General features: G+C 43.0%; 1 protein-coding gene across 4 annotated transcripts; it reads left to right on the top strand.

The window, feature by feature from the left end:
• Positions 1-61,318: 61,318 nt before the first annotated feature.
• On the top strand, positions 61,319-137,659 carry thumpd2 (THUMP domain containing 2). Of its 4 annotated transcripts, XM_069887644.1 has the most exons (10): positions 61,319-61,511; positions 67,537-67,669; positions 85,794-86,203; positions 111,992-112,069; positions 116,606-116,658; positions 119,225-119,312; positions 129,856-129,927; positions 132,028-132,142; positions 132,905-133,025; positions 136,182-137,659. In XM_069887644.1, exons 1-10 carry the CDS (start codon positions 61,389-61,391, stop codon positions 136,492-136,494), a joined length of 1,506 nt encoding a protein of 501 aa, XP_069743745.1. In that variant the 5' UTR covers positions 61,319-61,388; the 3' UTR covers positions 136,495-137,659. The 4 variants fall into 4 exon arrangements, with proteins under 4 accessions (XP_069743745.1, XP_069743746.1, XP_069743747.1 ...); XM_069887645.1 differs by lacking the exon at positions 129,856-129,927; XM_069887646.1 differs by lacking the exon at positions 61,319-61,511 and having other exon boundaries at positions 67,591-67,676.
• Positions 137,660-144,179: the final 6,520 nt, after the last annotated feature.

Below are 144,179 nucleotides of genomic sequence, written 5' to 3'. Positions count from 1 at the left end.
TCCTTTTCTAGAATAGATTATCTTTTTTTTGTTTCAGCACATCTGCAAGGTAGAATATTACAGGTTGAGTATAAAAGTCAGGTTATATCGGATCATTCTATGTTATTTTTTTCCTGTGTAGGTTCAGAAGTAGTACAATCGTCTTATAGATGGAGGTTTAATACAATGCTATTGAAGAAACCGGAGTTTATTACTTTTGTTAAGGAGCAGATTTCTCTGTTTTTGACTGAGAATGTCAATTCAGTACGTAGTAATTTTGTATTGTGGGATGCTTTGAAAACATATTTATGAGGGCAATTTATTAGTTATACTGCGAAAGTTAAAAAGCAATATGTGGCGGAAAGCTTAATATTAGAGAAACAAATTGCTGAATTGGAAAAGGAATTTCAGAAAAATAGAAGACAAAAAAGCTGTTTTAATGAAGTTGAAATTACATTATAATACTTTACAAACTTATCAGTATGAGTGTCTACCTCATCGATTTAAGCAATGTTCTTACAAACTGGGTGAGCAAGCTCATAAGGTATTAGCATGACAATTAAAAGCAGAACAGACATCATGAACTATTAATGCTGTGTAAAAGAATTCAATAGTTATCTATAAACCTCAGGAAATTAATGGTCAGTTTTATTCATTTTATCAAAACTTATATACTTCTAAGGGAAAGCAGGACGCTGGTTCTATCAAATCCTATTTATCTAAATTAAACTTATCTGTTTTAGGGGAGGATGAAGTTAAAGAATTGAAAGTTCCATTTATGGATTTTGAGATTAAAGAGGCTATACAAGAGATGCCAAATCAAAAGTCACCAGGAGATAATGAATTTTCTGTTGAATTTTATAAAGTACTTTATGAAGATTTATCCTCTATATTTGGAGATGTGTTCCAGCAAGTAACAGAGGAGCAATTGTTACCGGAATCTTGTTCAAGTGCTATAATTACTGTGATTCTTAAGAAAGATAGGGATCCATTGAAAGTATCTTCGTATAGACCTATTTCTTTATTAAATGTAGATTATAAAATTATAGCAAAGGTATTAGCGAATAGACTTGCCAAATATTTACCTCAGTTGATACATAGAGATCAAACCAGTTTTATTAAAAATAGAAATACGTCTGATAATGTTCTTAGATTGATAACATTAGTCAATGCATTTAGGCAGCAATCCAACCATCCAATGGTCGTTGCGCTAGATGCAGAAAAAACCTTTGATTGGGTCGAGTGGAATTTTTTGCTTAAGGTATTAGAGAAGTTTAATTTTGGACCTTATTTTATAAGGATTAAGGCTGGATTAAGGCCTTATATACAACCCAACTGCTAGGGTGGTGTCAAATGGTCAAATTTCCTTATCATTTAATTTAACGCGTTCGACTCAAAAAGGTTGTCCATTGTCACCAGCCTTATTTGCATTGGCTATTGAACTGTTAGCTCAGACAATAAGACAGAATGATAAGATTAAAGGAATGAAAATTGTGGAGGATGAATATAAGATTAATTTATTTGCGGATGATGTACTGGTATATTTGACAGAACCGGAACAGTCTTTGAAATATTTACAAGATTGTTTGTTAAAATTTGGAGAGTTATCTGGATATAAAGTAAATTGGGATAAGAGTGAATAATTGCCAGTTGGGGATGGAGATTATTCAGAATATGAAAGTATTATAAAATTGAAGTGGTCAGATAGAATTAAATATTTGGGAGTGGTAGTAAATGCAGACTACCAGTCTTTATATAAATTGAATTATGTCCCTTTATTAAAAAGGATTAAAATGGATTTGATTAAATGGAAAGATTTACCGTTAACATTAATTGGTCGAGTCAATTGTGTTAAAATGAATATTTTTTTTTCAAATTCAATATTTGTTTCAGTCTATACCATGTTTACTTTCAAAGGGTTTTTCAGGACCTGAATAGGGCAGTGCGGGATCTTTTATGGAAAGGAAAATTAGCCCAAGGGGCTTTACATAAATTTACGTGTAAATATGCTTTAGGTGGACTGCAGTTACCTCACTTTCAAAATTATTATGATGCAGCTCAGTTGAAATTTGTTAGCAGATTGATGGATGTGGACCAACCTCTGAGTTGGGCAATGGTGGAAATGGCTTGTATATCTGAAGTTGAGATACATCAGTTTATATTTAAATGGAATGTGGATTTATTGCGGGAATGTAATATGCCGGTATAAAAACATTTGTTAAGGATATGGGTTAAAAGAAATAGGGTTTTAGGATCAAAGGGTAAATTACCAATTCAAACCCCATTATAACATAACAAGCTTATTCCTTTTTCAATATTTAATAATCATTTAAAGAGATGGAATTCTCAGGGCATAAAGATAATTCAGGACTGTTTTGAAGAAGGCCAGTTTCTTTCTTTTATTCAATTGAGGGAGAAATTTTATTTAACTGTAAATTCTCTGTTTGTGTATTATCAACTCAGAGCTTTGATAAAATATAATTTGACAAAATTTGAGTCTTTGATTTCTTCTGTGCCTAAGAAAGGTTATATTTCAGATATGTAACAATTGTTACAGGATGGTATGGATAAACAAGAATGGGAGAAATCTAGGCTTAAATGGGAAAATGATTTAACCTATATTTTTCTGGAAGATAATTGTGTTATGATAATGTAACTAAAGTGACAAATGTACATTATAGAATGGTTAATTATAATTTTTTACATTAGTTATATTTGACTCCAGAGAAATTGAAAAAAATATGGATTTAGTAATTTGAATTCTTGTTTTAGATGTGGACTATGTACTGGAACTTTTTTACATGCTGTTTGGTCTTGTTTTAAAGTACAACCATTTTGGAAAGGAATTAGATTGGTTTTGGAAAAATGATTTAAAATTAAATTACCATTAGACCCATCAATCTTTTTGTTGGGATATATGGTTTCTTTGAAAGGATTAAGTTTGGATAAATTTCAAATTGCATTTGTACATCTAGTGTTATCTGTAGCACAAAAATATGTAGCTAGTACTTGGAAGGATAGTGTGGAGATTAATATAACATGCTGGGATAATGAGTTGAGAAATTGTATTATTATGGAAAAAATTACATGTAATCTGTACAATAATTATTCTTTTTTTGTTAAAATGTGGTCTTCTTATTTCTCTCTTCTCTTTGGCTTGGCTTCGCGGACGAAGATTTATGGAGGGGGTAAAAAGTCCACGTCAGCTGCAGGCTCGTTTGTGGCTGACCAGTCCGATGCGGGACAGGCAGACACGATTGCAGCGGTTGCAAGGGAAAATTGGTTGGTTGGGGTTGGGTGTTGGGTTTTTCCTCCTTTGCCTTTTGTCAGTGAGGTGGGCTCTGCGGTATTTGGAATGTATGAATTTAGAAATACTTTGAAATATTCTTTATAATCACTGTATTATCTTTATATTTGGCTCCCCTTAAGGGGGCTGGCTGAATATATATATATATATAGATATATCTATATCTATATATCTCTATCTATATCTATATAGATATTGATAAAGATATATATATATCTATATATAAATATATAGATATATATATCTATATATAGATAGAGATATATAGATATATATATATATCTATATATATCTATATATATATATATATATATAGATATATATATCTATATCCCTGTGCCCGGACCGGGGCCGCCGCCTCCAACTCTCTGCCCGGAACGGGGCCTCCGCCTGCCTCACTCGACCGAGGCCGGGGCCGCCGCCTCCCCCTTGCTCCTGCCCGGATCGGGGCTGCCGCCGCCTACCCTCTGCCCGGACCGGGGTTGTCTAACTGCTCGCTGGCCTCCCCAACATGGTTATCCAACTGCACGAAAACCAACAAGGTCGGGTCAGATACAGCAATGAGCTCTCTGAACCCTTCTCCATTAACAATGGCGTGAAGCAAGGCTGTGTTCTCGCACCAACCCTCTTTTCAATCTTCTTCAGCATGATGCTGAACCAAGCCATGAAAGACCTCAACAATGAAGACGCTGTTTACATCCGGTACCGCACGGATGGCAGTCTCTTCAACCTGAGGCGCCTGCAAGCTCACACCAAGACACAAGAGAAACTTGTCCGTGAACTACTCTTTGCAGACGATGCCGCTTTAGTTGCCTATTCAGAGCCAGCTCTTCAGCGCTTGACGTCCTGTTTTGCGGAAACTGCCAAAATGTTTGGCCTGGAAGTCAGCCTGAAGAAAATGGAGGTCCTCCATCAGCCAGCTCCCCACCATGACTACCAGCCCCCCCACATCTCCATCGGGCACACAAAACTCAAAATCGTCAACCAGTTTACCTATCTCGGCTGCACCATTTCATCAGATGCAAGGATCGACAATGAGATAGACAACAGACTCGCCAAGGCAAATAGCGCCTTTGGAAGACTACACAAAAGAGTCTGGAAAAACAACCAACTGAAAAACCTCACAAAGATAAGCGTATACAGAGCCGTTGTCATACCCACACTCCTGTTCAGCTCCGAATCATGGGTCCTCTACCGGGATCACCTACGGCTCCTAGAACACTTCCACCAGCGTTGTCTCCGCTCCATCCTCAACATTCATTGGAGCGACTTCATCCCTAACATCGAAGTACTCGAGATGGCAGAGGCCGACAGCATCGAGTCCACGCTGCTGAAGATCCAGCTGCGCTGGGTGGGTCACGTCTCCAGAGTGGAGGACCATTGCCTTTCCAAGATCGTGTTATATGGCGAGCTCTCCACTGGCCACCGTGACAGTGGTGCACCAAAGAAGAGGTACAAGGACTGCCTAAAGAAATCTCTTGGTGCCTGCCCCATTGATCAGTGGGCTGATCTCGCCTCACAGTTCGGCAGGCAGCAACCTCCTTTGAAGAAGACCGCAGAGCCCACCTCACTGTCAAAAGACAAAGGAGGGAAAACCCAACACCCAACCCCAACCCACCAATTTTCCCCTGCAACCGCTGCAACCGTGTCTGCCTGTCCCGCATCGGACTTGTCAGCCACAATCGAGCCTGCAGCTGACGTGGACTTTTACCCCCTCCGTAAATCTTCGCCCGCGAAGCCAAGCCAAAAAAAAGAAAAAAAGAATATCTATATATATATAGATATATATATATATATATACAAAAAATTGTTTATTTTCTTGCTATGTTTGATTGCAAGTTCTCCAAATTCTTTTAAATGAAGTTTTCAAAAAAAACCCAATGGTCATGATCCAATGAAGCAATTCTCCAGATTCCTTTACTCAGATATGGGTCAATCAAAATGACAATTACAATGGTCATGGTGGTTCAATAATTTCCCCTAACAAGGAGAAATTAGCAGCATTTTCTATTTCACATAGTCATTCCACCTCTGTTTTCAGCAGGTGGCTGATCAAACTGAAACCTGTTTCTTTAAGTGTCCCAATCACATGACTCTCTCTCTCACCATCTGTTATTCCTGAATGAACAACCATTGTTCCCGGTTCTTCTTCCAGAGCATCACTTTGTTTATAGTCAATATTTAATGGTGCAACTCTATTTTGCCACAAGCTGTGAATGGTTGCATCTTGCACTAATCTTTAAAATGACAGTCAATTAAATGATATGTGAGCTTGTAGTTAGGGTTGTAGATTTAGGATGGACATGAGGAGGAACTGCTTTTCCCAGACTCTGTGAATCTGTGGACTTCGCTGCCCATTGAAGCAGTGGAGGCTATTTCAGCAAATATATTTAAAAAAAGATTGGATGGGAGTGAATTAAGGGATATGGGGAAAAGGCAGGTAGGTGGAGATGAGTGTATCCTCAGAGCAGCCATGATCTTGTTGAATGGTGGTGCAGACTCGACAGAATGGATGGCCTACACCTGCTCCTGGTTCTTATGTTCTTATGCAACATACAAAAGTACTAGAGAAACTCAGCAGGTCCCGCAGCATCGAGAGGCTTTTTGTTTATTCAGGTTCCTGCCTGCTTTTTTCTCACACCTTGGCGAAGGACTCAGTGTCTGAAATACCGGTTAAATATCTTTATCTCCTGTGAATGCTGCAGGGCCTGCTGGGTTTCCCCAGCATGTTTGTCTTTGAGCTGTTAATGCCTGGGTGAGCATTCCAGAAGATCCAGATCAAATGGCTGAGAGAAGGCTCTCATTAAAACAGTTAATGAGATTTTGAAAACCACTGAAACACACTACTCCCAAAATTGATAAATGCTGGATTATCAGCACTAATTGGTATCATTGTTGAGAATTCCCCGTTCAGTCCTTAAGCACAAGTTAATAAATTCTGAGGAATGCAAAGAAAAATACTAAATTAATAGCTATTTTTTGCAATTCCCTCCCAAGTTTGCAATGGTCTACGCTCATCACCATTAATAGTGGGTCGTAATTTCAGATTTATTTAAGTGTTTGAATTTAAATTTCTGAGATGTCAGATTAGGACTTGAACACATCTCTAGATCAATAGATCAGGATTCTGGATGCTGCTCAACAGCTGGCTACAGAACCTTTATTCCTCACCACTGTCTCATTTAGAATTAATAAAAAGAAGAGCTCAATGAAAATGAAAATAATATTTTTTCATGTCATTGGGACTTTTTCCCTTCTTCTCTGCACTGCACTGGAGAAAATTTTCTAAGGTAGTGGGAAGACCAGGAGAGCTAGCGAACAAAGTTTTTGGAGAATAACATAATGAAGATGGGGGGTGGAGAATGGGTGCACTGAGTCATGTGCCTCAGAAAACATAAGAAGAGACCATTTAGCCCAATGAGTCTGTGCCAGTTCTCAGAGCATTCCTATCAAGGAAAAGGAAAAAGGTACAAAGATCTGGAAGAAGGTACAGGAGCCTGAAAATGAGCACCCAGTGGCACAAGGACAGCTTCTTTCCCTCTGCCACCAGATTTCTGAAATAGACCATGAGCCACAGACACTATCCAATTTTCTTGCACTATTATTTATTTATTTTTGAAAGGTGATTCATAGCCCTGTGATTTAGAATCATAGAACACTACAGCATAGGAAACGGGCCATTCAGCCCTTCTAGTCTGTACCAGATCATCATATCACTAGTCCCACAGATCTGCTGTGGTGCACTGTCGGTCAGAAGCAAATACACAAAACCAAAAGACTGTACAACAGGCTTTATTCGGCGTAAACATCCACAGAGCCAGCTGTGAGGAGAGCTGCTGTAAACTCTGAGAGTGTTTTTGAAGGGCCGGCTCAGGCTTATATCCCAGAGGGTGATTGACAGCCAGCCAGGTGTTGTCTTGTCCCCATCCTCATCTGCAGGTACAGAGATTGCCCTCTGCAGTAGGCCAGTGGTGTACCACCACACCTGCACCCATTCCATAACCCTTCAGACTTCTCCCATCCATATATCTATCAAATATATCCTTAAAACTTAAAAGTAATCCCGCATTTACCACATCAGATGAGAGCTTATTCCACACTCCCACCATTTTCTGAGTGAAGAAGTTCCCCCTAATGTTCTCCCTAAATCTTTCCTCTTTCACCCCAAAGCCATATCCTTCTCGTATTTATCTCTCCTAATCTAAAGAGCCTTCTCGCATTTACTCTTTATATTTTACTCTCATAATTTTGTAAACCTCCATAAAATCTATGCTCCAAGGAATAAAGTCCTAACCTGTTAAATCTTTCCCTGTAACTCAACTTCTGAAGACCCAGCAACATCCTAGTAAATCTTTTCTTCACTCTTTCAATCTTACTGATATCCTTCCTGAACTGCACATAATATTCCAAATTTGGCCTCACCAATGTGTTATACAACCTCATCGTAACATCCCAAGTCCTGTGCTCAATACTTTGATTTATGAAGACCAAAATGCCAAAAGCTTTCTTCAAAACCCTGTCTACCTGTGACACCACTTTCAGGGAATTATATATCTCTATTCCCAGATCCCTTTGTACCATTCACTGTGTATGTCCTACCTTGATTTGCCCTTCCAAAATGCAACACCTCACACTTGTCTGCATTAAATTCCATCTGCCATTTTCTGTCCCATTTTTTCAGTTGGTCTAGATTCTTCTGCAAGCTTCCTCGCTGTCCACAACGCTCCCAATCTTAATGTCATCAGCAAACTTGCTGGTCCAATTTACTACATTATCATCCAGATCATTGATATGGACAACAAATAACAATGGTCCCAGCACTGTTCCCTGAGGCCTACCACTAATCACAGGCCTCCAGTCTGAGAAGCAATCATCCACAACTACTCTCTGTCTTCTCCCATTCAACCAATTTTGAATCCAGTTTACCACCTCTCCATGGATACCTAGTGTCCGAACCTTCTGAACTAGCCTCCAATGTGAGACCTTATCAAAGGCCTTACTAAGTCCAGGTAGACAACATCCATAGCCTTTTCCTTCATCTACTTTCTTGGTACCTCCTCAAAAAGATTTATAAGATTTGTTAAATACGACCTACCATGCTGACTATCCTTCATCAGCCTTGCCTGCCCAAATACCTATATATCTGATATCTCAAAACACCCTCCAATAAATTACCTACTATTGATGTCAGGCTCACCAGCCTGTAGTTTTCTGGTTTACTTTTAGAGTCTTTTTTAAACAATGGAACAACATGAGCTGTTCTCCAATCCTCCAGCACCTCACCTGTGGCTAAAGATGTTCTAAATATTTCTGCCAGGACCCCTGCAATTTCTACACTTGACTCCCTCAAGCTTTAAGGGAATGTCATGTCAGGCCTGGGGGATTATTTACCTTTATTCATTGTAAGGCAGTAAGCACCTCCTCCTCTTTAATCTCTCTATGTTCCATACCACTACTGCTTGTTTCCCTTCCTTCCTTATATGCAATGTCAGTTTCTTGAGTAAATACTGAGGCAAAAAACCTGTTTAAGATCTCCCCCAACTCGTGAAGTTTCACACATAGATGACCACTATCCTTTAACTCTTAACATACTTGTTGAAGCCCTCCGGGTTTATCTTCACATTATCTGCAAAAGCCACCTCATGTCTCCTTTTTCCCTCCCTGATTTTCTTCTTAAGTACTTTCTTACATTTTCCATATTCTTCTAGTGCCTCATTTGCTCCTTGTTGCCTATACTTGCTATACACCTCTCTCTTCTTCTTAACCAGATCTCCAATATATCATGAAAACCAAGGTTCCCTCTGCCTGTTAGCTTTGCCTTTAATCCTGACATGAACATGAAAACTCTGCGCTCTCAAAATTTCTCCTTTGAAGGCCTTCCACTTACCAAACACACCCATAACAGAAGACAACTTATCCCATTCCACTGTTCCTAGATCCACAAAATAGGTCTTTCTCCAATTTAGAATCTCAACTCAAGGAATCCTTATCCATAATTAACCTAAAACTAATGGCATTATGGTCACTGGACCCAAAATAATTACCTACACATACTTCTGTCACCTGACCTGTCTGGTTCACTAATAGGAGGTCATCCCTCATTGGTACCTCTATCTATTGATTGAGAAAACTTTCCTGAACACATTGGACAAACTCCCAGCCCTTTTACAGGATGGGAGTCCCAGTCGATATGTGGAACGTTGAAATCTCCCACTGTCACAACTTTCTGGTTCTTACCTCGGTCTGCTCTCTCTCGACAGATTGGCTCCTCCAATTCTCTCTCACTATTGGGTGGTCTATAATACAATCCTATCAGTGTGGTCACACCTTTCCCCCAACGTGATTTATAGCCCTGTCACGCTGACACAAAATGACAAATTTTGTGACATGTTTCATGTTTCTTAAATTCCGTACATTTTCTCTGCAATCTGTTCTCCCTCACTTGCCCAACAACACCCCCTCTCCAATTCTCCTGCCACCTATCAGCACCAAGGCTTTGGTGGGGTGGGGGGGAGGGGGTGGGGAACCAGAGCACCTAAAGGAAAATCCATGTGGTCACAGGGAGAATTCCACGCAGGAAACTCCTGAGGTCAGGATCAAAATTTGTTCACTGGAGCTGTAAGGCAACAGCACTGCCTGTGGCACCACGGAGTCATTTGGGGAATGTCCAAAGTTGGGGGGGGCGGGGGGTCACCATCACATCTTCAGATCGGTGGCTGGAAATTTAAAAATGATACTCTCCAAAAGCCTGTTGGAATTTGATATCTCATTGAAGGGATCATTCTTTTGGATTTACCAAACCATGTTAGAACTGTGAATCAATCCTGGAGTGGCATGAGCACCACTCTGCCTGGCTCTATGCAAATGGGAGGGAGCCAAATGGAAGATACAACAAGCACAGTAGGTCACACAGTTGGATAGAGAACTCAAAGTCCACAGAGCTGTTAAGAAACCAGATACTGTCATTCAAAGGCATCGCCACAACCAAACAGTGCAAATGAAGTCAACTCATTCCTTTTTCTGCAAAGCTGGCCTTTAGGGGTAACAGGTTTTGGCAGGTTTCTGGCAGGGAAAGGAACTTTTTAATGACCCATTCTGGGAATACTCTGCTATGTAGTGTTGATTTTCAGTCTGTTACAACAGTACAACATTTCTAAAAGATGTTAAAGCCATCTGCTGGCATTTAGTTTTTATTGAAATTATAACTTTATCCTCAGTATAAACAAGAGCCAAACATGGGTCCTTTAGACATTTTCCTAAACAGTACTATAAATCAGTTCAAATACAAAGAAAAAACACAAGAAAATTCAGAGGCTGGAATGTTGAGTAAACAAGGAGACTGAAGCAGGCAAGGCTACTGGCTACCATCATGTCAACCTTCTACTGGAGCTCGATCCAGATCGTCCTAGCTGGCTGCAGCAGAGTGTGGTGTAGTTACTGCAGAGAAATGGATTGGAGGTCAATTCACAGGACCATAAAAGTGGCAGAGAACATCACTGGAGTCTCCCTCCCCCATCCCCCAATCGTCATGATCTACCGGGATTATTGTCTGAAGAGGACATGCAAAATCAGTGGTGGTACACCACCGGCCTTCTGCAGGGGGCAACTTCTGTACCTGCAGGAGTGTAAGGGGACAGGACAACACCTGTGTCCATCAGAGGTAAAGATATATGACCAATGTTTCAGAACAAAAAGCAGACATGCATCTGATTAAAAAGGCTGGGGGAAGAGGGAAGAAAGGGCAGGGGGAGGAGCACAGCCCAACAGGCAAAAGGACTACCATTGGCTACGTATCTGTACTTCATATGGACACTGCAACACCTGCTGAGTTCCTTCAGCATTTTGGAGTTTTTACAGCAATCACAGCATCTACAGACTTCTGGGTTTCACTCCATTCGGTTGCTCCACAGTGAAATCTCTTTGTGGGATGCCTATGTGAAGAGTTTCTCCTCCTTTCTTTGAAGGGACTTCTGCGAGAGTGAGAGTCTCTCTCTCTCTCTCTCTGCTCGCCCTCTGGTCTCATGCTCTAGGCCTTTTGCTTAACTAACCTTTCCAATAGTTTCCCACCACAGGCCCATAATTTCCTAGATTATCCTTTTTTTCCCGATTTAAATTATATTGTTAGGCAGGATGATTGGCCTGAGTAATATTTCCCCTTGTGATTCAGATAAACCCATTAGTATTATGTAGCTATTGTCAAACTGTTGCTGGTCTCCTCGCGCTCTGAATTGCTAACCTGATGCGGGATACTTAATGGGCAACTAATGGTCAAATGATGGTGAGACCTCACTTGGAGTATTGTGAGCAGTTTGAGGCTCCTCATTTAAGAAAGTGTGTGCTGACATAAGAGAGGATTCAAAGGAGATTCACTAGAATGATTCCAGGACTGAAACCATTATCATACAAGGCATAGAAAAAGGAAAGGCTGTGAATGTTGTCTGCATCGATTTTAGTAAGGCCTTTGGCAAGGTCCCACATCGGATGTTAGTTCAGAAGGTTCAGACACTAGGTTGTCAACTGGATTCAAAATTGGCTGAATGGGAGAAGACAGAGAGTGGTAGTGGATGATTCCTTCTCAGACTGGAGGCCTGTGCCTCAGTCGTCGATGCTGGAACCATTGATATTTGATCTGGATGATAATGTAGTGAATTGGATCAGCAAGTTTGCTGATAACACTAAGATTGGAGGCGTTGCAGACAGCATGGAAGGCTTTCAAAGCTTGCAGAGGAATCTAGACCAACTGGAAAAATGGGACAGAAAATGGCAGATGGAATTTAATGCAGACAAGTGTGAGGTGTTGCATTTTGGAAGGGCAAACCAAGGTAGAACATACTCAGTAAATGATAGGACACTGTGGAGTGTGGAAGAACAAAAGGGATCTGGGAATAAAGATATATAATTCCCTGAGAGTGGTGGCACACGTAGACAGGGTTATGAAGAAAGCTTTTGTCATCTTGGCCTTCATAAATCAAGGTATTGAGCTCAGGAGTTAGGATGTTACGATAAGGTTGTATAACACATTGGTGAGGCCAAATAAGGAATATTATGTGCAGTTCTGGATGCCAAATTACAGGAAGGATAATAGTAAATTCAAAAGGATGCAGAAAAGATTTATTTGGATGTTACTAGGTCTTCAGGAGTTGAGTTACAGCGAAAGATTAAACAGGTTAGGACTTTATTCATTGGAGCGTAGAAGAATGATGGGAAGATTTGATAGAAAGTTACAAAATATGAGACAGATTAAATGCGAGTAGGCTCCTTCCATTTAAATAAGGAGTGATAAATACGAGCGGACAAGGCTTTAAGGTGAAATGAAAAAGGTTCAGGGGAGCATTAGGGGGAGCTTCTTCACTCAGAGAGTAGTGGGAGTGTGGAACGAGCTGCCATCTGATGTGGTAAATGCAGACTCACTTTAAGTTTTAAGAATAAATTGGATAGATACATGGGGGAGCAATCTGGAGGGTTAGGGTCTGGATGGCGGTCAATGGGACTAGCAGAATAATATTTCATCACAGACTAGGAGGATTGAATTGCCTGTTTTCTGTGCTATAGTGTTCTATGGTTCTATGGAGAATTTGACAGCTCTTGACCTATATTTGTTGGAATTTATGAGAATGGCAGGGGTGGGGAGGGGGGAGATCTCGCTGAAACATTTCAAATGTTGAAATGCATGGACAGAGTAGCAGAATAGATGTATAAAGGTTGTTTCCCATGGTGGGAGAGTCTAGGATAAGAGGGCACAAGTTCAGGATTAAAGGGTCTCCACTGAGAATACAGTTGAGGAGGAATTTCTGGTAAATCTGTGAAATTTGTTGCCATAGGTGGTTGTGAATCCCAGGTCATTGGGCATATTTAAGGCAGAGATTGGTAGGTTCTTGATTAGCCAGGGCATCAAAGGTTGAGCAGTGGGGTGGAGTAGGGAAATGGATCAGCTTACGATTAAATGGCAGGGCAGACGTGATGGGCTGAATAGCCTATTTCTGCTCCTATGTCTTATACAGCAAGATCTTTAATAAACAGGAAGCCAAACAGTGAGATGATATTGGTGCAAACCACATAAGTTAATTAGTAAATTTTGGAATAAAAACAGAAAATACTGAAAATTTTCAGATCATTCAGCATTGTGGAGTTAATTTTTAAGTTTGAAGTCCTTCCTGAACTTCAGATCAGGCAGCATTGTGGAGTTAATTTTTAAGTTTGAAGTCCTTTCTGAACTTGCCTGTTATGTGTTTTCAGCATTTTCTGTTTTTATTTCAGATCTCCCTTTATCAGAAGCTATTGTGTTTTACATTTACAAATTCTTAGAGATTTATTCTGTCATCTCTTAAACTTGTTGGCCAGCTTGCACATTAAAAGTGATATTTGTTGTTACCATGGGATTACCTTCCTGCAATATTTGGGCCATTGATAATTTCATTTTTAAATGAATATACGGTTGCACTGTGCCTGAAAAGATATGCTAAAGGATCATTTGTGCCAGGACAGTGAGCCCCTTCCCCCTCCCTCTACCAATTTCCCACCACAGGATATTTACAATTTAGGAGGAAGACATTCAGCCCATCAGGTCTGTCCTGGTCAAAAATTGCAAGCCATTCAAATCCCACCATCTAGCACTAAGCTTTAGGTCACACCTCTTCAAATGTATGTGCAAGTACTTTTAAAGATTATGAATTTCCACCCTCCACCTCCTGTTCCAGTGATGAATTTTCTGCCCCTCACCACCCTCAGAATAAAACAATCTCTCCTGTGTGGCCCAACATTTCTGAAGATTATTTGAAATACCTCTCTGTGTTTTATGTCTCCTCTGCCAAAGGAAATACTGTACGCTCTTCCTGTTCACACAATCTTGCATAGTTTCATGCAGCTGAAGTAAGTCTTCTCCCAGTCATTTTACTTCCAATGAATACAACCGCATAGCTACAAATCTTGAGGCTGAAACTTCTTCATAAATTTTCTCTGCACTCTCTCCAATTCTCCAATGAAATAATATCTTTCATATGTCAGATAATATAATCAACTAGATTGCACAAGGTACTCAAGCTGTTGCCTTTCTTGGGGACTCTATAGTTCCAGCAAAACTGGCCAGTTCTTATAATGCGTTCCCTTGCTCTGGCACCCAAATAATATTGCTGATAATAGGAGAATTGATGAAATTGTACATAGTGAGTACCCTCTAAGCAAATAGAGGGTTCTGCTAGAAAGATGGACAAACAGGTGGCAGTTGGAACTTAACCCAGACAAGCTTGAGATAATGAAGTTAGAGTGGTCTTATACCAGCAGAGTCAGAGGCTTTAGAAATGATGATGTACAAAGGGATCTCGGAGTTGTTAGGTCTGCTTTGTTCATGAATGAGTGAGACAAACACCAGACTGAGTCGAAATCAGGGTTCTTTGTTCTTTATTACCGGATTGTAACACTTGCGACTAACAATGTTAGTCGGAGAATGCATTCTGCCGTTATCAGCAAAATGGTGATTTTTTTATACCCTTGGATACATGCTTAGAACATCATCATATCATTACTTGTCCAATGACTAAAACTGTTGCTATCCTTTCCCTGCTAGCTTCCTGCCTCTCAATCCATCAATGTCTCTCTTATCTTGTAAGTACAAGGATGCATTCACATCTTGTTACAGCCCTGTACAGGGTAACTCCTTACACATTCCCATCTCATGATGTTTTACCTTACAGAGTGGAAGATGATAATAACTCTCTGAAAATAATGAAACAAAGAAATTGAGTTTTGAACAAGCTAGCTTGCTTGCCTTCATAGATCAGAGGTTCGAGTCTAAGTCCATTTGCAGCTGTACAAGATGTTGGTTAGGACACACTGAAACCATTGTTTGCTGATCTGATCACCACACCACAGAAAGGACACAGTAGCACCACAAAGAGTGCAGAAGAAATTCATTTTTATTTTATTTTTAATTAAATGATACAGTAGCAGGCCTTTCTGGCCCATTAAACATGTTCTGCCCAATTAAGCTACAACACCCCCGTACATTTTGGAGGGTGGGAGGAAACCAAAGTACCCAGAGAAAACCCACGCAGGTACAAACTCCTTAGAGGCAGTGCCAGATTTGAACCTGGTGCCATGGTAGTATTACATTAACCGCTATGATAACTGTGCCACCCAGAATTCACCAGGATACCACTAGGAGGAGCACAGAACAGAAACAGGCCCTTCAGCCCTTATAGGCTGTGCTGAACTATTTTTCTGCCTAGTTGCACAGATTGGCACCCAGTGCATACCCCTCCATACACTTCTAGAACCATAGAATCATAGAACACTACAGCACAGAAACAAGCCCCTTCGGCCCTTCTAGCCTGTGTTGAACCATTTTATTTCCCTTCTTCTACTGTTCTGCACCCAGTCCATACCCCTGCAATCCATGTACCTGTCCAAATTCTTCTTAATTAAAAATGAGCTAAACATTCACCATTTCAGCTGGCAGCTCATTCCACACTCCCACCACTTTTTGTGTGAAGAAGTTCCGTAACAGAATATTTAGAGATGGTTTGGGAGGAATTGTTAGTGCATGTTGCACACACACATTTTAAAACACAAGGACTTTTGCAAAATGCTTTTTGCAGGAGGCAACAAAGTATCGACGGCAGGTTTCCTGGGAGAGCATGTGATCTTTGCGGGCAGAAGAGAAGAGTTTTGCTCTCAGAGATGGAAGGTGTGAAACAGAGAGGAGAGAGACAGAAATTTGTTCCAGAGGATCAAAGCTGGCAAACTTTGGAAGGCTGCCTGGTCAAAGGAGAAGACTGGTGGTGTGAAAGGTGACCTGAAAGAAAGAGGATCATCTGGAGAACCCTGAAAGGGGCAAGTTTCATCAGCAAGATTGATTGAGAAGGAATCAGTTGCGGATGTCCTGGAAAAGGAATCTCTCTCTGAAAACCAGCAAGAACCCTCCTGAGTGGCAACCATTTGTCTGTTAAGCACCAAAGGCTGGTGAACTTTGTTAATGCTAACTTCTGTGCACAGTTCAAGAATTGCCTGCAACCAGTGAGATTGGACTGTGATCCGAAGAACTTTTCTAATCTTAAATATACATTACACACACCTGCACTTAGTATTAGAGGGGGGGGGGGGGGGATTAAGTAGTTAGGTAGGTTAAGTAATAAGTTAAAGTTCAATTCTGTTTTCTTGTTCTAATATAATTAAAAACTACTTTTGTTTAAATAACCCTGTGTTGTGGTGCATAACTATGGCTGCTGGTTTTTGGGGCCATCAGGACTCCATAACAGTTCTCTCTCATGTTCCCCCTAAACATTTCCATGTTCAATCCATGTCCTTTGGTTTGTATCTCACCTACCCTCAGTGGAAAAACTACCTAAATTTACTCTATCTCCCTCATAATTTTTTAATACTTCTATCAAATCTCCCCTCATCCTTCTACATTCCAAGGAATAAAGCCCTAACCTGTTTAATCCTTCCCTGTAACTCAACTCCTGAAGACCTGGCAACATCCTAGTGAATCTCTACTTTCTTTCTATCTTATTGATATCTTTCCTATAGTTAGATGACCAAAACTGCACACATGACTCCAAATTTGACTTCACCAATGTCTTTTACAACATTACCATAGCATCCCAGCACCTATACTCAATACTTTGATTTATGAAAGCCAATATGCCAAAAGCTCTCTTTACAACACTGTAATGCCACTTTCAGGGAACTATGTATCTGTATTCCCAGGTCCCTCTGTTCCACTGCACTCCTCAGTGCCCAACCATTTACCATTATGTCCTTTCTTGGTTTGTCTTCTAAATCACAACACCTCACACTTGCCGCATGAAATTCCATCTGCCATTTTACTGACTATTTTTCAAGCTGGTCCTCATCCCTCTGCAAGCTTTGAAAACCTTCGCTGTCCACAATGCCTCCAATCTGCAAAAGTGCTGATCCAATTTACCACATTTTCATCCAGATCATTGATATAGATGACAAACAACAATGGTCCTAGCACCAATCCCTGAGACACACCGCTCATCACAGTCCTTCAGTCTGAGAAGCAATCATCCACCACTACTCTCTGGCTTCTCCTGTCCAGCCAATGTCAAATCCATTTCATTACTTCACCATGAACACCCAGCATCTGGACCATCCTGCCTAACCTCCAATGTGGGACCTTGTCAAAGGCCGAACTAAAGTTCATGTAGACAACATTCATAGCCTTTCTTTCATCAACTTTCCTGGTAATCTCCTCGAAAAACTCTATCAGGTTAGTTAAACACAACATTCCATTCACAAAGCTATGCCGACTATCCCTAATTAAATCATGGCTATACAAATACTTGCACATCCAATCTCTTAGAACACTTTCCAATAATTTACCTACTACTGACATCAGGATCACTGGCCTATAATTTCCAGGGTTAGTTTTTGAGCTGTTTTTAAACAACAGAACAACATGAGTTACCCTCCAATCCTCCAACATCTCATCTGTGGCTAAGGACATTTTAAATATTTCTGCCAGAGCACCTGCAAAATCTACACGAGCCTCTCTCAAGGTCTGAGAGAATATCTTGTCAGGCGCTGGTGATTTATCCACCCTTTTTTGCTTTAAGGTAGCAAGCACCTCCTCCTCTTTAACCTGTATAGGTTCCATGACCTCACTGCTTGTTTTCCTAACTTCCCATACTCTGTACCAGTTTCCTGAATGAATACTGATACAAAATACCATCTATGATGTTCCCCATCTCTTTTGGCTCAATAGGTAGTTGACTATTTTGATCTTCAAGGGGACCAATTTTGTCCCTTACTATCCTTTAGCTTAAATATACCTATAGAAACCTTCCAGATTTTTCTTCACATCAGCTTCCAAAGCAACATCATCTTCCTTTAGCCTTCCTGATTTCTCCCCAATACCTCATTTGCTCCAAGTTGCCTTACCTGTTATATACCTCTCTTCTTCTGAACTATATCCCAAAATGTCCCTCAAAAACCAAGGTTCTCTATGCCTGTTAATCCTTTAATCAGGAACATACAGACTCTGTACTCTCAAAATTCCACCTTTAAAGGTCTTCCACTTACCTCACACATTCTCATCAGAAAACAACATCCCAACCCATGCATTCTACATCCTTTCTCATTTCCTCAAAATTGGCCTTTCTCAAATTGAGAACTTCAACCCAAGGATCAGACCTATCCTTCTCCATAATTAACTTGAAGCTAATGGCATAATGATCACTGGACCCAAATGTTCCCTGACACATACTTCATTACCTGTCCTGACTCATTCCCTAATAGGTGATGCAGTATTGCACTCTCTCTATTTAGTTCCTCTATATATTGATTTACAAAACTTTCCCTAACACATTTAACAAACTCTAAGCCATGCAGCCCTTTTAATATATAGGTGTCCCAGTCAATAAGTGGAAAGTTAAAATCTCCTACTATCACAACCTTATGTTCCCTGTAGCTGTCTACTATCTGTACAGAATTGTTCCTCCAATTCTCATTGCTTATTGGGAGGTCCATAATACACCACCATGAGTGTGATCATATCTTTTCCTATTCCTCAGCTCCACCCATGGAAGACTTTAGTTGCAAGGAGAGATCAGATAGGCTAGAATTGGACTCAGTGGAGCACAGGAGGCTAAGCAGTGACCTTATAAAGGTTTATAAAATTGGGAGGGGGATAGGTTGGGCAGATAGTCACAGTGTCTTTCCAAGGTCAGGGGAGTATAAATCTAGAGCATGTTGGTTTAAGGTGAGAGGGGAAATATTTTAAGGAGATTTGTGGGGGAAGATTTCACACAGGGTGGTGTGTGAATGGAACAAGCTACTACTAGGGGAGGTGGAGATGCTATGATAGAGATCATGGTTGCAAAGCAACAAGCAATGCCTTACCATTTGATTAGACTTGGCTGCCAGCAGGGGGCTGACAGAGAGCAACACACAGATCTGTAATAGAGACGCAGCCTCGTGGCATGCCTCATGGTGCTGTTTACATCAATGTTAAAGTAAAGACCTTTTCCTTCATCCATGTGTTATCTAAGAACTCACACAAATACAAGTTGAAACAGGAGAGGCAGCTATAATCACAGCTTTTAAAAAGCATTTGGATAGGTACATGAATAGGAATGGAGGGATATGAGCCAAATGCAGGAAAATAGGATAGGCATCTAAGTCATCATGAACAAGTCAGGCCAAAGGGCTGTTTCATTAATGAAAGACTTTATGACTTGTGAGGCCAAGAGCAGCATGCACAATAGAACAAACTCTGCAGAATGCACCAGAAACATTGCACTCTACAATAGAATTTTAGGCCAAAGTAGGGAACAATGAGATGTGGGAGAAACTCAGTGAGTTAAGAAGCACCAATAAAGGGTCAGCCAAGGTTTCGTGTTGGGACCATTTCATGAGAATAAAGTAAGAGGGGGTTATTTTGCAAACCTAATGACATGAACAATGATTTTCTTAATTGTAAGTAATTCCCACCTCTGTCTGATTCCACTGTTCCCATATCTTCTTTTCCTACTCATGTTTTTTTTCCAAACTGCTCCCTCCCCAGAGGGCTCCCCTCTCTCCCACATTCCGTCCAATACCCTCTCACTTCTTGGCATCTTCCCAGCTTCTTTCCCTCTTCCTATACTTAATATCACTCCTTCTTACATTAGTCTCGATAAAGGGTCCTGACTCAAAATGCTGCCTAGCTATTTGTCCCCACAGTTGCTGTCTGACCCGTTGGGTCGCTCCAGCAGCTCGTTGCTTGCTCAAGAATCCAGCGTTAACGGGGGTTTTTTTTTTGGTCCTTCCCTAGGTCGTTGGGAACAATGTGGTTCACTTCTTATTGAATTATTTTCAATATTCTGTGACTGCCAACCTCGTCAAGATATGCAAGGCCATGGATGCTCACCTTAAGTGAGCATATTATCTCTTTCCACATAAAAACAAATCCCATTCTACTTGAGCACAGTTCTCCCCTTAACAAACTGCAGCTTTTTCATTATTGTGTTCAGAAACCTGAATGCCTTGTCAGACGTAAAGGCGCATTTATTGAGGTTAGCCTGACTGCGTCCTCTACTTTACAAATATTGCATTCCTTGGTAATTGTATTTTCATGATATTGATTCCTCTAAGATAGGAATGTACACATTTTCCAGTGTGGACACATAGATAAATTTAATAAAAATATGTGTTAGCTGCATTATTACTTTGATTCAAGGTTCAAGATTCTTTTATTGCCATATAACAAAGTAGAAAATGTAATATTACATGAAATTTCCTTTAGACTACCGTAATGCAAACAAAGATTCGTCATCAGCAGATTTTGTCCTGCACCCCTTATAGTCAGAGAGAGAAAAGCAAAAGGGAGCCTCCCGGAGTCACTAAGTGTCCATGGATTCACCTTCAGTGCTTCCACAGCAGCCACACAGACTCCAGTTCATACCATTGGCAACCTGAGCTCCAGATTCAAATCTCTGACATTTCTTGCATCCTGGTTCCGATACCTGGTACCCCTTCAGCCAGTCTCCAGCAGTCCGTAGCCAGGTGCAATTCTTGACCACAGTATCCAGCAGCCCACAGCCTGTGTGGGTTCCATGCCTTGAGTCACCAACAGCCACCACTTGTGTGTTCTTCGGCCTCAGAATCCCTCGTTGGTCCGCCGCCTTGGCCACCAACCCATGAGTCATCTGCTCTACTCTTTCTCAAATGAGGGAACGGTATCTCTATTTTTCTGGAGTCGTGCACCAGTCTTCAGCTTCCCTGGAGTGTGCGAACCCTCGAGGCTGCTGCCTAATAGAGGCACTGGCATCTTGGACCCAGAACTCACGCTTTCAGTATTTTAAAATAACTCATCATCAGCTTCTTTAACAGGCTGTTTAAAGCCTGTACGGAGCCATCTGGGTGGATGGACCCCACGGAAGTGCCGTGTCTCCACCCCCTGCTCTCCCTGGGTCCACACCAGTGGACCCCTGCCATTGCAGCAGCTCCAGTAGCTGTGCCATTTTTTAATTTTTATTGAGTGGAATTGAAGACACTCTGAATTTATTAGTGCAATTTCAAAATGATTGACCCCTTTGACAGTGACTCCCCAGAAGAAACTTTTTAGTCCCCTGCTTGTCCTGTCAAACTGCCCTCTCAACCATTCAGCTCTGATATCCTTTCATACATCACACTGATCCATGAAACAACAGACACTGGGACCTGGAGCAAAAAGCAAACTGCTGGAGGATCTCAGAGGGGAGAACATTATCTAAGGGTGGAAATGAATTGTTGGTGTTTCTGGTTCTGAAACAGGTCTCAACCCTGAAATGTCAGCAGTTCTGTCCCCCCACAGATGCAGTTCAACCCAATAAGTTCGTACAGCAGTTTGATGCTTGCTTTAGGCATGTGGTGCTAATAGAGCAAAATAACTGTGAGGTTTCCAGGAGCTTCAGCATGCAGCAATCAGTCAAGTATGATGTGCAAGTCATCCTCTGCTTTTGTTGTTTGGCTGAGTGGCTTTAGAATCAAAATAGATATTTAGAAGTAGATTATTAATCTGCTGAAGATCCAGCTGCGCTGGGTGGGTCACGTCTCCAGAATGGAGGACCATCGCCTTCCCAAGATCGTGTTATATGGCGAGCTCTCCACTGGCCACCGTGACAGAGGTGCACCAAAGAAAAGGTACAAGGACTGCCTAAAGAAATCTCTTGGTGCCTGCCACATTGACCACCGCCAGTGGGCTGATAACGCCTCAAACCGTGCATCTTGGCGCCTCACAGTTTGGCGGGCAGCAGCCTCCTTTGAAGAAGACCGCAGAGCCCACCTCACTGACAAAAGGCAAAGGAGGAAAAACCCAACACCCAACCCCAACCAACCAATTTTTCCCTGCAGCCGCTGCAACCGTGTCTGCCTGTCCCGCATCGGACTTGTCAGCCACAAACGAGCCTGCAGCTGACGTGGACTTTTACCCCCTCCATAAATCTTCGTCCGCGAAGCCAAGCCAAAGAAAGAAAGAAAGATTAATCATATATGTAATAATATTTGCTAGAATAATTCAAACTGATCATACTTCCCAGCTCAAAATACAGCTTTGATTTTTCCTTTATTACAAATACTTAATACAATTATTTTCCCATCGGGAGAGAGATACAGGAGTATCAGAGCCAGCATCGCCAGGCTTTCCCACGGGCCGTGACAAAGCTGATCGACCAAGGGAACCATCTGAGACTCTCATATTCGTGAAAATATTTATTTATTTTCTATATGAATACTTGGCCTGCATGTGTATTGTTTGTCGGTATGTGTGTTATGTCTGGCTGTGTGTCTGTGTGTTTTACACTGAGGACCGGAGAACCCTGTTTTGTCGGGTTGTACTTGTGCAGTCGGATGACAATAAACTTAACTTAGCTATTCCTCCCTTAAAAGATACATTGATTTCCACATAGGTCTAAAGTTAAACTGTCCCGTTTTTATTCACATATGAATCCTTCATGTGACCAACGTAAAACAGGGGATGCCTCTTTAGTTCATATGTTCTGGGCTTGCCCTAGCTTAGAACAATTTTAGAAGGATATTTTTCAAACATTATAGGCAATTCTAAATTTAAAATTGGAACCTTGCTCCTTAATTAATCTTTTTGAAATATCTCAATAAGATGATGTATTACTAACTTCCATTCTAAGCCAAATTTTATCTTATACGTCACTGATAGCCAGATGTGCAAGTTTAATAAAATTGAAAGATAATACCCCACCTACACATGCACCGTGGATAAACAATATTACGTCTCGCTTAAATCTAAAAAAAAATTATATTTGCTATCAAAGATTCAAATATTAAATTCCAAAAGACATGGGGCTCAATTATGGATTTCTCTTAAGATTTAGTGTTGTTCAGGAATCTTGGCTCTGTGTGGTCCCTCTCCAAGAAGCTGTTAATTGATTCATATATTTCATTTTTCAACCTTGCTTAGAGGAAGGGGTTTTGAAATTTTTGAACTTTTTTTCTTTTGTGCTTTTTTTCATTGTTGTGCTTTATTTCATTATTAAGAATGTGCACTGGATTTCTTAATTTTGATCTCTTTGTAATCTTCTTTTTCTAATTTTCAAGCACATTATATAATTGTTCCATTCAATTGTTTATACTTTAAATACCAATCAAAATATTTTTAAAAGAAAACGTACATTGATTTCTACCTTCGCCGTTCTCAGTTTTCTATTGTTACGGAGTCCAGAGGACCCCAAAAACCAGCAGTAATAGATATGCACCACAACACAGGGTTACTTAAACAAAAGTAGTTTTTAAGTATATTTGAACAAGAAAACAGAATTGAACTTTAACTTATTACTTAACCTACCTAACTACTTAATCCCCCCTCTAATACTAAGTGCAGGTGTGTGTAATGTATATTTACGATTTGAAAAGTTCTTTGGACCACAATCCAATCTCACTGGTTGCAGGAAATTCTTGAACTGTGCACAGAAGTTAGCATTAACAAAGTTCACCAGTCTTTGGTGCTTAACAGACAAATGGTTGCCACTCAGGAGGGTTCTTGCTGGTTTTCAGAGAGAGATTCCTTTTCCAGGACATCCACAACTGATTCCTTCTCAATCAGTCTTGCTGATGAAACTTTCCCCCTTCAGGGTTCTCCAGATGATCCTCTTTCTTTCAGGTCACCTTTCACACCACCAGTCTTCTCCTTTGACCAGGCAGCCTTCCAAAGTTTGCCAGCTTTGATCCTCTGGAACAGATTTCTGTCTCTCTCCTCTCTGCTTCACACCTTCCATCTCTGAGAGCAAAACTCTTCTCTTCTGCCCGCAAAGATCACATGTTCTCCCAGGAAACCTGCTGTCAATACTTTGTTGCCTCCTGCAAAAAGCATTCTGCAAAAGTCCTTGTGTTTTAAAATGTGTGTGTGCAACCTGCTCTAACAATTCCTCCCAAACCACCTCTAAATACTCTGTCACACTATATTTTAACATCTCTGTCTCCATATGGATAGGAGTGGTCTGGAGGGTTATGGAGTGAGAATAGATCAGTAGAACTAGCTAGTTTTATTGGTTGGCCCAGACCGGAAGGGTCAAATGGCCTGTTTTATCTGTGCTGTAATGTTCTATGGTTGATGGTTTCTCATTTCTTCTCTATCTTTTGATGTCTTTGCAGGTCGAGCAACACTAAAAGTTATGGTCGGCATTTCCATTTGAGACTCTGCATCAAGACTGAGGGTGTAGAAGAAAGAACCAGTATATCAAAATGAGAGGGAGGGGTGGGAGAGAGGCTGGTAAGTGATAGGTGGAAAAAAGAGGGGGACTGGTTGGCAGGTAGAGCTAGGTAGGGGAAAAGGAGGAAGAAGGTAGAGAGAAAGGATGGTAGGTGATGGGTGGAACCAGAGGTGAGATGGACAGATGAAACTATCTGGGAAAGAGGGATAAGTCAAGGTGGGGAGGGGGGATGGGATAGATGGAAAAAGTGAAAAAAGTGGGAGAACCCCGAGGTGGATTGATGGGATGGGGAAAGGAATATTGAGGGGGGTGGTTACCATATTAGATAGATTAATGCTTATACCATTTGGCTGTAGGTTACCCCCATGAAATTTGAGGCATTGCTTTTCTAGTTTGGGTTTATAGCTTCAGTGTGGCAATGAAGAAGGCTGGGGACAGAGATTAAGTAAACTAATCTCTTCAGTATAGTTCAGTAACTATTCAATTAACTTCAAAAGAATGAGATGTGATTGAATAGAAATGTCCAAAATTCATTTGTGGCTTGATAGGTTACAGGCAGAGTTAATGCTTCTCCTGATTGAGTGTCAAGAACCAGAATTCATTTCAAAATAAAAAGTTGGCCATTCAGAATGAGGTCATGAGAAGGAAATTTTTCACCCAGAAATATACTCTAAGATGATTGTCGCTAAGTGTATCACCACTGGAAGTCAATAGATTTTTATATGATAGCCAGTGTTACGAGCCCAAAGGACCTCAAAACCCAGAAGCAATAGCTATTCACCATGACATATGGTTACTTAAGCAAAAGTTGCTTTTAATTATATTTAAACATGAAAACAGAATCAAACTTTAACTTATCACTATTAACTTAACTAACCTAACTTAACCCCCTTCTAATTCTAAGCTCACGTGTATGTAATGTGTGTGTAAATTTAAGAAAAGTTCTTTGGTTCACAGTTCAATCTCACTTCTCATTCTTTCAAGTTCACTGGTTGCAGGCAATCCTTATACTGTGCACAGAAATTAACATGCGTAAAGTTCACCAGGATTTGCTGCTCAGAAGGTAAATGGTTACCACTCAGGAAGGTTCTTGTAGGTTTGAAGGGAGAGATGTGTTGTTCCAGGATTTTCACAACTGAGGTACCACCATTAGTCACCTCAATGTCTTGCTGATTAAACTTGCCCCTTCAGGGTTCTCCAGATGATAACCTCTTTCCTTCAGGCTACCACAGAATTTCTTTCTGTTTCTTTTATTCCAAGAGAAACATCAGACAGACAGCACTTCCAAGCATCCATCACTCTGGAGCTTCTGTTTCAGTTCCAACAAGCTTTTCCTGGTTTGTTACATGTCCTTTTCTCTCTCTCACTTGCAAAAATCCCTGACCTTCTCCAGCAAACAATAGGAGTTTGTCTTTTGGTCAATCTGTTGTTTTAGGTAAACAATAACCTCTCAATGACCTTTCTGTGAAGAGGTATTAGGAAATGGTCTGTCTCTTGCTGTGGCTTTTAAAGACAGTAGTTCATTCATTCACTTCAATTAACAGCCATTTGTGAAATCTCCGTAGTTTCTGTAAAGTCACTGAATATGAATTCTTCAGTATTTCAATTAAGATCTGTTTTTATATATAACCTACTCTAATTTTACCAATTTATCTCCCAAAAGCCTCTCCTTAAGAAAGGACTTATGAGAGCTAGAAGTCTGTGCTAGGTAGCAGTAAGGAAAGTCCTAAGATGTTCTAGACATACGTGAAGAACTGAAGGATGACATGAGTGAAGGTAGGGCTGCTTAAGGATAAAGGAGGTAACATGAGCCTGGAGGCAGAGGAGGTTGGGAGAACCTAAATGAATATTTTGCTTCAGTATACACCAGAGAGGAACCTTGGTCAATGTGAGGTCAGGGTAGAGCAAGCGTATGTGCTGGAAAATGTTAAGAAAGAGGAAATGCTGGATCTTCTTAAAAATATTAGGATTGATAAGTCCCTACAGTAAGTGAGAGAAGAGATTGCAGGGGCATTGCCAATATCTTTCAAGTTCAAGTGTCATCTGATTGTGCCAGTACAACCTGACGAAATAATATTCTCTGGTCCACGGTGCAGACAATGCAAAACGTGTACAGACATAGCACACATACAGACAAATGATACAGACACAAAGTAGATATGTACATATCTTAAAAGAAATATTCTTAATAAATAGTAGAGACGTGGGAAGTTGCTTTAGCAGTTATTCAGCAGTATCATGGCCCGTGGGGAGAAGTTTTTCCTCAGCATGGTGGTTCTGGCTCTGATACTTCTGTAGCACACACCAGAGGACAAAGCAGAATCAAAGCATATGAAATTAATGCTGGAAAGTGTCTCTGAGGTAATAGATCAGCCATCTTCTTACAGAATAGCAGAGCTCCCATGAGGGGCAGAATCAGCCATTCTTATAAAGACATAGAGTCATGCAGCACAGCTGACCATCAATCACTTACTAAATTCACCCTATATTAATCCCATCATCTCATTAACGCACCCAAGATGCTACCACTCACCGACACACCAGGGGCAATTCATAGTAGCCAGTTAACTGACAAACACACACATCTTTTAGATGGTAGAGAAACCAGGACACCTTGAGGAAATCTACACAGTCATCAGGAGTATGAATGAACCCCAGACAGTCAGGATTGAACGCAGGTCTCTGGAGCTATGAGGTAGCACCTCTGTGCACTCCCTGTTTCTTTTGTACTTTAGTTCATCCCACACAGCCAATCTCACAGCTCTGATCTCCTTTAGCTTGTAACTGAAATATTTTTCCATCCTCTTCTTGATTTTCCCTGAAAAAAACTAGTAATGACCACACCAATCTCAAAGCTGTTTCTGTAGTTGTTAAAATATTATACTTCCCTCTCCATCAGTGGTCTCAACATATTTGCATTCCACACCCTGCATTTAGATATGTACCATTAACACCAATTCTTCTTTGTTTATTTTTCCTTTGTTTTCTCTCCCATTCAAACTCTAATTTTCTGCCTTCCATTTTCACTTCTGTTTTCCTCATTCTGTACAACCTAATGTTTGCTCTGAACATGACATCTAAATTAAACTCATCTCAGTGGCTCTACACAAAACCCTGGACCACCTGGACAGCAAAGATACATTAATCAGGATGCGCTTTATTGACGACACTTTGGCATTTAACACCATCATCCCTCAAAACTGATCAGCAAACTCCAAGACCTGGGACTCAAAACCCCACTGTGTAATTGGATCTTTGATTTCCTCACCTCTAGACCAAACTTGATGAGGATTCATAAGAACAACTCCTCCACAATGTCCATCACCTCTGGAGCACCTGAGGGTTGCGTTCTTAGCCCCCTACTCTACTCACTTTACAACTATGATTGTGTGGTTCAGTATGATAATTACATGTGGTAAACAACTGTTATGCTATGATTGGCTGCTGCCAATATGATATGACTTCTGAGACCGATCCTACCCATAGCCCTTTGCATGCTCCCCATTTCCACTCTGCCTTGATCAATCAATGAGGCCATTCCAGTCTATAGTTCATAAAAGCTATCAGTTTCACAACTTCAGTCTTTTGTGGTTATTGATGGTGCATCACCACATCTACAAATTTGTCAATGATGCCAATAGTGGGTTGTATAAAGAAAGGTGATCCAACCAAGAAAACTTGGCTGAATGGTGCACCAACAATAACCTCACTCTCAACCAAGGAGCTGATTGTTGACTTCAGGAAAGGAAAGCCAAAAGTATATAATCCAGTGATCATTGGGGGATCAGAGGTGGAGAGAGTAAGTAAATTAAGGTCTTGGGTTTCACTATCTTGGAGGATCTTTCCTTGCCCCTACACACTAATGGCATCGTGAAAAAAGCACATCAGCACCTCGACTTCCTCAGGAGTTTGTGAAGGTTTGGTATGACACCAGAAACCATAGCAAATTTCTACAGCTGTTTAGTGGAAAGTGTGCTGACTGGCTACATCATGGTTTAGTATGGGGACACCAATATCCCTGAGTGTAAAGCCCTGCAAAAGGTCATGGATAGAGCCCAGGACATCACAGGCAAAACCCTCCCCACTATCGAGAACATCAACAGGAAACACAGCCGTCAGAGGGTAGCAGCAATTATCAAGGCTCCACACCACCCAGCACACACTCTGTTCTCGCTGCTGCCATCAGGAAAGAGGTATAGGTGCCACAAGGCTCGTACCACCGGCTTCAGGAACAGTTGCCACACCTCCACCATCAGACTCCTTAATGACAAACTCAGTTAGAAACTCGTTTAAGGATTCTTACTTGTGCACTTTATTGATTTTTTCAATTCTCTCAGTATTGCACACAGTTTGTTTACATTCATTATCTGTTTACAATTCTTTATATGTTTATATGTATATGCTGTGTACATTTTTTTGCATTCCCAATAATTAGAAAAAAGAATTTCAGAGTTGAATGTGATGTCATGTACATACTCTGTCAATAAATCTGAAATCTGAAACTAAAACTCGGCTGCTTGCCCACGTTCCCTGTGTATTCATGTGCCTGTGGTGCGCTGTTGGACAGAATCCCCCTGCAGTAGGCTGGTGGTGTACCACCACAGTGCCTGTCCAGAAGTTTATCCGAATATTGATCCCTGCCCTGTTGATGGTTTCTGCAGGTCTTATCTTCCCTAATATTTGATTCCTGAAATCCTGCAAAATATTTCCTGTCATTCATCTGAATTATTTTCTATTTTCTTTAGTACATAGCTCCAGGAGTAATCTAGACATTAATGCTATTACCTGTTGTTCACCAATACATGTCCTCTCCAGAATTTTCTGATCATTCGGTGAATCCTTGGCTTTGAAACAGGAAGGCAGCATACCATCTAAGGGTCATTTCTGCAAATCCTACCGGTCCTCACACTGTGAAATCCCCAATATCCGTGGCTCTCTTTCTCCTTCCTCCTTCCTCCCTGCCCAGCTGATCCATCTATAGTGCTATGGTCTTGTCTCTGGTTGAACTTCTCAGGCAACTTATACACAACCAAGTACTGAGTGGAGAGTGAAGATGTTTTTTTGGATATAGAGCACAGTAATAGGCCTCCAGCCCACGAGCACATGCCGCCCAAATACTCCAATTAACTTATGACCCCCGTACGTTTTGAAAGGTGAGAGGAAACCAGAGCTCCAGAGGAAAACCCACAGTTATAGGGAGAATGCGTAAACTCCTTGCGATCTGTGTCTGATTCGAACCAGGGTAGCCAGCATTGCACTAATCGATATGCTAATCACAATTCTTTTGAACTACCTGCCTAGTGATTTTTTTTTCCATTCTGTTTGCATTGTGGGGTGTGAGGTGTGGGGTGACCATCTTCTGGAAAGTATTATCTGTGAAACCATCGATCTTGTGGAGCCCAGCTGAAGCCCAGAGCTTGTGTAACTCTAGCTGACAACATTTGTTGTACCTGTGGTTATCCAAATTATGAGAAGCGTCCTTGAATTTCCACCCGTAACAGGATATAATTGACGAATGTGAGGTGCTCTGATTACAATCTATATTTTAGATTACTCACTGAACAGAGACCAAACAGATTCTACATTTTATGCACATCATATCAATACTGCCTTACAAGCACAGCATTTTCGTTCAGTGCAGAACTCAGCGGCCTTGGGGCAGCATGGTTGGTGTAGTGTTTAGTGCATCTCTGTTCCAGCACCAGCGGTCAGGACCAGGGTACAAATCCCATGCTGTCTATAAGGATTTTGTACATTCTCCCCGTGTCTGCTTCGGATTTCCCTGGGGGCTCCTGTTTGAAACATTCCGGGGGTGTGGGTTAATTGGATATAAATTGAATGGCATGGGCTTGTGGGCCAAAATGGCCTGTTACGGTGTTGTATGTCTAAATTTCAAACCATTCTCACTGAAACTATCTTATTTTTGAACATGTGAGTCTGAATGTGCTTTGCACCTCTGAATGCAGACCAGTATTCTAAGGGTTAAAAATATCTAACAACCTTTTTTACTTTGCATTTCTTTTCTCAAACCTTATGCAGAAATTGCCATTTTTTAATCTGGTCAGACAGAACAGTTTGAAAATTTACATCTTGCTTATAGCAATTTGAAACACCCCACCATCCATCCATGTCTAACCTCTGGAGGACGGTCAGGCAGAGGTAATTGTTCTTGCATTGGGTGCACTTTTCTTGTAAGAGGCAATCAAACTAGATTGCTCTGTGATTTATGAAAATGATATGTTCAAACCCACCGGAGACAGGATGATAGATAGAATTATTATTCCCTGAAGTTCCTTGAACTGTTAATCAGGATATGCTGGTGAAATTTGGGATTTTTGGCCTCTGTCTCTTAAAACACTGTATTGACAATAACCACACCAGCAGTGCGAGTATAAGACAGCTTTAATAAACTAATATGTACACTAAGAGGTCTTGTCTCTCTGCAAGACGAACCTGGAAGGCTGGACTGCTTTATATACAAGGTAACCGGGATGACCCCTGGTGACCTAGTGGTGTAATTACATATCACCACATTCAACCCCCCTTAAAAAATTGTTATTCCCCCCTCCCCCCACCCCCCGTCCTCCTTCCCTTGTTTGTAAGTTCATAAGTCCAACATTTTTCATAGTTTCCGTTGCCTTCTGGACCTCCTCAGTAGTGGTATAGGGGTGGGGAGTGCAGTCTGCCTTTCGGCCTTTCTTGGTGGAGGTATGGGAGTGGGAAGTACTAGTTGGTCATGTGGCCATGTGGGCTGGGGATCCTCTTGTATGGGATTAAGTCCTGCTATCAAGTCTAAGGTGGTGATATTTTGTGGGGTGGGCGTACCCAGGGTCCTGATTTCCGGGGTGGGTGGTATAGTCCTCTGGGTTGACTTGATGGACGACTGTTCTAGTGACTGCCGCTGCGCTCCTTGTTGATCCGTAGACATCTGTGTTTCCTCCGCGTTGTTCACACATCCGGCCGGTGTGAGATCCCTGGTGGCCACCGAGTCTTCTCTTCCATCTGGGAATGTGACGAAGACGTACTGAGGGTTTGTGTGCCTCAACTCCACTTGATCCACCAGCGGGTCCGCTTTGTGGGGTCTGCAGTGCTTCCGGAGGAGAACTGGTCCTGGTGTCATCATCCATTTAGGAAGCACTGTGCCCGTCGTGGCTTTCCTTGTGAAAGAAAAGATACAGTCATGTGGGGTCATGTTAGTGGCAGTACACAACAAAGAACATATACAGTGTAGGGCTTCTGGCAACACTTCTTGCCATCTAGTAACAGGCAGGTCTTTTGCTTTTAAAGTCAAGAGGACCGTTTTCCAGATAGTGCCATTTTCCCTTTCGACTTGTCCATTCCCCTGGGATTGTAACTTGTAGTGCGGCTGGTAGCAATCCCTCTCTCATGCAGGTACTGCTGTACTTCTGCGCTCATGAATGCAGCACCCCTGTCTGTGTGTATGTAGTTCGGGTACCCAAATATGCTGAAGATGGGTTGGAGGCATTTTATAACAGTGGCTACTGATACATCAGAACACGGGATTGCGAAGGGGAAATGGGAATATTCATCTATTACATTTAAGAAATAGACATTTCTATTATTGGATGGGAGCGGGCCTTTAAAATCGAGGCTGAGGTGCTCAAAAGGTTTGGTAGCTTTTATCAGGATGGCTTTGTCTGGCCGGTAAAATTGCGGTTTGCATTCCACACAGATGGGGCAGCTCTTGTTCACTGACCTCACTTCCTCTACCGAAAATGGGAGGTTTTGGGTTTTAATGAAGTGAAACAGTCTAGCGACCCCCTGGGTGGCCCAGCTCATTGTGCAAGTTCTGCAACTGGGACATGTGGTTAAGGATGGCATAAGTGCCTCTGGACAGCACATCTGGGCTCGTTGAGTCTCCCGGGACAGTATAGAATGTCGTAGTAAAATATAGACAATTCTATCCGCCAGCGCAGGATTTTGTCGTTCTTAATTCTGCCCCTGTTCTGGTTTGCGAACATAAAAGCCACAGACCATTGGTCTGTGACGAGGGTGAAGTGCTTACACGCCAGATAATGTCACCAGTGCCTTACTGCTTCCACAATGGCTAGGGCCTCCTCTACAGCTGTGCCTTACTTCTATTGCGGTTCGCGAGAAAAAGGACACCAGTCGTCTGTCTTGGTTTAGGGTGGCTGCCAGAGCCACATCGGATGCATCTGTTTCTACTTGAAATGGGATCAACTCATCTATGAACTGCATGGTAGCTTTAGCGATATGGTCCCTAATGTCCCTGAAAGCTCTGGTGGCTGCTGGGCACAGTGGGAAAACTGAGGCTTTTATAAGTGGATGGGCCCTGTCGACGTAGTTGGGGACCCATTGGGCGTAGTAAGCGAACAGCCCCAAACACCTTTTTAATGCTTTCAGCGCGTGTGGCACTGGGAGGTCTAGGAGAGGGCACATACGGGCTGGGTCTGGGCTGATTTCCCCGTTCTGCACTATGTAGCCCAGGATTGGCAACTTCCTGGCACTAAAGACGCATTTGTCCCTGTTGTACATTAGGTTCCTTTCCTCGGCTGCCTGGAAGAAGCATTTTAAATTCGTGTCATGATCCTCCTGAGTGTGGCAACAGATTGTCACAATGACTAAGTAAGGGAACACCACTTGGAACTCATCTACTATTCGGTCCATTTATCTCTGAAACAGGGACACTCCATTGGTGACACCGAAGGGAAGTCTTAGAAATTGATACAGCCTGCAATCTGCCTCAAATTCCGTGTAAATGCGATCGCTGTTTCTAATGGGCATTTGGTGGTATGCTGCCTTCAGGTCTATGGTGGAGAACACCTTATTCTGTGCAATGTTGTTGACCATGTCTGCTATGCGTGGCAGGGGGTAGGCATCTGATTGTGTAAATTTGTTAATTGTCTGGCTGTAATCCACTACCATGCGCAGTTTTTCTCCTGACTTTACTACAACACCTGGGCTCTCCAGGGGCTGGTGCTCTGCTTTATGATGCCCTCCTGTAGTAGCCTGCGGACCTCTGTCCTAATGAAGGCTCTATCCCTCGGGCTGTACCTCCTGCTCTTTGTGGCTATTGGTGTGCATTCTGGGGTCAGGTGTGTGAACAGCGGAGGGGGGGGTTCTATGTTCAGGACAGACAGGCTGCAATGTTGTTTCTTCGCAAGGCATAGTGGGGGTGAGGCCTCTTGTACACTATTGTAATGCTTTCTAACTGGCACTGAAAATCTAACCCCAATAGTTCCGGGGCACAGAGGTGAGGGAGTACTAGTAATTTGAACCCTTTGTATTTTGTGCCCTGGATTTCTAGAGTAACCCTGCAAAACTGATTTACCTCAGCCGCAAGGCTGCTGGCTGCTAACAGGATCTGGTGCTCACTCGGGCATGTGGGGAGGGCAAGGCAGTTGACTAACCCTTGGTCAATAAATCTTTCAGTGCTTCCACTATCTATTAAGCAATTTACCCTCACATCATTAATTTTGATGCACACAGAGGCATCAGATAAATTGTGTGGACTCACCTGATTCATGCTTAGGGAAGCAAGTCTGGTGTGTCCTTCCATCCGATAGTACTCAGTGTCATATTCATCTCCTGAAGACTGTGTCCTCTGCTCTGTAGCATTTGTCCAAGATGGCTGGCTGCACATGGCATTCTTCTTCTTCTGCTTGTCTGCGCAGAAAGAAGAGCTTTCCCACCTCATTAGCATGAGAATGGGCCTTGGCTGTGGCCTTGGGGCTTCTGCAGACTTTTGCATAATGCCCAAGTTTTCCACAGTTGGAACAGACATTTTCTCTGACAGGACAGAGGGCTGTGAGGTGCTTTCTTTGTCCACAGAAAAAGCACTTGGGACCCTCAAGGTCTGCTGCTACTGCTGTGAATTCCTGTGAGGCAGCATACTTTTCTTTTCATGGGGCTAGAGAGTCCAGCAGTGTGACGTTTGCCCCAGTCCCAGGGTCCTGAGAGTACTCCTCCAATTCTTTCCAGGTGCTTTCTAAAGCATCTGCAATAGTTTCTGCCTCAACTAGCGCCATCATTCCTTTCTCCAGCAATCAATGTCTCATCTCAGTAGACTGTATGCCCGCAACAATTCTGTCCCTAATAAGGTCCTCCACATACTCCTGAGCTGATACTGCTTTAAAGTTGCAGCCTCTCGCCAGGTCTTTCAGAGAAAGTATAAAGTCTCTGGCAGACTCCCCTACTTGTGACCTGGTCATGAGCCTGTACCGGGAGTGGAGTTCGCTATGCCCCTTTCTGTAATGCCTCTGTAAAATGCTCATTGCCTCTTTGTAGGACCTGGCATCCTGTATAAGGGAGTAAGGATGGTCTCCCAGCTGGGCTAACAGCAGCATTAATAGCTCTTTATCCAATGCCTCAGCACCCTCCACATAATTCAGAAAGAATCTCTAACAGCGGCCGAAGTGCGTGCCGACTCCGGGATTTCTGGGGTCGAGCTCCAGCCTGTCTGGTCACAGCACATGGGTAAGCCGCAGTCTCTGGTCCCTTAGGTGTAGCAAGGGTGGACCCTGGGGTACTGGGAGCTGCTGGTAGAGCCTCTGTGGAGCTTGTGTCTGCTGGAGGAGTAACCTGGGTGCTTGGAGCTGTTGGCTTATTCCCTGACTTTGGGACATTTGCAGCAGGCTTGGGGATCCCAACGGTAGCATCATGTCTCCGTGGTACTGGGGAAACTGCTGCTGGAGGAGTGACAGTAGCGGTGTCTGCTTTCCCTGGTTCTGGAGTGGTTGGGAATTCTGCACATACGTGGCGATCGGGAGCACAACTTGTGGTGATCCTTCCACCTGCACTTGTAGTGGCCCCTTTATGATCGGACCGGGGTTTAGGGTCGGCGGCGCCTGTACCGGCGAACCCACGGGCAGCCAGGGCTCTTGGCCGTTTCTTACCTGCCCTATCGTACTTCTGTGGTCTTCCCTGCATTCCACCATGATTCCAGTACACCGATTCCTCTCCGTCTCTGTCCTCAGAAACATGTGCATGCTAGTCGTCCCTGGATTCCATTCCTCAGGAAGAGTCTCCAGGTGGTCAGAAATGCGCATTGGAGCAGAAGCAGCTTCCATCCTAATAGCTACCATATTAGTTTATTAAATTGTACTGACAATAACCACTACAGCATTGGCTAAGACAGCTTTAATAAACTAATATGTACACTAAGAGGTCTTGTCTCTCTGCAAGACGAACCTGGAAGGCTAGACTGTAGCTCGGGACTGTTTTATATACAGATGACCCCTGGTGACCTAGTGGTGGAATTACATATCACCACAAACACAAGGGATTATTAATGATTAGAATTGGTCACCCACCAACCTCGTACCACAGGAAAGACACTAGGAAGCACAATATCTCACATGAACAGCCAGGGATTGATGGATCTAGATGGCAGGTGGGATTAGTTTAATGGGCATCATGGTTGTTACAGTCAGAGTGGCCTGTTTTTGTGTTGTTTTTTTTCTACATTTATGTTAAAATATAATAATTTCTGATTAATAGCATTATAATGGGAAGTCTGTTCATGTCCTAATGTAGATAGCAGAAATCATAATGTTGACCTTAAATTACATTGGGAGATATTAAACAGCTGATTCAGGCACCTAAACATTTTAGAAAGGATAGTCTTGACTTTAAAGGGATTTTTGATAAAATCTTAAAACATTCAGAAGAATCACAAGGATGTGGTCCAATGATTCTTGTATCACATAAACATCAGGAACTACAGATATAACTGCTCCTCATACTGACCAAGATCTGTCAAGAAAATCAGTTTTCCAACAGCGAACCGGTCCTTGCAGAGGTTGATTAGTTCTTGATTAGTAAGTGTGCCAGTGGTTATGGGAGAAGGCAGCAGAATGAGGTTGTGAGGAAATAAACATCTGCCATGATATGAATGGTGGAGGAGACTTGATGGACTGAATGGTCAAATTCTCCTCCTAAATCTTCTGGTCTTACCTTGGGAGCAGTGTCTCTAACAATGCCTCTTGTTTACATCCCCTCTAGTCCATAACATTTCCATTAATTGCTAAATATTTCTACCATTTAGCTAATTATTAAGCTATTAACTATTGTGTTCCATTCATGCAACAGAATTTAAATTGATATTGACGATATTGGCATTTGTTTAACCTCACAGCTCAAGTAAATTTGTTAGTTTTGGCCTTTCTTTAATGTTCAACCTGATGCCTTTCAATAACTGCATCCTGTTAGACAAATATTTAATTGATCATCTGTAGAGTTTATCGATATCATTATCAATGTTTGACTGACTGATCAAAAGTTAACCATTTTGTCCTTCCTCCTTTTCACATTTGCCAAATCTGATAACTTCTCGTCTTTGAAAATTTTGTCCAAAGTCTGGTATTAATTCTAATTTCACTCAGGCTGCCATCACAGCATGGTATCTTTTGCAGCCTTGAATTAGATCAATATTTTTCAGTTCTATTGCCTTCACTTTATCTCAACTGCTTTTTTATATACTATTGATACTTTTAGTTATCAAAATTATGCATTTATTAGAAATCTGAAAATAAAATAGAAAAAGCTGGAAATACTCAGCAGATCTGGCAGTGTCCATGCACGTAGAAGCAGAGATAGCGTCAGGTCAATAACATTTCGTCAGATCATTTTTGTCACATATTATATGGGATAGGAAACAATCAAGTAAACTGAATTTATATTAAACCAGATATTACATTCCCAAGATCGTGTTATATGGCGAGCTCTCCACTGGCCACCGTGACAGAGGTGCACCAAAGAAAAGGTACAAGGACTGCCTAAAGAAATCTCTTGGTGCCTGCCCCATTGACCACCGCCAGTGGGCTCATAACGCCTCAAACCGTGCATCTTGGCGCCTCACAGTTTGGCGGGCAGCAACCTCCTTTGAAGAAGACCGCAGAGCCCACCTCACTGACAAAAGGCAAAGGAGGAAAAACCCAACATCCAACCCCAACCCACCAATTTTCCCCTGCAACCGCTGCAACCGTGTCTGCCTGTCCCGCATCGGACTTGTCAGCCACAAACGAGCCTGCAGCTGACGTGGACTTTTTACCCCCTCCATAAATCTTCGTCTGCGAAGCCAAGCCAAAGAAAGAAGAAGACATTGGCTCTAAAAATTGGACAATCTTAAGCAATTCAGTGTTGCTTTTGTATTAATAATATCTGCATATTATAAATTAAATGGTTATCATCTATTCCCATGTATCTGATAGCCTAACAAATTATTGTGACCTGCAATGAATAAAATGTAAACTAAGATTTAAGTAAAAATTATTTGAATCCAAATTTATCATCATGAACCATGTTATAAAAATGTTTGCAGCAGCAAAAAAGGGGCAAAAATTGCTACAAATGACATTTTAAAAAATAAATAGATTAGTGAAAAAATTAGGTAGTGTCTGTGGTTCACTGATGGTCAGGAAACAGAAAGGAATTTATAGATAGGATGGCCTGACCTCAGTGGTTGGGAAAATGTTGGAGTCGATTGTAAAGGATAAGGTTACTGAATCCTTGGAGAGACATGGCAGGATAGGCCATTTCCAGCATGATTTCCTTATAGGAAAATCTTCCCTGACAAACTATTAGAGGAGGTGACAAGCAGGCTGGATAAGGGAGATGCAGTGTATTTGGATTTTCAGAAGTTATTTGACAGGGGCCACACGTGATGCTACTTCCCAAGATAAGAGCCCAGGGTACAACAGGAAACACACTCGCGTGGGTAGAGCATTGGCTAATTGGCAGGAAGTAGAGTTGGAATGCAGGGATCGTATTTGGATTCACAGCCAGTTGCTAGTGATGTTCCACAGGGGTTGGTGTTGGGGCCATTTCTTTTTATGTTGTATATTAATGATTTGGATTATAGAAGGAATGGCTTTGTGGCCAAATTTTCAGATGATACAAAGAGAGGTGGAGGAGCAGGTAAAATAGAGGAAACACAGAGGCTGCAGAAGGACTTAGAGAATAGGCAGAGAAGTGGCATATAGAATACATCTCGAAAAGTGTTTGATCGTGCACTTTGGTAGAAAAAATAAGTGGGCAGACTATTTTCTAAATGGGTAGAAAATTTAAAATTCCCGATGCAAAAGGACCTGGGAGTCCTCGTGCAGAACAGTCTGAAGGTAAACTTGCAGGGTGAGGTGGTGAAGAAGGCAAATGCAATGCTGGTACTCATTTCAAGCGGAATACAAGAGAAAGGACATGATGTTGAGGCTTTGCTCTTCACTGGTGAGACCTCACTTGGAGTATCGTAAACAGTTTAAGAGAGGATGCACTGACATTGGAGAAGGTTGAAAGGAGGTTCACTAGGATGACTCCAGGAACGAAAGGGTTTTCATACAAGAAGTGTTTTGCAGTTCTTTGCCTAGAATTTCACTGGAATTTATGAAAATGAAGGGTGATTTCACTAAAACATTTCGAATGTTGAAAGGCCTGGACAGAGTAGATATATAAAGAGTATTTTCCATGGTAGGAGAGTCTAGGACAAGAGGGAATAACGTCAGGATTAAAGGGCATCCACTTAGAATAGAGGTGCGTATGAATTTCTTCAGCCAAAGGGTAGTATATCTCTGAAATCAGTTGTCAAACAGTTGTGGAGGTGAGGTCATTGGATGTATTTAAGGTAGAGGTTGATAGGTTCTTGTTTAGCTAGGACATCAAAGGTTATGAGGAGAAGGCCAGGCAGTGGGGCTGTCGGAAAATGGATCAGCTCATGATTGAATGGTGGGGCAGTCTCAATGGGCTGAATACCCTATTTCTGGTCAAATGTGTTTATGTTCTTACCTTGCATACAATCCTGAGATTCTTTTCCTGCAGGCCAGGCAGAATTTCTGTTTATCAGTAGTGCAAAAAAAACTGAACACAAGAAAAAATAGCAGCATCCCTTAACAACTTCTACAGGTGCACCAATGAAAGCATCCTATCAGAGCTCCTCACTGTGTGGTACAGGAACTGCTCTAACACAAGGCCGCAAGAAACTGCAGAAGGTTGTGCGTGTGGCTCATGCCATCAGAAACGTCCCCATCTCTTCCATCTATAACTCTCATTGCTTTGGAAAAGCAGCCAACACTTTAAAAGACTCATTTGTCCTGGCTACACTCTCTTCACACCCTCCTGTAAGGAAGAAGATTCACAAATATGAGATCATGTGCCCCCAGATTCAAGGACAATTTCTTTCCCAATGTTATCAGACTCCTGAAATAGTAAACTTAAAATAGTGAAATTATGTTGCCTTTGATTGGTACCAATTGATTTCTCTCTGTAACTTTGCTCCTTTGTACTTCATCCATCTTGGGCTAACCATGAGATCTTTACTTTTTGCTCGCAAAACAACCTCCATCACTGCATCTTTGATAACGTTACAATAAACGAGAACTGGCTAAAACACTGTACAGGATGGAACCTGAGGGAAGGATGGTGTGGAAGAAAGTGAGCCAGGAGAAAAATCTGGAGGAGCATTAAAATGGAATTTTGTTGAAGTTTGTGACCTTTGATGCCTGAAAAAAAGTTATTGTTTTGAAAAACTAAATGCAACAAAGAATGGATGGAGTTGTGGACCAGAGAGAGGGCTTTGAGATAGAGTGATTCAGTGTTTTTACAGAGACAGGACAAGAGTACGCTTGTGAAAATGATTAGACCCAGATCTCAGGAGGTAGAGAGAACAGCAATTTGATAAATATTGAATGGTTTGTTCATATATGTGAATATGGGTAGATCCAAACTGAAAAGGATGGAATTTCAATTGGAATCTACATGATGTAAATTGGAGCCAGAGACATTTGCATTGGAAGGAAATGCAGCCTTGAATGCATTCAAAGATCTCGTTGGAGAGAGGAGCAGAGCGACCACAAAGTGACCCTCCTGGAAGAGAAGAGGCGGGGAATTAAACTAATTGAAATCAGAATAAAAACGGAAAATGCTGGAAACATTCTAAGAGATCAAGTCAGCATCTATAGAGAGTGAACATTTCAACAACCTTTCACCAGAACTGAAAAATTAAGAGAGCTAAGGTGATTATCTGGTGCAGGGCACCAAAAAACAGGGAGGCCACCCCCTATTTTAGAACGAGAAGTAGAAATGACCCATGGGACAGTGGCCACAGTGGCAGACCAGCAAGGGGCTCTGAGGCTGAAGAACACAGGCTGTTGGTGACACAAGGCAAGGAACCCATGCAGGCTGCAGGCTGCTGACATCGACACTCAAGGGACATACACCAAGCTGTGGACTGTGGCTGGAGATTGGCTTTCCTGATCGTGTCAGATTTGGAGCTTGGGTTGCTGATGGTTTGGACTGAAGGCTGTGTGGCAGTGGAGGCTGCAGGAGACCTGGAGACAAATCCATGGACTTTGGGACAGACACCCTTTTGCTTCCCTTTCTCTGACTGTAAGGGTCTCTGGGCAATTTAAGCTGATGGCGAATATTTGTCTGCCTTACAGTGGACTTAAGGAAATGTCATGTAATATTGCATCTTCTGTTTTATTACATGACGAGATCTTAAATCTTGTGATTTGAATTGCAAAGATGTGCAAGAATTGTCCAAGTAACTCAATACTTATAGTTCCATCTGGGAGAGAGAAAGAAATGTTTGTTAATCATAGTTGATTTGCCTGGAGGAGTCTAAATAGAGAGATATAAATGAAGACCACAGAGAGAAATAAAAAAGCGGTAACTGTGATATGCAGAACAGAGCCACTGCTGGGTTTTTGCAGAAACAGTTGCTCCCATTCAATCTTTGTCCATCAGTTTACTGCTTAAAAGAATTTTGGAACAAGAGGAGGCCATTCATTTCATTCTGCCAACTTTCAATCACATCCCCTGCCCTGCTTGTGAACTGATCCCAGTGGGGTTTTCAATTACTTACTGATTTTAGACACCAAGAATAATCATTCACTTCAATATTTTGAAAATGATCATTTATTCATGCCATTTAGTTTCTGATTTACCAACCATCTTTTTTCTTTATTAAAGATGATCCAGTCTTTCCTTATAGGAGTCATTTTAATTCATCTCTTCTGCATTCTATCTCAAAACTTTATAGTTTCTGTTCAACAATCAAAATAGCAGAATCAGCTGAAGATTGACCTCAATTTGAGTGATAAAGTCCAGCAGCTCCTCACATCATCTGTTAGGGAGGAGAATAGAGGATATGGAAGGGGGTTTTAAGAAAATTGTTTGTCATAGGGAAAGAAAACCAGGAGTCAACCTTTCATCCCAGGATGATCTTGAATGATGAGCTGTGGTGGAAAACTAGATTAAAACAGACTAGAAGTGTATAAGTGTATGCACACCACCCAGAAATGTGAGCTGTATGAAAGAAACACCCAGGTTGGGAGACTAATTAGTTTAACCAAAATACACACAAACATTTCCCTCTTGAATATACACAGTGTCATTTTCTCCCCTTTTTCCCCCCTTCCCTTCACTCCCTCCTTCCCACCCTCCTCCCCACCCACTCAACGTTCAACATATACAATAAACCCATTAAACAATGTCATCACACAATGACAATAAACAAGAAAATTGTGTCATCTACTTTTACACAATGGGTCAGTTCATTTCGTCTTCTTCTCATTCTGTCATTTTAGGGGGTGGAGGCCCTCTCTGTTGTGTTCCATGTACAGTTCCCAAATTTGTTCGAATACTGTGACGTTATTTTTTAAATTATATGTTTTTTTTTCCAATGGAATACATTTATTCATTTCTATGTACCATTGCTGTATTCTCAGGCTCTCTTCTGATTTCCTGGTTGACATTATATATTTTTTTGCTACAGCTAAGACTATCATAATAAATCTTTTTTGTGCTTCATCCAAATTGAGGCCTAGTTCTTTACTTCTTATATTACTTAGAAGAAAGATCTCTGGATTTTTTTGGTATGTTGCTTTTTGTGATTTTATAATCAGGAGACTAATTAGTTTAAGTGGAATATTGTTCCATAGATAATGCTATGGCCTTGTCCCTTCAATCTGTTCTGACTCCCCTGGAGAAAGACACCTCATATACCAGGCTGCTGTTCACTGACTTCAGCAAGGCATTTAATATGATCACTCCTCAGAGTCTGGTGAAGAAGCTGTCCTTCCTGGGACTTGACACACCTCTCTGTAACTGGATTCTGGACTTCCAAATGGAAATACCCCTATCTGTCCAGCTCAGTAGCAGAATGTCGAACACGTCACGCTGAGCACTGGTGCACCTTGGGGCTGTGTGCTCAGCCCAGTCTTGTTCATGCTACTGACCCACGACTGCAACGCCAGATCCAGCTCCAACAGTCGTCGGCCTCATCAGCAACAACGATGAGATGGATTGCAGAGGTGGAAAATCTTGTGATGTGGTGTGAGAATAACAACCTGAGTCTCAATGTGGACAAGACAAAGGAGATGATTGTGGAATTCAGGGGCACTTGCTGAACAACCACCCTCCACTACACATCAGTGGAAAGAGTGGAAAACACCAAATTCCTTCAAGCCCACTTAACTAGTGATGTATTGTGGACACACAACATATCCTCACTTGTCAGGAAGGCGCCACAGCACCTCCTGAGAAGACTGAAGCAGGCGAGACTACCAACTACCATCACGTCAATCTTCTACAGCAGCTCTATTGAGAGCATCCTGGCCAACTGCATCACAGGGTAGTACAGTTGCTGCAGAGAAATGGATCAGAGGTCATTCCACAGGACTATAAGAGTGGCAGAGAGAATCACTGGAATCTCCCTCCCTTTAACTGAAGTGATCCACCAAAATCGTTGCCTAAAGGGGGTGCACAAAACCATTGAGGACCCCTTCCACCCTGCACAAACATCTTTTAGCTGCTTCTGTCGGGAAAGAGAGACACAGGAGAATCGGTGCCGGCACCACCAGGCTGAGGAACAGCTTCTTCCCACGGGAATTGCTCATACTAACCATTCAAGACTTATATTTATGAAACAATATTATTTGTTTGTTTGTTTATTTATTTATTTGTATACTTGTCCTGCATATGTATTGTTTGCCTGTGTGTGTGTTATGTCTGGTTGTGTGTCTGCATGTTTTGCACTAGGACTGAAGAACGCTGTTTCGTTGGGTTGTACTTGTGCAATCACATGATAATAAACTTGACATCAGCATTAACAGTTTCAGTGAGGGTATGGTATGTACAGAAAATTAGCCAAATGCAGAGTCTGGACAAGTGAAATTCTGGAAATATAGAGGCAAGTGAATTGTAAATGTGCATATACTAGTAGAAACAGAATTAAAAGGTTAAGGGATAGGGAAATCAAACAATGTGCTGGATGAACTCAGCAGGCCAAACAGCGTCAGTAGGAGAAAAAGAATCATCAACATTTTGGGTTGGAACCCTTCATTAAGACTGAGAGTGCAAAGGGTTGGTAGCTTGTATGAGGACAAGATGGGAGGGTTGGACAGGGGCCAGTGGGGGAAGGGCAGACCACGAATGGACAGAGGAATGTGCCACATAAGGATAGAGAGAGGGAATGAAGGAAAACAAAGGTCAGGTCTTATAGGGTGCAGTGGGGTGATAAGTGGAGACAAAATGCTACCAATGCTGGGTTCTGGTGAAAGGGTGGCAAGACTGGTATAATAATAGTTTTGTTGGGAAAGAACTGTTTAGAATGAAAGATGTGGTCAGATGGACCCTAAGAAGAGATAGGAAGATCAAGGAGGAAGAATCCAGGGGAATTATGGAAGAGGATGAAATCAATGTCAGTGGGGGAATGAGAATGGGTGGGGATTCGAGGAGGGAAAGGAGACAAAAATGGGACAAGGGGAAGGAGAAAGAACAGAAGAAAATCAGAAGTGAAATGGGACTCATTATCTGAAATTGGAAAATTCAGTGATCATACATTTGAACTATAGGCAGCCCAGGGATAGTATGAGGTGTTGTTCTTCAGGTTTGGGTGGGCCCATCTCTGGCAGTGGAGAAGACCATGGACAGACAGGTCAGTGTGGGAATAAAAAGGAGAATTGGATTGGCATGCAATTTGGATATTGAGAGTGCAGGTGTACTTTGAAGTGGTCTCCAAATCTGTGCTTGGTCTTACTGATGCAGGTGACACCACATTGGAAGCTCCAAATCCAGTAGGTGAGAATGGAAGAGGACGTCCAGATTCCAGCATCTGCAGTTTCCTGTATGTCTTCAGAGAGGGAGATATAGATGGATAGTGATATGGCTCAGAATTTGCACTAGAAGCATCAGGATGCTCCCCAAGAGATTTAACAATCAAAAATTCAGGCTAACTCTCCGGTGCAGTTTTAATGAAGCCAGGTCTCCTCTCTCGGGTGGACATAGTAGACCATGTATTTTAATTTTGTGAAAGAGGGGAGTTGTCCCTTGACTCCAAGCCAATATTTATCTTTCACTCAAGAACCAGATTCTGGACTCCTTAATGGAAAGACCACAGTCTGTCCAAGTCAGTAGCAGAACACCAAGTATCATCACACTGAGCAGTGGCACACCTCAGTCCACTCCTGTTCTCACCACGACTGGTTCACCAGATCCAGCTCCAACAGGGTCATCCAGTTTGCAGATGACACAACAGTTGTCGGCCTCATCAGCAACAACGATGAGTCGCACAACAGAGAAGAGGTGGAAAATCTCGTGAAATAGTATGAAAGAAACAACCCGAGTCTCAACGTGGACAGGATGAAGGAGATGATCATGGACTTCAAGGGGACCAGAAATCACCACCCTTCACCACACCTCAACAACTCTGAGGTAGAGAGTGAAAAGTTACTTGGAGTTAACTAGTGACCTATCGTGGACACTCAGCATCTCCTCACTTGTCAAGAAGGCACAAAAGAGACTATACTTCCAGAGAAGACTGAAGCGGACAAGGCCACTGGCCACTATTGTCAACCTTCTATAAGAGCTCTATTGAGAGCGTCCTGGCCAGCTGCATTACAGTGTAGTACAGTTGCTGCAAAATATTGGATCAGAGGTCAATCCACAGGTCCATAGGAGTGGCAGAGAGGATCAATGGAGTCTCCCTGCATTCCTTCCCCCGCCCCCCCCCCCCAACTCCATCGACATAATCTACTGGAATCCACCCCTTCCACCCTTCCCTGCACACAGCATCTCTTAGCTGCTTCCATTGGGAAAGAGATAGAGGATATCAGAGCTAGCACCACCAGGCTGAGGAACAGCTTCTTCCCATGGGCAGTGAGAATGTTGAAGGACCCGAAGGAACTGCTCACACTAACCATCTGAGACTCTCACATTCATGAAGCAATTTTTATTTATATAGATGAAATTCATCCTGTGTATGTATGCGTGTTATTTCTGGTCATGTGTCTGCGTGTTTCACACAGAGGACAAGAGAATGCTATTCCGTCAGGATATACTTGCACAATAAGATGACAATGAACCTGATTTGACTTGACTTGAATTACATTATAAGCAGATTATCTGTTCATGATCATTTTGTATTTATGGCAGCTTTGTTATTCACAAATCAACCTGTCTTTCCTACAATCCACCGACAGCCACTCTGCAAAAATATTTCAATGACCACAAAGTGCTTTGGAATGTCTTGCTACTTGGTGTGCTTCTAATGTCCAGTTATTTATTTATCGGAGGTCTTTTAAAAGTCAAGGCACCTAATATCAACTGCACTGCCTCATCATTTATTTGGTCACATCCTCATAAATTCCACCTTACACTGCACAATCTCTCACGTAACCACTTCTGGTTTTATTGCTTTGTTTTCGGCAGGTCAGTCTAATAATTATTGATGTCAGCTGCAAGAAGCTATGACCAATCTCTGTAAGTTCATTATTAAGCATTGTGACCACATCAAGAACCTGTCATACTCCTGTTACTGTATTAAACCCTTTGGAGGGAAATGTTCGATTTCCTCTTCACATTCTTGGTCCTCATTCCCTATTATTTCCTTTCAGAAATACTAATGAACTGTTCAATATATCTATCACCATAATGGCCATGTCTCATGCAAAAAGATCAGCAATTCATTCATCTCTAAATCTTTAGCAAATAATCTATTTACCTCAGATTCAACATTATTGGATAATCCCTTTCTTTTTTTTTTCTTTGGCTTGGCTTCGCGGACGAAGATTAATGGAGGGGTAATGTCCACGTCAGCTGCAGGCTCGTTTGTGGCTGACAAGTCCGATGCGGGACAGGCAGACACGGTTGCAGTGGTTGCAATTGGTTGGTTGGGGTTGGGTGTTGGGTTTTTCCTCCTTTGTCTTTTGTCAGTGAGATGGGCTCTGCGGTCTTCTTCAAAGGAGGCTGCTGCCCACTGAACTGAGAGGCGCCAAGATGCATGGTTTGAGGCGATATCAGCCCACTGGCGGTGGTCAATGTGGCAGGCACCAAGAGATTTCTTTAGGCAGTCCTTGTACCTCTTCTTTGGTGCACCTCTGTCTCGGTGGCCAGTGGAGAGCTCGCCATATAACACGATCTTGGGAAGGCGATGATCCTCCATTCTGAAGACGTGACCTACCCAGCGCAGTTGGATCTTCAGCAGCGTGGATTTGATGCTGTTGGCCTCTGCCATCTCGAGTACTTTGATGTTTCTCTATCAACCTATCATCCCCACCTATTTTAAGGATGGGAGGAAACCCACACAGACACAGGGAGAACATACAAACTCCTTATGGACAGTACTGGATTCAAACCTGAATCGCTGGTACTCTAATAGCATTGCGCTAACTGCTACACTAACCGTGGCGTCCACTAAAACTTGAATGGAGGGTTCTGGCCCAAGACATCAATCTTTTTCCCCCTCTGATACCGCTCGAACCTGCTGAAGCAGTGCTTCGTGTGTCTCCAAATCAAAAATCCCATCAGTCATCTGGGAAGGAGTGCAAGGTCAACAGTCCACCAACCTCTCCCCCTTCTTCTGCATATGGGTTTGTTATAGGTGGTGAATAACAGAATATCTAGATTAGATGGTGGTGGAGAAGTGGTTGAGAACCACAGTCCCAGAAATTTCCAATAAGAACAAAGCTACATTACCATCATGGAATTGTCTCTGCACCCATAACAGCCATGTAGTCCATCAACCCTGCAAGTATATGGAACAAGAGTATGGTGACATTTTACTAGCTGCTCCTAGTAGATCTTCTCCTTACATTCATTTATTGTTCCACTCCCTCGTATCTCTAATCCAACATTATAAACTATGTATAAACTGACATGCTTGAATAGTATGCAAATCAGCATTTTTTTAAACTGTATTTCAGTATTCATGACAATAAACAATTCATTTTTTCAAATTTCCCTATTCTTTCCTGATAAACCTGCAGATTATTTTCTGCTGTACGTCAAAATCATACGTGAAAGTCCTAATTGTTCCCTAATCCAAAAAATTTCAAAACCCCCTTGTATCTTTTACCCATCACTCTAAACCAATGGTTCTCAACCTTTTCTCCCCCACTCACATACCACCTTAAGTAATCCTTTTCTAACCACAGAGCACCTAAGGTTGAGAACCACTGGTATCAATCAGGATTGTATGCACCTCTAACAAATCTCCTCTTCTGCCTCCATTGTTCCAAGGAGGTCAATCCCCTTTTTCACAATCTAATCTCAGGTCTGAAATCCTTCCTCTCCAGAAGGATTCTAGTAACTTTCCTGTACCTTCCTTCAGAATCTCACATTCTTCCTAAAGTGTGGTAAGTGGATTTGCATGAAATTGTGAGCTAATCAATGTGTTAAGAAGAATCTCCCTTTGCCTCTAGCTATGTAACAGAATCTCTGTGCTTTACTAACTGTATTCTCAACCTCTCACCTCACTTATTCAAAAGTTTGGACATATTTTGGACAGGTGGGAAAGTGGAGATGTAGAAAATGTCAGTTCAGCCGTGATTTTATTGGTTATGGAGTAGGGTCAAAGAGCTACTTCTATTTTTTTATGTTGGTATAAAGGCAGACACCTTATTTCCTGCATGAAATGAATCATATGTATTGTCTCTCCTCCTTCTTTCTGAAAAATTATACATCTTCATGCTGCACCAAATTTCAGCTGTCAAATTCCACCAGCCTCTGCTTCCTGCAGTCCATTACATGAACATCCCATTCATCATCGACCATGTTGCCATCTGAAAAGATTTTGAAATTCTCAAAACAGTGATCCTTGCATTCTCCCTTGAGGAACGCCACTGTCCCCTGTTCCCGATCTGAAACACTTCCATTTATTCTGCTTTCTATCATGAACAATGATCTTCTGCTTGCTGCTACTGACCCCATCATTCCACAGGCTTTCATTTTGCTAATCTTTCATTTCTTCGCCAAATGTCAGAATGGAAAATCCACATCGACGACTTTTACTGCATTCTTTTCATCATCAAAGAGCAATCATGGAGGCTAAGCCTTTGTGCTGGCTCTCCTTTATCAATGCAAATTTCTGCAAGTCCTTCCTAATTTTCCCCTCTACTGAAGTAATATCAATGGCATGGTTGATGGCCCTACTCTTCCAAGCATTTTTTGAATAACAATATTAAATTGGCATTTTTGAGTCCTCTAGCATTATCCATGTAAATAGGAAGTATCAGAAATTTCTAAAATACATACATTCTATTATCTCCACACCTCCAATTTCCCTTGGGATGCCATCCAGACCAAGCAACATTGAATTTAATCATAGTGCTTTATCAACTTTTGATCCTTCTTTACAGCGACTTCTCTCCTTCTGATACTTCTGGAGCATCTTCTTCCTTGATAAATGTGAATATGAAGTGCTAATCATTCCCTCCACAGAATAATTGAGCACAGAGCAGGCCATTCAGCCCTACCATTGGCATTCTGGGCTAGTCCTATTTGCCTGCATTTGCTCCCTATCCAGTTTAAACAAAGTAAAATTGGTTTTGTTTGTATTTCAAGAGCATGATAATGAATGGAACTGTTCTGACACCACAAAAGGATTCCCTGCACTATTGCCCAATTACTTTTTTGAGGATAACTGTGAATATTTATTATCTTTCTAATTTTTGTGTTATTGTCTCATTTTAATTCTTTTTCTTTTCAATCTTCTTATTAAGATTCAGGTTAATAAACATAACAATAACACAAAGAGATCAGGATTGTATTAATAACCATTAATGTATATAAACACAGACACCGAATAACATATATAAACTGAACCTCCCAACTCCTTAAAAGCCAAAAATGAAAAGAATCAAATTTTATTACAAAAATATTCCCCCATCTTAAAAACAAAAAGAGAAAACAAAAGATGGACTACCATATTTCACCCTTTAAACAATTATTTTTACTCTCAAATAAAAGTTAAGAGGATTCGGAAAGGATTGACTTATATCAAATGAAAATGTTGAATAAATGGTCTCCACATTTAACCGAAGGGTCAATAGTGTTACTTCCGATTTTTTCTAATTTTAAACATGCTATAGTTTAGGAAAACCATTAAAAGGTGCAGGTGGTTCAGGATCTTTCCATTTAGGTAAAATAGATCTCCCGGCTATTAAAGTAACAAATGCAATCTTAAGACAAGCTGAAACAGATAAGTGGCCAAAGTCCAAAACTGGTAATCCAAAAAGTGCAGTAACAAGATGTGGTAGTAGGTCAATAAAGAAAACCGTTGAAATAATATCAACAATATTTTTTCAAGGCAGGACCAAAACAGATACATCAGGGAAGCCACCTCAGAATGACATCTGTCACAGATAGGGTTTATATCGGAGTAAAAACGAGCTAGCTTATCCTTAGACATGTGGGCCCTATGGACCACCTTAAACGCTATCAAAGAGAGTCGAGCACACATTGAAGAAGTGTTAACTAATTGGAGAATTTTCACCCATGTCTCTATAGGTAAGGGTATCTGAGATTCTCTTTCCCATTCATTTTTAATGTTATCAGATATTACTGGATGTATTTTCAGGGTTAAATAATAAATTGTTGCCATTAATCCCTCCTGAAAGGGGTTTAAACATAACATTTTATCAGTAACTTCAGTCTGATGTGGTACTGGAAAAGTAGATAAAGTGACAGTCAAAAAGTTCCTAAATCTGTAAATATCTGGAAAAATGTGATCTAGGCAAATTATATGTATTAGACAACTGCTCAAAAGACATGAGACAGTTGTCCATAAATAATTCATGAAAATCCACTATTCCCTTCATATTCTACAAAAGAAAAGCTTGATCAATTTTTCTAGATGGTTGGAAAAAAAATTGGATAGGACTTGACAAGATAAATTTGTTCAATCCCAAAAAATTTATGAAATTGAAACCATATTCATATTTATATCTTAATTATGGGATTCATCATTTGTATATTCAATTTAGTGAGTGCAAAGGGGAACGAGGACCCTAAAATAGAGGCCAATGAGAACCCCTGTGCAAACCTGTATTCAAGACTTACCGAATATTAATTGCCCAATAGTAGAATCTAAAATTAAGCAATGCCAAACTGCCATCTTTTTATTATTTTCTGTGGCTATTTCTTACTTAGGGTTCTTGTTCTGCCATATATATGAAGAAATTCTAGAACCAATAATAGCAATAAAAAGACTTAGGGATGAAGGTTGGAACTGCCTGAAATAGATGCAAGAATTTAGGTGGAACTAGTGCAATTCACCCCATCAGTGAAGACAGTGAAAGCCCGCAGAGGAATTAGTGCAATTACCGCCCTCCCCCCCATCAGTGAAACAGTGCAAGCCCGCAATGGAAATAGTACAATTCTCTCCTCAGTGAAGACAGTGGAACTAGTGCAATTCCCCCCTCAGTGAAAACAGTGCAAACCCACAGAGGAACTAGTGCAATTCCCCCCTCAGTGAAGAAAATGCAAGCCCACAGTGGAACTAGTGCAATTCTCCCCTCAGTGAAAACAGTGCAATTCTCCCCTCAGTGAAAACAGTGCAATTTCCCCCTCAGTGAAAACAGTGCAAACCCACAGAGGAACTACTGCAAATTCCCCCCTCAGTGAAAACAGTGCAAACACACAGAGGAACTAGTGCAATTCTCTGCTCAGTGAAAACAGTGCAAGCCTACAGAGGAACTAGTGCAATTCTCCCCTCAGTGAAAACAGTGCAAACCCACAGTGGAACTAGTGCAATTCTCCCCTCAGTGAAAACAGTGCAAACCCACAGTGGAGCTAGTGCAATTCCCCCCTCAGTGAAGAAAATGCAAACCAACAGAGGAACTAGTGCAAATTCCCCCCTCAGTGAAAACAGTGCAAACCCACAGTGGAACTAGTGCAGTTCCCCCCTCAGTAAAGAAAATGCAAACCCACAGAGGAACTAGTGCAAATTCCCCCCTCAATGAAAACAGTGCAAACCCACAGTGGAACTAGTGCAATTCCCCCCTCAGTGAAGAAAATGCAAACCCACAGAGGAACTAGTGCAAATTCCCCCCTCAGTGAAAACAGTGCAAACCCACGGTGAAACTAGTGCAATTACCCCCTCAGTGAAGAAAATGCAAACCCACAGAGGAACTAGTGCAAATTCCCCCCTCAGTGAAGAAAATGCAAACCCACAGAGGAACTAGTGCAAATTCCCCCCTCAGTGAAGAAAATGCAAACCCACAGAGGAACTAGTGCAAATTCCCCCCTCAGTGAAGAAAATGCAAACCCACAGAGGAACTAGTGCAAATTCCCCCCTCGGTGAAGAAAATGCAAACCCACAGAGGAACTAGTACAATTCCCCCCTCAGTGAAAACAGTGCAAACCCACAGTGGAACTAGTGCAAATTCCCCCCTCAGTGAAGAAAATGCAAACCCACAGAGGAACTAGTGCAAATTCCCCCCTCAGTGAAGAAAATGCAAACCCACAGAGGAACTAGTGCAAATTCCCCCCTCGGTGAAGAAAATGCAAACCCACAAGGAACTAGTACAATTCTCCCCTCAGTGAAAACAGTGCAAACCCAGAGAGGAACTAGTGCAAATTCCCCCCTCAGTGAAGAAAATGCAAACCCACAGAGGAACTAGTACAATTCCCCCCTCAGTGAAGAAAATGCAAACCCACAAGGGAACTAGTACAATTCCCCCCTCAGTGAAAACAGTGCAAACCCAGAGAGGAACTAGTACAATTCCCCCCTCGGTGAAGAAAATGCAAACCCACAGAGGAACTAGTACAATTCCCCCCTCAGTGAAGAAAATGCAAACCCACAGAGGAACTAGTGCAAATTCCCCCCTCAGTGAAAACAGTGCAAACCCAGAGAGGAACTAGTGCAAATTCCCCCCTCAGTGAAGAAAATGCAAACCCACAAAGGAACTAGTACAATTCCCCCCTCAATGAAGAAAATGCAAACCCACAGAGGAACTAGTACAATTCCCCCCTCAGTGAAGAAAATGCAAACCCACAGTGGAACTAGTACAATTCCCCCCTCAGTGAAGAAAATGCAAACCCACAGAGGAACTAGTACAATTCCCCCCTCAGTGAAGAAAATGCAAACCCACAGTGGAACTAGTACAATTCCCCCCTCAGTGAAGAAAATGCAAACCCACAGAGGAACTAGTGCAAATTCCCCCCTCAGTGAAGAAAATGCAAACCCACAGAGGAACTAGTACAATTCCCCCCTCAGTGAAGAAAATGCAAACCCACAGTGGAACTAGTACAATTCCCCCCTCAGTAAAGAAAATGCAAACCCACAGAGGAACTAGTACAATTCCCCCCTCAGTGAAGAAAATGCAAACCCACAGTGGAACTAGTACAATTCCCCCCTCAGTAAAGAAAATGCAAACCCACAGAGAAACTAGTGCAAATTCCCACCTCAGTGAAAACAGTGCAAACCCACAGAGGAACTAGTGAAATCCCCCCCTCAGTGAAGAAAATGCAAACCCACAGAGGAACTAGTACAAATTCCCCCCTCAGTGAAAACAGTGCAAACCCACAGTGAAACTAGTGCAATTCCCCCCTCAGTGAAAACAGTGCAAACCCACAGTGGAACTAGTGCAAATTCCCCCTCTCAGTGAAGAAAATGCAAACCCACAGAGGAACTAGTGCAAATTCCCCCCTCAGTGAAGAAAATGCAAACCCACAGAGGAACTAGTACAATTCCCCCCTCAGTCAAGAAAATGCAAACCCACAGTGGAACTAGTGCAATTCCCCCCTCAGTGAAGAAAATGCAAACCCACAGAGGAACTAGTGCAAATTCCCCCCTCAGTGAAGAAAATGCAAACCCACAGTGGAACTAGTGCAATTCCCCCCTCAGTGAAGAAAATGCAAACCCACAGTGGAACTAGTGCAATTCCCCCCTCAGTGAAGAAAATGCAAACCCACAGTGGAACTAGTGCAATTCCCCCCTCAGTGAAGAAAATGCAAACCCACAGAGGAACTAGTGCAAATTCCCCCCTCATTGAAGAAAATGCAAACCCACAGAGGAACTAGTACAATTCCCCCCTCGGTGAAGAAAATGCAAACCCACAGTGGAACTAGTACAATTCCCCCCTCAGTAAAGAAAATGCAAACCCACAGAGGAACTAGTGCAAATTCCCCACTCAGTGAAAACAGTGCAAACCCACGGTGAAACTAGTGCAATTCCCCCCTCAGTGAAAACAGTGCAAACCCACAGTGGAACTAGTGCAAATTCCCCCCTCAGTGAAGAAAATGCAAACCCACAGAGGAACTAGTGCAAATTCCCCCCTCAGTGAAAACAGTGCAAACCCAGAGAGGAACTAGTGCAAATTCCCCCCTCAGTGAAGAAAATGTAAACCCACAGAGGAACTTGTGCAAATTCCCCCCTCAGTGAAGAAAATGCAAACCCACAGTGGATCTAGTGCAATTCCCCCCTCAGTGAAGAAAATGCAAACCCACAGTGGAACTAGTGCAATTCCCCCCTCAGTGAAGAAAATGCAAACCCACAGTGGAACTAGTGCAAATTCCCCCTCTCAGTGAAGAAAATGCAAACCCACAGAGGAACTAGTGCAAATTCCCCCCTCAGTGAAGAAAATGCAAACCCACAGAGGAACTAGTGCAAATTCCCCACTCAGTGAAAACAGTGCAAACCCACAGAGGAACTAGTGCAATTCTCCCCTCAGTGAAAACAGTGCAAACCCACAGTGGAACTAGTGCAATTCCCCCCTCAGTGAAGAAAATGCAAACCCATAGAGGAACTAGTGCAAATCCCCCCCTCAGTGAAAACAGTGCAAACCCACGGTGAAACTAGTGCAATTCCCCCCTCAGTGAAAACAGTGCAAACCCACAGTGGAACTAGTGCAAATTCCCCCCTCAGTGAAGAAAATGCAAACCCACAGAGGAACTAGTGCAAATTCCCCCCTCAGTGAAAACAGTGCAAACCCAGAGAGGAACTAGTGCAAATTCCCCCCTCAGTGAAGAAAATGCAAACCCACAGAGGAACTTGTGCAAATTCCCCCCTCAGTGAAGAAAATGCAAACCCGCAGTGGAACTAGTGCAATTCCCCCCTCAGTGAAGAAAATGCAAACCCACAGTGGAACTAGTGCAATTCCCCCCTCAGTGAAGAAAATGCAAACCCACAGTGGAACTAGTGCAATTCCCCCCTCAGTGAAGAAAATGCAAACCCACAGAGGAACTAGTGCAAATTCCCCCCTCAGTGAAAACAGTGCAAACCCACAGTGGAACTAGTGCAAATTCCCCCCTCAGTGAAGAAAATGCAAACCCACAGAGGAACTAGTGCAAATTCCCCCCTCAGTGAAAACAGTGCAAACCCAGAGAGGAACTAGTGCAAATTCCCCCCTCAGTGAAGAAAATGCAAACCCACAGAGGAACTTGTGCAAATTCCCCCCTCAGTGAAGAAAATGCAAACCCGCAGTGGAACTAGTGCAATTCCCCCCTCAGTGAAGAAAATGCAAACCCACAGTGGAACTAGTGCAATTCCCCCCTCAGTGAAGAAAATGCAAACCCACAGTGGAACTAGTGCAATTCCCCCCTCAGTGAAGAAAATGCAAACCCACAGAGGAACTAGTGCAAATTCCCCCCTCAGTGAAGAAAATGCAAACCCACAGTGGAACTAGTGCAATTCCCCCCTCAGTGAAGAAAATGCAAACCCACAGTGGAACTAGTGCAATTCCCCCCTCAGTGAAGAAAATGCAAACCCACAGAGGAACTAGTGCAAATTCCCCCCTCAGTGAAGAAAATGCAAACCCACAGTGGAACTAGTGCAATTCCCCCCTCAGTGAAGAAAATGCAAACCCACAGAGGAACTAGTGCAAATTCCCCCCTCATTGAAGAAAATGCAAACCCACAGAGGAACTAGTACAATTCCCCCCTCAGTGAAGAAAATGCAAACCCACAGTGGAACTAGTACAATTCCCCCCTCAGTAAAGAAAATGCAAACCCACAGAGGAACTAGTGCAAATTCCCCACTCAGTGAAAACAGTGCAAACCCACAGAGGAACTAGTGCAATTCTCCCCTCAGTGAAAAGAGTGCAAACCCACAGTTGAACTAGTGCAATTCCCCCCTCAGTGAAGAAAATGCAAACCCATAGAGGAACTAGTGCAAATTCCCCCCTCAGTGAAAACAGTGCAAACCCACGGTGAAACTAGTGCAATTCCCCCCTCAGTGAAAACAGTGCAAACCCACAGTGGAACTAGTGCAATTCCCCCCTCAGTGAAGAAAATGCAAACCCACAGAGGAACTAGTGCAAATTCCCCCCTCAGTGAAAACAGTGCAAACCCAGAGAGGAACTAGTGCAAATTCCCCCCTCAGTGAAGAAAATGCAAACCCACAGAGGAACTAGTGCAAATTCCCCCCTCAGTGAAGAAAATGCAAACCCACAGTGGAACTAGTGCAATTCCCCCTCTCAGTGAAGAAAATGCAAACCCACAGAGGAACTAGTGCAAATTCCCCCCTCAGTGAAGAAAATGCAAACCCACAGAGGAACTAGTACAATTCCCCCCTCAGTGAAAATGCAAACCCACAGTGGAACTAGTGCAATTCCCCCTCTCAGTGAAGAAAATGCAAACCCACAGAGGAACTAGTGCAAATTCCCCCCTCAGTGAAAACAGTGCAAACCCACGGTGAAACTAGTGCAATTCCCCCCTCAGTGAAAACAGTGCAAACCCACAGTGGAACTAGTGCAAATTCCCCCCTCAGTGAAGAAAATGCAAACCCACAGAGGAACTAGTGGAAATTCCCCCCTCAGTGAAAACAGTGCAAACCCAGAGAGGAACTAGTGCAAATTCCCCCCTCAGTGAAGAAAATGCAAACCCACAGAGGAACTTGTGCAAATTCCCCCCTCAGTGAAGAAAATGCAAACCCACAGAGGAACTAGTGCAATTCCCCCCTCAGTGAAAACAGTGCAAACCCACAGTGGAACTAGTGCAATTCCCCCCTCAGTGAAGAAAATGCAAACCCACAGAGGAACTAGTGCAAATTCCCCCCTCAGTGAAAAGAGTGCAAACCCACGGTGAAACTAGTGCAATTCCCCCCTCAGTGAAAACAGTGCAAACCCACAGTGGAACTAGTGCAAATTCCCCCCTCAGTGAAGAAAATGCAAACCCACAGAGGAACTAGTGCAAATTCCCCCCTCAGTGAAGAAAATGCAAACCCAGAGAGGAACTAGTGCAAATTCCCCCCTCAGTGAAGAAAATGCAAACCCACAGAGGAACTAGTGCAAATTCCCCCCTCAGTGAAAACAGTGCAAACCCACGGTGAAACTAGTGCAAATCCCCCCTCAGTGAAAACAGTGCAAACCCACAGTGGAACTAGTGCAAATTCCCCCCTCAGTGAAGAAAATGCAAACCCACAGAGGAACTAGTGCAAATTCCCCCCTCAGTGAAGAAAATGCAAACCCACAAAGGAACTAGTGCAAATTCCCCCCTCGGTGAAGAAAATGCAAACCCACAGAGGAACTAGTACAATTCCCCCCTCAGTGAAAAAAGTGCAAACCCAGAGAGGAACTAGTACAATTCCCCCCTCGGTGAAGAAAATGCAAACCCAAAGAGGAACTAGTACAATTCCCCCCTCAGTGAAGAAAATGCAAACCCACAGAGGAACTAGTGCAAATTCTCCCCTCGGTGAAGAAAATGCAAACCCACAGAGGAACTAGTGCAAATTCCCCCCTCAGTGAAGAAAATGCAAACCCACAGAGGAACTAGTGCAAATTCCCCCCTCGGTGAAGAAAATGCAAACCCACAGAGGAACTAGTACAATTCCCCCCTCAGTGAAGAAAATGCAAACCCACAGAGGAACTAGTGCAAATTCCCCCCTCAGTGAAGAAAATGCAAACCCACAGAGTAACTAGTACAATTCCCCCCTCAGTGAAGAAAATGCAAACCCACAGTGGAACTAGTGCAAATTCCCCCCTCAGTGAAGAAAATGCAAACCCACAGAGGAACTAGTGCAAATTCCCCCCTCAGTGAAAACAGTGCAAACCCACAGAGGAACTAGTGCAAATTCCCCCCTCAGTGAAGAAAATGCAAACCCACAGTGGAACTAGTGCAATTCCCCCCTCAGTGAAGAAAATGCAAACCCACAGAGGAACTAGTGCAAATTCCCCCCTCATTGAAGAAAATGCAAACCCACAGAGGAACTAGTACAATTCCCCCCTCAGTGAAGAAAATGCAAACCCACAGTGGAACTAGTACAATTCCCCCCTCAGTAAAGAAAATGCAAACCCACAGAGGAACTAGTGCAAATTCCCCACTCAGTGAAAACAGTGCAAACCCACAGAGGAACTAGTGCAATTCTCCCCTCAGTGAAAAGAGTGCAAACCCACAGTGGAACTAGTGCAATTCCCCCCTCAGTGAAGAAAATGCAAACCCATAGAGGAACTAGTGCAAATTCCCCCCTCAGTGAAAACAGTGCAAACCCACGGTGAAACTAGTGCAATTCCCCCCTCAGTGAAAACAGTGCAAACCCACAGTGGAACTAGTGCAATTCCCCCCTCAGTGAAGAAAATGCAAACCCACAGAGGAACTAGTGCAAATTCCCCCCTCAGTGAAGAAAATGCAAACCCACAGAGGAACTAGTGCAAATTCCCCCCTCAGTGAAGAAAATGCAAACCCACAGTGGAACTAGTGCAATTCCCCCTCTCAGTGAAGAAAATGCAAACCCACAGAGGAACTAGTGCAAATTCCCCCCTCAGTGAAGAAAATGCAAACCCACAGAGGAACTAGTACAATTCCCCCCTCAGTGAAAATGCAAACCCACAGTGGAACTAGTGCAATTCCCCCTCTCAGTGAAGAAAATACAAACCCACAGAGGAACTAGTGCAAATTCCCCCCTCAGTGAAAACAGTGCAAACCCACGGTGAAACTAGTGCAATTCCCCCCTCAGTGAAAACAGTGCAAACCCACAGTGGAACTAGTGCAAATTCCCCCCTCAGTGAAGAAAATGCAAACCCACAGAGGAACTAGTGGAAATTCCCCCCTCAGTGAAAACAGTGCAAACCCAGAGAGGAACTAGTGCAAATTCCCCCCTCAGTGAAGAAAATGCAAACCCACAGAGGAACTTGTGCAAATTCCCCCCTCAGTGAAGAAAATGCAAACCCACAGAGGAACTAGTGCAATTCCCCCCTCAGTGAAAACAGTGCAAACCCACAGTGGAACTAGTGCAATTCCCCCGTCAGTGAAGAAAATGCAAACCCACAGAGGAACTAGTGCAAATTCCCCCCTCAGTGAAAACAGTGCAAACCCACGGTGAAACTAGTGCAATTCCCCCCTCAGTGAAAACAGTGCAAACCCACAGTGGAACTAGTGCAAATTCCCCCCTCAGTGAAGAAAATGCAAACCCACAGAGGAACTAGTGCAAATTCCCCCCTCAGTGAAGAAAATGCAAACCCAGAGAGGAACTAGTGCAAATTCCCCCCTCAGTGAAGAAAATGCAAACCCACAGAGGAACTAGTGCAAATTCCCCCCTCAGTGAAAACAGTGCAAACCCACGGTGAAACTAGTGCAAATCCCCCCTCAGTGAAAACAGTGCAAACCCACAGTGGAACTAGTGCAAATTCCCCCCTCAGTGAAGAAAATGCAAACCCACAGAGGAACTAGTGCAAATTCCCCCCTCAGTGAAGAAAATGCAAACCCACAAAGGAACTAGTGCAAATTCCCCCCTCGGTGAAGAAAATGCAAACCCACAGAGGAACTAGTACAATTCCCCCCTCAGTGAAAACAGTGCAAACCCAGAGAGGAACTAGTACAATTCCCCCCTCGGTGAAGAAAATGCAAACCCAAAGAGGAACTAGTACAATTCCCCCCTCAGTGAAGAAAATGCAAACCCACAGAGGAACTAGTGCAAATTCTCCCCTCGGTGAAGAAAATGCAAACCCACAGAGGAACTAGTGCAAATTCCCCCCTCAGTGAAGAAAATGCAAACCCACAGAGGAACTAGTGCAAATTCACCCCTCGGTGAAGAAAATGCAAACCCACAGAGGAACTAGTACAATTCCCCCCTCAGTGAAGAAAATGCAAACCCACAGAGGAACTAGTGCAAATTCCCCCCTCAGTGAAGAAAATGCAAACCCACAGAGTAACTAGTACAATTCCCCCCTCAGTGAAGAAAATGCAAACCCACAGTGGAACTAGTGCAAATTCCCCCCTCAGTGAAGAAAATGCAAACCCACAGAGGAACTAGTGCAAATTCCCCCCTCAGTGAAAACAGTGCAAACCCACAGAGGAACTAGTGCAAATTCCCCCCTCAGTGAAGAAAATGCAAACCCACAGAGGAACTAGTACAATTCCCCCCTCGGTGAAGAAAATGCAAACCCACAGAGGAACTAGTACAATTCCCCCCTGAGTGAAGAAAATGCAAACCCACAGAGGAGCTAGTGCAAATTCTCCCCTCGGTGAAGAAAATGCAAACCCACAGAGGAACTAGTGCAAATTCCCCCCTCAGTGAAGAAAATGCAAACCCAGAGGAACTAGTACAATTCCCCCCTCAGTGAAGAAAATGAAAACCCACAGAGGAACTAGTGCAAATTCCCCCCTCAGTGAAGAAAATGCAAACCCACAGAGGAACTAGTGCAAATTCCCCCCTCGGTGAAGAAAATGCAAACCCACAGAGGAACTAGTACAATTCCCCCCTCAGTGAAGAAAATGCAAACCCACAGAGGAACTAGTGCAAATTCCCCCCTCAGTGAAGAAAATGCAAACCCACAGAGGAACTAGTGCAAATTCCCCCCTCAGTGAAGAAAATGCAAACCCACAGAGGAACTAGTGCAAATTCCCCCCTCAGTGAAGAAAATGCAAACCCACAGAGGAACTAGTACAATTCCCCCCTCAGTGAAGAAAATGCAAACCCACAGAGGAACTAGTGCAAATTCCCCCCTCGGTGAAGAAAATGCAAACCCACAGTGGAACTAGTGCAATTCCCCCCTCAGTGAAGAAAATGCAAACCCACAGAGGAACTAGTGCAATTCCCCCCTCAGTGAAAACAGTGCAAACCCACAGTGGAACTAGTGCAATTCCCCCCTCAGTGAAGAAAATGCAAACCCACAGAGGAACTAGTGCAAATTCCCCCCTCAGTGAAAACAGTGCAAACCCACGGTGAAACTAGTGCAATTCCCCCCTCAGTGAAAACAGTGCAAACCCACAGTGGAACTAGTGCGAATTCCCCCCTCAGTGAAGAAAATGCAAACCCACAGAGGAACTAGTGCAAATTCCCCCCTCAGTGAAGAAAATGCAAACCCAGAGAGGAACTAGTGCAAATTCCCCCCTCAGTGAAGAAAATGCAAACCCACAGAGGAACTAGTGCAAATTCCCCCCTCAGTGAAGAAAATGCAAACCCACAGAGGAACTAGTGCAAATTCCCCCCTCAGTGAAGAAAATGCAAACCCACAGAGGAACTAGTGCAAATTCCCCCCTCAGTGAAGAAAATGCAAACCCACAGAGGAACTAGTGCAATTCCCCCCTCAGAAACCACCCCCCCCCCCACCCCCCAAATATGGAACCCATTGCACCTCCTTCCCCGCTGTCGACAATCCCCGTCGAAGCCGCGCACACCCTGGAAACGGCTGAGGGGGAGGTGGGGGGCAACCGCACGCGCTCCTCGTCCTCGTCACCTCCGGTCGGGCTCGGGACGGGAGTTCCGGTTTGTTTCCCAGGCAACCGCCTCCCTGGGCCTGGTCCCCATGCCGGGTCCCGAGGAAAGCGCCCGGCCGCCGAGCGCCGCGAGCCGCTACTTCTGCACGGCCAGCCGGGGGCTGGAGCGCTTTCTGGCCGAGGAAGTGCGCGCCAAGCTGGGCGCCTGCGAGGTGAGTGCGGGGCGGCGGCGGCCTAGGCCCCTTTCTCCTCGATCTCCCTCCATTTCGGGCCAGCAATGGGATGACAGCTTCCTTGGCTCCGATGTCTCTCTCTTCAAGACTATATCCTGCTGCTATGAGTTACCCAGCCCTGTCCTTTCGTTGTCAGCAAAGGCTTCTGCTCTCATCCAACCACTAAACGTTTGTGCATCCAACCTCCAAACCATGAGCAGGACCAAAGGTGCACATTTTGTCTTCAGTCATCTCAGACCTAAAGCTGTGCCACTTCATCCTCTCCTTCTCTTTAATGGTCTCACTTTTTCATGCACCTTGCTTTCCATTTACTATCATGTCCAAACCTTTGCCAATTTGAATATTGTCCACTCATTTCAATTAAATTTCCAGTGAGCCCACCGATCCCTGTACTGTTGGTTTGCACCCATCCGTCTTGAACAAGATCTTTCTGCTCCTCAGTGGAAATGGGGTGAAATCAAACACAATTTAGTTTATATATGATTAATATTGATGTATGTATATGATTAATATTGAGGTCCTCCATCAGCCAGCTCCCCACCATGACTACCAGCTCCATCCAGCACACTGAACTCAAAACGGTCAACCAGTTTACCTACCTCGGCTGCACCATTTCATCGGATGCAAGGATCGACAAAGAGATAGACAACAGACTCGCCAAGGCAAATAGCGCCTTTGGAAGACTACACAAAAGAGTCTGGAAAAACAATCACCTGAAGAAACACACAAAGATCAGCGTCATACCCACGCTCCTGTTCGGCTCCGAATCATGGGTCCTCTACCGGCATCAGCTACGGCTCCTAGAACGCTTCCATCAGTGCTGTCTCCGCTCCATCCTCAACAGTCATTGGAATGACTTCATCCCCAACATCGAAGTACTCGAGCTGGCAGAGTCCGCAAGCATCGAATCCACGCTGCTGAAGACCCAACTGAGCTGGGTGGGTCACGTCTCCAGAATGGAGGACCATCGCCTTCCCAAGATCGTGTTATATGGCGAGCTCTCCACTGGCCACCGCGACAGAGGTGCACCAAAGAAGAGGTACAAGGACTGCTTAAAGAAATCTCTTGGTGCCTGCCACATTGACCACCGCCAGTGGGCTGATATCGCCTCCAACCGTGCATCTTGGCGCCTCACAGTTCGGCGGGCAGCAACCTCCTTTGAAGAAGACCGCAAACCCACCTCACTGACAAAAGACAAAGGAGGAAAAACCCAACCCCAACCCACCAATTTTCCCTTGCAACCGCTGCAACCGTGCCTGCCTGTCCTGCATCGGACTTGTTAGTCACCAACGCGCCTGCAGCAGACGTGGACATACCCCTCCATAAATCTTCGTCCGCAAAGCCTAGCCAAAGAAAGAAAAGTTAAAATTTGCATGTTGGCTTCAAACACGCTTATGATAAAAATGACCTTGAGCCTAGAGTCGCGTTTGTGGCTTGTAGACGGCCGCTTTTATTGGCTGCTACGGCCGCTTTTATTGGCTGCTGCAGCCACTTTACTTGCATGTGCACAAGACCCCACGAAGCACGCTAGTTAAAAAAGGAGGTGGAGGTTGGCTGCTGGCAGATGCCATCTCCAGGGGCTCCTGTTCTACTTTGTACTGTTGAATTTAACAGTCGAGCATTTGTCAAAGGTTGCCCCTTTGTGTTGTCTCGTTATTCGATGCATCAACAAAAATCGCTTGCTTTATTTTACCATACTCTTAGTGAACATCTACATTGGTAGGCCTTCCCTGCTGGTCCTGAGCCCGCTGGACACCTAACTCTTCCGGATGAAGTCACGGCCCGTGACATCATCGGCCTGACTCGATAACCCTCCAATAGTGTTGCACCACAGTACTTATAACGTTGTAATTGACTGCATTGTGGATGAAAACTTGAAAACAAAATGATAGCGAAATGTGGAAGAAGTTGCTCATTCTAATAACGAGTTCAGCCAGGCAAAAGCCAGGCGCAGCCACTGGTGTTCACATTTTGAGTGATTTGCATTCAGTTCTGACTTACTGAGATCTCTTTGTGGAGTTTGCAGTTTCCCTATGACACATGGGTTTCTTTCAACCCACCTCAAGAATCGGCCCCTGTAAATTTTGTCCACCATAAAGATGAGTGAGTTGATGAGAATGTGGGGACTATAAAATGGGATGACTGTAAATGCCTATTTGACCTTTTTTGTCAATCTGCTGGGGAGAAGGGCCTGTCTCCATGTCGTATCATGTTGAATGCATGTAATTGTTGCAACAAAATTGTGTTTTACTGCCTTCCTTTTGTAATTTTGATGAGCTCAAAGGAATGTTTCAGGGGTTATCTATATGATTTTAGGATGGCATTTAATGAAGTAAAATTGATATGGATTAAAAGGTCAGTGGGAATAAGGATAGAAAACAGATTGTGGGAGATATGGTGCAGACAGGATTTCAGAACTGAGACATTACATTTACAAAATAGACTCCAGAATCTGTTGTTTAAATTTTTTAAAGTCACTATTCTTTTGAACAGAATAAATAGGTGATACCATTATTGCCTGATAGACAAAATAGAAGGGTATATGAATTAAATAATTTTGCAGATAATGTTGATGGTTAGGGTAATGAAAGAAGAATTAATCAGGGCTTTCGATAGTGCATTGTATAGGCACTGGAGGGAAAATAAAGGTCTGCTGAGTTAGAGCAAGTAAATGGGAATGATGAGATTGCTCTATAAATTTCAGGGGTTAGATTTCAGATATATTGTCCTTGTTCTTGTGGTCAAATTGGGCATAGAAAGTATTGAGATCATCTGGGAGTGAGTTTTACCATCTGCTACTGCTCCAGATTTGGTTTTGTAGTGGGTTATGTCAAGTATCCTTTGTTGTTTCCATTTTTATCTCCAAAAACCGCATTTTGCTCAGGAGTTGGATTTCTGTAGGTTCTTCTATAGTGCTCCTTCTATAGTGATCTGGATGGATATCCAGACTTAAATGCCTGTGATCTGGCTCTCAGCAAATTTCGGATTTCATTGTTCATCCAGGGTTTCTGGTTGGGGAAAACCCTGACTGATTTGGTAGTATGCATTTGTCCACAGCAGTTTTGATATTGTCTGTGACAGCTCTGATGCAATTATTCAGATCCTCAGGTGAGTCCTTGAACACTACCCAATCTGACTCAAGAAAGTCCTGTAACCATTCCAGATGTAAGGGTGAAAGGTGAAATGTTTAAAGGGAACATTGGGGAGAGCTTCTTCATGCAGATGGTGATGAGAGTTTGGAACAAGCTGGCAATTAAAATGAACACAGCTTCAATTTTAACATTATGAAAGATTTGGATAGGTACATGGATGGGGGGGGCTATGGTCTGGGTGCAGGTCAATGGGTCTAGGCATGGGCAAATGGGCCAAAGAGCCTGTTTCTGTGCTGTAGTGTTCCATGGTACTAATGAGTGGGAACAAATGATGGACTGTATAGCCTTCCCAAATTCAGTTGTCTTTTTAAAGTGGAAATGGCTGCTTTACTAACTTCTGAACAATTTAAAGATTCTAATTTAAATGGTAATGAAATCATCCTGAAACGTGAGTTGAACAAATCACAAAGTTGGTAACCATACAGCATCGAATAGGCCCTTGGCCCAACTTGTCCATTCCAACCAAGTTGGCATTCTGGGCTAGTCCCAGTTGCCTGCATTTGGTCAATATCCTTCTAAAACCTTTCCAGCCATAACTCTGTCTAAATGTCTTTTGAACTTTGTAATTGTGCCCACTTCTACATTTTCCTCTAGCAGCTCATTCTGGATATAGACCACCCTCTGAGTTAAAGGTGCCTCTCAGATTCCTCTTAAATTTTTCCTCTTTCACCTTAAACTGATGTTCTTCAGTTCTATAATCATCTTCCCTGGGGAAAAAGACTGAGGATTCTCTTTATTCATGCCTCTCGTGATTTTATAAACCTCTATAAGATTGCCACTCAGCTTCCTTTCTTCAAGGGAATAAAGACTGAGCCCATCTATCCTCTCCTCATATCTTGACCCATCCAGTCCTAGCAAAATCCTGTTGAATTTGCATCCTTCCAATTTATTAATGGAATATACAAAATTGCTGGATAAATTCAGCAGATATTGGAGGTCAATATTAATGCCATTTGCTTGGAGACTATTGAGATGTTGGAGGTGTTATTCCTCCAAGTTCTGGGTGTCCTCAACTTGACAATACATGAGACCACAAACGGACATGTCTGTGTGGCAATGAGGTGTGGAATTGAAGTGATTGATCACTTGGAGTCCTTAGTGTTGCAGAGTGATGAGTGCAGACAGGATCCCACTGCCAGATGCATTTTCTGCTTTCCGTGACCAACTGGAGGAATGGCATTGTGTATTCCATCTCGACAGCTTCCAACCAGACGGTATCATTGTCAACTTCCAATTTTCATTAACTCTCCTCCCCGATCTCTCTTTTTCCCTACCCCTCTGTTTCCTTTCCTGCAGTTTACCACCCTTTCCTTCCATTGCAGCCCTCTGCCCTCTCCCCTAATAACTTTTCAGTTTCTTTCTCTTCTCCCACCACTTATTTGTTAGGCTGTACTGTGAAAGATTATGTTATGTTTTAAAGGAGATACATTGTGGCAGGTTTATTTTAGTGTAGGTCACAAACAAATTCAAACACTTCAAAACAGATCTCATTTAAAATGCAAGAGCTTGGTTCAAGCCAGGTGGACCAGGCTCCGAGTGCCTTTGAAAAAACTTTGAAGAATGCTTATAAGGACTTCGCAAGTGTTAATTGAGGTGCACTTGAAATAAGGGAAACAACGGTTATATGGTTAAAAAGGAACTCTGTGGTGACCTGAAAGAAAGAGGATAGCATCTGGAAAATCCTGATGGGGCAAGTTTCTTTGTCAAGACACTGAAGTAGCTGATCGGAAGGTATCAGTTTGTGTCCATCAAGCAACAAATCTCTCTCTGAAAACCGACAAGAACCTTCCTGAGCTGTAACCATTTACCTTCCAAGCACCAAAGCCTGGTGAAATTCATAAATGTTAAATTCTGTGCACAGTATAAGAATTGCCTGATACTGCTGAACTTGGAGGAGTGAGATTGGACTGTGAATTAAAGAACTTTTCTGAACTTGTACCCACATTACATTCATGTGCGCTTCGAATTAGAAGGGGATTAAGTTAGGTTAGGTTAAGTTAATAGTAATAAGTTTAACTTTTGTTTAAGTAACCATTTGTCTTGATGAATTTCTATTGCCATAACAGTACTCCTTCCTCTTCCTCCATCCTCTCTTTCCCCACCCCCCACCTTTTTATTCATGTGTTTGTGTTTTTTCCACATTCCTGATGAAGGCCTCAGGTTGAAATGTTGATTGCATTTCACTCCTTATAGATGCTGTATAACCAGTTGACTTTCTCCAGCACTTTAGTGTATTGCACAACATCTTAGCATCTGTATATTTTCTTGTTTATTGATGCCATCTCTTTATCTGCACAACCAGAAATGCACACAGTATTGTTCAGCTGAATCACGAGGTCTTTTATACGCTGTACCCTATTGGGGGCTCCAGTCTGGGGTCAGACGGGGCCGAGATGGGAACCTGCGTCAGAGAAGTCAATATTGATGCAGTCTGACTGGAAGCTGCCAAAATGGAATACAATTTGCAAGTGACCTCAACTTGGCAGTAAATGAGGCCTGTCATTATGGCTATGGACTGTAGATTCAAAGTGGTTGACATTGGGAGGTCCTTACTGTTGCATTGGGCAGAGCGAAGGTGCCCAACGATGCAATCTAATCCACATCCAATGTAGAGGAGGCTGCATTGGGAGTATCAGAAACAGTTAATGACCAGCATAGATAACAGGTGAACTGTAATCACCTATATTCCTATTTCTAGAGGTACTGGAATATATTGTAAACCAGAAAATATTTAAGGTATTTTAAATAAAGATGTTTTGAAACAAAAAAACTCTAGAAATACAACAAAAATTCAGGCCTACGATAAAGACCAAAAAATACTGACAGTTGTCTTCCTTCCCTTGTGTTTGTAGGTGGAACAGATATCAGGCAAAGTGTTCTTTACAGTTGAAACAGATTTGAAACAGCTAAAGAGTCTGAAATGTGCAGAACGGCTATTTTTACTGGTGGAAAAGCTGCCCCCAATACAGATGCCAAAGCATAAAGGTGCTGGGTAATATTTTTATGACTATTATTTTCATGTCTAACATTGTCATTGATCTTGTGGTAGTTGATAGAATATATTTAACCATATTTTTTAGGGTTTTTTTGCTGCAATATTTCAAGCAGATTCATGCATTGTAGATAATATGGGTGCATATCCAGATATAACAGACCTGGGGGGAAAAAAAAGTGTTTTCTGTTCAGTCAACTTTGTACTATGGTGTAATGATGGCAGAGATTCACAGATTGTGTCATCTCTCCGTCATCCTGATCTCATTCCGCAGCTTCAATCCAGGCATGGTCAGGAGGTCTAATTACCTGAGAAGTGACAGTTGACTACCTTGACATCAAGATAACCTTTTATTAAGTATGATATTCAGGATTTATGTAGACATTGAGATCTAGGGGCTTCAAAGAAAATGAGTTCTGGTAAATACAACCTTATCAGTCTGCAAAGGAAAGTAGTGAGTGTGGTTAGACGTCAGTTGACACAGGCCCTTCAACAGCTTCACTGATCAACCATCTCTTCATTTTGTCAGTGTTTGTGCTATTGCCTGATATTGTTCAGTACTACATGGACTGTTGCTTAGAATGAAGCAGACCATTCCAACCTACAAGATTGGACTGCCAAGTAGCAAGCAAGAATTGAATCATGCCTGTGTCAGAGAGTGATAATCTCGAAGAAAATTCAATTACTATTGTCTGTTCTTCAGACATCCATCAACTGTTCAATATTGAAAGTGCTTAATTTGAAGCATAATTCTAGCTGCAGTATCTGAGGTAGGGAAAATAGGTTTCAAATGTCTTGTAACTAATGCAGGGCCTTTGAGGTGAGTGAATCACTTGATTCAAATTACCCAGCCTCTGTTCTTACTGGAATCATGATTGCTGTTTCAACAACACTTCTACTGAACGATAACTTATAATTGTATCTTCCTTCCTGTGACCGATGAAGATCGTATTGGCTAGGATTTTCTCAATTTCAAAAAAATGCGAATACGTTTAGAAGTAACATGAGGGGGAGCTTCTTCACTCAGAAAGTGGTGGCTGAGTGGAATGACCTTCCAGAAGAGATGATTGCAGCAAGGTCAATTTTGTCATTTAAGGAAAAGTTGGATAGGTGCTTGGATGTGATGGGGTTGGAGGGTTATGGGCAGGGTGCAGGCAAGTGAGACTAGAGGAGATCACTTAAATCAGTACGGATTAGAGAGGCCAAGATGGCCTGTTTCCATACTGGTCGTTATATGTTATATGATCTCAGTTGAACACCTTAACCAAAAGGTGGTTGTTGAACAGTGCTAATGTTTCCCATTTATCTGATCTTATTGTTCAAAAATCTTTTAAGAGATGGCCAAGAATATATTTTATGGATGATGTGAGAATACTGTCTTTACAGTAGTATCCTTGTTTGCAATCCATTGAGAGGGTACTTCCATACAAAATGCCTTCTGATTTGTGTTTAAAGATAATGAACTGTGGACAAATACGAGGAAACCATAATCATGTTTCCCCCTATCTTAATATACCTCAGTTCAACTGTTCTGCAGAAGACTAGGGTCTAGTGCATGAATTTCACCATAATTGAAGTGAATGAGTGTGAAACAATGGGTGAGATGAACATGTTTTTGTTTTAAAAAATGGAAATTGATAAATTGCCTTGCGAGGCTGCCTTGGACATATTTCATCTTGCAAGGAAAGAATTCAGAGTCTCTGACTATAGTTTTCCAATCCTTGGTGACAGAGAAGTGAGTATCCCATGTACATAAACCCCATCTCATAGGCACACGTTGACAACCATTCAATCATTCCCTCACCAACACGCAGGAGGAGCAGTTTTTAATATCTACGGGATGCACTGCAGCAGTTCACTAAAGTTCCTTAGAAAGGACAAAAGAACATAAGAAATAAGAGCAGGAATAGGCCATCTGGTCTGTCGAGCCTGCTCTGCTATTCAGAGATAAATCATGGATGATCTGATGATGGCCTCCTCTCCAACAACCTGTCTTTTCCCCATATCCCTTCATTCCCTTACTATGTAAAAATCTATCTAACCTTGTCTTGAATTGATGTATTGAAGTCGCCTCCACTGCTACAATGGGCAGCGAATTCTACAGGTTCACCACCCTCTGGGAAAAGCAGTTCTTCCTCATCTCTGTCCTAAAACTATTACCCTGAATCTTGAGGCTATGTCCCCTAGTTCTGGTCTCTCTTATCAATAGCCATTTTCACACTGCAGGTGATAGGTGACCCTTCTTTGTCCTGGTAAAATTCCCAGGAATTCGACCTCCCGAGCCTTTCACACCACAGTCCAAATTCCCCTCCGTGGCAATTTAGGGGGGTCCCGCCCCCAGTGATGATGTTACGCAAGTTCATCCCCAACCCCCCCCCCAGCGCCTTCCTTCCCCCGCACGCTTCGGCATGTCGTGACGGCGGCACATTGCGGGATGAATGGCCGGCTTCATTTTCTATAATCCCTCTTAGCTGGAACCGCTCTGGGAAATCCTGCTATGTGTGAGATTATGGTTAATGAGGATGGCTATTCATCCTGCATTGTGCTGCCATCACAACATGCTGAATCGCCTGCTGTTGACAGGCGCCATGTATATTTTAATTTTAATTGCCTACGTGATGCAGCACACAAGCGCTGATGTCATGAGGCATTCCTGCTCAGCTATTTGGCTCTTCACACGCAGGGAGAGGGAGGTCTGGGAATATTTCCCAGGGCCACGGCCCTGGACCCATTTCAAATTCCCTGGACGTCCTATCAACACCACAGGTTCTCAGGAAAATTTCTGGGGAATCTCCATTTTACAATGTGGTGTGAAAGGCCTAATGTAAACAACTTGCCTACCTCTATCCTATTTATGCCTTTCATAATTTTGTAAGTTTATATAAGATTCCCTCTCATTCTTCTAAATTTCAGCGAGTATAGTCCCAGACGACTCAATCTCTCCTTTATGATGAATGTGCTATGATTAATCTTTAGTTTGATGTTAAACTCTATTTCATATTTATATGACTTAGTAAGGTTATTTTGTGGGATTGGTTTCAGTGGTACAAAGACAACGTATTTGTATTTTTAAAACAGAGAGAGATTCTTTCAAGATGGCAGCTGACATCTAAAGACAGATGTCTGCTGTGACTACAGTTGAAGCAGAGAGATGAAAGATTTTATGACGGTTCTTGAGATATGAGAACAATGGATTGTGTACTTAAGAAGTATTTGCCTGAAGTTATGGGGAGGGGGGTATTTCTCGGCTTTAAGGATATAATTTTTTTATATATTTGTATTTTTTTTATATACATTGGTTACAGACTTCAACAGGGATTTTATCTGAAGGCTGCACCCTGGCAATTGGAGTCAGGTGATTCAGGCAGTTGGATTTGAAAAGCTCAGATCAGCATGAAGCTGATTGGGCAATAGAGATCAAGTGATCCAGGGAACTCATGACACAGGGTGATAGTAATTCACTTCAACTCAGCAGTCTAGGGAAACAGTACTCTGATTGGAGTTGCACGCAGGATATGTAGCAGTAAGTAGGAAATTTACACTAACTAGTTTTTTTTCCTACATATCCATTTAATTCTTGTGTGTGTGTATATATATATTTTTTTTTTTCATAAATATTAAATAAAATATTTTTTTTAAAAAAGCATTTGCCTGGACAATTCTAGACAACTCAGAAGCAGGAGAGAAACATCAAAGACAATTACTTTGATTTTAAGTTTGGGAAGACAAAGATTAAATTGTGCTTTTTAGCATGAAGATCTTAAAAAGGTCAGAAGGACTTCAAAGGCTGTTATGATATTATACCATGTGACATGAATGATTTTTATGGACTATATTATTAAAATTAGACACTTTTAGATCAGATGAAGAGAAGACTATCTCTTTATTGACAGGATTGGAAAGGCGGTCATCAATTCCTTTAAAAGAAGGAAGGCTGCCTGTGTTCTATTTAATAAAAGGAGGAACACCAAAATCTCTCCTTTATGATGATTTACTGACTGCCTCTAGAAAAAGAAGGCAGCCCCACGTGTCCATGAAAGAATGTCACTCTTGATTAAGAAAGAAATTATCGTGAAACACAGACTCCATAACTATGATAAAAGAGAGTTTGTGAAATCACTCATATGAAGAAACGTTACTCCGAAAATGGCTCTTCAAAAGAAAGTTGTAAGTTTTAAAGAGGTCTGAAGACATGATGTTTCAAAATGCTTCATAATTACTTCTGAACTGCAGTTTAAAAATCTTCAAAATCAACATAAGATGTTTGATGCTAAAATTTAAAATTGACTTTTCAGAATTATGTCTAAACTAATAGTTTGGGATTTAATCACACACATACATTTGCACACAGTAGGATGAAAGAGTTAAATTTAGATAAGTAAGAAATATGTTAATAGTTTAATAAAAACTATTATTTTGGTGAATTATCCATTACTGTTCCTTTGCTAGTACTAATAAAATTGTATTAGTTTGTCACACCTTTTAGACTAACCTCTTCATCCCTGGAATCAACCTGGTGAACCTCCTCTGCACTGTCTCCAAAGTCAGTACATCCTTTGCAAGTATGGAGACCAGAACTGCACACAGTTCTCCAGATGCAATTTCAGCCTTGTACAGTTGCAGCATAACCTCCCTGCTTTTAAATTCAGTCTCTCCAGTAATGAAGGCCAACATTCCATTTGCCTACTTGATAGCCTGCTGCACTTGCAGACCTATCTTTCGCGATTCATGTGCGAGCACTCACATGTCCTTCTGCGTGGCATCATGTTGCAATTGCTTCCCATTGAAATAATATTCTGATCTCCATCTTCTAGACCCACCACCTCTCGCCTCTAGAAGGACAAGGGCACAAATGCATGGAAGCATCACCATCTGGCAGTTGTCCCTCTGAGCCACACGTAATCCTGACTTGCAAATACAATGCTGTTCTTTCACCATTGTTGCAACTCTCACCCGAACAGCAGTTTTACATATTCCCGCCCCTCACAGTAGTATACAAATATGTTGGACTGCACTCCAGCATGTGCAGACTCTGGCTTAACACAATTTAAGGGCAGTTAGAAATGTTATCTCAGCCTGTGAACTTCCTATCCCTTGAATGAATTATTAAAAAATGGGCAATGCAATTAATAATATTGTTCTAAGATGTTGATTAGATGGGTTAAATGACCTAAATCAATGACCTAAGGGAACAAAATAAATAATTTTTTTAATCATGTGGCTGTATTGGAGAGTATGCAGAGGGGACATGTTAGAATGTAGCCAAATTTGAGGTGGACTGTGTTTTCACTCTTTGGAGACTGAAGGGAAATTATAATTGCAAAATACAAATAGAATAATTAGGCAGGATTTATTTTCCTACTGGGGAGTCAAAAACCTTGGGACATGGATTTAAAGCAATTGGTAGATGGATCTGAAAGGAGAAAAAGAAACTTTTTTTTTCAATCATGGGTATGTAGTTATGAAATAGTAGAGACAAAAAAACCTCATCACATTAAAAGAGTACATGGGAGTATACTCGAACAGGTATAACTGAAGGGATTTGAGACTGGTGCTGGACGTTGGGGTTAGGTTGGGTATGTCATTGTTGACGAGCTCAGACCTGATGGGCTAAATTCTATTTACACGAGCATGAGGCAGCTGCAAGAAGGAAGCACTTTGTATCCATATTTGAAGAGAATTCTCTGTGTCAGAGGACTTTGAGTGTGCCCTGTTGTTTATCACCCTTATTAATATTGACAGCTTGTTAATTATATGTTTGATTTTTGGATTGTAATATAAAAAATTAGTTGTTAATATCAATGACCGAATCTGTTAATTTACACAAGATTTATCAAATTTGTCTGCATTATGAGAGAAACCCAAAATCAATTGGCCTAGTTTTTGACATTCATACATATTTTGCAAATTCACAACATTGCAGGAGAAACTTGGCAGGTCCCACAGAGAAGGCAAAGATGTATAGCCAACCTTTCAGGCCTGAGCCCTTCATCAAGGTAGGAGCAAAAAGCAGACAGGCACCTGGTTTAAAATTACCCTCAATAACTGACTCATCCCACTTCCTCCAAGTCAAAGGGAGTAGCTATTTATACCTGCATAGGCTCCAGCTACGCCTGTTTTTTTTTGGTTGACTGGAACAATCCATGTTGCAAGCCTTTACATAAGGCATCGTAAAGGCCCCTCAACTCTTCCTCCACTACATTAACAACGAGATTGGTGCTGTCTCATGCACCCATGATGAGCTCGTCAACCCTGTGGCCTGCTGAATTTCTTCAGCACTTTTATGTACTGTAGGTTCATGTACAGCTTTCTTTTCCCTTCCTGCAGCTTCAGGTTAACTGAGATTTTTTAAATTACAGACCCTGGCTTTTTTTTCTATAACCTGCAATTGAGATTTTCTTCAAATACATTTCCAATTATCTTTTTGAAAACTGTTGGTTTACAAGGAACACAAATAGAAGACGATGGCTTAAAAATAATGGGGGATGAGACACAAATAATTTAAAATTCTTTTGTTTGTATTAAAAATAAAATAAGGCTCTGATCTCATTTATATGCTTTGATATAATGAAAGTAATTACAGGTTAAATCATGGCTGAGAGAGTCCTAAGCCTTAGCATGCTCCACCTGAGCTATTTGGGAGATCAGCTACATTTCACTTTTTGCCAGTGGCCATTTGTGCAGATGAAAAATCCAATTGCATGACAAAGATTTTGCTTCCTGAACACTTTTGGGTGTATGAAGTAGATTTTGGGCTACTAATCACAAAAATCACCTTAAGATTTTCCTATCACGTACCATTTTTTAGATATAATCTACTTTTGTGACTTCCTGTCACATTTTAAATCTACTTCAAACATACAAAATGATGATGTGCAACATGTCACTGAAAATTCATTTTCTGCATTCGCATTTGAACATCTTCCCGGCTGATCTTGGTGCCGTCAGTGACGAACATGGTGAGAGGTTTCACCACAACGTTGCAACCATGGAAAAGCAGTCTCAAGGCAACTGGAATTCGTCATTGCTAACCAACTATTGTTGGACACTGACACAAGATGCATCAGATACTGAGTACAAACATGCAATTAAACATCTAAATTGAATAAAAGTTTATTTAATGTTTCTCAAACTTGTGTGATGCAGCAAATCTGAAATTATCTTTGTGTCCAACTTGAAGTTGTCAGAATCAGAATTTATTGTCGTAAACAAGTCATGAAATTCAGTGTCTTGTGACAGCATCATTGTTCAAACATTCATATTATGAACCATCTTACAACATTATTATGAATAAAAAAATAAAAATAATAGTGCACAAAAAGTAAGGGCAGTGTCCTTGTTTCATTGATTATTCAGGAATCTGATGGCAGCAGAGATGAAGCTGTCCTTGCGCCATTGAGTGTTCCTCTGTAGGCTCCTGTAAATTTTTAACAATGGTAGGAGATTTTTTTTTATATAATTTTTTTATTTTTCACACCATAAATCACATTAGCCATGATATATACTATTTCTTTTTCACACATATACAGTGACTTTTTCTCCCCCCCCCCTCCTCCCAAGCCACCCCCCCACCCCCCCCCCCCCTCTCATCCATTTTAGGTATACAATCTAGGTTGCATTAAGCCAGTCAGACAATGTTGTCATTCAACAAAAATACACCAGAAATTCTACTGAGTCCATTCTTTTCTTTCCTTCTCCTTCCATCAACTTAGGTAATGTTTGTCCCCGGTAGGTTTTCGCTATTGTATTTAATGTAAGGCTCCCATACTTGTTCGAATATTTCAATATTATTTCTTAACCTATATGTTATTTTTTCTAATGGAATACATTTATTCATTTAAATTTAGTAGTTTCTTCCTTTTAATTTGGTTATGTATTCCATTAATATTTAAAGTCATATAGTTCAGCGTAGCCATTTTATATTTTGTTTATCTAACAATGGTAGGAGATTGAAGAGGGCATGGCCTGGGTGATGGGGGTCTTTGAGGATAGAGCCAGTTTTCCTAAGACACTGCCTCTTGTAGATATCCTCGATGGAGTGAAGTCTGGGGCCTGTGATGTTGCAGGCCGAGTGAACAACCCTCTGGAGTTTATTCTTGTCCTGAGAGTTGGCGCCTCCATACCAGGCAGTGATGCAACCAGCCAGAATGCTCTCCACGGTACACCAAGTTAATGAGAGTCATCGGTGACATACCAAATCTCCTCAACACCTTACAAAGTATAGCCGGTGGTGAGCCTTCTTCATGACTGCATCAACGTGGAGGCTCAGATCCTCAGAGCTGACGACACCCTAGAATTTGAAGTTCTTGACCCTCTTCACTATTGTGCCTTTGAAGGCGACTGGGTCATGTTCCCCTGACTTCCTTCTTTAGTCCTCAATTATCTTCTTGGTTTTGCTAACATTGAGCTCAAGGTTGTTGTCATTAGACCATTCAATGAGCTGATCTATCTCCCTCCCGTATGCTTGCTCATTGCTGTTTGTAATTCTGCTGACAGCTATGCCTGGCCACGCAGTCATGGGTGTATATTGAGTAGAGTTGTGGGCTAAGCATGCATCCTTACGGTGCGCCTGTGTTGATAATCAGTGAGGAGGAGATGTGGTTTCTGATTTATACTGACTGATCTTGTGATGAGAAAGTCAAGGATCTAGTTGCAGAGTGGGGTACAGAGACCTAGAGTTTGTAGCTAAAATAATCCACCATTTTTTTTCAGGAAGTAAGCCTTTTGAAAACAGTTTTCCATTGATATTAACTTTTATAAACCTAGAACTGTGGATGAATCATTCTGGAGCATATATGATGCTGTGATGTCTTTGATGTCAGTCCATAGGTAAAATCTGAACAGGTGGGGATATGGGTGACCCAAACATCGTCAAAGAAAGCAGATAGTGCCAGTGTGTCCTGTGGTTCTCTCCCTAGCTAACAAATGTAGGATGTTGAGGAAAATTCCTTATCAAAGCAAGGCTGTCAGCAAGTCATTGATCCCTCTGCTGCACAGGAGGAGAGGACAAAAGATGGGAAAGCTACAATGAAAGGGGACTCAAACATGGTGGGCAAAAAACTGGGCATTTCTGCCCTTGCAAACAAGACTCCAGGACAGTATGTTGTCTCCCTGGTTTTAAGGTTAGGGATGAATCAGTGTGGTTCTTGAGAGAGGGAGGGCAAACAGCTGAGTATCGATGAGGATATTAGTACTAGTAATGTAGGTAAAAGATGGATGGAATCCTACCTGCTGAGTATTGGGCTTAATGAAATAATTTTTTGAAAATATTTTACAGCTAGAAATCAGAGAATTATTATCAATGTCATATGCCAATCAAAGCAGAAATGGAATGTTAAGTACATGAGAAATAGTGTAACACAGAAAGAATCAAATTCTGGAGAGGTGACATATCCAGAGTCCATGTTCTTGTGAGGTTTTGATAGGTGCTGTTGTGTAGGGTTTGAATTGAAATAGCAGATAAAGGGTGACCCAGGAAGGAGAAGCAAAAGGCAGAAAAGAAAAAAGCAAATGTGGAAGACAGAAATCGAGGGCAATAAGTAAACATATTCACAGAGCAAAAATGATGGTAAGGAGATGAAAGAACATTAGGAAGAGTTTGAAGGATTTACACATGCTGTATGCATTAAGACACACAAAGATAAATGAATGCATTGCACAACTGGATGTGAATGATTACAGATAATTGGAGGAGATGGGCCTAATTTAGGCAAGAAAGCAAAAGGGCATGTTGTTTGGCTCGGTTAAGTTGGGTCTGTGGCCCTGTTTCTTTGCTGTATGTGTCTATGACCTTGTAGAAGGAATTCCTGCACTGTATATGGGATGGTATTTGTGTAATGAGAAAGGATTAATTAACAAGAGACACACAGGAGACTGCAAATGTTGGCATTTGAACCCAAGCACAATCTGCTGGAGGAACTCAATGGGTCAAGCAAGATTAATTAGCAAATTCCCCATCATTGGTAAATCTTTAACATGCCAAGGCTTAATGTCCTTTATTGAGTACTCCATATGAATCTTAACCACATCTGTAATGGATATATTTGGGAGAATTTGTTAAAATTAGAGTAGGTTACATACATATACACATTTTAAAGCAGATCTTATTTGAAATACTGAAGAATTTCTTATTCAGTAATAATTGCAGGATCTATGGAGAATGTTATGTACATTTCACAAGTAGGTGCTAATTGAAATGGCATTATGAAATGAATAGACCATTGTTTGGAGGAGACAAACTGGCTGTTAAAAAAGTACCTACAGTGTGCTCACAGAAAGGTCACACCTGGGTTTTGTTTATCTAAGACAACACCTTGACCAAGAGAGGAGAACTCTTGTTTGCTGAAGAAGGTGGGGGTTTTTGCAAGTGAGAGAGTCACATGGACTTTCTAGCAGTTGGCATTCGGAGGGGGGAGAGAGAGAGAAAAGACAAGTTCAAGAAGCTCTCTCAGCTAGTGTGTGTATGACACTGAAAGCAGCTGAACAGTTCAAGCCAGGAAGAACTGGTTGAAACAGAAAGTTCCAGAGTGGCGGATGGCTGGAAGTGCTATCTGTCTGATGTTTCTCTTGGAATAAGTGGAACAGAAAGGAACTCTGTGATAGCCTGAAAGAAAGAGTTTACCATTTGGGGAACCCTGAGGGGCAAGTTTCATCAGCAAGACCTTGAGGTGACTAATGGTGGTGAAGTGCCAGTTAATGAAGTAGACGAAGACGATGTAGTCAAACGATAATCATGGCTTTTATTAGCAGAAACTAATGGTACAATAATGAAAGACAATGGGTGCATCCAGTTATACCCAAGGGGAGTGTCTTTAATGGTAGAGATAATACACGTCCAATGTTAGTAAGGCAAAGCAAACCGAAGGGAAGACTGACAGCTCAGTCGCTCACCACAGTCTTCCCCAGCAGAAGAAGGGATAAAATCAAAAGGGACTGCTGCTAAAATTTAAGTAAGCAATTTAAAGCAAACAATACATTGATACCAGAAATGGCATTGAGAACTCACTAACGGCCAAAACACGCCAGTATCTAGCAGAACAATCGGAATATAATGAGATGTTTATGAATACTGGCGCCTCTCGGGTTGTTTACGGATACGAGTGGATCTTCTAATTGGGACAGGTGGCATTGCAACCTTGGGAGCTGGCAGTGATAATACAATTCCTGGATCTGTCGTGGGAAGGTCGGACTTCTGGACCCGCTCCAGAGGTCCGTGCATGTAATGTGTGTGTAAATTTAAGAAAAGTTCTTTGGTTAACAGCTCAATCTCACTTCTTCTTCCAAGTTCCCTGGATGCTGGCAATTCTCATACTGTGCACAGAATTTAACATGTATAAAGTTCACCAGGCTTTGGTGCTTGAAAAGTAAATGTTTACCACTCAGGAAGGTTCTTGTAGGGATTGCAGAGAGAAATATTTGTTGTTCCAGGATTTCCACAACTGAGGTACCACCATTAGTTACCTCAAGGTCTCGCTGATAAAACTTGCCCCATCAAGGTTTTCCAGTTGGTAACCTCTTCCTATAGGCCACCACAAAGCTCCACTCTGTTCCTCTTATTCCAAGAGAAACACCAGTCAGTTAGCACTTCAGCTATCCACTGCTTTGGAACTTTTCATCAGTTCTTCCTGGATTCCACTGTTCAGTGTCCCACACACACTGACTGAGAGAGCCTGTAACCTCTCTCTTCTCTCTCTCTCTAACTGAAATTTCCAGAAAAAGCATGTGACTCATGTGACTTGCAAAACCCCTACCTTCTCCAGCAAACAATAGGAGTTCTTCCTTCTGCTCAAGTTGTTATCTTAAGTATAAATAAAACCCAGGTGTGACCTTTCTGTGAGCACTTTGCAGAAATAACTATCCTGGCTCCAATTCCAAACAATGGTCATTCATTTTATGACATCATTTCAATTAACACCTACTTGTCAAAGGTGCATAACATTCTCCAGAGATCCTGCAATGTGAATTCTTCAGACTTTCAAATAAGATCTGTTTTAAAATGTGTTTATGCATGTAACCTACTCTAATTTTACAAAATTCCTCCAAATATTTATATACCATTACACCATCCTAAATTTACTACCACAGAGCACAACGTTTCCTATCTATATATCAAACTTGCTAATCCAATTCACCACGTTATCATGTTGGTCATTTATATAGATAACAATCAATAATGGTTCCAACACAGATCCCTGACGCATACCATTTGACACAGACCTCCAGTCTGAGAAGCAACCATCTACCACCACTCTCTGTTTTCTTCCAAGCTAAATTCGAATCTGTATGTAACCTTCTGAAGAGCGATTTTGTCACCCTGTTTGTTCCAGGAGAGCATAAAAGGTGTCTTTTTCGTCCTCTTGTGCATCCAGCATTGGGGCATACGCAGAGAGAATGGTGAGATGGCCACTTCTGAGGTGAACCCGCACTGTCATTAAGCGTGGTGAGAGCAGACAAGTTGTGTAATGGAACTGAGCAGACGGTTGTGGACTGCCAGGCCAATTCCACGTTTGGGCCTCTCTCCATCAGGATGGCCGCTCCAGAGCAGTGTGAAGTGTTCCTCACGGATAGAGCCAGTGAGTCAAGACTCAATGAGGGCGGAGATGTCAATGCCCAGACCAGAGAGTTCCAGATCGACGATGCCAGACTTCTGTGGGGAGATGGCGTGTACGTCCGAGTTGACACCTAGACAGAAAATGTTTCAGGTGGAAATAACTGTAGGGGCAGTAAAAGAAATGGCAACCTGGTCACGCCTGCCGGTCACAACGACCCAGCGGGGCAATGACAGCCTCCCGTTGAGGGGACTCCTAGGTTGCCAGTCGCTGAATCCTATTTGTTCTGTTTTCCATAGAGCTTTAAGTACCGTGTGCATCAGCTGTGACAATGCAGCATGAAAGGGAGTCATCGGTCACCATGGCACAGGCAAAGTCAACGACAATGGCCTGCGACTTCTTCAGCTCTGTGCCAGCTTCAATCTATGCTTCCCCTCCACATTCTTTGCTGGACCCTCCAACTCCAAGGCCACATGGATGCATCCACGTTCACGCCACTGGAACCAGCTTGACCACATCATCATCAGAAGGAGGCAACTAGGTGCTGTCACTTACTGTCGCAGCATGCTCTCAGCTGACGGTAACACTTATCACACCCTCTAACAATGCAGAATTAAGCTGCAACCCAAAAAATTCGACAGGGGCACCTCAAAACCACAGCCCCACTGCCTTTAAAGACTCTAGTCACTTGGAGCAGTTCATGGAGCACCTCCACAGCCACCCTGCACTGTGCACAGTTGATGAACACCCTGACAACTGGACGAGACTGAAAAGCTCTGTTTCTGCTCTTGCAAAAACCGGTTTCGGAATTCAGAAATAAAACCAACCTGACTGGTTTCGTGCAAGTGCGGACAAGTTTGTTTCAATACTGTCCAAAAGAGCAGCCTGCCAAGCACTACAGCAGGACAAGTCTGCCTCAACGCTGGCAGTTTACCAGTCTGCTAAGCAGAAAGTTCAAAGAGCCACCAGGACTGTGATGCAGGAATACTGGAGAGATCTCAGTGCGTGCATCAAGAACAGCGCAAATTACAGCAACATCAGAGGGATGAACAGCGGAATTGTAGCTCTAGGTCCAGTACCTAAGAAAATTGCTCCACTCTGCGCTCTCGACGGGAGTCTCCTCACAGACCTTGACTCTCAACTACACCGCTGGGTTCAACATTACTGTTCTCTCTATGCAACACCAGTCGACGTGGACCCTGACATCATCAACAACACCCTGCCACAGCTACCTGTCCTAGTAGAGCTAGATGCTGAATTTACCATCACCAATGTCAGAAAAGCAGACCACTGCATGAAAAATAACAGATTACCTGGAATCGATGATATCTCCTCTGAGATCTTAAAGCTTGGCGGCAAAGCGCTCATCTCCGAGCTCACAACACTATTCAAAACCTGCTGGCTCCACCGCTGCATCCCCAAAGATCTGCGGGATTCGAACATTGTGACCCTCTACAAGAACAAAGGTAACCGCCAAGACTGCAACAATTACCATGGCCTCTCACTGCTCAGCCTTGTAGGCAAGATACTCTCCAATTCTCCCCTCCCTGCAAATCATCGCCAACAGAATACTGCCTGAAAGCCAATGTGGCTTTTGACCATCTCGATCAACTATTGGCATGGTCTCCACCTTCCGTCAACTGCAAAAGAGATGCATCGAACTACACAGACCCCTCTATGTGTGCTTTATCGATCTCACCAAGGCCTTTGACTATGTTAGTCACTCGTGCCTATTCCATGTCTTAAAACGTCTTGGCTGCCCTGACACCCTACTGTTCATCATTGTCCAGTTCCACAACAACATGCAAGCCACTGTTCAATTCAATGGCTTGAGATCAGAAGAGTTCCCAATTTGCTGTGGCATAAAACAGGGCAGTGTACTCGCTCCAGTTCTGTTTGGCATTTTCTTCTCTGCTCTTCTGCACCGTGCCTTTCCAGAAGCTTCAGGCAGAGCTCCGAAAAACTTTTTAATCTGTCATGGCTCCGGGCCAAAACCAAAATCAGAAGAGTTATGATTCGAGAACTGCTCTATGCAGATTATGCTGCCTTCGTGGCTCACTCCCAGCCAGAGCTGGAAGAGTTGTGCAATGCATTTGCATCTGCCTGCACTGAATTTGGTCTGAAAATCAGCCTGGGCAAGACGGTCATCTTTAGCTAAAAAATTACCATCAATGGGTCGGTGCTCGCCAACGTAGAGAAATTCTGCTGTTTGGGCTCCACCGTGACAACAACAAACTCACTTGACACAGAACTGGACATATGCCTGGGAAAAGCTTCCACTACCTCGGAAGCCTCTGTGCCCACATGTGGGATAACTGCCACCTCGCCACCAAGTTGAAGATCCAAGTCTACGAGGCCTGTGTGCTGAGTACTCTTCTCCACGGCTGTGAATCCTGGGTTACATACAGAAAGCAAGAACACGGCCTTCACGCATTCCATCTCTGCTGCCTCAAATCCATCCTAGGCTACTCATGGTGAGACAGAGTCACAAATGTCCAAGACCTGGACAAGACGGGAAGTATGGACCTCTATTCAATCATCTGCACTCGCCGCCTGCGGTGGGCTGGCCACATTGCCTGTATGGAGGATGGCCGATTGCCTAAAAATGTCCTCTACGGTGGACTACCAGATGCTCCCCGCCCTGTTGGCCAACTACGTCATTGCTACAAAGACGTAATCAAGCGTGATCTCCAGTCATTCCATGTCAACCAGACTGACTGCGAGGGCCTCGCAAAAAATCGCACTGCATGGCGTTCCACAAATATGCCAACAACTACAAAAAGTTCTGTGAGGGCAAAAGAGCTACAAGGCGCCATGTTCATCTTCGTTCACGAAGGAATGGGTCACGATGAACCTTCTGAATCAACCTCTCATGTGGAACCTTGTCAAAGGCCTCACTAAAGTCCATAGAGACAACATTCATGGCCTTTCCCTCATCAACCTTTCTGGTAACTTCTTCAAAATCTACAAAATGTTTTAACCATGCGCAAATCCATGCTGACTGTCCTTAATCTGCTGATGATGGTCCAAATATCTATATTTCAGAAATCTTTCAAATAATTTACCTACTACTGACGTAGGCTCACTGGCTTTTGCCTGATTTTCTCTTGGAGCCCTTCTTAAATGGTGGGATAACATGAGCCACCCTCCAATCCCTTGACACCTCCCCCGCAGGGGCCCTGCAATTTCACCACTTGTTTCCCTCAAGGTCTGGGGAATATCAAGGGATTTTTATACATTGCAAGGCAGCAAGCACCTCCTTCTCCTTAAACTCCATATGTTCCATGACACCCTTTGGATTTTTTCTACCTTCATATCTTCTTTTTGCCTTCCTCTACTGGAACACTGTGGAAAGTATTCAGAGTGGTTGGATCAGAGCCTGGCTTGGTAATTTGAGTGTCCAGGAATCCAGAAGGGAGCAAACAAAGCCAAGTCCATCACAAACTCTGATGTCTCATCCATTGAAGCCTCAAGAAGATACCCAACAGCATAATGAACTCCCATCACCCTGCTCACAATTTCTCACTGCTACCTTTGGGTAGAAGGTACGAGAGCTTGAAATCCAGATCTCTAGACTCAAGAACCGTTTCTTTTCAATGCCTTAATTTTAATATTTTTTTAATTCAAACATGCAATACAGCAGCAGGCCATTTCAGTCTACGAGTCCATGCCGCCCAATTGACATCCCATTAACCTACACCCCCCAGTACGTTTTGAATGGTGGGAGAAAACTAGAGCCCACGAGGAAAACCCAGGCAAACACAGATAGAACACTCCTTAGAGACAGTGCAGGACTCGAACCCCTGACCTGTCCTGATTGCTGGCGCTGTAAAGGCATCGCGCTAACCACTATGTCAACTGTGCTTCCCAGTCAGGCTCTTGAACTTCCCCTTGCTACATTAACCATAAACTATTCTGAAACCACAAAAGGACTGTCTGCATTTTTTTTTCACACCATTTTTTCGCCCTCCATTTATTTAGTTGTTTTATTTTGCAAAATACCTGTTAAGATGCAGCAAGTAAAAATTTTGAATTTTGTTGCATGTGTGTGTGTCTGTAGTGTGTATGCATGTACATTTATGTATAAACAATAAACTCATTATCATTTGAGAAGTGAAAAACAGGATATGATTGGTCCTCAGCCAGGTAGGATGAAATCTTACTTTGTGTCTAACTTGAAGGACATTTTTAAATACAACTCATTGAGTACATTGCCATTAATATTTTGGCAAATTCATGAATTGGTTGTTGCAACTTAAAAAATAAACATGTTGATTATTATTCATCAATTGGGCTGGAATAAACCAAAGGTTAATTTGTAATGGTAATTGTCAGCATATCTATTCAAGAACATAATTAGTACAATTAAATTAATAGTTATTACAATGAAGCTTCTTCAAAGTGTGCCTGAATATGGATTCCAAAATTTACGTCTATTATTTTGATTTTTCATCATTCACATAACATTCACTTGCCTTGGTGACTACAGCTCCAATAATCCAGTTCAGGACCATATACTTGATTGGCAGTCCATCGACCACCTTAATCATTTACTCTTCCAATGGAACAGTTTGGTTGCAGCTTGTACCATCTCCTAATGAACTGCAGGTACTTGCATCAGCTACTCTGACCACATCTTCCAACTCATGACCACCACCACCATGGAGAACCAAGGGCAGCAAGTGTATCTGCCATCTGCAAGATACCCTCTGTTACATCCTAACTTGAAAATAAATGACCTAGTTGCTGGGTCTAAATCTTGAAACTCCCTATCAAACTATTGTGAGAGTATCTTCACCAGAATGATGCAACAATTCATGGTGGTGATACACCAGACCCTGAGCAGTTGAAGAGGAATAAATGCTGGCCTTGCCTGCACACTATCATCCCAATAATATGAAGGTATTTTATGAAGTGGCATGATGTGGTTGTGTTTTTTTTAATTGACTGTAGTAACCTTGGAAGAACAGATTATTTTACAAGTTGATGCATCTCATTGATCAAGATTAATGGTTGAGCCATATGGACAGCAATAGATCTGATCCCTAATAGGCACTAATTTGGCTAATCACAGTCTCAGCACGTGAAATTAATCATCCATTCTTTTTGATTGTAACTTGAATATCATTATTTGAAGACAGGATTAATAGCTCTGCTGGAGAAAATATTACCTGGTATTTTTATTTTGGATATGTGACGTATGGCAGCCATGTGGGAATTGGAATAAAAGCAAGAGATATGAATGCATATCTAGCAATAATGTGAGTGAAATAAATGGAAATGTATCTGTCAGCTTTGGTAATGAAAATTTCTAATAATTTTAGTGTGAGCCACATTGAAACAAGATGATCTTTCGAATGAGTATTGGCAAGGGTTAATTAATCTGAGAGAGTTGAGTCATTAATTTCACGATAGTGAGTATTTTCACATATTTCTCTTAACTTGCAAGTTGTAAAAGGTTGTTCGGCCAGTCTTGGTCATTTCAGTTCAAGAATGTCTTTATTGGATTTGTAATTTGCTGCGTGCAAGTTTGGCGAGAAAATGTAAATAAGTTTTTCTTCATTTCTAGGTAAAGGAGTACATGTGGTTCAAAGCTATGTGATGGGGGAACCTAATAAATGGCTGGATGTTGTTTCCAAATGGCAGTCTCTTCTGAATCTTGACAAAGAACATCCAAATACTTTGGAGGCAACAGAAACAGTGATAAAATCGTCAACACAGCAGGAAACTAGCCGAAGAGCAAAGCGACCAAAATTAGAGCTGGATAAACCTCACACAACTGTCTTTGATGCAAGTGTGACAGGACACCATGATCTTCACTCAGTTAGTCAAGGGAACACTCAGAATGATGTCCTGATGCAGAAATCACCTTCACCTGCAAAGCTGCTTAATCCTAAGAGTGAAGATACTGTATCCTATATGCCTTTCAGAGTATCCTGTCGCTGTAGTGGGAAGATAGCTAAAATGTTTACATCGCAGGTAAATGCATCATTTTGAAATCTGTTCTACATTTAAGATCTCTGAAATTGATATATTTTAAGCAAAGCTTCAGGTAAATATTGTGCTTAGTAAATGAGGCAGATTTGTAATTTGGGTGTTTACATTGAAACCTTTTACCCATCTACATGTGTTTTTGCCTGAACAAGTGTTCGTGAAGACATCAGGATGTATTGTCATGAAGAGTCATGAAGTTCTGTGTTTTGTGGCAGCATCGTACACTGTGACCAGGATGATGGCGGTGAGCTCCCTCAGCAGGTAGAATGGGTGATATTTGATCGCCATCTGTTCCAGGTTGGTGGAGCAGGACTGGGACATGACCTGAAAGTGCATCACAATGAATTGATGATGACACAAAAGCAGCCTTCCCTAGTTTTTCCAGATGCCAATCTTCGATCAATGGGATGGAGGGTATAGCCATGTCCAGAATGTCCACATTTAGCTATGTTTCCATAAATCCCATCACGTAGCATTCCCTGATGTCTCTCTGATGATGAAGTCTGTCTTGAAGTTCATCAAATTTGTTCTCCAAGGACTGTATATTGGCCAGGATGATGGTAGGGAGTGGGAACCTGGCATCTCAGCTTGATCTGTAATCCCCCCTCTGCATCCACGTGGTTGGATCTGCCTTTTCTGGGTCCGCTGGTGGAGTTGTTGTTGTACCTGCTTGAGCTGTTTAAAACTCCTGTGGAGTTGTTGTTGTACTTGCTTAAAGATCTCTTGGCCTGACGGAGATCACTCATTCTGCCAATTCCAAGCTCTCAGGTAAGTTTGATTTTATATTTCTTGTTTTTGTTTGATTTTTAGGAGTTCTGAATGGGAATATTTGATTTTTCACATCAGAGCTGCTCGCAAAGAGTTGCCACTGTAAGGCACCATTTTGATGTGGTTTGATTCATGATTTTGATTCTTCTGCGTGCTAAAATAAAACTAAATCAATTGTGGAAAATTGTGTGAGTTAATCAGATACAAATTGATTTGTTTTCCTTGTAACAGTAACTACGAGGGGGGAATGAGAACAGAGACGACACGCTGGAGTCAGTTTCGTTTCCAACGGTTTATTTGAAAAAAACCCCCGCTGCACCTTATAAGTGGTCATCAAGTCCCACCTCTGCATTGGCGGTGACGTAACGACACAGCTGAGTGAGCATGCGCAGCCCCTCTGTTCACGAGGGAAGCAAAACCCAGTGGCACCATCTTGACATGGCTGCTCCACTGTCGCATCCGTGACAAACACAGAGCCAGTTTGCCTATGTCGCGATGTGAGCCACCAAACAACCACCCCCAGAACCGGCTCTAGTGTCCTGCTGCCCTTGGGCGCTGTGGGGTCATGCCTTTAGGTGGTCACCCCCAGTGTTGGGGCTGTGCTGGTACGATCTGCTGACTAAGGTCCAGATGTGCCAGTTTCAGCCTGTCTGCTGTGAACAGTTCCTCCCTACCCCCAATGTCCAGTGTGAAAGTTTTGCCAGAGTTGCACAGGACCTTGTATGGGCCTTCATAAGGTCATTGGAGGGGGCAAGAATATGGGCCGCAACGGACGAATACAAAGTCTGCAGTTGATAAGTCCGTTGTCCATGGTATGAGGATGGGAGGAGTGCAAATGAGGCTAACCTGTCCCGTAGGTCCTGTAATGATGCTTTCCATTCAGTGCCTGAATCTCTGGACGGTGGGAAGAATTCGCCTGGCAGGGTTAGCGTGGCGCTGTAAACCAATTCCGCTGAAGATGCCTGTAAATCCTCTTTGGGTGCCGTCCTGATGCACAGTAGGATCCAGGGGAGGTCATCCACCCAATTAGGGCCATTTAAATGGGCCATGAGGGCTGACTTCATGTGGCGGTGGAAACACTATGAGTCCATTGGTCTGTGGGTGATAGGCAGTGATGTGGTGCAGCTTGATGCCCAGGAGCGTTGCAAGCTGTGTCCCCAGTGCCCTGGCGCAGGAATCAGTTGAGGTGTCCTTTAAAGGAATGACCTCTGCCACCTCATGGTGCAGTCTATTACTGTGAAGAGGTACCAGGCATCTCGGGAGATGGGCAACGGGCCCCACAATGTTGGCATGTATATGTTCAAACCGTCTCTTGGGAGGGTCGAACTGGTGGACTGTGGTCTTGACATGACAGTGGACTTTGGATGCCTGACACTTGCGAGCCATCTGCATGACTTGTTTTCTCAGGTCGTGCCACAGAAAGCTCTCTGCTACCATATGGGTTGTGATTTTATGGACGGGTGTGCAAGGTCGTGAGTGGCCTTGAAAACTTGGTGCCTTCATTCTGTGGCACTACCGGACACGGTGCGTCAGTGGAGACATCGCACAGGCGTGTGTCAGGGTTGTCCAGCAGACTGAGGCTTTGAAGTGGAGGCCGGTGATGGCCATGCAGAAGGCCTGCGTTCCCTTTTCCTCTTTTTGGGCCTGCATCATCTGGGTATAGTCCAGCCTGGGGGATAAGGACTGGATGTGGGGCCGGGAGAGTGTGTCGGCCACAACATTGTCCTTGCTGGAGAGGTGCGGGATATGACATTGTTGGCGCGCTAGGAGACCTAGGCCATGGCAGAGATGTGGGTGAGGGGCTTGTGGTCCATAAAAACAATGGCCTGCCCTCCAGGAAATACCAAAAGTGCCTGATAGCCAGGTAGAGTACCAGGAGCTCCCTATCGAATACGCTGTATTCAAGTTCAGGGGGGTGCAGGTGGTGGCTGAAAAAGGCCAGCAGCCTCCACTGACCTTCGAAGGATTGCTCAAGGACACCCCCGATGGCTGTTGCCGATGCGTCTGTGGTGAGTGCCATGGGTCCGTCTGATCTGCAATGAACCAGCAAGGTGGCATTGGCCAGGGAGTTCTTCGTCACAGTAAAACCTGCGTCAGCCTCCTCCGTCCCTGCTAGGTCTTGCTTTTGGCTGATATCATGGCGAACATTGGTCTCATGATGCGAGCCTCCCCTGGGATGAATCGGTTGTAGAAGTTAACCATTCCCGTGGAGGCCTTTGAGGGTGTCGAGGCGGGCGAACTGGCGTATGGCTGCGACCTTCTCTGCTGATGATGCCGCCCCGTTCGCGGTGATAATGTGGCCCAAGAACTGCATGGAGTCTTTCCCGAATTGGCACTTCGCCACGTTGACCATGAGTCCAAACTCTGACAGGCGGCATCTCTCTGCGGAGATGGTCCTTGCTTGTAATGAGTATGTCATCCAAGTAGATGAAGACAAAGCCCATGTCTCTGCCCACCACGTCCATCAAGCACTGAAAGGTTTGCGCCGCGTTCTTGAGACCAAAAGGCATGCGGAAGAATTTGAAAAGTCCAAAGGGGGTGACAATAGCCGTCTTGCCAATATCGTCCAGGTGGACTGGGATTTGGTGATATCCGCGCACCAAATCGACTTTGGAGAACACCTTCACACCGTGAAATCCTGAATGTGGGACTGGGTAGAGGTTGGATGTGGTGGAGTTGTTAAAGCAGGGGTAATCCCCACACGGCCGCCAACAGCCTGAGGACTTGGGGACATGCATGGACTGTTGGACCTGCGGTCTATGCCCAACTCTTGCAGCCGGGAAATTCCTCTTTGGCCAATTGCAACCTGGCTTTGGCATGAAGTGGGTCAGTATGTGGTGTAGCACCTCGTGCTGTGGCATGGTGGAAGTGAATTGCGGCCTGTGGATAGCCGGGAATTCATCCAGGATGCGGCTATATTCGTCCTTTGGGGCACTCACCATGGCCACGCTTGGGTTGTGGGCATTGGTAACTTTAAATTGGACAGTTTGAAAAGTCCAGGCATTCACTAGGTGCTTGGCTTTCATGTCCACCAGCAGGCTGTGCATCCAAAGGAAATCAGCACCGAAGAGCGATGTGCCCACAGCAGCTAGTGCGAAATTCCACCGAACTTCTCGTTGCCGAGCTGTATTTGCATGTTGTGCCTGCTGAAGGTTTTGACGGTGGAGTTGTTTGCCCTCAGAGGGTAGGGCCTCGTGGTCATGCTCGTGTCTCCAGTGCAGTTGATGGGATGACACTAAGTTCGGCACCCACGACAACCAGGAACTATCGGCCACTAACCTTATGCAGAAAGCTATTGATGTGACCAGCCACTGTGGCCATTAAGAGCGGCTGGCCTAGCCGTTTTCCAGAAACGAGTAGGGTTGTGTGCATTTTCATGCCTGTGCTCCCCAGCTTTGGTGATAAAAGCTCTAGTTAGTGTTTGGTGCCTCTGTTGGCTTGCTGGGGTGCGGTTGTTCCCAGTTGGGGTGGGGCGCGAAACCTAGTTCACGGTGGACTTGTTTTCATGTTTCGTTCGCCACAAGACATCTGCTCTGGCCGCGATCTTGCATAGGTCTGAGAAATCTTCATCAGCTTACAGCAGCTGTATCTCATCTGGCATCTGCTCCAAGAAAGCCTGCTCAAACATGAGGCACGACTTCTGGCCTTCTGCCAGTGCGAGCATTTAATCCATGAGGGCGGATGGTGCTATCTCCCAGGCTCTCTAGGTGCATGAGCTTAGCGAAAGTACTTAAGAGGAGCTGCTTGAGAGCTGGGTATTTACCTTCCTCCAGGGAGTCGTGTATCAGGTCATCCACTCTGGCTGCAGTCTCTTGGTCAAGGGCGCTGATGACGTGGTAGAATGTTGTCGAGTCAGAGGTGATCTGCCGGAGGTGGAATTGTGCTTCCGCTTACCTGAGCCTAGTGTGTAGGCGAAGCGTCCAGAAGGGCAGTAATTTCATAGCCACTGCTACAGTGGCCACGGTAGAGAGTCCAGAATTGTCTGAGCTCATCAGGGTCACCAACTGTAGCGGTAGCTATGAGGTGGAAACAAGAACAGAGACTACATGCTGAAGTCAGTTTCGTTTCCAACGGTTTATTTGAAAAATCGCCCACTGCACCTTATAAGGTAACAGTCAAGTCTCACCTCTGCGTTGGTGGTGACGTGACAACGCAGCCAAGCGCGCGTGCGCAGCCCCTCTGCCCACGAGGGAAGCAAATCCCAGCGGCGCCATCTTGACGTGGTTGCTCCGCTGCCACAGCCGTGACAAACACGGAGCCGGTTCACCTGCATTGCGATGTGCGCTGCCGCATCCTCTCCTTTTTTCTTGGTCTCAAATGTAGTGCCTCTCAGCACCATGGCCAATTGCCCACTGTTTGAGTTGAAAGGGAGTGCCAGTAAGCCAATTATTTGAATCTTAGGAGAATTGTCCCCGTCCACTTTTCATGCTTCACACTGATAGCAAAAGCATTTCATTAAAAGTGCAATTGAAGCTATTAATGGATGAATTGCTATTGGTGAGAATAATGGAACATTAAAAATAAATCACAGCACCACTGAAATCATTGATAGTTAGACAGCTTGATGATCAACACGATTTTCATGATTCCCAATGGCCATTTTTGACAACTTGCTGATATAAGATGTTATATCAGTTATGAATGATTGGAATGGGTGCTATAAATCATCAACTCTACCAGTTGAATTTAATAGATTCACTCATAAATATTTTTTCCATTATATTGTTTGACCTTGCTGTTAATGGTGCTTTATACAGAGTGGCATTGGAATACAAGAAAATCCCCTCCATGGAACTTGTTGGGAGATTAATGAATTCAGGAGATTGTTTATTGACAGAGCATTAATCCTATTTGAGATCCTGTAAAATAACATCGTGTGGACTTTTGAAGGAATGACATCTACTTGTCCCTGCAGTACAGAAATGTGCACATAAATTAAGATGGTTGGGTATAAAGCAGATTAGAAATACTGAAAGGTTTCCTTATTGCCTTGTCACTCATTTTAAATTATGTTTATTTACATAATCGTGCAATTTTTTTTCGGGGGTGGGGGGGAAACCTCAATGTATATTGTTGACCAAGATGGGAGGGCATTGAAAGGAGGACACTAACCTGGAAGGACATGTGAAATAAAGAATCAAATAAGATAAGCTTCATCATCAGAGCTACATATTTCCTGCCCTCTCCCACAAAGCTAAATCTGTGGTTTGGAGAGGACCCAGCATGTTCCCTTTGCACAGTTCTTGCTGCCCTCAAACACATTTTGGTTGGGTGCAATGTCAGTCTCACCCAAGGCCGATATTCCTGGCGACAGAATCAAATGCTGAGATGTCTAGCAGTTGAACTCAAAGATAAAAGAACTTTGCCGTCAAACACCCAGAAGCCAGACACCATTCCATGCCCATACCTTTCATCCGGGAGGGAATAAGTCACAGGACACACTCCTACTCACTCCGAAACATAGGCCTGTAGCCTACGCAGTACAACAAGTATGGAAGGAACACACACACACACACACACACAAGGAGTCAAAATTGAAGACTGCTTTATTGCACTGGCAGGTCTGCTTATATTGGCCCATGGCGCTGATGTCAAGGGCCCACAACATCAGAGTGTCGGCCAGCGTTCCCGCCAGAGTTCCCTGTCATCCCTCCGCGCAGTTGCCACCTTTGTTGGCCATTTTGCAGGCCAATTTGCTTCTCCATCCCGCAGGCCACTACACGAGCCCTCCCCCCCCCCCAAAGAACCAGTGACCGTGCCATTGTCTGTAGTCTTCAGTGGTCTAACCCTGGATCGCAGGGGCGGAGTGCAGAGCAGCTTATTACAGTCCACATATGCCAGTTTCAGGCGATCGATGGTAAATGTCTCCTCCTTACCACCAATGTTGAGGGCGAAGGGGGAACCATTGTCTCTAATGACCTTGTAGGATCCCTCGTAGGGTCATTATAATGGTGGTCTGTGTGTGCCCATTCTCACGAACACATACCGGCAAGTCCTTATGTCATTCGGGATGCAATCCTTGGGCTGGCCATGTGGTGGGGGTTGCCTAACCCAAGTTCCATCACAGGCTCTCGAGGTTTGCCGCATGGTCTTCCGGGCATTTATCGGGGGTGAGGAATTCCCTGGGGATGATTAAAGGTGCGCCGTAGACCACCTCCACCACTGAGGCATTGAAGTCCTCCTTTGGCATGGTGCAGATTCCCAGTAGGACCCAAGGCAGTTTGTCCACCCAGTTGGGACCCTTGAGCTGGGCCATCAAGGCTGCCTTGAGGTGCCTGTGGAAGCGCTCCAATAACCTGTTGGCCTGCAGATGATATGCTGTGGTATGGTGGAGCTGCATCCCCAGAAAGTTAACTAGTGCAGCCTAGAGCCTGGAGGTGAATTGTGCCCCCCCTCCAAGGTGAGATGCTCCAGGACTCTGAATCAGGACACCCACGTGTCAACGAGTGCTCTGGCACAGGTTTCAGTGGTGGTAGCAGCCAGCGGGTCTGCCTCTGGCCACATCGTGGAGAGGTCTTCTGTGGTCAGGAGGTATCTCACCCCATGGAAAACCAGTAACAGCCCCACTAATTCAATGTGCACGAGGCTGAATCTGTACCGCACTGGCTCAAAAGTCTTTGTGAGTGCTCTAGTGTGAACCTGTACTTTGTAGGACTGAAAGTTCATACAGGTATTGACCCACTGACTGACCTGTTTATGGAGGCCATTCCAGACAAATGTTGGCCACCACTTTCACCGTGGCACAGATGGCAGGGTGCGCCAGGTTGTGAATAGCCTCAAAAACCTGGCATCGCAGCTCCATGTGGCTGGGATGGTGAAGTGTGGGCTGCTAGTTACACAACAGTGTCAGGTGACCTGGGCCGACCGAGGCGTCTTCCACCCAGAGATGGCTGTCCTGCAAGTGGGGATCTCAGGGTCTTGTTGCTGTGCTTTGGTGAGGGCCAGGTAATCGATCTTTTGGGACAGAGAATGCATCGATTTGATCAGAGGGAGTAACAGAGCGTCGGCCACCACGTTGCTTTTCCCCGTGATATGTTGAATGTAGAGCACATCAAAAGAACCAAAGACTTGATCCAAACCAAGGCTTTTATTAACTAAAAGACTGGCGCATATCACAAGTAGGTCGACAAGTCCAGAGTGACCTGGTCTGGCTAGGAGCAATCCTTTAAGACCTGCCAGTAGGTGTGGCTACACTCTCAGCCAATCACAGTCATCCTACACTACAATCTGTACATATGTAAATATACACATTGGTGATAGAATCTGTACTATCACATTCACCCCTTCTTTGAGAACTGACCCCAGGGTGGATAGAGGTTAGGGGCTGTACCAGTCAGGGAGCCTGACCATCCAGCGTGACCACCGTGGCGCCGGGATTGGGGTCGCCGGAGTCGTGTCGCTGGCAGGCCTGTAGGGTGTGGCCACTGCTTCGCTCAATTCCCCAATGGCGTTGTCAACAGTCTCGCCTAAGCTGGTGGGATGGTGCTGGTCATGACCTGGGGGAGAAGGAATAGGGGGGAGGTTGGGTTAAAGGCACTGCTGTGCCTGATCCAGCTTGGGATAGATTCCTTACTGAGACTGTATCCTCCCGCTCGTCCGGGTACTCAACGTAGGCATAATGCGGGTTTGCAAGGAGCAGAGTCACTCAGTCAACCAAGGGGTCGTTCCAGACCTGGCGTTGTAAGAGGACCGGACTGGGAACAGTGAGCCACGCCGGTATGGTCGTTCCCGACTCGGATTTCCTCGGGAAAGAGAACATCCTTTCATGGGGGGTGGCATTGGTCGCGGTGCATAGCAGGGAGCAGATGGAGTGTAGGGCATTAGTGAGCATGTCCTGCCAGTGAGAGGTGGGGAGACCTTTGGTCCGGAGAGCAAGCGTAACCACTTTCCAGACAGTGGCATTCTCTCTTTCGACTTGCCCATTACCACATAGTTTATAGCTGGTGGTCCTGCTTGAAACAATACCACACTCCAGAAGGTACTGCCGCAGCTCTGCATTCATAAACGAGGACCCCTTGTCACTGTGGATGTAACTGGGGTACCCAAAGATGGCGAAGATGCTGTTCAGGGCCTCTATAACTGAGGAGGCAGTCATGTCGGAGCAGGGCACAGTAAACGGGAAGCGGGAATCCTCGTCGATGGCCGTAAGAATGTAGGTGTTACGGTTGGTCAATGGTAGGGGCCCCTTGAAGTCTACACTGAGACGCCCAAAGGGGCGGGTGGCTTTGATGACGTGGGTGTTCTCCGGACGGAAGAAGTAGGGCTTGCACTCATCGCATACCGGGCAGGCTCGGGTCATGGAGCAAATCTCCTCAACTGTGTAGGGCAGGTTGCGAGCTTTGACAAAGTGCGCGAACCTAGTGACCCCTGGATGACAGAGCTCCTCGTGGAGTTTCTGCAGCCTGTCCAGTTGTATGTTGGCGCAAGTCCCCCTAGAGAGCGCACTTGGTGGGTCGTTGAGTTTTCCTGGCCGATACAGTATGTCATAATTAAAGGTGGAGAGCTCGATTTTCCACCTGGTGATTTTGTCATTCTTGATCTTACCTCACTGGGTATTGCTAAACATGAAGGAGACCGTGCGTTGGTCGGTCAGCAGCGTAAAGCGCCTGTCAGTGAGGAAGTGTCTCCAACAACGTACTGCTTCGACTATGGCCTGGGCCTCCTACTCGACAGAGGAGTGTCGGCTCTCGGGACCCTGGAGGGTTCTGGAGAAGAAGGCTACCGGCCGGCCGTCCTGGTTCAAAGTGGCTGCCAGTGCAAAGTCGGACACATCGCTCTCGACTTGGAACGGAATGGACTCGTCAATGCCGTGCAACGTTGCAGCAGCGATGTCCGATTTGATGCAGTCGAAGGCCGCTCTGGCTTCGGTTGGCAGGGGGAAGGAGGTGGTCTTGATGAATGGCCATGCATTGTCAGCATAGTATGGAACCCATTGGGCACAGTAGGAGAAAAAGCCCAGGCAGCGTCTGAGTGCCTTCTGGGTGTGGGGGTGGGGGGGCAAGTCCATGAGGAGACGCATGCGGTCAGGGTTCATCATGACCATCCTGTTCTCCACCACACAACCCAGAATTGCGAGCCGAGTGGTCCGGAAGACACACTTGTCGAAATTATAGGTCAAGTTCAGCTGAGTTGCAGTCTGAAAAAATTTCTAAAGGTTGGCATCATGACCCTCCGTGTCATGGCCGCAGACGGTGACATTATCCAGATATGGGAAAGTAGCAGTCAGCCCATTCTGGTGCACCATCTGGTCCATTTCCCGCTAGAAGACCGCGACGCCATTTGTGACCTCAAAGGATACCCTGAGGAATTGATACAGCCACCCATTCGCTTCGAAGACCATGAAAAGTCGGTCTTCTCGGCGGATCGGGAGCTGATGATAGGCCGAACGTAAGTCAATGGTGGAAAATACACAGTATTGGGCGATCTGATTCACCACATGCGTGATCCGTGGAAGGGGGTACGCATTCAGAAGCGTGAAGCGGTTGATTGTCTGGCTGTAGTCAACCACCATCTGCGGCTTCTCCCTGTTTTTAACAACCACCACCTGGGCCCTCCATGGACTCGAGCTAGGTTCGATAATGCCCTCATCAAGCAGTCTGCGCACCTCGATTGTGATAAATTTCCTGTGTTCATAACTATATTGCCGGCTTTTGGTGGCCATAGGCTTCCAACCAGGGGCGAGATTTGCGTAAAGCGCTGGCGGAGCAACTCAGATGGTGGAGAGGCTACAGGTGAGGCCCCGGGGCGTGGGGGCAGGTGGCTCGGGCTGCCGCTAGCAGGAGTTTTCCGGGGTGGAGTGGTTACAGACAGAGAGCGGAATGTGAGGCCCCCCAAAGTGCAGGGAAACGGTTTGAAACTGGCACTGAAAATCCAGTCCCAGCAGTGCAAGGGTGCACAATTGGGGAAGGACTAATAGTTTGAAGTCTGTGAACGTGATGCCCTGGACTTTCAGGGTCGCCACGCAGTACCCCTTTACCCCAGTCGAGTGCGATCTGGTCGCCAATGAAATTCTCTGTGCAGTGCGGAGAATAGCCAGTCCACAACAGTGGGCCGGGTCTGGACGGATAAAACTGTCAGTTGACCCAGAGTCAAATAAGCAATTGGTATAGTGTCCATGCACTTTAATCAGTTGCATTGCTTTTGTGAGGGATTGGGAGAAGTCCGGGACGAGGGTTACTGATGCGGAGACTTGTAATGGGGACAGTGGAGTCCTGTGTGATGACGTCATGTAAACAGTTGGGCCTGTAAAGACAGCGTCAAGGAGTTGGTGTTGCTGCCTGCAGCCTGCTGGGGGTGTCGGCCAGCCAACGGTAAGTGTTGGGGGTTGCTGCTTGGCGTTGGCGGTGGGGCGATCAGAGGCGGCGGGTCCCCAGTCGGCAGCGTCAGTGGGTACCGGGTCGGCAGTGTCGGTCGTGGCAGCTTGTCCCTGGTCGGCAGCAGCAACGGGTCCCTGGTCGGCAGCAGCAGCGGATACCTGGTCAACTGCCTTGGTGGTGGCGGGTCCCCAGTCGGCAGCGGCGCGGTGGTGGGTCCCCAGACGGCAGCGGTGGCGGGTCCCTGGTCGGTAGCGGCGGCGGCCGTTGAGGTCGGGGCTGGGGCCTGGTCAGACGGTGCTTCGTGAGGTAGGGTGAACGTCATTGCGGCGAGGGTGGTTGTACCTTCCGCGTTTAGCGTCTGCCCCGTGACGTCAGGTGCTGCCGCGCGGTGTAGTCCTCGCTCTCATTGGACGAGAGCTCTGAGGAGCAAGTGTTTGAAATGGAGAGTGGTGATTGGGCTTCACACGAGGCACTGTGTTTGACGGCGACCATTTTGGAGCGACAGACTACAGCAAAGTGGCCATTTTTAAAGCACTTCTGGCACCTGGCTTTTCTCGCCGGGCACTAAGACCTGCTGTGCTTGTTCTTCCCACAAAAATAACACTTTGGGGTTGCATCGGGCAGTGTAGCGGTAGTAGTAGGGTAGAGGGACAGCATCCTACTCACATCAGAGTGTGGAATCCAGCCCCAAGAGTACATGTCCATACTTAAGACCGCAGCCTCATTCGTCTCTGCGATCCGGATCACGTCTATGTTTTCTCCCCCGTGCACTAGCAGGCGCTGCCTCACCTCATTTGATCGAACTCCGGCCACATAGGCATCCCGAATGAGATCGTCTGTGGTCTCCGCAGCAGTTCTGTCTGTTCAGGCACAGTCCCTGCCCATTGCCCTTAGTGCCTGAATATAAGCTCTATAGGACTCATTGGGCTGTTACCTCCTTGTAGCAAGTTTGTACTGAGCATAGACCCTGTTCACTGGTCGCTCGTAGAGCCCTTTCAGCACCTTCATGGCTGCGGCATAAATGGTCGCTTCCTGGACGCTCTGGTAGACTCTCGGGGACACCATACTCATCAACATTAGTAGTCGACGGCTGTCCTCTATCAAGGCAGGATCAGAGAGCTGTAAGTATGTTTCAAAGCATCTCACCCAGTGCTTAAGGACATTCGAGGCTGTAGCTGACTGTGGGTCGACGTCGAGGCATTCCAGTCGTAACATACGCTCCATCCCTTCAAAACCTTTTAGTTAATAAAATTGTAGAGCGCGTCGAAAAAACCAGACTTGTTGATCCAAACCAAAGCTTTTATTAACTAAAAGACAAGAACATATCACAAGTAGGTTGACCAGTCCAGAATCACCTGGTCTGGCTAGGAGCAATCCTTTAAGACCTGCCAGTAGGTGTGCACTAAAATCTGTACATATACACATTGGTGATAGAATCTGTACCTATTACATTGAATATCCATGGTAAATTCAGACATATAGGATAAGTGTCACTGCTGTTGGGCCATCCATGGGTCTGAGACCTTATGGAAGACTAAAGTCAGTGGCTTGTGGTCAGTAAATATCCTGAATTGCTGGCCTTCCAGGTACTGCCAGGTACAGCGCTAACAGCTCCCGGTTGAATGCGCAGTATTTGAGTTCTTCGGGGTGGAGGTGCCTGTTGAAAAACTCCAGGCCACTGGACCTCGATGAGTTGTTCTAGCATGTTCCTTACCGCTGTGCGGGAGGTGTCGACAGTTAGGGCGGTAGGTGCCTCCGGACTGGGGTGAACCAGGAGGGTGGCATTGGCTATCACGTTTTTGGCTCTCTGAAACACCCTGAAGATTCCTCGTCCCAAGCAATGTCTTTTGCTTTGCTGGTCATCAGCACAAAGATGTGTGACGTTGCTGGTATGAACCTGTGGTAAAAGTTTATCATACCAGAAAATTCCTGTAGTCCTTTCACCACGTGTGACATAACGAAGTGGACTGCCTGTTAATTCTGTGCCCCAGGAAGTCAATGGTGTCCAGACCGAACTGGCACTTAGCAAGGTTGAAGGTCAGCCCGAATTCGCTCAGCCTGGTGCACAGCTGTCTCAGGTGGACAGCGTGGTCTTTGCGGCTGCAGCTGGTGATGAGGACATTATCCAAATAGATGAACGCAAATGGGAGGTCCCGGTCCACTGTGTCCATCAGCTGCTGGAAAGTTTATGCCACATTCTTTAGACTGAAGGCCATGTGGAGGAATTCATACAAACCAAAGGGGTTATGATTGAAGTCTTGGGGCCGTCCTGCGGGTGAACTGGGATTTGGTGGTTCCTCCAGATGAGGTCCATCTTGGAGAACACCTGTGCCCATACAGGTTGGCAGCAAAGTCTTGGATGTGAGGCAGGGGGGTATCTGTCAGGCATGGTGGCCTCCTTGAGGCGGCGGTAGTCCCCGCATGGTCTCCAACCCCCTGCTGGTTTGGGCACCACGTGGAGGGGAGAGGCCCAGGGACTGTTGGAGCGCCACATAATCCCAAGCTCTTCCATCTTTTTGAACTCCTTCGCCAGGCCGAGTTTCTCATGCGGGAGTCAGCGGGGGTCCCTCGGTCAGTATGTGGTACCTTACCCCGTGCTTTGGCTCAGCCATAGAGAACTGTGGCACCACTATCAAGGGGAACTCCACTTGGATGCAGGTGAACTCATTGTCCAAGAGTGTTATAGAGTCTAAGTGGGAGGCGAGTAGCTTGACTTCCCCCAGAGGCAGATCCTGAAAGGTTCTGGCATGCACCAAGCTCTGTCTCTTGAGGTTGACCAGCAAGTGGTGGGCCCAAAGGAAATTGGCCCCCAGGAGTGATTGCGCCACTGCCACAAGGGTAGAGGTCCATATAAAACAGATATTGCTGAAACGAAGGGGGATGGTGTGGGTCCTGAAAGTTCGAATGCAGGAGCTGTTGGCTGCCCTCATTGTTGGGCCCTGTTTGCCGCAGCAGGTGTTGAGGCATGTGAGGGGTAGCATGCTTATCTCGGCGCCCGTGTCGACCAGGAAATGCCTGCCCAACAGTGAGTCCCAAATATGGAGGAGGCTATCGCATGGGCCAACTACCGCAGCCATCGATGACGGTTGGCCAAGGTGTTTCCCGGAAACCTGCAGGGTGGGCAGCATCGACAGGCCTCTGCATCCCTTCGCTGATGATGGTAGCATAGCTCTCCTGGGGTGTTCACATGCCTTTCTGTTGGCCTTGATCTCATCAGGGGCTGTTCGAGGGACTTTCTGATGTAGTCTGCCATGGTGCATGTCCTCCGAGGATTACTGAAGTCCTTGTCTGTGAGCAAGAGCTATATATTCTCAGGCAGCTGCTCCAAGAAGATCTGTTCAAAGTCCAGGCAAAGCTTGTGGCCGTCGGTTAACACGAACAACGTGCTCATTAGGGCGGACAGGGGCCCTGTCCCCCGATCCATCCATATGCAGCAATTGGGTGGCGCGCTCACGCTGGAAAAGCCTGAAAGTGTAGGTTTGTAGCTCTTTGAAGGCCATGTATTTTCCTTGCTCAGAGGCTTGCCGCTGTGTCCTGATCGAGGGCACTTACAACTTAGAAGTAGTGGGTGTCATCAGCAGTGATGCGGCGAAGCTGGAACTGGGTCTAGGTCTACTTGACACCCAGGACGTCAGGAGACTGCATGGATAGTCGCTGGTTCCGTTTGATCCATCATCTTTGGGTCCAACTGCCAGTTGGACCTATTGGGGTCACCAATATAGCGAACACACTACGAGGAGTCAAAGGAAGACGAACACAAGAGGAGTGAAAATCGAAGACTACTTAATTTCATCGGCAGCTCTCTTTATATGGCCTCCTAACGTCAGTGGCCCGCATCATAGGAGCGCCAACCTCAGGTTGGCTGGCGTTTCCACCAGAATTCCCCCTCTTCTCACCGAGCAGAGGTCACCTGAGACAACAGCCGGTATCACCCCCAGGTCTGCGCAGTCGCTGTGTTCCTTGGCCATTTTGCAGGCTGGTTCGAGTCTCTGTGCACAGGCCATTACAGGTCAACTGAACAGCTCTCAGCAGATTATCTTCATTATTGAGCTGACGGTTCCTTGGGAGAGTACCATGGATGAGGCGAAAAAACAGAAGACACTACGCTATACTAATTTTGCCATAAAAGAGAGGGGCTAGAAAGTTAGGGTGTGCCTTGTTGAAGTTGGTTGTTGAGGATTTGATGCCAAATCCATGACCAAGCTTCTGAGAAAAGTAGGAATCATAGGGAAGGCCCTCAGAAAGGCAATTAAATTCCTCTCTGATTCAGCTGAAACAAGCAGTAATTAGCTTTGGGTGAAAAGGGATCCTATCTGAGATCTGGACACACGCCCAGGTCTGATCAGCCTGAGGTGGACGTGCATGTATTTAAATGAGAATGGCATGTATTTAAAAGACCAAAACACTCAATGATACCAGGGAATATAACTGAAGATATGTCCAATACCAGTTAATATTCCCTGGTGGTCATCCTCCATTATTGTAATTAAGGCAACCCACCCTACTAACTATGAGAGAGGATCAATCTAACCAATGAATTCGCCCATCGTTATTGAATGAAGATCTACCGGGACCAATGCCTGAAGAGGGTGCACAAAATCAGTGAACCAGTGCGGACTTGAAAGGCCAACATGGCCTGTTTCCGCTCCATAAATGGTTATATGGTTAATTCTGAAACGTCAGGGATTGTAACATCTAGTTCTATAAATCAATTATAAAAATATCAATTTCATATTTCACGCCTGTTCTATTGAGTTTGTGAACAATGTCCACAGTATATTTTAATGTAATCTCTCATTGAGTTTTATCAAATTTCATATAATATATAAATTAAGTTGGTTGTAAATTTCAATCAACCAAATTATTTTATTGAACAAATAGTATTTTATTGATTTTAGAATTTAGATCTTATATTTTTCATACACAGGACAGAAATGTCATCAATAAGTCCAGTGTTTATTCCGCATCCTGATGCTTCTTAAAAAGGTGCTAGAATACTGCTTTCTTAATCTGTGCAGGAGAACGTTGTCTCCACAATGCTATGTGTTAACCAATTCCAGAATGTTAACCCAGTGATGAAGGAATGGTGATATATTTTTTGGTGAGGATGACCTCATGTTAGGGAAGTAAATGTACAGAAGATAATCTTCCCATGACTTTGATACAATATATGAAAGGTATTTTTAAAGAGCCCATGACAAGTTACTGTAATACTTTTTTTTTGCTGAATGTTACCACTACACAATTATTGAAGATGGACACAGAATTTCAAGATTCCAAGATTCCTTTGTCATAAAATAATACAGAAAATGTAATATTACATGAAAATTTATTTTGCCTATGTGACAGAGTATTTAGAGGTGGTTTGTGAGGAATTGTTAGAACAGGTTGCACACAAACATTTTAAAACACAGAATATTTGCAGGACTTTTGCAGAGTGCTTTTTTTAAAAAGAGCAACAAAGTTGCAGCATACAGCTTGCCTGGGAGAGCATGTGGTTTTTGTAGGCAGACAGAACAGTTTTGCTCTCAGAGAGGGAGGGTGTGAAACAGAGAGAAAGGAGACAGAAATCAGTTCCAGAAAGACAAAGCTGGCAAACTTTTAGAAGGCTGCCTGGTCAAAGGAGAAGACTGGCTGTCTGAAAGGTGACCTGAAAGAAGGAGGATCACCTGGAGAATCCTGAAGGGGGCAAGTTTCGGCAGCTAGACTGATTAAACAGGAATCAGGTGCGGATGTCCTGGAACAAAAGGAATCTCTCTCTGAAGACCAACAAGAACCCTCCTGAGTGGTAACCATTTGTCTGTTAAGCACCAAAGACTGGTGAACTTTGTTAATGCTAACAAAGTACAAGAATTGCCTGCAACCACTGAGATTGGACTGTGATCCAAAGAACTTTTCTAAGCCTATATACACATTACACACATAGTATTAGAGGGGGGGCTAAGTAAGATGATAGTAATGTTAAAGTTTAATTCTGTTTTCTTGTTCAAATATAATTAAAAACTACTTTTGTTTAAGTACCCCTTTGTTGTGGTGCATATCTATTGCTGTTGATTTTGAGGTCCTCTGGACTCTGAAACACCTGCCGTATTAGCATTGCCTGGTGCCCCTTACAGTAAGAGAAAGAGAAACAAAAGAGAGTCCCTTCAGAGACACTGAGTGTCCATGTATTTGCCTCTAGCACCTCCTGCAGCCTCTGCAACTGAAAAGACTCTTGCTCTATCCATTGACAACCCAAGCTCCAGATCCAAACCTCCGACATGATCAGGAAGCCATCAGCGCCCGAGGCTCTTCGGGAGCCCTTCTTGGCCTTGGTGCCCTCAGGAATCCGAGTTCCAATACCTGGTTTCCACGAGTCAGACTCCAGCAGCCCGCAGCCTGCGCAAATCCTTGAGCTGAAAGATGCCAGCAGCCCAGAGCCTGTGAGGTTCCTTCAAGCTTTGAACCCTTTGCTGGTCCGCTGCCACAGTGGTCATCACACTGTTGGATCATCCCCTTTGCTTCTTCTTCTCGGGTGGGGGGGGGGGGGAGAGTGTTCTCCCCTTTTCTGGTGCCTGAACCTGTCTGCTGTTCCCCTGGAGTCAACGACCCCTCATGGCCACTGCCGACAACAGGCGCTGTCATATTAGGCACAGAGCCAGAAGTTGTAGGATTTTAATTAAAAACACCATCAACTCCTTTTATTAGCTGTTTAAACCCTTTACAGACCGTCAACATTAGGACTGGGCCGTTGGACCCTGCTTAGCAGTGCTGTTCTCCGCTCTCCTGGATCATTACCAGCAGCTCTGACAGCAGTCCCATTATTTTTTTTATGGGCCAGGATGGCATTAATCACTTTGTGTGTTCTTGAAATGGTACTTATCAGGGTAAGCGTATAGCATTCTGTATAATACGGAGTCCTCTATATAATGAACAGAATTTGGAGAGACCGGAATATCAAACTCTGTGTCCACTATGTTGAGCAACGATGATCCTGGGGATCATTCTTGAAAAACGTTTGCTTTGCCGTCACGAGGTACAAATATTACTTGCTATTTCTGTAAGAGCTAAGTGTTGTGTGAAACCTCCTAAATATGGTTATGAACATTACCAAAAGTATTATATATGACCCGATGAGTTGTGAGTAAAATGGGGCAGTAAATATGTCCACTTCTAAAGACATGAGAAACCAGATGCTGGATTTGTTATTGATGAAATGTCATTAATGAAACAGCTGAAAATAGTGGAGTTTGGGGTACATTCCTGAGGAACTCTTGAAAAGATCTGGACTGAAATACTTGTTGGCTTCCACCAAGAACAAACATCTTTTGAGTTAGACATGTCTCCAGTCTCCAGAAGAAGTTTTCTTCTGATGCACAATTATTTGAATTTTATTGGAGCTCCATGATCTTTCCATTGACTAAATGCTGTCGCAATGTCAAAAGCAATTGGTTCTCCTTAGTTCTGGAAGTGTCTTCTGTTTATATATAGCAGCATTATCTGGAGCCAAGTAGTTTTCGTGACAAATAATGGTCACGTTATGAAAGTTGAATTTTGCTAGTGTTGGATTGCTGTTTCACTAAATTTTCTGAGTATAGGCTGGTGAATCTGGATTAAATTTGGCCTATCTTTTGTGAGTCGGACAGACATGTGCATTGCTAAACATCTGGGTCAATGCTGTTTGTAGCAGTCATTATGAAGTAGCTTCAATAGGAACGCAATTGTAGGATGCCGAAACAGCATTTGGCCCAACTCATTGATGTGCTCTTTTTCAGCCTCCTTGCATTGTTTTTCTCATCAGTATGAAGTTCTGTTCCCTTTTCCATTTGTATAGCATGCCCTTAAATGTAACTTGTTTTGGTCCCTCCTGTGATTGGAAATTCCACGTTCTCACACCTTTTGGGTAAAGATGTATTTGGATTTCTTAGTGATTTTTCACATGTATGGGCTCCTATTATGCTCTTCACCCTTTAATTCTCATTCTTATAAATGCGTACATTAGCTATTTGCCATTCCCTCAGGACAGTTTTATACAATAAAAAAATAAATACATCTGATAATGCTCTACTCTCCCTTGTAAAGTCTGTGGAGGCAATGCATCTTCTTTTTGTCTTTTAAATGCATTTGTTACTCTTCATACAATGTCATTCCCTCCTGTGAACATTCAAGCAAAATAATTTCTGCCATCTCATTTCTGGCAGCTATATTAGTGATCCTGTACAAATTCTGTGCTCTTGCAATACTCGGTGCTTCTTGTGTTCAAAAGTGGGGTTCAAAATTGATACTGATCTATCAGCTGGCATTCTGGGGGTAGTTTGTATTGTTTATTGCCACATGTATCAAGTTATGGTGACAATTATTGTTTTGCATACTGTCAAGAGGGGACAACTTCAGGATTTAAGGGCACCCATTTAAAACAGGAATTTCTTTAGCCAGAGAATGGTGAATCTCTGGAATTTGTGACCACAGGCGGCTGTGGAAGCCGTCGTTGGGTGTATTTAAGGAAGAGATTGATAGGTATCTGAATAGCCAGAGTATCAAGGGTTATAGAAAGAAGACAGGAGAGTGGGGCTGAGTGCTGCTATAAATAAACAGTTCATGATAGAATGGCAGAGCAGACTCAATGGGCCGAATGTTCTATCCAGACAAGTCAACCCATACAAGTTCAACAGATAATGTAAAAGTAAAGCAAAAGTGTAGAATGTAGCATTACTGAGAGAAGCACAGTTAAAACTATCCAAAGACCTGGTAATGAGCTGAGGTTAACTTGTTCATGGAATTAGTTAATGTTGATGATTACCTAGGTCACAACCTGTTTACCCATGCATGATGGATCAGTTTTGATGGAAAAAGTAAAATGCCAATAATCTACTATCCGATTGTTTGCTAATCTCAGTGGTTAGTCATTTAGTTTGCTCATTGGTCCAGCACATGAGCCAGGAATCCGCTGCACATGCCTGGACCAGAGTCTGGACCATCAGCCAGAGTCCAAATTGAAGACTGCTCAATTATCTAGAAACTCTGATAGTCCAGCATTGCATTGACTGATTCTAGGATGTTGGATTATCTGAGTGTTACTGTGATACAGGAGTATAGTGTGGATTGAGGATGGTAATTTGACCACTCTGTCTGGAACCTGGTGGGAATGTGGCTTATGGACCTCTCTGTCTGGCATCTGATGGGAATGTGGCTTGCGAAGGGGTATGTGACCTCTCCATCTGGAACCTAGCCGAAAGTCACATCACCTTAAGGTAAAGCCTTGCCCACAGGTTAGCACACACCTGGTCATTGGCCTCTTTAATTTCCTCATTGATACTTAGGCCAGACTCTCCAGCTGATGGCACTATAAAGTCATCTGCCTCTTTTCTTATAGGTTGAACTTGAGCTCTACTCCAGGTTGGGAACTGTGGGCAACGCTATAGTATTGTGTGTCTAGAAATTACTGTCCCTAGTTTAGTTCAGACAAGAGTCGTGCCTGCTAGAGATATCAAGGGGTGGTGGGTTTTGTATGTTGAGACTTGATTGTATGGTTTTCTGTCTGCAAGTGGTTGCGAGTGTGTCGTTGAATTCAGCAAGCATATGTGTTCGTGTATCTTTTACTCCTATTGCGACTCCCCAATTCATGTAAATAAATAAAAACAACTTTAACCAGCCAGGTTCAGATTCGTTGCTCTTGGGACCCATCAAATCGGTTTCACACGCACAACAAGGAGTCTGGCAGGTTGGCTGAAAGGAATGATTCTGTTAGCAGTTCTTGCACAGCTAGTCGGCGTGGCGGCCCGCTGCCACTGTGATTGAGCCAGCGCTTCAGGTGGCAAGTGCAACCAAAGGCCAGCAGCCCACACAGCGGCACTGGCCACAACAAGCAAACTGGCAGGTAAATGACAAGGACAGCTTAAAGGCCAACGACCTCCAAAATGGCACTGGCCTTGCTGCGCAACCAACAGACAGGGACAGCGTGCGGGGAAGAAGGGCATTGTTATGCAGAAAAGTACCCACGCGCGGGAACCCTCTTTTTGTTATGCATGTTGTGACATCAGCCAAAGGGGACCATGGTGGGAACAGTGCAAGTATAAAAGTCAGGCCTGAGCCCTAATAAAACTCAGAGCTGAACCTGACAAAACTACGTATGCGTGTCTTCTTTCAAGTAGTGCACGACTAAAATTGGTGACCCCGACGGTTTAGACTGCATCTAAACTGAGTGATGAGCGAACAGGCAGCAGTCAACACGGTCTCACTTAAACTACCGGCCTTATGGACGAATCAACCACATGTATAGTTTGACCAGGTTGAGGCACAGTTCCAGCACTCATGAAAGAGATGCTGGCCCTCCTGGGCAAACACGAGCTCTGCATCATGTTTGAGCAGGCATTCCTGGAGCAACTGTCTGAGGATATCCAACTGCTTCTGGCTGATGCAGATTTCAGCAATCCCCGAAAAGTCAAAGCACAAGTGGACATTTTGTGGAAACAGAAGAGAGTATGCTCGGCGTCGGTGGGGCTCATCACTAAACCCCGCAGCCAGACCCATGCAGAACCGCCAAGGGAACAGCAGCCCCCCAGAGAAGGTGATCCAGCTGACCAGAGATGGGGCGCAGACCCCACTGGTGCAAGCTGCCATGCACGGTTCAGAAAAATGCCGGGCCAGCCCGTCACTAAAGGCCATGACGGCTGGTTACCGAGACAGCCTCTTGTACATTTGCCAGTCTAGATGACACTTCCTCGTGGACACAGGAACAGAGGTCAGCATCCTGCCCCCATTGGGACAGGACACAAGGAACAGACAGTTGGGCCCCTGAGGACTCCCAACAACAGCACGATTCGGACTTATGGTTACCCCCAAGGCCCAACTGCAGTTGGAAAGCAGCCTCTTCACATGGGTGTTCACGCTGGCCACAGTAGAACAGCCGCTCCTCAGGGTCCACGCCAAGACTTTTCAAACCTTCCCCCTCAAAGACGCCAGGCTCCCAGCACTCCACCTAGACTCCATACAGAGATTGGACAACAAATATGGCAAGGTCCTGACCGAGTTCCCTGCAGTGATCACTCCCCAATTCACCACGGTGATGCCCTGACATTGAGTACAGCACCACATCCTGACCCAGGGCCTGCCACTTCACGCAAGGGGCAAGACGCCTTCCTCCAGAGAAGCTTCTACTGGTAAAGGAGGAATTCAGGAAGCTGGAGAAGCTCAGCATCATACAGTGGTCAGACAGCCCATGGGCTTCTCCCCTGCATGTGGTACCCAAAGCAAATGGGGGCCAGAGACCATGTGGCGACTACTGCTGGCTCATTGAGGCCACAACATCAGATTGGTAGCCCCGCCACACATCCAGGACCTCGCGGCTAACCTGCCCAGGGCAAAGATCTTCTCCAAGGTGGACTTTGTCTGGGAGCATCATCAGCTCCCAGTACACCCAGATGATATCCCCAAGACTGCCACCATCACCCCATTTGGACACTTCAAATTCCTCCAAATGCCTTTCTGGCTAAAGAACGCCGCTCAGACCTTCCAGTGACTCATGGACACAGTGAGCCAAGACCTGGATGACACCTTCATGTACCTGGACAACATCCTGGTGGCGAGCAGAAACCAACAGGAGCATATGATGCACCTCCGTAATCTCTATACCCAACTGAGCGAGTTCAGCCTGATGATCAACCCAGCCAAATGCCAGTTTGAATTGGAGGTCATCGACTTCCTGGGCCACAGAAAAACCAGGGAAGGAGCTACACTGCTACCCAGTAAAGTGGAGGACATCCAGAGGTTTCCCAGATTCAACACAACCAAGGGACTTCAGGAGTTCATGGGGATGATCAATTTCTATCACAGGTTCATCCCCTCAGCTGCCCGGATTGTGCAGCCCTTGTTTTCCTGGATGGCAGGCAAGGCAAAGGACATCACCTGGGACGAGGAGTCAACTAAAGCCTTCATGAAGGCCAAGGAAGCTCTGGCGGATGCTGCTCTCCTGGCATATTCCCATGTCAGACACTCTAATGGCCCTGATGGTGGATGCCTCAGGAATGATGGTCAGTGGAGTTCTAGAGCAGAAGATCGAAGGAAGTCGGTGGCCCCTGGCTTTCTTCAGCAAACATGTGCGGCCTCCAGAACTAAACCGGGACGAGAGAGCTACTGGTACTGTATTTGGCCATCCACCACTTCAGGTACTTCCTAGAGGACAGGTCCTTCACAGCTTTCACAGATCACAAGTCCTGACTTTTGCCTTGACTAAAATCTCAGACCCCTGGTCAGCCCGCCAGCAACGACACCTGTCTTACATCTCGGAGTACACCACAGATATAAGGTACATCTCCAACAAGGACAATGTGGTGGCCAATGCACTGTCCAGGCAAAGTATCCCCATGCTGTCAAGGGGAGTGGACTTCGTGGCACTGGCAGAGGCACAGCAGGAAGATGAGGAATGCCCCCCAATACAGGACTGCCATATCCGGACTGCAGCCCCGACATCCCAGTTGGCAAAGGTAACACCACCCTCCTGTGCGATATGGCCACTGGTCAGATCAGACCCATCGTCCCGGCAGTTTGGAGACAACAGGTTTTCGACTCCATCATGGACCGGCTCATCCATCCATCAGGACCATGATCTGGCTGGTGGCCAGCAAATACACGGATTGCAGTAACAGGTCAGCGGGTGGGTGAAGGTGTGCATGTAGTGCCAAACAACCAAGGTACAGCAGCACACCAAGACCCCACCTCACCACTTCGAGCCCCCAGCCACATGGGCAAAGTAGGACCCTTGCCGGTATTCTAGGGTTTCCGCTATCTGTTCACAATGGTCGACCGATTCACCAAGTGGCCAGAAGCAGTCTTGCTGGCAGACACGTCCACGAGCTTGTGCGCCAGGGCCCTTATCTCGTTACCATCCCACATCACATTCAACAGAGGGGTTCAGCTCACTTCCAGTCTGTGATCTGACCTCACCACCCTGTGGGGGCCGAGCTGCATCACACAACAGCTTACCACCTACAGTCCAATGGGTTGGTGGAGCGCTTCCACCAGCACCTCAAAACCACACTCATGACCAGACTCGAAGGATCCAACTGGGTAGACGAGCTTCATGGGTGCTGTTGGGCATCCACATGGCACCCAAGGAGGACCTCAACAACTTTTAAGCCGAACTCGTCTATGGAGCTCCACTGGTGGTCATTGGAGAATTCGTACCATCCCCAGGTGGACAGCAGGACGACTCTGCAGCATTCCTCAGCAGGCTAAGGGAAAGAGTTGGCAACCTGGCCCCAATTCCACTTTCCAGGCATGGACACTTGAAGGCCAACATATCCAAAGACCTGCAGGACGATGAGTATGTTTTCATTCGCAGGGATCCACATTGTCCACCGCTTCAGAGGCCATATGAGGGTCTGTTCCAGCTCATCCGCAACAATGGGGCCATGTTCGAGCTGGAGGTCAGAGGCAAGACGGAGGTCTTCACCACAGACAGGCTGAAGCTGGCACATCTGGACCCAGCTCGCCCAGTTGAGACACCAGCACCACGCCGAAGAGGTAGGTCACCGAAGGCTGCCGAGACTTTGGCTCCGGGCACCAAGGACAATACTGCCGGTTCTGGGGGAGGGGTCATGTGGTGGCCTGCCATCGCGGCAATCCAGGCGGCAAGCACAACCAAAGGCAAGCAGCCTGTGCAGTGGCACTGGCCACAAAAAGTGAACCAGCAGCTGAATGGCAAGGGCAGCTTAAAGGCCAGTGACCCCAAAATGGCGTTGGCCTTGCTGCGCAGCCAACAGACAGGGACAGCGCATGGGGAAGAAGGGAATTGTTATGAAGAAAAGTACCTGTGCACAGGAAACCCATTTTTGTTATGCAAGTTGTGACTATCAGCCAAGGGATCCATGGCAGGAACGGTCCAAGTATAAAAGTCGGGCCTGAGCCCTAAGACTCAGAGCTGAACCTGACTGCACTGTGTTGTATGTGTGTCTTCTTTCGAGTACTGCGCAGCTATATCTGTTCCTTTTTTTTCTCTTGTTCCAATTATTGGTGAAATGCACAAATTTAATTTTTAATGTACTTTAATGTAGCCATTTTGTTGCAGATGAATCACTTGTCCAGCAATTCAGGCACAACTACATTGCTATGAATTTGATGTCACCTTCACACCGCATTGGAGAAACTCACAGGGTATACCTTTTCAGCAAGATCGTTTAGAACTGGAATTATGCAAGAGCATTTAATATACAGGTCGAGTAGCCCTTATCTGAAATGCATGGGACCAGATGTTCCCAATTTTTGAATAATGTGTTTAATAATTGATCTCTTTTTACAAAAGAAGATAAATGCAGCACCAATTACTAGTAATTCTGCTGGATGGCAAAAACACAGTGAATAATGCATGTAGGTCTGGCGGTGACAATGGTTGGTAACAAACTGGCACCCACTTGTGCCATCGTGTCGGTGCTCAAAAAGTTTCAGATTTTGGAGCATTAATAGATTTCAGAACTTTAACTCTAATTGCTTCAGAGTTGGTGAAATTGTCCAAATGTGAATTGCAGCCAAGTTACTTAATCTCCCAAACAAATGTATCTATAAAGTTGTCTTTATTCAGTGAAAATAATGTAATTTAATACATTTTCAGAGTCGAAGCAAGTGCATTTTAGAACAGCCGAGAACTTGGTCTCATTTGTAAATGGCCTTTCCTAGGGAAATGAATCAATTATCCACTGAAATTGTTTTTCCACAGGAGGTAGGAAGAGCAATTGGGATTGGACTCTGCAAAGAGATGGGTTGGAAAGCTGAACTAAGGAACCCTATGCTGGAGGTAAGAGGTGGAGGAGAGTGCAGGTTTGTGGATCTGTGGTAATAATAAAGATGTTTAAAGTTCAGATTTCAAGGAAAACTTTCTATGGAATTATTACATCTTTTACTTAATTGTGTGACCTTTTTCTTTTTTGCTCTATTTTTCACCAAGCCACTTGTGAACCTGTAGGGGTCATTTACTGCATTCAGTACTCCCAATGTGGCTTCTTCTACATGGAGGAGGTTGGATGCAGACTAGCAGATTGTTTTATGGAGTGAAATAAAGAAAATGGAACGCTTCACGAATTTGCATTCGCTCTGTCAACTGCAACAGCAAAGACCTCCCACTGGCCAACGTTTTAATTCCTCGCCATGTCTATCCATGGCCTTGCCAATCGAAGGCCACTCACAAATTTCTTGGCAGTCTACAACCAGACATCAATAACATTGACTTCTCTGATTTGTGTTAACCCCTGCCCTGTGTCTCTCTCTCTTTCTCTATCCTTCTTGTCTACTTTCCTCCAGCTCCCACCTGTTTCATGATTTCTCCCATCACTTCTCTGCTTTTTCTCTCTTCTAGCCTCTATCCTTCTTGTCTACTTTCCTCCAGCTCCCACCTGTTTCATGATTTCTCCCATCACTTCTCTGCTTTTTCTCTCTTCTACCCTCCCAAATATCCACCTGCTACCTCTTAACTGTTAGCCTGTGCCCTTCCTCTTCACCTCTCTTCCCACCTTTTCATTCAGAAATCTTCCTTTTTTTTCCTTATTCCTAATGAAGGGCTCAGACCTGAAATATTGGTTTCCCTATGGACGCCATGTGTCCTGTTGAGTTTCTCCAGCACTTTTATAAATTTAATACAGTTCAAGAAAGTCTGCTCTCTTCCAAAGAACACAACCCCTGTCTATCCAGTCTTAACTGATTTTGTTTGTAATTTATTGCTGCACCCTAAGAAGTAGAATATGAAATAACTTCAAGTAAAGAATTATGTGTTTTGTGGAGACCTGTTGATGGTAGAATTTGGAGCAGTAAATAATCTGCTGGGGAACAGCAGATCAAACAGCATCAGGTAGGAGAAAAAGAATTGTCAGTGATTTGGGCTGCAACACTTCATGTGATCATTCAAAAGAATACAGTTTGATTATGATTATTAATTTATTGGCCAAAGTATTAGGGCTGGTTTGATAAAATTTACATCACTTTAAAAAGTAATCCTTCAAGTGTTGACAAAGAGCAAAAAAAAAACTACAAAAGGAGGAATCTCAAAACCAGAAAATGTTGGAAATATTCAGGTCAGACAACATCCTTGGAGAGAGAACCAAGTTCATACTTCAGGCTGATGATCTTTCAGCTGGTCGGGGACTCTTTATCTCTCTCCACACCTGTCTTCCGAGCATTCAAGAAGTTCTGCCTTTGTTTCATGTAAATATAAAATCTCCAAAATCAGAATGCATTTAATAATTTAATGTCTTAATTTCAGCTGAATGAGGTTAGAATTTTATTAAATTCATTCATCTTCGTTTCAGAATGTAATCTAGAATGAAATATATACCCAGTACTTTCATCAGGGGTTCTCCTGTCAGAATAAAAAATGTTCTTGGGTTGCAAATGTTCAGCTTCATAGCTCAATAATAAAATGTGTTGAAGTTGACTGGAAATGTACTGGAAACAACCAAGTACATCAGCATGTAAAAGAAAACAGATTGATTTACATTCTAGGAGCAAATCTCTCTTGGATATTCCAATTTTACGGAGAAGTGATTTCCCCTATTGGTTACTGTCAGCAACATCTATTTTACAGAACTGGTAACTTTGGCGCTGATGACAGGGTTTTGTATTTCTATTCACAATATTCCATATTTGGATCTTCCTATTCTGCCCAGATCTCTGATTGTAGATCAGCGGGGAAGAAACGTTTCTGATGGATAAACTCAACAAATGTGGCATCTGTAGAAAATAAAATGGAGTCAACATTTCAGACCTGAGCCCTTCATTTTTGGCACTCCTGAAGAAGAGCTCAGGTCTGGAATTTCGATTGTTTTTACTTTCTATTAATGCTGGGTGACCTGCTGAGTTTGTCCAGCACTTTCTTGTTTACCTCCTTGTATCTGTGCTTTTATATTTTTTCACCCAGGCTTCCATTGCCTTGATTCATGATTCACCACAATGTTGTTCCAAATTGGAATTAAAAGCAATAAAGTTGACCCATTTTATGTCTCACTGGAAGAACTGAATGGAAAAATGGGATATACAAAATTAATTGGTAATTTTAGAAATGTTTAATTGAAGCTTGTAAATAAATTACATTGTCTTTTAGACTGTGGAAAGGGCATTTGTTCCTTACTCCAGTTTCTCCCTTGTTTGCTGAAATAAGTTTGCAGGACCTGAATTAGTAATTTATAAAAATTCTCCAAATACTCTGCAAATCCTTTTTTTTTTAAGGAATCTATGGGCCGGCTCAGTATTTGAGGACTGAAGGCCCTACTGTGCTGTAGTGTTCTATGTTCCTTTATCCCACACTTCCTGCACAATTTTGTTTGCTCTCTAAAAATGGGCTGGGGAGATGCTGTTGGGTCTGAAAAATGCAGTCAGTGGAGCTTTCAAGTTTCCTCTGTTTCAACCCAGAAAAGCAACTCACCTCCTATCTGCAGAGGTGGTGCTGGGGCCATCCTGTTGAATCTATATTGATGTTTTCAAGGTGATATTTCCAAATCTGTTGATGTTACAATGTCATGTGGTAGTGTGAATTCTGAGAAAAATGCGGAGAGACTGTCAGGGGGATAAAGAAGTGTTTAGTGCAGTGCTTCTCAACCTTTTTCTTTCCTCTCATATATCACTTTTAAGTATTCCATATGCCATAGGTGTTCTGTAATTAGTAAGGGATTGCTTAAGGTGGATTGTGGGTGGAAAGAAACAGTTTAAAACTCACTGTTTTAATCGTACCTCATTGACTCGTTATATGCACGGTTTCATAACTCTAAAGCAAATGGGCCAATGACAGTTTTTCTCATGCAAATATTTCAGTGACAATTAGGTCTAGAGCAGTGATTCTCAACCTTCACTTCCCACTCACATACCACCTTAAGCAATCCCTTACTAATCACAGAGCACTGATGGGATAGAGATTACTTAAAGTGGTGTGTGAGTAGAAAGAAAAAGGTTGAGAACCACTGGTTTAATGCATGACCAAGGCAGATGGCATTTAATGTGGAGCAATAGTATAGAGTTGTATAGCGCTGATCCTTCGGCCTAACTTGTCGATGTTGACCATTAGGTCATGCTTATCAGTCAAAATTAAAAAAGGTGAAGATGCTTTTAAATGGGTGCAGATAAAAAGCTGCAAGTATTTAGAGAAATCCTTGTACACAAGTCACTGAAAGCTAATATGCAGGTGCATCCAGCAATTAGGAAGGCAAATGGGATTGCATCCAAGAGTATTGAGGTTCTTCCTGCAGTTTATAAAGAGCTTGAATGAGACTACATGTGAAATATTGTGTTTGTCAGGGCTCCCAATTTAAGAAACTCCAAATGTGGTATTCTGCAAACTAAACAATCAGATTTTTCTTTTAGCTTGTGATATAGGTAGTACAGTGAATGTTTGCCAGATTGGCCTGGGTTGGTGACTTTGTGCCATGAGGAAAGAAGTAGTGAACTGGTCCTGTAATCTCGAGTTCAGAATGGGGCATAGAAATAAAGTGTGAATGGCTTGGGAAGGCCAAGTGTTTCTTCTGCAAGGATTGCGTAGAACCAGGGGTCAAATTTCTAAATAAAGGAACAACCATTCAAGATAATGATGAAAAGAAACTTCATCCAGAGGATAGCAAATCTTTGGAATTCTCCATTCAAGAGCTGTGGAGTTCTTCATTGAATATATTCAATACAGAGATTTGAAAAGTTTTAGATATTAATGGAGTAGAGAAACGTGTGTCCGAGCAGGAGAGTGGCTCAAATGAATGAATAATTGAAATAGCAGAGCAGGTAAGATGGGCCAAATGGTCTTTCCTGCTCCTATTTCTTTTGTTCTCAGCACAACTTATCCTTGACATCAATGTTTCAAGTAAAACTTTGAAGTATACTACTTGGATCCAAAATGTGAACTGGACTTGACCAAGATTTTCTTTTAATACACATCCTGTGCATTTTTCCAAAATAGCTTTTCTACTTAATCTGCATCAGCTAAGTCCATTTCTCTAACTTTGCTTGACCTGAAATGTATAATTTGATCTTTGTGTTTGACACTTTTAAGACCCCAACTAGAAGAAATGTACAAAATAATGGCAAAATAAACATGTAAAATGAGAATGGATTACACCTTGAATGAACTGATCAATTTATCTCCCACTGTCTTAATCAGCTTCACATTGTTAATGTTCCAAGTATTGCCACCTCAAACCATCCCAAGTGCAATGTCAAGAATAATAATCTAATTTAATATATAATGGAGTTGGTATTTTTTGTTCATGAATTTAAAGCATTATGGTGTTTATAGCTTCTCAAATTAAATGAGACTAAGCATGTTAATTCACCAGCTAAGCTTGATTTGATTTTGTTTTTACAGATCTACGTTCATTTAAATGATGTACATTGTGTGGTTGGAATTCCTGTTCTAAGGTAGAAATGTTCTATTAGTAAACAATTAAAAATGTGAAAGTTAGCAAGATTTAAAAATTGTGCAAGTGAGTTACGATGTCTTAGAGGGTATAATAAATTGCCAGGGAGGAGGTGTTGCCAGCTTTCAAGCACATTAAGGCAGATAAATCCCCAGGACTTGACCAAGTGCATTTTTGGATCTTGTGGGTAGCTTGTGGACCTAGCAGAGATATTTTGTGATGTTCTTGAAGAGAGAAGTGTATCTAACATGGTACCATTATTGATGAAGGGCAGGAAGAACAATCTGAGGAACTAAGGGACATTGAGCCTGACATCAGTCATGGGAAAATTGCTAGAGGAGTTTCTAAGGGACAGGATCTCCCAGCATTTGGATAGTTAGGGACTGATTTGGAGATGGCATAATTTTTTTTGTCATCAAATGGATTTGAGGCAGGGCAGTGTGGACTTTAGCAAGGCCTTTGACAAGGTCCTGGTAGGCAAGCTAGACTAGAAGGTTAGATCACATGGGATCCAAGGTGAACTGACCAATTGGATTAAAAACTGTCTTGGAGGAAGGGGTTGGAGGGTTGCTTTTCTGATTGGAGACAAGTGACTAGTGTGTGTGGTGTGCCACAGGGATCAGTGTTGCGTAAATGTTTGTTATGTATATTAGTGATTTAGATGACATAGTTAACGTGTTGCAAGTTATATTATATTTTATATTATACATAAATATGTTTTTAAAAGAGATAGATTGTTGGGGGGGGTTTAGTGTAGGTCACCACAAACAGATACTTACACTTCACATCTCATTTAAAATGCAAGAACTTTGCTGTAACTGGACAATCAGTCACCAGTGGCTTTACAAAAGACAATGGAACTCCTTTGAAAGGAAGTTAAAAAGCAGGTGCAAATGGAAAAGTCCGGGCTCAAGTGCTAATAAAAATCTTTAAAGGATTGGATTTGGATCCTTGGGAGGAGTTCTGGTTTTTACAAGCAGAAAGAACAAACAGGATTTCTCTTAGAGAGAAACAGTACCTTTCTGAGGCTGCAACATGGCAAGCTGGCAGCTTGTTGAAACACCCATTTTAAAGATGGATTGTGAGTTCTGAGTTCAGCCTGTTCAAAACCCTTGTAGTCCTCATGAGGAAATGTCTGGCTAGAGTGTTCTCTTAAAATAAGGGAAACAAGAGGAACTCTGTGGTGACATGGAAGCAGAGGTTATCATTTGGAAAACTCATGATGGGGTTTCTTCAGCAAGACATTGAAGTGGCTGATCGGAGGAAATCAGTTTGTGTGTGTCCAACGAGCAACAAAACTCTCTCTGAAACCAACAAGAACCTTCCTGAGTGGTAACCATTTAACTTTAAGCACCAGAGCCTGGTGAAAATTCATAAATGTTAAATTATGTGCACAGTATAAGAATTGCCTGATATCAGTGAACTTGGAGAAGTAAATGACTGGACTATTAAAGTAAAGAACTTTCCTGAACATATACACATTACATACACGTGCGCTTCTAAGAATTAGAAGGGGGTTAAGTTAATAGTAATAAGTTAAAGTTTGATCCTGTTTTTATGTTTAAAGAAAATCAAAAGCAAATTTTGTTTTGTAACCATTTGTTTTGGTGAATTTCTATTGCTGCTGGGTTCTGGGAACCTCTGGGCTCGTAACACATGGTTCATAAATTTTCAGATAACAGCAAAATGGCAGTGTAATCAACAGTGAGGAAGGATATCCAAGTTTACAACAGCATCTGAATCATTTGGGTAGATGGGCCAAAGAATGGTAAATGGGAGTTAACTCTGACTTGCAGAGTAAATGGTAAGTTGCAGAATAGTGAAACCTATGGGAATACAGCTGCATAGTTCCTTGAAAGTGGTGACTTGGGTGCATAGGCTGGTGAAGAAGGGATTTGGCACACTTACCTTCATTGGGCATTGAGTGCAAAAATTGGGACCTCATGATTCAACTGTTCAAGTCATCGGAGAAGCCACATTGGAGTATTGTTTGCAGTTCTGATCACTCGGCTATAGGAAAATGTCATTAAGCTGGAAAGGGTGCTGAAGATGTTTACCAGGATGTTAGCAGGGCTTGAGGCAAGATAGACTGGATCTTTATCCCTGGAGCATAGCAGGCTGAGGAGTAACCTTGTATCAGTATACAAAATCATAAGGAATATGGATCAGATAAAGTTAATGCTTATAAACTTGTTCAGGGATAGATGATTCTCAGATTAAAGGGTATAGATTCAGAGTGAGAGAGGGACCTTATAGGAGCAACGTTTTCACTCAGGGTAGTGCATATATATGCCAGGAAGCTGCCAGTGGGGATGATTTCGATGTTCAAAAGACATCAAGGCAGATAGATGGATAGGAAGGGTTGGAAAATTCAGACAAATTTGGCACAGAATGCCAAATCGATCACCTTAGACAAGTTGGGCCAAACGGCTTGGTATGACTACACAGTTAAATTTGTCAAATGATAGTGATATCATAAGAATTTTTAAGATAACTACAGAAAAGTATAATTTTATATTTGCATTTACCAACAGTTCAACTAAAGTTTTTTTGTGTGTTATTGCTAGACTACCTTTAGCCAGCAGGGATTATATTAAAAGTGCAGGACTGAGATCTACAGTGGCTTGGGCCATGGCATATCTTGCTGATATCCAGGTAGGTAATGCAATAATTAGAATTTTTATTTCTGTTGAATGAAAGGCAAACATCAATTTGAGCGACTCCATGAAATTATAAGTATAAACAATTGAACACTAAAGTTCAACTTAATGGTTGAAGGACGTCCACTTAGAACAGAAATGTGCAGGAATTTCTTCAGCCGGGGGTGGTAAATCCGTGGAATGGGTGGCTACAGGTGGTTGTGGGGGCCAAGTTATTGGTTCTTGATTAGCCAGGGCATCAAAGTTTATGGGGAGTTAGCTTAAGAAAGGACTTAATTGAGCTGAAAGGGAGCATGTGAAGACCTTGGGATGTAGGATTAAGGAGAACCCCAAGGCATTCTATGCCTATGTGAAAAACAGAAGGATGACAAGAATGAAAGTGAGGCCACTAAAGGATAAAGGAGGCAACGTGCGCCTGGAGGCAAAGGAAGTTGGGAAGATCCTAAATGAATACTTTGCTTCAGTATTCACAAGAGAAATGGACCTTAATCAGGGCAAGGTTGGAATAGAATAGTCACCAGCTGGAAATTTTGAGGTTAAGGAAGAGGAGGTTTTAGATCTTCTTAAAAGCATTAAGACTGATAAGTCCCTGGGTCCGAACATGATCTATCCCAAGTTGCTATGGGAAGGGTGGAAAGAGATAGCTGGGGCAGAGGCTGTGAACTTTGAGTCCTCTTTGGCTACAGGGGAGGTGCCGGAGGATTGGAGAATGGCAAATGAAGTCCCTTTGTTTAAAAAATGTAATAAGGAGAATCCTGGGAACTATAGAATGGTGAGTCTTGCATCAGTGGTCTGCAAGCTATTGGAGAGGATTCTTAAGGATAGGATCTATGTGCATTTGGAGAAGTATAGTCTACTCAAGGATAATTGGCATGGCTTTGTGAAGGAAAGATCATGCCTCACGAATCTAATTGAGTTTTTTGAGGGGGTAACAAAAGAAATTGATGAGAGTAGAGCAGCAGACGTAATTTATATGGATTTTAGAGATCATTGAGGAGCAGTCATCGTCAGAGTAGGAATGCTTTGGCTCAACAGGATTTGGCGAGAACAGGTAAAAGGCAAGGGACAGTAGGAGTTGTTCCTATTCAAGAAACAAAAAGGATTCAGCAGCTAGGCGCAGTTCAGGGCAGGTTTTAGATTTTTTTTTTCCACTCATCATAAACAGAGAGAATGGCAGCCAAGATAGAAGAATTATCTTCTTACAGAATGTGGGTCATCAGGGAAGACAGCAGAATCCTTGACGACTGCATCTGCAAGAAGTGCATCCAGCTGCAGCCTCTGACATGCAGAGTTAAGGAACTGGAGCTGGAGCTGGATGAACTCCGGATCACTCAGGAGGCAGAGGGGGTGATAGACAGGAGTTACATGGACACCGTCACACCTAGGAGGCAGGAGGAGGGTAGGTGGGTGACAGTCAGGAGAGGGAAAGGGAATAGGCAGACAGTGCATGTCACCCCTATGGCCTTCCCCTCAATAATAAGTACACCATCTTATATAAATTTTGGAATGGGGACCTACCAAGGACAAGCCATAGCAATCAGGTCTCTGTCACAAAGTCTGCTCCTGTGCCTAAGCAGAGAAGAGGTGAGCTGTAGTGATAGGGGATCCCATACTTAGGGGGACAAATAAGAGGTTCTGAGGAAGAGATCGAGTGTCCTGAATGGTATGTTGCCTCTCTGGTGCCATGGTCCAATATCAAGTTCACAGCATTCTCAGGAGGGAGGATGAGCAGCCAGAAGTCATGGTCCAATGATGTGGGTAGGAAAGGCGAGAGGTCCTATAAGTAGAGTTCAATGAGTTGGGCACAAGGTTGAAGGACAGGAGCTCCAGGGTTGTGATCTCACATGCTAGTGCTAGTGAGGTATAAAATAGGAGGATAATGTAGCTTAACACGTGGCTAAAGACATGGAGCAGGAGGGAAGACGTCAGGTTTCTGGATCATTGGGCTCTCTTCCAGGGAAGGTGGGACCTGTACCGATGGGATGGTTCCCATCTGAACTGGAATTGCGGGAAGGTTTGCTAGTGCAGTTCTGGTCAGCCTGAAGAAAACTGAGGTCCTCCATCAGCCAGCTTCCCACCATGACCACCAGCCCCCCAACATCTCCATCGGGCACACAGAACTCAAAACGGTCAACCAGTTTACCTACCTCGGCTGCACCATTTCATCTGATGCAAGGATCGACAAAGAGATAGACAACAGACTCGGCAAGGCAAATAGCGCCTTTGGAAGACTACACAAAAGAGTCTGGAAAAACAACCACCTGAAGAAACACACAAAGATCAGCGTGTACAGAGCCGTTGTCATAACCACGCTCCTGTTCGCCTCCGAATCATGGGTACTCTACCGACATCACCTACAGCTCCTAGAACACTTCCATCAGCGCTGTCTCCGCTCCATCCTCAACATTCATTGGAATGACTTCATCACCAACATCGAAGTACTTGAGCTGGCAGAGTCCGCAAGCATCGAATCCATGCTGCTGAAGACCCAACTGCGCTGGGTGGGTCACGTCTCCAGAATGGAGGACCATCGCCTTCCCAAGATCGTGTTCTATGGCGAACTCTCCACTGGCCACCGAGAAATAGGTGCACCAAAGAAGAGGTACAAGGACTGCTTAAAGAAATCTCTTGGTGCCTGCCACATTGACCACCGCCAGTGGGCTGATATCACCTCCAACCGTGCATCTTGGAGCCTCACAGTTCGGTGCAGGCAGCAACCTCCTTTGAAGAAGACCACAAAGCCCACCTCACTGACAAAAGACAAAGGAGGAAAAACCCAACACCCAACCCCAACCAACCAATTTTCCCTTGCAACCGCTGCAACCTTGCCTGCCTGTCCCGCATCGGACTTTTCAGTCACCAACGAGCCTGCAGCAGACGTGGACATAACCCTCCATAAATCTTCGTCCGTGAAGCCAAGCCAAAGAAGAAAGAAAGAAAGAAACTAGATTTGCAGGGGTTGGGAACCAGAGTGCCAGAGCAGAGAGGTGTGGAGGAGGGAAAAGATGATGTGAAAATCACAGGCACCATTAGAAATCAAATAGTTGTACGTGATGGAAATGTTTTCAGGTGCATCTATTTCAATGCAAGGAGTATTGTAGGAAAGGCAGACGAGCTTAGAGCATGGATTGGCACGTGGAATTATAGCATCGGGCCCATTAGTGTAACTTGGTTGCAGGAGGGGCACAACTGGCACCTCGATGTTCTGGGCTTCTGTTGCTTTACAGGGAGGATGAAAGGGGGAGGAGTGGCATTGCTCATCAGGGAAAATATCACAGCTGTGCTCAGACAGGACAGACCAGAGGGCTGTGGGTGGAGCTGAGGAACAGGAAAGGTATGATCACACTCGTAGACCACCTAATAGTCAACGAGTATTGGAGGAGCAAATCTGGAGAAAGAGCAGTCGTCTGCAGGAAATAAAGTTGCAATAGTAGGAGATATTAATTTTCCTCATTTTGACTGGGACACCCATACTGTAAAAGGGCTGGATGGCTTGGAGCTTGTTGTGTTCAGGAAAGTTTTCAAAATCAATATTAGAGGTGCCAACTAGAGAGAATGCAATACTGGATCTCCTACAAGGGACTGAGACAGGACAGGTGAAGTAAGTATGTGTACAGGAACATTTTGGGTCCAGTGATCATAATGCCATTAGTTTCAAATTAATTATGATGAAGAATAGATCTGGGCCTCAGGTTGAGATTCTAAATTGGCAAAAGGCCAATTTTGAAGAAATGAGAAAGGATTTTGAATGCATGAATTGAGATAAGTTGTTTACGGGCAAGGATGAGCAAGGAAAGTGGAGAACATTCAAAGGTGAAATTTTGAGAGTACAGATTTTAAATGTTCCTGTCAGGTTAGCAAGCATGGAGAACCTTGGTTTTTGAGGGATATTGGGGATCTGATTCAGAAAAAGAGAAAGATGTATAGCAGGTGAAGGCAACATGGAGCAAATGAAGTACTTGAGGAATATTTTAAAAATCAAAGAAAAACCTCAAGAAAGAAATCAGGAAGGTTAAAAGAAGACAAGAGGTTGCTTTGGCAGACAATGTGAAGGACAATCCTAAGGGTTTCTAGAGGTATATTAAGAGCAAAGGACAGAAAGGGACAAAATTGGTCCTCTTGATGATGAGAGTGGCCAGCTTTCTTTGGAGCCAAAAGAGATGGGGGATATCTTGTATGTTTTTTTTTAATCAGTATTCACTCAGGAAATGGGCTCAGTATCTTGGAAGTAAGGGAAACAAGCTATGAGATCATGGAACCTGTTCAGATTAAAGAGGAGGAAGTGCTTGTTGCCTTAAAGCAAATAAGGGTGGACAAATCCAAGAGCCTGATGTGACATCCCCTTGGACCTTGATGGAAGCTAATGTTGAAATTGCAGTAGCTCTGGTAGAAATATTTAAAATGTCCTTGGGTTCGGATGTGGTGCCAGAGGATTGGAGCGTTACCTCACTTTGTTCCATTGATTAAAAAAGGCTCCAAAAATAACCCTGGAAATTATATGCTGGTGAGCTTGAGTTGGTAAATTATTGGAAGGTGTTCTAAGCAATCGGATGTACAATTATTTGGTAGATCATGTTTAACCAATCTTATAGAGTTTTTCGATGAGATTACCAGGAAAGTTGATGAAGGAAAAGCTGTGGATGTTGTCTACATGGACAAGGTCCCACATGGGAGGTAGTCAGCAAGGTTCAGACATAAGATATTCATAGTGAAATAGTGAACTGGATTCGACAATGGCTTGATGGGAAAAGCCAAAGAGTAGGGTGGACGATTGCTTCTCAGACTGGAGATCTGTGACTACTGGTGTGTCTCGGGGATTGGTGCTGGGACCATTGTTGTTTGCCATCTATATCAATGATCTGGATGTAATGTGGTAAATTGGATCAGCAAGTTTGGAGATGACATTAAGATTGGAGGCATTGTGGACAGCAAAGAAGGTTTTCAAAGCCTGCAGAGGGATCTGCACCAGCTGCAAAAAAGGACTAAAAAATGGCAGATAAAATTTAACGCAGACAATTGTGAGGTCTTGCATTTGGAAGAACAATCCAAGAAAGGACATATAGCGTAAATGGTAGGGCACTGAGGAGTACAGTAGAACAGAGGGAATCTGGAATACAGACATGTAATTTCCTGAAAGCGGTGTCACAGTGGATAGGGTTGTAATGAGAGCTTTGGCACATTGACCTTCTTAAATCAAAGTATTGAGTACAGGAATTTGAGATGTTATGGTAAAGTTGTATAAGGCATTGGTGAGGCCAAATATAGACTATTGTGTGCCGTTTTGGGCACCTAACTATAGGAATTATATCAATAAGATAGAGTTCAGAGAAGATTTACTAGGGTCTTTTCTGGACTTTGGGAATGAGTACAGGGGAAAGTTAAACAGGTTAGGAGTTCTTCTCTGGAGTGTAGAAGAATGAAGGGAGATTTGATAAAGGTATGTAAAATTAAGAGGGGATAGACAGACTAAATGTAGATAGGCTGTTTCCACTGAGGGTAGGTGAGATACAAACCAGAGGACATGGATTAAAAGTGAAAGGGGAAAAGTTTAGGAAGAACCTTTTCACACGGAGTGTGTGGAACGAGCTGCAAGCTGAAGTGGTGAATGCGGCTATATTTTAACATTTAAGAAGAATTTGGGCAGGTACATGGATTGGAGAGGTATGGACTGTGGGCAAAAAAATGGTTAAGCACAGACTAGATGGGCCAAAGGGGCCTGTTTCTGTGCTGTAATGTTCTATGGTTCTATTTGACAAAGTCCCCCATGAGAAACTCATTCAAAAAGTCATGAAGCATTGGATCCATGGAACCTTGGCTGGGTGGATAAAAATAAAATTAGCTTGCTTGTAGAAAGCAGAGTAGTAGTGGAAGGAAAGTATTTTGCTTGGAGGTCAGTGACTAGTGGAGTTCCACAAGGATCTGTCCTGGGACCCTGGCTCTTTGTGATTTTTATAAATGACCTGGATGAAGAGGTGGAAGGATGAGTCAGTAAAGATTGTGGATGATAAAAAGGACTGATGAATTTTGAAGGTTACAAAAGGATATTGACAGGATGCAGAGAGGGCTAAAAAGTGCCAGATGGAGTTCAATCCAGATAAGTGTGAGGTGATTCATTTTGGAAGGACAAACCAGAAAGCTGAGTACAAACCAGAAGGCTGAGTACAGAGTTAATAGTAAGTTACTTGTTGAGCTTCATTAATAGCAGGGTTGAGTTCAAGAGTCAAGAGGTCATGTAGTAACCCTACAAATCTCTGGTGAGAACATAGAGTATTGTGTTTATTTCTGATCACCTCATTATAGGAAGATTGTGGAAGCACTGGAGAGGGTCCAGTTTTTTTTTAACCAGGATGTTGCCTGGATTGGAAAAGTTAGCAGAGCTGGGATTTTTCTCTTTGGAGTGTGGAAGGATGAGAGGAGACTTAATAGAGGTGTACAAGATTATGGAGGCATAGATAGGGTGGACAGCCAGCGCCTTTTTCCCAGGACAGGAATAGCAAACACCAGAGGACATGTGCACAAAGTGAAGGGAAGGAAGTTTAGGGAAGACATCAGGGGTAAATTTTTAACACAGAAAGAGTGGGTGCCTGGAATCCCCTGCCAGGGATAGTGGTGGAGGCTGAAACATTAAGGGCATTTCAGAAAATCTTAGACAGGCACATGGATGGAAGAAAATTAGAGGGTTACAAGGTTAGGTGGGTTTAGTACTTTTTTTAAAAGGAATAATGGGTCGGCATGACATCGAGGGCTGAGGGGCCTGTAGTGTTCTATGTTCTAAGGCCGGGCAGTGGGGCTAAGTGGGAAAATGGATCAGCTCATAATTAAATAAGTGGGCAGACTCGATGGGCTGAATAGTCTGTTTCTGCCCCTATGTCTTGTGGTCTTAGAGTCTAAAAATGAAGTTATAGAATCGTGCATATCAGTGAGCGAGACTCTTCAATCCATTATTTCTGTATGGCTTATTCAGTTGGTAAAGTACTGATGGGTGGGATTGATAAGGATGGTTGGAATCAACGTGGTGGGCCAAATTACTTGTTTCTGTGCTGTATGACTCAATGGAAAAATAATATGTAAAGGACATGTCCTAGATTTCAATAGAAAATATTTGCTTAATAATGGTGAAGGAGGAATGCAAGTTACACAGTGTAATCTCAAGGAGTACATTAGATAAAATTTTTAAAAGATCATCTCCAAAAAAAGGAAGATGTATTAAACTTGCATAAAACTGACCAATAAAAATACAAAATGCTGGAGAAAGTCAGCTGGTCAGTGTCCTTTATGTAGCAAAGATAGAAATATACCTAACTGACGTTTCGGGCTTGAGTCCTTCTTCAAGGTACCTTGATGAAGGGCTCAAGCCCAAAATATCAGTTATGTTGCTTTACCTTTGCTACATGAAGGACACTGTTTCAGCAGGTAAATTTCTCCAACATTTTGTATTTTTACTTCAACCATGGCGTCTACAGATTTTTGTGATTTATTTAAAACTAATCAGTGGTCCATTCTGAGCAATATATTTCAGAAGATTTCAAAAAGTAAATGTGAAGAGATTTGCCAGAATTGAATGAGGCCCTTTCCATTCCTTTTTTCACACCATAACAAAGTAATATTTTCCTTTAGTCTATAATCAATCAGCCTTGGAGGTTGTGCATTTGTTTTCACAAAGTGCATTCAATTTTTTTTTAATTGGTACAGGAACGTAATATTTAATCCGAAACCCTTGGGACCAGACACTTTTTGGAATTTGGAATTTTTCGGATAATGGAATAATAGTAACGACGGTACATTAAGTAATTGCGCTGATTTCAGATTCACGCAAAACAAAGACACATTCCAACTAGAAAGGTCTCTGGATGGGGAGGGGCACTGGTCAGGGGGTGGGGGGGTAGCGGGTTCGGAGGACTGGCAGCGGCGGTTGGGAGGTGTGGGGCACCAGCTGCTGACCTCAAAGAAGCGCCTCAGGCTCCCGGGCAGAGCAGGGACCTCGGGCTCCCGGCAGGAGCAGGGACTGTAGTTGGGGACCGGTGGCCACCCACATCAAAGAAGTCGCCTCAAGTTCCCGGGCAGGAGTGGGGACCTCGGGCTCCCGGCAGGAGCAGGGACTGTAGTCAGGGACCAGCAGCGGCGGTTGGGAGCTGTCGGGCACCGGCAGCCATCTGCATTGAAGAAGTCGCCTCAGGCTCCAGGGCAGGAGCGGGAACCTAAGGCTCCAGCATGTCTGACTGGTAGGAGCACTGAGATACAGAACTGGGCGGGGGTGGGTCGCGTCAGGTCATGTTTGGCGCCAAACGCGAGCTTTGATGTGTAGACGGCATCCATGGAAAAAATTTTCAGTTTTCCGAGGTTTCAATTTTCAGAATTTCGGATCAAAGGTTTTGTTCCTGTATATTTTTTTTAAACTGCTTATTCCTTTAATGGTTGATTGCAGTTTCCTGAGCCTGGCACAAGTAAACCCCTTGTTTACTCGTATCAGAGCTGTCCAATTTTTGAGTATAAATTTAAATCTCCTTGTAAACTTTTTCTCAGAAGAATTTTTTTTTCTCTTCACATAACTAATAACCCCATTACAATACATTTCTATATTTCATAGTTATAATATCATACAACAGCCAACTATCAACCATTCAACTGTATTAATCCCATTTATCAACACTTGGTGTGTAGCCTACTATGCCTTGGCATTTCATCCATGATATGAGAATACTAAGCTGCATCAATCACTCAGTGCATTTCATCGTAACAGAACTTTGAAATTACGATTCTGCAACCTGTAGAGAGCTGAAGTTAAATCAGATTCTAAAACCCAGGAGGCACCACTGAACTCATCCCTCAAAAAGATGCTTTATTATTACTCTCCACTTCCATCACTCATTCGGTTTTAGATCCACTTTAATTTTAAGTGCTTCAATTGTTCTACCATGCCAACTGGAAGATCCTTCATCACGTATCTTTGGAAGCCGAAATCCACCATAATCTGTTATAGCAAGTAATTTTTGGAAATCTCTGCACACTGCCTTTAAAAATCTTTATTTTAGGTCCCAGTGCAGGTGCAGGTGGACATTATCTAACTAGAAAGAGATGTTGTGATAGATTTGACTTAATGTGCTCTGTTTTACGACATTCTCTGAGGAATTTGAAATTTTTGCTTGAATTAATTAATAGAAGCAATTGTGAATGCAGTATTATTTCCTCCTTTTGTAATCTGTTTTACTTAATCAGCCCTATTTAATCCACTTATAATGGATAAAATGTGGGGGAATAAGCAGGAGATTAATGAAGGAAAATAATTTCCAAAGAAGTAATATGTCAGGAAACAAGTAGACTTCAAAATGTTTACAGAATTTCCAGGCATGGGCAGTGATTTCTGTTCTAATTTCTCTTTGGCACAAATCCACTATGAATTATTCTTCTTCCAAAAACATGACTTCCCCATTACCACTATCAATTCAGCCCTTACCACATCTCCTCCATTTCCTGCTCATCTGCCTTGGCCCCCTCTTCCCCCGATCACAACAAACAGGGTTCCCCTTGTCCTCACCTACAACCCTATCAGCCTCCACATCCAACACATTTTTCTCTGTCATTTCCACCGGCAGACACATCTTCCCCTCTCCTCCCTCTGTGACTCTCTTGTGCACATCCCTTCCCATTAATTGCCCCCTTGGCACCTTCCCCTGCTGCCTCAGAAAGTGCCACATTTGTGCCACACATCCTCCCTCACTATTATTCATGGCCCCAAACAGTCTGTTTAAATGAAGCAACACTTCACGTTTATCTGTGGAGTCATCTCCTGCATTTTGCGCTTCCATTGTGGCCTTCTCTGCATTGGAGAGACTGGACACAGACTGGGAGATGGCTTCACTGAGCACCTTCATTCTGTCTGCATCAGTGACAGGGATCTTCAAATGGTCAACCATTTCAATTCTGCACCCCACTCCCATATTGACATTTCAGTCCACGGCCTCATGTACTGTCAAACCAAGACCACCCATAAATCGGAGGAGCAACATTTAATTTTCCGTCTGGGCACTCTCCAACCAAATGGCATTAGCATTAAATTCTCCAGTTTCTGCTAGCCCACGCCCTGTTCTCGCTCCATTCCCATTGCCTCTCTTCTTTTCCTCCCCCAGCTCTCCTTTCAAAGAGCCATCTCTCCTCTGCCTGCTTGCAGGTGTGCCCTCCCTCACCTACCTATAACCTTCTTACTATGGGACTATGCTTCTCCCCCACCATTTTCTTCGGGCACCTGCCTACATTTTTTCACACCTTGATGAAGGCCTCAAGCCCGAAACATTGGTTATGTATCTTTATCTTTGTTATATAAAGTACTGTATTCTGTTTGACCTGCTGAGTTTCTCCAGCACCGTGTTTTTACTTTAACCATGGTGTCTGCAGACTTTTGTGTTTTACTTCATGAACTATTCTAGCCAGCTATTTATAACATGCAACTGCAGGATTGGATTTGGTTTATGGCAATACAAGTATTGGAAGGCAACCATTGCAATGAATGAACACGCACATTGTTTACACTGTTTTTCTAGGCTGGCTCGCTTGTGCTCGATCCAATGTGTGGATTGGGGACCATTTTGCTGGAAGCTGCCAAAGAGTGGCCTGTAAGTAATTTCCCACCAGCTTGCTAATAGTCCAGAGATTGGAGAAAAGGCAAGATTTAACATTCTTCTGATAATATAAAATAAATCACATTGTTTTGAAAGTGTTGTGTTCATATGCCCTTTGGATTTAAGTGTTGCAAATAGTAAATACAGCTACGCTCTGTAACTATACTGCAAAAATAATTATTTGAAGATCAGATAAAAATCATTTTCAAGAGATGCATAACACATTAATGGATGTGCTCATTGTGCATGACGAAAATTGTTTCATTTTTCATTTTTGTGTCAAGAATAAGTATGCCAAACATCCACTATTCTCCTGTAATTCAAGGAGTGTATGGTGACTCAATTGATTTACCTTTTATCTTGTCCATTAATGTCGTGCTATTATTCGTGCTGGTTTATCATTAATTATTGCTGAACAACAAAATATTGTCTCACTATAAGGGCAGGCGAAACTCCTGCCTCATTCACTCTCCTGCTGGTCTCCTAATCATTAATTTCTTTAATATCCAAAATGTATGACATTTCAGCCATGTATCTCATCAACACAGCTATTGAGAACAGAGTTGCATCAATTAGAAAAGCTGCATTGTTGAGTTTTTCTCATCCCAAACCTAGACAGAAATCCCTTAAATTAAGATTGTGCTGTGACAGATTATATTATATTTTATATTGTATATAGATATGTTTTAAAGGAGATGAATTGTGGCAGGATTTTTAGTGTAGGTCACATACAAACACTTCAAATCAGATCTCTTTTAAAATGCCAGAGCTCTGCTCAAGTAGACAATTCAGGCTCCGAGTGCCTTTGCAAAAACTTTGAAGAATGCCTATAAGGATTTCATAAGTAGGTGTAATGGATTATTGTTTTGGAAAGCAACAGATAAACGAACTCAGAAGATTGGGTCCGGTGCTGCAGTCTGAGTGCAGTTTGGTGTTCTAAGAGGGTCATGTGGTTTTCTGTGAGAGAGAGAGAGAGTTCAGTTCTACAGTTCACCAGCAGCATCTGAGACTGGAACAAGACAAGCTGGCAAGCTTGTGGAAAAACCCCATTTTGAAGATGGGTGGTGAGTTCTTAGTTCAGCCTGGTCAAAGCCCTTGTGGTCCATGCAAGAGTAGATGGCTGGCTGTATAATGTTTCACTTGAAATAAGGGAAACAGAAAAGGAACTTTGTAATGACCTGAAAGAAAGAGGTTATCTGGAAAACCCTGATGGACAAGTTTCTTCGGCAAGACACTGAAGAGGTTGACCAAAAGGAATCAGTTGTGGATGTGCAATGAGCAACAAATCTTTCTCTGAAAACCGACAGGAACCTTCCTGAGCCGTAACCATTTACCTTTCAAGCACCAAAGCCTGGTGAAATTAATAAACGTTAAATTCTGTACATCGTATAAGAATTACCTGATACCAGTGAACTTGGAGGAGTGAGAAGTGAGATGGGACTGTGAATCAAAGAACTTTTCTGAACTTGCACACATACACGTGAACTTAGAATTAGAAGGGGTTTAAGTTAGGATAAGTTAATACTAATAAGTTAAAGTTTGATTCTGTTTTCATGTTTAAAGATAATTAAAAGCAACTTTTATTTAAGTAACTATTTGTCTTGGTGAATTTCTTTTACTGTTGGGTTTTGGGGTCCTTTGGGCTCACAACAATGCCCAGAGGTTTTAGGTATTCCTTTCAAGGAAACAGCATCTATTATTACTTGTCAAGCCTCTGCAAGGGAATAGCAATCAGATATTTTCTCATTCTTCTAATCTCCAGTATGCAGAGCCCAATAATGCCTGATCCTTCATCACTGAACAACTTTCTCATCCCAGGAATTAATCACCTGAAAATGTATTATAATGAAATGCTGATCATAGACCAGATGTGTATCCATCTGGAGGGAAAGTCTTTGAGCATATAGTTCAAACCATTCCTGTTCAGCTTTAGATAGCTTGGCTTGAAAATAATATATTCCTTCTCTCAGAAGGAAATGGAAAAAGATGGTTTTATCTTTTGAGTGATCTCAATACAAACGTGTCTTGTTGACAGAATGAGTTTTTTTTCTTCTTAGGGCAGCTACCAGATGTTTTTTTCTTTTTTTCCCTCAGAATGTATACTATCATGGAATAGACAATACAGCCTTACAGTTGCAGAGGGCATCTGTTAATGTGTGTTTTGCAAAGCTGGAGAGCAACATTGATTTAACAAGAGCTTCTGTCACAGGTAATAAGGAGCTCTTACAATCAAAGCAGCAGTTCTGTTCTATCTAGAATATATATCTAAATGATTGTGAATGATTTGTAGAGCAAATATACCAAGTGATATTTGATTGAATGGTATCTCTATAAATTAGCATTATCTCAGATTCTGTTTTAAGATGATACCTGCTGCCTCTGATCGTCTTGTTTAAATTTTCTTACGCAATAATAGGGAGGATTGATTTAAATGTGGATGAGACTTGCTTGTGCGGAAGGAACTATGACTCCTCAAGTTGCTTGTTGTAATTTAGAACACTCAATAGTAGGTGAGGCTTTCCATTCTAGTGCGATTGTGGAAATAGGAATCCATGGAAGAAATATGATATTGAGATAATCCTCCCTGTGAAGTAAAGCTCCTGGACAGAAATGTTGATTGGCCACTTCTACCTGACCCGCAGAGTTCCTCCAGCATCTCATTGCTTGCTCAATGGCATCTGTCATCTTGTCTATTTAAGGAAGCCTAAATTATACATGATCATGTCGTTGCATCTCAAAATAATTTTCATTTGACAGGGAGACTTAATGTTCAATCTTAGCATTGTTTAAACAAAAATTGTTGGGCAGAATAAAGAGTTGATTTTCATGTTTTGCACCTGTTCCTATAAAGGAAGCTCAAAGTATACTTGTAATTATAAGTACAACAAACTAATTATGATTAACATTTTTAGTGGACTGAATTTTTATTTCTAATGCTTTAAAATTGTAACTGCTAATTTTTGTGTTCCAGAATTGCCTTTACTCACTGAAAGCATTGATGTAATCATTTGTGATATTCCATTTGGAAAAAAATTTAAGGTTACGCAGGACACAAAAGCAATGATGCCCAATATCTTCAAAGAGATGGTGAGGTATGATATTTCTTTACCTTTTCTCTTGAAATTGTAAATATGAGACGGGAAAGGAATAAAATTAATTCTTCAAACTTTCAGATGTTAAAACTATTTACAGTAAAATCTTCATTACCTAAAATTCAACCAACCAGCAAAAAGAAAATTGAGGAAATAAATAAACAAATTGAATTAAAATAAATATGAATATAAATAAAAAATTTAAATTGTAAAAGTAAATGTTCTCCGAAGCAACACACCACTCCTTGGTGAAGATGGGAATAAAGTTGTGGCCAGATCCAACTCTTGACTGGCAGTGAGGTGACTTCCAAGTTGGATCCAGCCAGAGAGGTCACATGACTCTCCACAATCCACATTCCCACCAGATTCCAGACAGAGAAGCCATATTATCCTCACATTCCCAGGTTCTAGAGACCCTCCACAATCCACGCTATATGGTGACACAGTTAGCTAGTGCATTGCCATTACAGTGCGAGCAACTGGGGTTGGAAATTAAATTTTGTCAACCTGATTCGACCACAAGAACAAGAAAAAACCATCACTGTGCACCACCATGTCCCTTGGTGATTCTCTCCTGTCCATATCTGAGGATGACCTGCGGGATGCCTTCAGGAGAGTGAATCCAAGGAAAGCATCAAGTCCAGATGGAGTATCCAGCAAAGTATTAAAACTCTTTTGACCAGCTTATCAATGTATTCACAAAGATCTTCAATATCTCACTCCGGCAGGGTGATGTACCTGTCTGTTTCAAACAGGTGTCAATTGTACTGAAGCCCAAGAAAAGTGTGGTAACCTGCCTAAATTATTATCGACCACTGGCGCTCAGATCAACAGTGAAGAAGTGTTTGAAAGACTGGTATTGAAACTATCAACTTCTATCTGAGCAGCAACATGGATCTTTTCCAATTTGCCTATCATAGCAACAGGTCTACTGTGGATGCCATCACACTGGCTCTACATAAAGCCCTGGAACACCTGGACAGCAAAGATGCATGCATCAGATCAACTACAATTCGGCATTTAACACCATCATCCCCTCAAAATTGATCAGCAAACTCCAAAGCCTGGGAGTTAACACTCCATTGTGTAATTGGATCATGAATTTCCTCACCTACAGAACCAATTATTGAGTATTGGCAAGAACATCTCCTCCACAATCTCCATCAGTACAGGAGCACCAAGAGCTGTGTTCTTAGCCCCCTGCTCTACTCACAGTTCAGCAACACCATCTACAAATTTGCTGACGATACCACGGAAGTGGATTGTATAAAAAGTGATGAGTCAGCGTACAGGAGGGAGATTGAAAACTTGGTCGAATGGTGCACCAACCTTAACCTTGCACTCAATGCCACCAACACCAAGGAGCTAATTGTTGGCTTCAGGAAGGGAAAACCAGATGTGTTCGATCCAGTGATCTTTGGGGGGGGATCAGAGGTGGAGATGGTGAGTAAATTTAAGTACTTGGAATCACTGTCTTGGAAGATCTTTCCTGGAGCCAACACATGAAAGGCGTCATGAAGAAAGCATGTCAGCACCTCTACTTCCTCAGGATTTTGCAGAGATTTGGTCTGACATGGGGAACCCTGGCAAATTTTTACAGAAGTGTGGTGGAAAGTGTGCTGACTGGCTGCATCACAGTCTGGTATGGAGACACCAATGCACCCGAGAGTAAAGCCCTGCAAAAGGAAGTGTACACAGGCTAAATCCTCCCCACCATCAAGAACATCTACAGGGAACGCTGTCATTGGAGAGCGGCAGCAATCATCACGGATCCACATCACCCAGCACACGCTCTGTTCTCGCTGCTGCTATCTGGAAAGAGGCATAGGTGCCACAAGACTCACACCAGCAGGTTGAGGAACAGCTGCTACCCCTCCACCATCAGACTCCTCAACAGCAAACTCAGTGAGGAACTCCTTTATGGACTCTTAATTTTGCACTTTATTGATTTTTTTTAATTCTCTCTGTACTTCAGTTTGTTTTCATTTCTTTATTTGTTTAAATGTGTATGTTGATTACAGTTTTCTTTTGCATTAGCAGTAAGTGGTAATTCTGCCTGGCCCACAGGAAAAAGAGTCTCAGGGATGTATGTGATACCATTCATGTACTCTAACAATAAATCAGAAATGATAAGTAAATAAATAGCCTGATTAAATTGAATTTCACATAATTAAGGATTACAATATTGATTTTTTTTTCAAATTACTTTACATTTTGTCTTTTAAACAGATTTTTCTCAATGCAGGTGTATTAGTTAGGCATTATAAGAGTGAGTCTCGGGCAACCAGAAAATTTCCATACCCAGCATTCGCAATCGCTGCTGGTTCGAGCTACCAGGGGTTTTACTGTATTTATATTTTATCATTTAAATGATATTCTGAAAGCTACAGCCTGTTCCCTTGCATATCTGTTTTGCTTTGTTTTGTCCGTTGATAGATGAATTTTCACTTTCTCAAGTATTTCTAAGACATTATTTGGGTCACTGTTTCTGGTCCATTCCAACCCTGAGGTGTTGTAGCATGCAAGTTCTCTGCCAAATTTGAATCTTGTGAGGGTTTTTTTATGGAACCATTCAAGCTAGTCATTTCCATCTGATGATGCTGGCCCAGCAGTATTGTGCAGAACTGAAATGAATCGATTTATGCAACCTAATTTTTGAAATTTTTATTTCACTTAAATAGATATGTCTCAGTAGCATATAAATTAAGACTAATTTAGAATTAGGATAATTTAATTATGAATGGGGAAGTAGGGTGGCTTTATGAATCAACAGGCATGGAATTGATGCTGTAGTGGCCGTTTTTGTTGTTTAAAAAAAATGAAAATCGTGGACCAGGTTGACAAACTTCTTTTTCTGAAGGACATTATTGAGTCAGATGGATTTTGTGACCTTCTGTTAGTTTCACAAGTACCATTTCTGATACAAGCAACTTTTTTCCGATTTGCTTAATTACTTGAAACAAAATTTCCCTGTGCTATGGTGGGATTTGAACTCGTTTCTGGATCAATCGTTCAGTATCAGAACACTTGTTCAGTAGTGGTGCCAACAATTGCAACCAAATGGGCCTCTGTTCTCTTTTCTAATTCTAAATCTTTACACTTTTCTAAAATTTGCTACGCGCAGAGTAAATTCTCCAGTACCTTTGTTTTAAATAGAGTGCTACGTGGAGCTGGAACCCTTGTCCTACTACTCAGCCAAGAACTCTCACAGGATATACAGCAATGGCAGAAACCAAAGAGTAAGAAAGGAAAACTTGCTATCCAGGAGGATGGCAACCTGCTACTGACAAAGCAAACATTGGAACCAGTTGAAAATCATGATGTGAAAGACTCGGCAGGAACTAAAGATGCACAGTCTGAAGTTAAGGCGAAGGTTTGGGCCTCTCTGATACTGAAGGATGTCTTCCCAGTCAGTCTTGGTGTTACAGAAGCCTCTATACACAGATACAAGAAAATCACTGCAATATGAATAAAACCATTGCCATAGGTTCAGAATATGTTCAATTTGTCATGAACAATGAAAGAATTCTAAGTGAGGCGAAGCCTTCTTAAGGATTAAAATGAGTAATGTATTGGAGTTAGCATATTAACTTTTTGCCTGGTCCCCAGATGATTGGTGGATATCTGATGCGATGAATCCTGGGTTCAGATAGTGTTCAGCTTTGAATGAGGTCTTCAGGCAGGCCCTGAATTTAAATCTGAAGTTGCTGAATAATATGACACATGTAATGCCTAACTCATACCTCTTAAGTTTGTGTATAGTATAAAGTGGTTTATGGCTGTGATTTTAAGTATACTGCATCTGGCCAATTTTATCAGGACACTTTGTTGAAAACCTACGAACAAAAGTTCCTGGATCTATAATTACCAATGTTATACCCTCAAAATCATCGACCCTTTGGCTAAGTCGCCCATGCTGACCAAATGTCTATCTGAGATGGTCTCATTTGCCTGTATAAATCTTTTAAAAATTGTAATTGTATCCTCTGCGGCTTGTTCCATTACACACTCTCTCCTGTGTGGAAGAAGATACCCTTCAGATCACCTTTAAATCTTTCCCCTCTCACTTTAAATCTACGTCCTCTAATTTTAAACTGCCCACTTTGGGAAAAGACTGTGATCATTCACATTATCTACACCCCTCATGATTTTGTGTATCTCCATAATCTTAGCCCTCAGCCTCCTACACTCCAGAGAACAGTTCCATCCCATTCAGCCTATCTTTGTAACTCAAGCCCTCCAGTCCCACTAACATCCTTCCTATAGCTGCACTCTTTCCAGCTTGATCACATCCTTCCTACAGCTAGGTGATCAGGACAATGTACAACATTCCAGTTGTGGTCTTCCGCTGTAGTAACATGATGTTCCAGCTCCTGTACCTATTGCCCTGACTAACACTTTTTTCACCACTGTGTCTACCCGGATTAACTGTGGCTCAAGAAATGTTTGAATTTTTTTTGGTTTTCTGAGTTGTGTTGTTTCAATATCAATGTGGAAGCTGAAAATGACCTTGAACTGCTGGCAGTTGGTGGCATTAAATATATTGCAGAATAATAATAAACTGTTCTGAAGTTAAAGCGTTCACATTCAGAATAAATTACATGCAGGACACTGAGCATTGTAATTACAATTTTTTATAGACTGATGAGGAAGTGTATTGTATTTTTTGGAATCGATGATTATCTATGTTTATGAATGGCTCAATGCATTATCACAGTTGGACAATTTGTGATTTCCTTGTTATAGTTACTGGTATTTCTACAATTTAATACACTTCATTTTTTAACATTCTTAGATTTTTATGAATAAACACACAAAGATCTTGTATTTATTTATTCTGACATTTATCAAGGGATGACATTTTCTCTACACAGGCTCTAAATTGATGATATGTATAGTAGAATTTTGAATTTGGAGGAGGGGAAAAATAAAATAACTGGTGTCCTGTTCTTTCTTGGTTCTGAGACCAGCATTTACAGCAGCCTTAGTATCAGGGAGACACCGTCAAATTAATGTTTTCTGCCACTGAGCATATTCTTTATTGCATCAGTGACTGTGGAAGCAGTGCCTCAGGCGTATCTGGGGCTTCATAGAAACTCTCAAATGTTTTGGTTTCTTCAGTACCAGCAAAATAGCACTTCATACTGTATATGTTAGTTTATATTCTCATCTGTACATTCTTCTGTTCAACTGTTTGAATTAATTTGTACAGCGAGAAATTAAATTAGTGCATACAGCAAAAGGGAACTGCAGGTGACTGTACTTCTGGCTTGTGCACAGAATACACCAAGTAAAAGAACAGGCAACCCAGCTCTTTGCAACATTTTCCTCCCTCTAACTGCTGCACTGCCCTAGTCAGGGTGACAGCTTTATAATTGCACAGATAGCAAATCCTGTTCACACAGGAGGTGATAGTAATCAATGTATTATCAGACTTGAAAGATTTATTGCCTTGAGATCTGGTATCTCTTGTGAAGTTTCATATTCTGCACAGTTCTCTCCAGATGAGAATTGGTTGATTTCACTCCTTTTGGGTCTTTTTTCCTCTGAACATGGCCATACGACTAGGTCAGCAGATGGATATCAAAGCTGTTCACACTGACCCTATGGCTGACAGAAAATGACGAGGTTTGTCCTCGATGATTACCCAGGTGAAATAATATGCATTTTAGACTTAATTATTTTGGAGGCTGCATTTATTGACCAGAAACTATAGAAAACAATGCGTTATAAAGAGATGGCAGAGGAACTTAATATTTTACGTCTGTCTTCACCGTGGAAGACATTAGTAATATCCCGGACAGTCAGAGGCTTCAGGGAGTAGAGTTCGATTCAGTTAGGGTTACTAGAGAAATTGTGCTAGGCAAGCTAAATGGATTAAAGATGGATAAATCTCTCAGACCAGATGAGGTGCATCCGCGGGTTTTTAAAGAGGTGGCTTTGGAGATTGTAGATCCATTGGTGATGATATTCCAGAAATCAATAGACTTTGGAGAGATTCCAGAGGATTGGAAGGTCACAAATGTGGTTCTGCTGTTTAAGAAAGGTGGAGACAGAAAAAAGGAAACTATAGGCCGATTAGTCTGACACCGATGGTTGGGAAGATATTAGAGTCGATCCTCAAGGATGAGGTGATGAAATACTAGAGATGCATGTCAGGATAAGTCCAAGTCAGCATGGTTTTTTAAAGGGTAGATCCTGCCTGACCAACCTATTAGAGTATTTTGAAGAAATCTCAAGTAGGATAGACAAAGGAGAGGCTGTGGATGTAATCTATTTAGATTTTCAAAAGGCTTTAGATAAGGTTCCACATATTAGGCTGCTAAATAAGATGAGGGCCCATGGAATTAAAGGGAAGTTATTAAACTGGATAGAAAAGTGGCTGATAGACAGGAAGCAAAGGGTTGAAATTAAGGATTCCCATTCTGGATGGCTGCCTGTAACTAGTGGTGTTTCGTAGGGGTCAGTATTGGGGCCACTGCTGTTTACAATTTATATTAATGATTTGGATTGTGGAATAACTGGTTTTGTGGCCAAATTTGCAGATGACACCAAGATAGGTGGCGGAGTAGGAAGTGTAGTAGAAACCGTAAAGTTGAAGAAGGATATAGACAGATTAGAAGACTGGGCAAAATTATGGCAGATGAGATTTAACATAGAGAAATGTACAACTGTGAGGCGATATCAGCCCACTGGCGGTGGTCAATGTGGCAGGCACCAAGAGATTTCTTTAAGCAGTCCTTGTACCTCTTCTTTGGTGCACCTCTGTCTCGGTGACCAGTGGAGAGCTCGCCATAGAACACGATCTTGGGAAGGCGATGGTCCTCCATCCTGGAGATGTGACCCACCCAGCGCAGTTGGATCTTCAGCAGCATGGATTCGATGCTTGCGGACTCTGCCAGCTCGAGTACTTCGATGTTGGTGATGAAGTCATTCCAATGAATGTTGAGGATGGAGCTGAGACAGCACTGTTGGAAGCGTTCTAGGAGCCGTAGGTGATGCTGGCAAAGGACCCATGATTCGGAGTCGAACAGGAGCGTGGGTATGACAACGGCTCTGTATATGCTTATCTTTGTGAGGATTTTCAGTTGGTTGCTTTTCCAGACTCTTTTGTGTAGTCTTCCAAAGGCGCTATTTGCCTTGGCGAGTCTGTTGTCTATCTCGTTGTCGATCCTTGCATCCGATGAAATGGTGCAGCCGAGATAGGTAAACTGGTTGACCGTTTTGAGTTTTGTGTGCCCGATGGAGATGTGGGGGGGCTGGTAGTCATGGTGGGGAGCTGGCTGATGGAGGACCTCCATTTTCTTCAGGCTGACTTCCAGGCCAAACATTTTGGCAGTTTCCGCAAAACAGGACGTCAAGCGCCGAAGAGCTGGCTCTGAATGGGCAACTAAAGCGGCATCGTCTGCAAAGAGTAGTTCACGGACAAGTTCTCTTGTGTCTTGGTGTGAGCTTGCAGGCGCCTCAGATTGAAGAGACTGCCATCCGTGCGGTACCGGATGTAAACAGCGTCTTCACTGTTGAGGTCTTTCATGGCTTGGTTCAGCATCATGCTGAAGAAGATTGAAAAGAGGGTTGGTTGCTGGTTATACCTGCTTGTTAACTTTGTGGTTTGCCTTCAAGGATACCCAAGTCATCTCAGCATTTGTTGAATCTTTCACCTTTCTGATTTTTTCTTGTCAAAATAGATTTACATTTTTTTCCACATTACATTCTATCTAATGTGTACTTTCCCTGTCAAAATCCCCAAGAGGTCTCTTGATCCTCATCATTACTGGAAGCCTTGCTTTGTATCATCAACAAACTTTCCTGTCTCCTTTTCTGAATACTAGGTTTGTGTTTGGTTTCCTTCTAAGGGACCTATTCTAGAATATGTGGAATTTCTGGATGATGACAAGCGTTGCCCCTACTATCTCCTCATACACATTTTTCAAAGCCTCAGATGCAGATTTTCAGATTCTATGTTTTCCTCTACACTTCCCCATTACTACTTTGATCATTTAACTCCCTGGACCTGTAGATCTCCACTATTCCTAGAAGTTTTCTAGATATTTCTTCAAGTCAGAGGGAAAATGTTTAATTTCAGAATCCGATTTTATTGATGAACGTCCTGAAATTTGTTTTGCAGCAGCATTAAGGTGCAAAAATATGCAACAATTCACATTTTTAAAAGGAATTCGTGCAAAGAGAAAGTGAGATAATGTCTGTGGTTCAATGTCCATTCATAAATCTGATGGCAGAGGGGAAGAAGCAGTTTTTGTACCATTGAGTGTTCATCTTCAAGCTCCTGTACTTTCCTTTTTTTAATAATTTCTCAAACTAATAAGTTTGTAACGAGTTATACTGTAATTTCAAATTAACTAAATGAGCTTTCTTAACTTCCGTAGAGTCTCACTACAAATCCTTTTCCAAAATCTCTATCTCCTTTATTTTAAAAAACTTTATATATGCTTGTATTTTATAATATATATTTAAAAAACCCATCTTACATAAGTCATTATCATAATACATAATCTCCTACTACCTCTTCCCCCCCACTTCCCAACTAAAATGGGAGCCTCATACATAAATCAATTAATTGTATGCCATATCTATAAACTACTTAAACCATATTTAAGTCCATACATTTTAAATATGGAGTCCACATTTTAGTAAAAAAGGAATAATTATTCTGTAAATTGTTATTTTTTCTATATAAATACGATTTCAACTCATTATGGCATTGTTGAATATTTAACTCTACATCATTTTTCCATGTAACTGCTATACATTTTCTAGCCCCTGTCAGAGCCAGACAAATTTGAAATTTATCCAATTTTAAACCAACTTTCAAGTTAGTCATATATCCCAATTAAAAAAAAGTAATGGTTCAAATAATAATTCAATTTTGAATAACTGCTCCAAAAACTTCATTTTTTTCCCAAAAAGCTTTCACCTTGTCACAAGTCCAAGCTGAATGTATAAATGTACCCTTCTCTCCACAACGAAAACACACATCTGATAGACTAAAACCATATCTTTTCAATTTCTCTGGAATTAAATAAAACTGATGTAAAAATTTATAATTAATTAAACAAAACTTACATTAATTAACCTAGTTACACTATCTTCACACATTATCCACTCCCTCTTGAGAAATAGGAAAGTCTAAATCCCTCTCCCATTTAATTTTTGTTTCAAGTATAGCAGGTTTACTCATCTTCTCTTGCAACAACGCATACATTCCTTTTTTTTGAACCTTCGGTAATCAACTTCTCAAATCTAGTCTGATGAGGCAATATTATCCTTATAAATCCAAAGTTATCCTTTAATAAAGCCCGTACTTGATCATAGGCAAATAAGGAATTTGCCGGTATTCCAAATTTCTCTTGAAGTCTAATATAAGAAAGAAACTTTCCCCTCTCAAAATAGTCTTCTACTATTCTAATACCTTAAATATTGATTATTCATAAAAAAAAGTAATAATCCTTATTACTACTAGAATTCCATTATTAATGAAAATTAAAATTGAGTTACAATGGAGTTCTAGCAGTAATTTTACCTTTAGTACCAATAATTTGATCTCTATTATACCAAATCTCCAACAAATGTCTAATTATTGGTAACTTAAGTTTTTTAAAAGATAAGGGTTCCATTTATAAATAAGTAGAATCTGAAATCTGTGTCATTTCAACTTTAGCCCACACTGAGGGTTGATCAAGATCAAACATTCGATTAATATATTTTAATTGAGCTGCTTCATAATAATTCTGAAAATTTGATAAGTGAACTCCTAATGCATATTTCCATGTCAATTTTTGTAAGGAAACCCTAGATAACTTACCTTTCCATAAAAACAGCTGAATTGAAGCATTTAACTCCTTTTAAAAAAAAAGCCTTTTGAAGAGAACAAGGGATAGATTGAAAAATATATTGAATACGAGGAAATATATTCATTTTAATACAATTCACTCATCCCGTTAAAGGTAAATCTTTCCATCTACTCAGATCAATTTTAATTTTCTTTAATGAAGGTACATAATTTAATTGATACAAATGTTGGTAGTCCACATCTACTACCACACCTAAATATTTTATCAGACAATCGGAATTGAGTCATTTGTAAACAATCTGAATAAACTTCACTTGATATTGGTAATAATTCACTTTTATCCCAGTTAACTTTATCACCTGACATTTCACCATATTTTTCCAAACATTTTTGAAGTTGCTTCAAAGACTCCACAGGATATATTAAATATATTAATACATCATATGAAAATAAATGAATCTTATATTCCTTCTCTCACACTCTTATTCCTTTAATATTTGCATCCTGCCTAATAAATTGAGCCAATGGTCCAATAACTAATGCAAATAAAGCTGGTGATAAAGGACATCCTTGTCTGGTTGATCTAGACAAACCAAACGAAGATTAAATTTGTCACTAGCAGATGGATTTTTATATACGGCCTTTATCCAGCCAATAAAGAGTGGACCAAAATTAAAACATTCCAAAACTTTAAACAAAAAAATGCCACTCAACTCGATCAAAGGCTTTTTCAGCATCTAAAGCTGCTATCAAAGGTTGGTTAGGTTGTTTCCTTGATGTCTTAATTAATGTATCAATTTAACAACATTATCAGCAGAATATCAATTGTTAATAAAACCTGCTTGATCTACATGTATCAATTGTGGTAAGTATTTTGCAAGTTTATTTGCAAGAACTTTAGCTACAATTTTGTAATCACACTTAACAGAAATCGGTCTATAAGAAGCTACTTTCAGAGGATCTCTTTTTTGGAATAACCGTAATCAAAGCTCTCGAGAAGGATTCTGGAAGGCCAGATGTTGCAGAAGCTTGTTTCAAGACTTCTCTAAATATTGGAAGAAGCAAATCATAAAATTCAACGATGGAAGATCTAAATCAGCCAAAAAAGATCCTACTTGGTTAACATCCTGATTAACCCCAGAAGTATATAAATCTTGATAAAAAGAGCAAAATTCATCATTCATCTCTTGGGGTTTAAAAGTAACCATTGCACCTTTCCTTACTACATTTATTGTCCTAGAAACTTGTTCAGTTTTTAATTGCCATGCCAATACTTTATGAGCTCGCTCTCCAAGATCATAATAACGCTGTTTAGATCTTTGTATTTCTCATATTTATACGTC

This window comes from Narcine bancroftii, chromosome 6 (assembly GCF_036971445.1).
Source record: "Narcine bancroftii isolate sNarBan1 chromosome 6, sNarBan1.hap1, whole genome shotgun sequence".
NCBI lineage: Eukaryota > Metazoa > Chordata > Chondrichthyes > Torpediniformes > Narcinidae > Narcine > Narcine bancroftii.
The sequence above is the reverse complement of the archived record's forward strand: the minus strand, read 5'-3'. Positions and strand labels throughout refer to the sequence as shown.

Excerpts from the sequence above, each read along its gene's own strand:
- thumpd2 (XM_069887644.1), top strand. The coding sequence starts at position 61,389 with ATGCCGGGTCCCGAGGAAAGCGCCCGGCCGCCGAGCGCCGCGAGCCGC. Across the intron at positions 119,313-129,855 it reads CATATCTTGCTGATATCCAG|GCTGGCTCGCTTGTGCTCGA; the intron begins GTAGGTAATGCA and ends CTGTTTTTCTAG. Across the intron at positions 132,143-132,904 it reads AACAAGAGCTTCTGTCACAG|AATTGCCTTTACTCACTGAA; the intron begins GTAATAAGGAGC and ends TTTGTGTTCCAG.